General features: G+C 49.7%; 2 protein-coding genes across 4 annotated transcripts; one reads left to right on the top strand and one right to left on the bottom strand.

Moving 5' to 3' along the window:
- Positions 1-71,032: 71,032 nt before the first annotated feature.
- On the top strand, positions 71,033-78,589 carry Pcbd1 (pterin-4 alpha-carbinolamine dehydratase 1). Its single transcript, XM_045137643.1, has 4 exons — positions 71,033-71,171; positions 74,269-74,400; positions 76,314-76,394; positions 78,158-78,589. Exons 1-4 carry the CDS (start codon positions 71,169-71,171, stop codon positions 78,254-78,256), a joined length of 315 nt encoding a protein of 104 aa, XP_044993578.1. The 5' UTR covers positions 71,033-71,168; the 3' UTR covers positions 78,257-78,589.
- Positions 78,590-80,881: 2,292 nt separating this feature from the next.
- Positions 80,882-142,734, bottom strand: Sgpl1 (sphingosine-1-phosphate lyase 1). 3 transcript variants are annotated; one of them, XM_045137556.1, is made up of 15 exons: positions 142,557-142,734; positions 135,414-135,480; positions 117,627-117,792; positions 109,565-109,632; positions 106,953-107,100; positions 102,374-102,450; positions 99,811-99,939; positions 91,547-91,635; positions 90,248-90,353; positions 89,545-89,643; positions 87,660-87,809; positions 85,848-86,086; positions 85,288-85,434; positions 84,231-84,351; positions 80,882-83,196 (listed from the first exon to the last, which is right to left on the bottom strand). In XM_045137556.1, exons 2-15 carry the CDS (start codon positions 135,438-135,440, stop codon positions 83,056-83,058), a joined length of 1,707 nt encoding a protein of 568 aa, XP_044993491.1. In that variant the 5' UTR covers positions 135,441-135,480; positions 142,557-142,734; the 3' UTR covers positions 80,882-83,055. The 3 variants fall into 3 exon arrangements, with proteins under 3 accessions (XP_044993491.1, XP_044993489.1, XP_044993490.1); XM_045137554.1 differs by lacking the exon at positions 142,557-142,734 and adding an exon at positions 136,115-136,202; XM_045137555.1 differs by lacking the exon at positions 142,557-142,734 and adding an exon at positions 135,680-135,863.
- Between the last annotated feature and the right edge of the window lie 271 nt (positions 142,735-143,005).

Below are 143,005 nucleotides of genomic sequence, written 5' to 3'. Positions count from 1 at the left end.
AGGGAGCGTGGCCTGGCACTTCTCAGTTCACAGATGAGGAAGCCAGGCTCTGAGACAACGTGGCACCATGCGCCAGGACTTCTGCTGGCATTGTGTGTGTGGTGGGCGAGGGGGGTCCCTTGGTGGACACGCCCTCAGGTCCCTGTCAGAGGGGAGGACGAAAGAATTCTAACTGCATGACTGTTAGTCTGTCATTCTCTAGAGAAAGACTTTGGGACGCATGGGATCTGAAGGTGACAACAGCAATCTCATGACCTTACAGGTGGGATGGAGGGATGGCTTAGCAGTTAAGGCATTTGCCTGCAAAACCAAAGAACCCAGGTTCAATTCCCCAGGACCCACATTAGGCAGATGTACAAGGGGGTGCACATGTCTGGAGTTCGTTTTCAGTGACCGGAGGCCCTGATGCACCCATCCTCTCTCTGTGTGTCTCTCTCTGACTCTAATGAATAGATTTTAAAAAAATGAAAATTCACTGAGTGCTCTCTAGGCACCAGCCATCTCCATCTGCCATTCTACTTAGTCTTTGGCACTGTGACCATGTGCAGATGAGGAAACCGAGGCACAGAGAGGGCAGAGCACTGCTGAAGCCATGCATCCAGCTAGGCACAGGTCCTAGGTACAGGGGATACAAGGACCTGCAGGTCAGGTACGAGGAGGGACAGGGGAAGAGAGGACACTCAGCATGGTATCCCTGGCGACACCAATGACCCATGGTGATTTTCACCCATGAAAATGACTACCATCCACCACACCAGCACACGCTCACAGCAATTCCCCAGGCCCAGGCAGGCAGAGTCAAACAGGCTTTGGAGCTGGAAGAGTCATGCCCTGGTTCTGGCCCTACCCCAACCCCATGCCCGCATCAGTAAAAACAGTTCAGTGATGCCTACTTGGGGATACTGAGGATGAGGGTGTGGGTGAGCAGCCTGAAGCTAGCACCTGTTGCAGGAAGGATTCTTTTTTTAAAATATTTATTTATTTGACACAGAAAGAGGGAGAGAGAAAGAGAGAGAATGGGTGCACCAGGGCCTCCAACCACTGCAAACAAACTCCAGACACATGTGCCCCCTTGTGCATCTGTCTTACATGGGTCCTGGGGAACCAAACCTGGGTCCTTTAGCTTTGCAGGCAAACACCTTAACTTCTAAGCCATCCCTCCAGCCCCCAGCAAGAAGGATTCTTTAGTTCCTGTGATTATGGAGCACATCACCCATGGTAGAAACTAGGTCCCATGGTAGAAACTAGGTAGAAAGATGTGTGTGTGTGTGTGTGTGTGTGTGTGTGTGTGTGTGTGTGTGTATGTGTGATGAATAGGAAAGCATGATGAACTAGTTAAATTTTAAAAAAAAAAAGTAGGGCTGGAGATATGGCTTATCAGTTGTGGCATTTGCCTATGAAGCCTAAGGACCCATGTTTGACTCTCCAGATCCCACATAAGCCAGATACACAAGGTAACGCATGCATCTGGAGTTTGACTGCAGTGGTTGGAGGCCCTGGTGTGCCAAGTCTCTCTCTCTCTCTCTCTCTCTCTCTCTCTCATTTACCAAAAGTAAATAAATAAATAAATAGTAAAAGTCCTGAATTGCTGAAGGTTCCACATCCTTTGGCTGCAAGGTCCCTGGGAAATCAAGCTGCACTGAAAACCTCCTCCCTGTAGACCAGCTGAAAGAAAGCTGGAAAAAGCTAGGCTTCATGCAGCCCTATGGGACAGAGAAGCCATCAGCAGTGAAAACAGTGGACACTGCAAGCCTTAAGTTGGGCCAGCCAGGCCAAATGACCCAATGTGTCCAATAGGGGCATGTCTGTTATGGGGGAACCAACTACTTTCTAATTGGACTGGAGGCCCGTTCCATGGGAGGGAATACATGCCAGGTACTGAAAACCTAATCAAAAGCCTATGGCGGAGGAGGGCATGAACCCTAGCAATGTCCGTGTGACACCTGCTCTTGTCTGGCTAAATGCATATATTATGCGCACCAAACTGTCTGCTTAGCGTTTATACCCATATTAATGCTGCTGTTACTTTTGGTTAGAGAAGCTTCTCTTTTCGGATGGCATTGACCTCTGGGATGACTCAAAAGGCACAACAGTGCTGAGCTTAAGTGACAGAGGAGTGTTAAACACTAAGACATGTCTAGTACACCCTCCAAGGCTCAGGGTCCATTGTGGAAGAGGTGGCAGAAAGAATGTAAGATCCAAAGAAAGGGTAGGACTCCTTACAATGCAACTGTCCAGACACAAAATGGCCTGGATATCCATGACCTCGCAGTGCCTGGCACTACCTTCACAAGAGCTTCATAATAGGAGGAAAAGATGATAACATCAAAATGAAAGAGAGACTAATGGAAAGAGGGAGGGGATATGATGGAGAGTGGAATTATGAAGAGGAAGTGGGGGAGGGGAGGGGAATTATCATGGTTAATATTGTCTATAATTATGGAAATTGTTAGTAAATTTTTTAAAAAGAAAGTTCTGGAAGGCCCTATGACTTAGAGAACAGCCTCTTTTGTTGTTGTTATTTTTATGAGGTAGAGTCTCACGGTAGCCCAGGCTGACCTAGAATTCATTGTTAGTCCCTGGCTGGCCTCAAACTGACAGCAATCCTCCTACCTCTGCCTCCTGAGTGCTGGGACTACAGGCAATAACAGCCTCTTTTGAGAATGCTCTTGCCTTCTCATTTGTGCGCTGGAATAGCAAAGCAAGGCAGGCCAAGCCATGAAAAGGGAGGGGAGACCAACGTTCTGACCAGGTGGGCTGAGTGAGACGGGAGGAAGTCTGCTCGCCACCTTTCAGCCCAACCCGCCCCCCCCCCCCCCGCGCTAATGAGGCCTGTCTGTGAAGTAATTAGCCCCAAGCACTGTGCGGCACATTAGACAGGCAGGGCCTTCATAGCATCGAGGCAGGTGGAGGGACACAGAAGCCCAGGGCTTTGAACACTGCATTATGGCAGGGAATGTGTCCTAATGTCACTTAATTACTCCAGACAGCTTCAGATGTAATTGAGCCTGAATGGGCCGGTGGCAGAGGAGGCTGGTGCGTGGGTAATGATGCCACTTTGCAAGACAAAGCTGGCCTCGGTGAGCAGGGGTGGGGATGGCAGGCAGGAAGCTGCAGTGGCATGCTGACCAGAACCCTTTATTCTTTCCCCAGACTTAGGTCCTGACTGTAGGTTGACCAGATGTCTCTGCCTGTCTCTCTGTCTGTGTGTGTGTGTGTGTGTGTGTGTGTGTGTGTGTGTGTGTATATATATATATTGCATAAAAATGAAGGGTGGGTCTTTGCCTCAGTCCTCTCAGTCAGAAGGCTAGAGATTTTCTCTGGGGTTTCATTTTACACTCTGAGAATGGTGAGTCACAAGAACAGTGGACAGTGAGGAGAGAGCTGGGCAGGCTGGTACACACCTGTAATCCCAAGCCATTGGGAAGGTGTAGGAAGGAGGATCAAGAGTTCACGGCCACCAGGTATGGTGGCACATGCTTTTAATCCCAACATTTGGGCAGCAAAGGGAGGAGGATCACTGTGAGTTCAAAGCCCAGCCTGAGACTACATAATGAATGTCAGGTCAGCCTGGGCTAGAGTGAGACCCTACCTTGATTAAAGAAAGAAAGAAAGTTCAAGGCCATTGTTGACTTGCTTAGCAAGTACAAGGCCAGCCCAGGCCACAGTTTCCAATTAAAAGGGCAGCAGGGCTAGGGAGATGTCTCAATAGGTAAAGTGTCATGCAATCAGGGCTGGAGAGATGGCTTAGCAGTTAAGGTGCATGCCTGCAAAGCCTAAAGATCCAGGTTCGATTCTCCAGGTCCCATGTAAACCACATTCATATGGTGGCGCATGCATCTGAAGTTCATTTGCAGTGGCTAGAGGCCCTGGTGTGCCCATTCTCTCTCTCTCTCTCCCTTTCTGTCTCAAATAAATGAATTAATTAAATAAATCTTTTAAAAAGAGTATCATACAATAATAAGGACCAGAGTTCTAATCCCCAGCGCCCATATAAAATGCCTGTAACCCGGGAAGGCATAGAGAGGGATTTCCTGGGGCTTGCTGGCTAGCTAATCTAGCTGACTCAGTGAGCTCTAGGGTCAGAGAGACCCCGTCTCAAAGAATAAGGCAGAGAACAAATGAGAAAGACACCCCAAATTCACTTCAGGCCTTCACACACGCACACGCACGTCCACACACGCTGCTTTCACAGTAGGTGGGGGGACACTGCAGGCAGATGCTGAGGTGGCACTTTGAAGGGCCACTGGACACATCCCAGGCAGTGAGGGCGGAGGGCCCTGGGGAAAGCAGAGGAAGCACTAGGGTACCATTCTGGACCCTGGGTGTCAAGGACACGCTCTGAAAACACTGCTCCTTCCATGCACATCTCTCAGAAGGCCCAAGGCCCAGCAATGCAATGGCTGATGAGTAAGTCAACCTCGCTCACCTGAGTGCCCACAGTGCCTCGTGCCATGATCACATGACCAAATGCTACTCACCATTATCCCTCAGCTCATTTCTCTCCTGTCCTCACGGGCCCCCCCCATCCAAATCCCACCCCACAGGCTTACGTATCTCGAACTGTAGTTCTCCTGGTAATCTTAGGAAGGGCTACTATGGAAAGGCAAATTGTTGGGGGTAACCCTGAGTAATCACAGGGTGGGGACACTGACTATTTCGTGTGGTGACAAAATAGCCCTTGGTGGGGACCCTTGCCCAGAGAGAGGTCAGAAGGCCAAGTAGTGTGAACTACTGTGAAGGTCCTTTGGGCACTTGTCATCCCCACAGATTATAAGACAAATAAAGGGGAGCAGCTCAGAGGACTCACTGGCCTCAGTGCATTCATGCATGGGTTGAGAGGTAGGCAGAGGGCCCAGCCGGCCAGGCAATGGAGAGGAGAGGAATGGGCAGATAGAGGGGCATCTGTAGCACACCAGGTGCCACTTTACCCTCCCTTGTACCCCACGTGAGAAGAGCACAAGTGTTCTCTCCCCTCTTTTTTGTCTCCTACCTCTACGGACCATCTGGGATCCTTTTAGAAATCACTGGTTAAGGGCTGGAGAGATGGCTTACCAGCTAAGGTGCTTGCCTGCAAAGCCAAAGGATCCTGGTTCGACTCTCCAGGACTCACGTAAGCCAGATGCACAAGGGGGCGCATGCATCTGGGGTTCATTTGCAGTGGCTGGAAGCCCTGGTTCACCCATTCATTCCCTCTCTCCCTCTCTCTCTCTCTCTCTCTCTCTCTCTCAAATAAATAAATAAAAATGAATATTTTTAAATGATGACTCATTGGTTAATTCATTGCCCCCTCTGGGCCTGTTTATCTCCAACTGGACAATGCGCCAACTGAGCTTGGTGGATGTTGCAGCATGTTTTTGTCTTTTGGCATGTGTGTGTAAAGCATGTGTGGCATGGTGTGTGTGAATGGGTAGTGTATGCACACGTGTGCACAGATGTGCCCTCCCTGTACATCAGTGTGCTGAGGCCAGAGGAGGACATTCAGTGTCCCCTTTATGGTTCCTCTGATTGTTTCCTTCAAACAGAATCCCACTGGATCTGAAGCTGCCATTTTTGTTCAGACTGACCAGCAAGTCCCGGCAATTCTCCTGTCTCGGCACCCACCCAGGACTGGGCATACGAGCTCACATAGTCAGGCCCAGGTATTACGTGGGCCGTGGGGACCAACCTCGGGGCAGGTCAGGCCCTCTCTGATGGCGTGCTGGCGCAGCAAGCGCTGTCACCCTCCGAGCCATCCCTCCAGCCCCTTCGACACTCTTGTCCGCTCGTCACACAAACAGGGCTGAGAGAGACTCCGGCTTTCCCCAAGCTCCTTATCACTGTCTCCCAGAGCCCACCTGCTCTCTCCTTAAGGACTCAGCAGACACTGTGACCCACAGTGTCATTGAGGGAAGTACAGTTTCCTACCCTGCCCAATGGGCCATGTGCCAACACCTGTTTTCTTCCTAAGAGCCATCTGTCACTGTCGTGGTGTGTCGGTGGGAAGATGGCTTCATTAGCTCTTCCTGAGCCATCCATCCCCAGGTGCAGACGCAAATGAAGTCCTCCCGCCACGGGCCCTAAGAGCAGCTCTCTTCCCCCGGTGCAGTCCCTCCACCCAAGGTCACAAAGCAAGAGGTGCCAGTTTTCTCTAGAGCGAGCCTTCTACCGTCCGTCACCATGCCTGAAGCGCCCACCATTATAGGGCTCGCTGAGGCACTCCCGCCTCCACGTGTCTATTAAAATGCACACGGCTCTGACGGGAGGAAGAATTGGATAGCCCAGGGACGAGGAGAGATGGTCCCCCCATCTCTACTGTGTGAGCTTGAGTGGCTAGAGAGAGACTTGAATCTCTCATCTTTAAATAAAGGAGTTGAGCCGGGCGTGGTGGTGCACGCCTTTAATCCCAGCACTCCGGAGGCAGAGTAGGAGGATTGTCATGAGTTCAAGGCCACCCTGAGACTACATAGGGGACTCTAGGTCAGCCTGGGTTAGAGTGAGACTCTACCTCAAAAAAATCCAATTAGTTAATTGATTAATTGGTTCTAAAATCACAAAGCTTTGGTGAGGCATGGTTACACGTTGGACCACCAGCAAGTCCTGGCACGCATGAGAGCAACATGTTCTCCTGGGACACACTTCCAGGGGAGCAATGGAAGACATAGCCTGGTCTCAAGACTCTTGCATAAGAACGTAGAAACACACACTTGGGCTGAAGCCACTGTGGCTCCCTGAAGGGCTCAGACGGTCCATCAAAATGAGATTAGGTCTGAAGAGTCATAGCTGGAAGTAGAACAGCCATGATATAGGGCCCAGGGACAACAGAGGAGTGTGGCTGATGCCTAAGGAAGATGCATCTGACCGGAATGAGGGCAACATAAGGAGCCATGATTCGTCAGAGGGCAGTCAGGCCCTGGTTAAGGAATCCACGCCTTGGTCTGCTCAGCAGACAGGAACTGGTAAAGGCTTTGTGGGAAAGAGCAGTCTTGAGCTTGAGGACCCTGATAGTGTCCACTCCCTCCCTTCACATTGCAGGTGGAAATCCTGAGACCCAAGATGCTTCAGGTCATCCAGTCACTTCAGAACTATCACCAGCCATGGCGACCTTGAGCTGTAGTCTCCCCAATGACCGAAGTGATTATGTTCTATGGGGAAGAGATATGGCCGGCTGCTCCACTCTAGGAACAGCAGATACTTTTAACAGTACACTTGGAGCAACGGTGGGAAGGGGGGTGGGGAAAGACGTCTTTCAGCACCAAAGCCCAAGGACAATTCCCTGTCTTACAGGCTTCCGAAACGAGAGGGGTCGTCGATGATTTCAGCACCATGAGAGCTGTGGACAGATCCCAGTCTCCGGGCCACGGAGCCCTAGGAGGCTGTGAGGGAGCTGCCTGGAGAGGGGCTGATGGGTTGATGTCTATTATCAGCGGGCCCAGATGTAAAATGAATGCCGGTGATATTTATCCCTGTCATCACTAATAATAAGTGGCCTGATTTGTCAAGCTGGGACAAATTCAAAGATGTCAATTAAGAAGAGGAAAAAAGCCCAGCTGAACTTCATGTCTCTGCTGCGCAAATGCTGGGTAGAGAAAAGGGCTGCGGAGCTTGGCCCCTCTGTGCCCCCGCTCTCTCTCCCCACGCTCATTTCCTTTGCACCTCGCCTTTACTTCTTCCTTTAGGTCGGTTGCCCACATCCTTCTCTTCTCCTCTCCTCCTCCTCCTTCTTCTTTTCTCTCTCTCTCTGCCCTTCTTATCATTCTTTCATTCTCTTGTGCCTTTTCTCTTTCTCCTCTCATTTCTGTCCTCTCCCAACCCCCATCCTCACACACTGAATCATCTTTTAACCTCACATGGTTGGTTTGCCAGCACCCTCTTTTTTGCCTCCCCAGAAGCATTCCAGTCTCTTCCCAGCAGGCTCCCCTCAACTGCTGGCATCTACGATCTATAGCCCTTGTCTTTATGGAATACACTATGTAGTCTCAGGGTGGCCTCGAACTCACAGTGATCCTCCTACCCCTGCCTCCTGAGTGCTGGGATTAAAGACATGCACCACCACGCCCGGCTAGCCCTCATCTTTCGAAATGGGCCTCCTCTCATAATCCCAGCTCCCGAGACCATATTCAGAATTCAGAATGTCGAATGGAAGTGAACCACTGAAGGAAAAAGTGGGAAGCCACAAATCTGGAGGCTTTCATTTACATCACAACCAAAGCCCATCTTTAAGAAAACATTTACTAGCTGGAGAGATGGCTCAGTGGTTAAGCTGCTTACCTGCAGAGCCTGGTGACCCAAGTTCGATTTCCTAGTACCCACATAGGGCAGATGCACAAAGTGGAGCATGCATCTGGAGTCTATTTACAGTGGCTGGAGGTCCTGACATGCTCATTCTCTGTCTGTCTCTCTTCTATCTCTCTCTCTGCCTACAAATGAATAAATGTTTTTTTAAAAAAGAAGATTTTACTTTGAATCAAAGGAACCCTAAGAACCAAATCCCTGAATCTAGATCAAGATTTAAAATGAATAGCTGAATTTAAGCAAGAACTTCTCAACACTGCCTTTCCCGGCCCCATACTAATCCTGCCTGGGCCCTAGTGTCTCCATGGTAGGTCTCTCTCATAGCTAGAGTTCTAAACAGCACAAAGAATCCCCATCCTGCCTCTTGGGCCTCTCCAATCAAGGTCACAAGAGGAGGGGGGAAGGAGAAATGATTCAACACTTAAGGCACTTGCCCATAAAGCCTAACGATCCAAGTTGGATTCCCTAGTATCCACATCAAGCCAGATGCACAGTGGTGCATGTGTCTGGAGTTCTTGTGTAGTTGCTGGAGGCCTTATTATGCTTGCTCTCTCTCTCTCTCTCCTTCACTCTCTCTCTTCCTCCTTCCCTCTCCTCCACCACGGTGGCCCAGGCCTTTAATACCAGTAATTGGGAGGCTGAGGTATGAGGACAGCTGTGAGTTTGAGGCCAGCCTGAGACAAATTGCAGATCATCCTGGACTACAGCGAGACCCTACCTTAAAAAAAAAAAAAAAAAAGAATTAAAGATAGGGCTGAAGGGATGGCTTAGCCGTTAAGGCATTTGCCTGCAAAGCCAAAGGACCCAGATTCGATTCCCCAGGACTCACATTAGCCAGCTGCACAAGAGGGCACACGTGTCTGGAATTCGTTTGCAGTGGCTGGAGGCCCTGGCACACCCATTCATTTTCTCTCTCTCTCTCTCTCTCTCTCCCTCCCTCCCTCCCCCCCTCCCTCTTTCTCTGTAAAATAAATAAATAATATTTAAAACAACAAAAAATAAAAAGAAGGAGGAATAGGAAGAAAAGAAGTTGTCACAGAAAAGGCCCCCAGGATGGAAACTGACATTGGAGGGCTTGTGCGCTCTAAGGGAGGAGGTCGGGGCTGGGGAAACAGCTCAGCGGTTATGGCATTTGCCTACAAAGCCTAAGGAACCCTTTGGTCATTTTACAGCCCTAAAGAAGCTCTGTGTGGCGTGTCCCACCACTGACATTGTGGGAAATTGTCGGTGTGTTTTAGAGAACAACCATCCAGACACTCTAAGCTGCTGTGTGCCCTTGCTCTCATCTCAGTCCTCCACGGCCACAACTTATTCTCTCTAGGAAAGAGTAAAAATGGTTTGTGGAATATGGGATTCAAGGTCCACAGCTGCTTGTGTGAACAGAAACCCCTTGTGTGAGCGGACACAGCACCTCCCCAGCGTACCACGATTTCCTGTTGCAGAACACCATGCCTTTGGTGGCCACCTGCTGAAATAGCCCTGTGTTCATAAAGAAATGAAGAATCTTGCTGGGTGTGGTGGTATACACCTTTAACCCTAGCACTCAGGAAGCAGATGTAGGAAGAATGCTGTGAGTTCGAGGCCAGTATGGACCTACAGAGTGAGTTCCACATCAGCCTGGGCTATAGTGAGACCCTGCCTATAAAAAAAAAAATAAAATACAATAAATAAAAATAAACAAACCAAAAAATTTAATTAAAAAATTTATTAAATTTTTTAAAGATTTTATGTTTTCTCAAGATAATTCCTGGTGTTTTCTGCTGTTTGTCGGGTTTTTCTTTTTATAACTACCTAGGAAACTTAACAAATAGAGGATAAATTAAAGAACATGTTTATTTTCATCTAAGTTTTATCTAAATACTAAATAAAAAATGAAAACTGGCCTGGAGGGATGGTTTAGCAGTTAAGGCATTTGTCTGCAAAGCCAAAGGATCCAGGTTCAATTCCCCAGGACCACCTAAACCAGATGCACAAGGGGGCGCACGCATCTGGAGTTCATTTACAGTGGCTAGAGCCCTGGCGCGCCCTCTCTCTCTCTCTCTCTCTCTCTCTCTCTTTCTCTCAATCTCTCTTTCTCCCTCTTTCTCTCTGTCAAATAAATAAACAAAAATAAAATATTTTTAAAAAATAAATGAAGAAAATTGCCCAATCCCTGGTTTCCCAACTACCAACCCATCCCCTGTGGCTCCCTGCATCTCCTGGAACTCCTCTGTTTATCTACTTGAGCAAGATCTCTTGGCTTCTCCTCCAAGGTCCAGGTCTATATGGGCCCTTCCTTCTCTTGCTCAGCCTGAGTCATCCTTGGCAATGCACAGTGACACACATGAATTCTCCAAGGGAAGTGCAAGTCGGACTTCAAGAAAGAACCCTGGGGTCTCAGGGTGCAGGAATCTAGTCACCTGACCATAGTCACAAGACCATCACTTGTAAGGAACTTTGGATGGTGGCTTATAGTTTTGTTTTGTTTTGTTTTTTGAGGTAGGGTCTTACTCTAGCCCAGGCTGACCTGGAATTCACTATGGAGTCTCAGGGTGGCCTTGAACTCACAGTGATCCTCCTACCTCTGCCTCCTGAGTGCTGGGATTAAAGGCGTGCGCCACCACGCACAGCTTTATAGTTTTGAAGTTCTACATTTAAAATCTTATTTGACCCTCACAACAACACTAAGAAGAGAGGGAGACAGTGCAAAACGGAATGTGACATTAGCTGAATTAGATCCTGAATTAGAATCCAGACCCCTTGTCCATCAGTCCTTCCGCTCCTTGCCCTCAGGGAGTCCTTCAACTGGAGTCTCAAGTTCACCCAACAATGAACACACCATGTCTAAAGCTGACCTCTGAGGTCTTGGGGAATGCAGTGGTTTACATGTGTCCTCTAAAAGTTCAGGTACTGGAATTTTAATCCCCCAAATCATATGTTGATGGTTTGGAGGTGAGGCCTTTGGGAGGTAATTGGAATTACATGAGGTCATAGGGTGGGGCCTATGGTAGCATTAGGAAGAGCCCAGACCTAGCACGCTTGCTCTGCCTTGCCATGCAATACCCTCACCATGTTACCATGATGACACCCGCCCTCATTAGCTGCTGGTGCCATGCTTTCAGACTCCCTGGCCTCCAGGACCATTATCCAAACAAACCTCTATTCTTTATATGTTACCCACTCTGCGGTACTCTGTTATGACATTAGAAAACAGTCTAAGGTCTGGAGAGATGACTTAGCAATTAAGGCACTTTCCTGCAAAGCCAAAGTACCCAGGTTTGAGTCCCTAGAACCCACCTAATCAGATGCACACGTCTGGAGTTCATTTGTAGTGGCTGAATACCCTGGTGCACACATGCTCTCTCTCTCTCTCCCTCTTACTCTCTCTCTCTCTCCATCTCTCCCTCCCTCCCTCCCTGCCTCTTTCCCTCTCTAATAAAAAAAGGAAGCAGTCTAAGACCAAGAGACAGGAGGAATTGTAAACAAAGAAGTGATTGTCACAGCCAGTGTCTATCTATGAATGCAGGTCTAAAAAGGCACTCACTGATGGCTCCATTTGAGCTCACAAAGTCCAAAATACCACACAAGTGTGTTCTATAAGTCTTATAGACAACACAAAACACTGAAAATTACTCTGGGCTGCTAAACTAGTAGCATTTTCTATTAGTCTATACATATAGTTTCCTCCAAAGGTACAAATACTTTTGTTATCCCAATAACAAACCTTTCTTGTTGCTGGAGAACATCAAGTTTTCTAAGCACAAGCATGATCTTCCTTCATTAATGTGTCTCTAGAACAATGATAATAATGATGATAGCATTATGATGATTACAATAAACATTCACTGGCCAGTAACATATTCAAAGCAATAAACTAAATGCTTCATCTTATTTATTCATTGCAACAACCCCAGATATAATCTCCTCTTTCTCAGAGGAGTAGACTGAAGGTCAAGAAAACTAAGGGCTGCGGAGATGGCTTAGTGGTTAAGGCATTTGCCTGCAAAGCCTAAGGACCCCCATTCAATTCCCCAGGACCCATATAAGCCAGATGCACAAGAGAGCACATGCATCTGGAGTTTGTTTGCAGTCGTGTGCCCATTCTCTCTCTCCCTCTCCCTCTCCCTCTCCCTTTCTGTGGCTCTCACTCCCTCCCTTACTCCCTCCCTCTTTCTCTGTCAAATAAATAAATTAGTTTTAGAACAAGAAAGCTAAGGAACTTGCCCAAGGACACTGCTCCTCAGTGACAGTCAGCGCTTGAACACGGGTCTGAATGCTAAGCTCTTAGGATCTGTGTGAGTTACTTTTCTCATCGCTGTGAAAAAATAAAACAAAACACCTAAGAAAAGCCTCTTAAGGTTTCTATTGGCTCAAGGCTCAAGGGTGCAGTCCGTCATGGCAAGGGAGGCGTGGTGGTGAGGGGCTTCTCTAGTGGTCACAGGGCACCTGCAGTCAGGAATCAGAAAGGTGAATGTTGGCACACTGCTCCTTTCCCTGAAGTCATCAGGGACCCGAGCCCGTGGGACAGTGCCACCCACATTCAGGATGGCTCTTGCCTCTTCAGTTAAACCATTCTGAAAATATCCTCGCAAACAGGCCCAGAGGTGTGTTTCCATGGTGTATCTAAATCCAGGCAAGTTGTCAAGGAAGAGTAGCCAAACCAGACACAGTTACTTGTGCCCGCCTATCTTTTATTTTATTTTTTTAATTTTTATATTGGGAAGGGAGTTCCAAGGTAGGGTCTCACTCTAGCTCATGCTGGCCTGGAATTTACTATGTAGTCTTAGTCTCAGGGTGGCCTTGAACTCATGGTGATCCTCCTACCTCTGCCTCCCAAGTGCTGGATTAAAGGCGTGCACCACCATCCCTGATGTGCCCTCCTATCTTGAGGCTCAGGCTCCAGGCTAAGGCCCTCTTCCATCACTTGTACAGCCCTCTATCCAGGGTGCTGGAGACTGACATTTTGCAAAGCTAACCAAGGCTCCACCCTCCTTTCTCGGAAGAACTCCCCGTTGATTCACCGTGATAGTTTGAATGGACGTCTCCTGACACGTGCAGTAGTCTGTCAAAGCTTGCGCTCTAGATCTCCAGCGGCCTGGCTGGAGGAGGTGTCGCTGGGGCCGGATCTGAATTCCAGCCTCCGACGGGCAGTGCTGAGCTTTGCCCGCAGTTCCCAAGATGTCCTTGCTTGTGCTGCTGCTGGTAGCTTCTGACTTTTCTTTCTGCAGGGATTTGTGAAAGGGGGGAAGCTTCCTCCGCCATTATAGAACGACCCCTAGATCTGTGAGCGTCAATAAATCCCTTCCTCCATAACTTGTGACAGGTTTGGAAGTTCATCCCTGCAAAATGAGGCTGTCCACTGCAGTCACTATGAAAGGCCGCTGCTGCTCCTCCGCCCCTTAGCACCTTGGCCCAACTGACTGCTGACAGCATCTCCACTTCCTTGTCTGAAGACGACCTGTGGAGTCCCCTTTGCTGACTGTGTCGGAAAGGCCCGAGAAGCATTACATCCCTTGCCCATGTTTCCTGTGTTCAAACACACACCTCAAGGTGGGCTCCTGGAGGAATCCAAGCTGAGCCCATCTCTCTCAGCACTGGCCTCGGGACTCCAAGCAGGAGGGTATTAGGATGTTCTACTACGGCTTTGCTCAAGAGTGGCTAAAATGGGGCTGGAGAGATGGCTTAACGATTAAGGTGCTTGCCTGCAAAGCCAAAGGACCTCCGTTCGATTCCTTAGGAACCACATAAGGCTGATGCACAATGTGGCACATGTGTCTGGAGTTCATTTGAAGTAGCTGGAAACCCTGGCATGTCCATTCTCTCTCTCCCTCCCTCCCTCCCTCTTTCCCTCTCTCAAATAAATAATAATATTTTTTAAATATGGTGGTGGAAGATTGAGGCTAGTAAGAAAGATATCTAGTATCACCCTATGGCCATACATACACATACACATGCACATGTACCCCCCCCACACACATGCACCTACATGCAAGTGAACACATACACACATACCCCTCAAAAAAAAATCTCTTCTCACCATCTCCACTGAAGTCTTTGGATAAGGTTGCAATCCACCATCCCTGGCTCTCAACTTCCCCAGCCCTGAACACCTCAGTCTGCATGGCCCACCCTCACACACCCATCCCTGCATACCTCTAGCCTCACCAGTAAAGATCCTGGTACTTCCCTGAAGGGGGCATCAAATTCTGCAAGGCTGAAGGGCCAAGAGGGGCTGAAGGATGAAGACATCCTGAGCCCCGCCACCCTCTCCCTCCAGGTATGCCTCCCCCAGACCCCAAAACCTCTAGGTCCAAAGGTCAGATCTGGAGACAAGCTGAGAGACAAGTAAACCTTCATTCATTACAAACATTTGTTGGTCTCCACAAATCTGCAGCTCTGTGCTAGGCTGCAGAAGTCCATAGGTAATGCAGTCACTATCTGTATCCTGAAGGAGTTCATGGTTGAGAAATGGGGGGCCAAGCAAGCAAAGACTGGGCACCTGAGTGAGAACCATCACACTCGGGCAAGTGCAGGCACTGTGGGGACATGGCTGGGTGCCAGACAGGGATGGGCACTGATTTAACAAGACCTCCTCTAGGGCCCATAATCTGCTCACCATCTCCTGCTCCTCCCCCCAAAATCTTTGAGTAACACAGACCTGACAGTGGACCTCAGATCCTGTGGAAAATACCTACAGTTGGGTTCTGTACAGGGAGAGGAGGTCAGTTCCATCCTACCCTTTCCCCATGCCCCCAACCCCTCCTCCACCCCTCAGAATAGTTCTATTAATAACTTGTGATGCCATTAGCTTCTGCTGTCACCAGCACTGACAACTCTGAAGCCCCCAAGAGCTGTCTGCAAAGACACAATAAATGAGAACTCTTAATTAACACCTTCCGTAACTAGATTAATTTTATGCAGTCATGATGTGAGCAATGTGACTTGCAGGTGATTTGGGTGGCTTGGACCCACCTGGCAGGGATGCAAGGCAGGTCACTTAGCTCTGCAGGGGATCTATAGCCATTATGCCCTGGGTGTAAATGTCCAGGCCTGCATAGGGACCCAGCAAAGGCCAGGCAGAGACATTGACATACCATGGTGGAGGGCAAGTGGGAGGTTAAGCTTTGAAGGAGTTTTTCCAGCTTTCTCTCAAGCTTCTGAGCCATCTTACTAGGTAGACATCTTCTCTGGACCTCTGTTTTCCCTGTCTATAAAATGGGCATCATCTCTTATGCCTATTTCTCAAGGATAAACTATAGAGTTCTGTGCATATGTGAGATATGGTGACATATCCTGCTGCCAGAGTCACTGCTAGCTAGGCAGTCCTCCTATGCCTCCCCTTACCACACACTGATGAAATGAGATGGTCTCTGCTAGCCCTGAGTATATCTGAGAACAGCCAGGGAAAAGGAGGACCCATATATGACCCCCATCCTCATTAAGTCTTCAAGGTAGACCCATTCAGCCAATGGGTGTTTAGAACAAATGAAGACATCAGCAGTTGCTACCTTTAAGGGAAAAATCTGCCCTACCTTTCCCAAGTTCAGTGTCCAGTGTGATCCTACCATTGCCTGAGCCAGCCCTAGCCATGCCCAGCCCCTCAGTTCCAATGACAGATGTTGGCCCATGGACACAATTGGCCCTAGGAGAAGTAGAGACCCCACTTCCCCAGGGGTTCACGCTGCAGACACTCCCTACAAGTGTGAACCTTTCTGCCCAGTGTCCCCTCAACACTTAGCCATCATTAGATTTTCTTCCAATTAGCACCATTCCCAGGAATCTGTGCATAGAAACATCCAGCAACTCAACCAAGCGCCACACAACACAGACTAGGTCCAGCAAACACTGAGATGTCCCTCAGCTGCCCCAGCCTCCCTCTGGCCAGGGAGTCCTGCTGTCTTCGTTTCCCTGTCCTCACTTGCCTGGGTTTGGGGAACAGGAGTGACTAATCCAATCTCATCCACTCCATCACTGCACAAACATTTACTGAGTCCCCACCACCTGCTAGGCTCACGGGAGTCAGTGACTAGCCAGACATGGATCCTAGTTGCCTGCTTTCAGAGGCTGCACAAAGATTTTTTAAAACATGTTTCCTGGAAACTGCAAGAAAGGTTTTACAGTGGTGGCCTTGCTGACTTCCCAAAATATAAGCATGCGTACATGCAACAGGCTGGCAAAGCGAAGGAACACCCTGGGAAGAGCTGCAATGGGCCGGAGGAGGGGCAGGGACGAGAGGGACCATTGTTTCTCTATCCATCTGCAGTGCTCCTAGAAGAAAGGTATTCTTGGAGGGTGTAGGAACACCGAGTGCCACATTCATAATCCAGTCTATGTGGATAGGGAAAAGCACACGTGTCCCCAAGCACACAGCTGACCCACAGTGACCCAACTCAGACCACATCTCCACAGCTAAAGGTGGAATGACCAGGGGAGGAAGTCAGGCCAGGGCAGTAGCACACCAGTTTCTCCCACATGTGAGCCCAAGACTCAGTGTCCCTGGCTTGTGACATTAGTGAATCATAGAACCCTCTGTCATGGTTTCTTAAAACTCTGAACCACTTGACCTCAGGTCCCCTTTGCAGAGTGCCTCTTCCCATACAGCTCTTCTGACTTCCTGGAATCCTCCTGGGACCCTCAAACTGAAATCACCCCAAGAATCTCAGAGGCAGGAGGCAACGGACGCAGCTGCTCTCCATTGTGTATGAGCAGCTGTGTGAGCTTGGGTATGACCTGACCTCAGAGCTCTCAGCGTCTCTTCTAAGAAATGCAGCTGCCTGCGGTCCCTGTCTTACACTGTGTGGCACCCTTGCCATCCCTAGGTTGGCAACAGTAAGTATTCAGCCACCTTCCCTCCCTGCCACAGAACCACCCTTCATTACCAGAGGTCCAGGCACACAGCCCCTCAAAGTTCCTTTGCCAGGCTGGACAGATGGCTTTGTGGTTAAGACGCTTGCTCACAAAGCCAGAAGACCCATGTTTGATTCCCCAGGACCCATGTAAGCCAGATGCACAAGATGGCCCATGTCTGGGGTTCATTTGCAGAGGCTAAAAGCCCTGGAATGTTCAAATGCTCATTCTTTCTCTCTCCCTCCCTCCCTCTCTCTCTCTCTCTCTTTCTCTCATAAATGAATAAATATTTTTAATTCCTTTATCTAAAACCTTCCCACAATTCCTCACTGGCAGGCTTCTGGAAGACTGCCAGAGAGATGAACGTGCACAAGGTCCAGGGGAGAGGGCGTGTGTGAAGGATGGGATGCTTCTGTGGCGATTTGAATGTAAAATGTTCCCCTATTGCCTCATGTATTTGTAATGAAGCCTCCTATATGCGTCCCGGCTGGTGGAGCCTTTGGGAGGTGGAACCTTGCTGGAGGAGGTGTGTCATTGTGCCTTGGGGTGCTATAGCCTGGCCCCATTTGCTACATTTGTCTCCCTCTCTTTCCTCCCTGCTGCTGTACAGATGCGATGCTCTGCTATCTGCTCCTGCCATGCTTTTCAACAGGGATAAAACATTCCCTACAGGCTGGAAATAAACACTTTCCTCCCCTATGCTACTCCTGGTTGGGTGGTCTGTCCCAGCAACAAGAAGACAATGCCTACCCAAGGTCAAGGGTAAACAACCGAAAGCTCCTCTTCAAACACATATAGCCCTGCACCTCCCTGGACCAGCCACATACCTCAAGGAGCCTACACCCTGCTTGTCCCTGGTGACTTCCACAGCCATGGCCATCACCCAAGGTCTAGGCTGAGTCTAACATACTCTGGGCTTTTCACTAGGAAAAATGAACCGCAGGCCGATTTACCTTGGTGTTGCGCCCTTCCCCATATCTTGGCATCTGCTGCTCCTCCCCACCCCTCACACATGCCTCCCCTCATGCCCAAGGCCTCCTATGCTCCACTCATGAGGAATAGGAACAGGAACATTATATCCCTAAGAAGCAGTCTGTCTCTCTGTAGCTTGAAAGCTAGAACTATTGGCCTGAATTTGTCTCAAGGAATGACTTTCTAATGGTGGAATTATGGACATCAGGGTATCATGACTACAGAGGGGTCTTGAAGATGCCTTCTCATCCCTCCCCCTAGCTGCTCCACTTCCACTTGAGGTGAGATTTTGTTTTCCTGTCCAGATCTAGAGTGTGTGGCCCCTGACCTGACGCTGCTCTGGGCACACTTTACAGTATCAGCTTTCTCTCTTTTTAAAATTACTTATTTATTTGAGAAAGAGAGAGAGAGAATGGGCACTCCAGGGCCTCCAGCCACTGCAAACAAACTCCAGATGTATGTGCCCCTTGTGCATCTGGCTCCCGTGGGTCCTGGAGAATAGAACCAGGATCATTTGGCTTTGCAGTCAAGCACCTTAACCACTAAGCCATCTCTCCAGCCCTCAGCTTTCTCTTGAACAGAAGGGCTGAGCAAAGCAGCTAGGATGCAATGGCTTGAAGAAGAACCTTGAGCTGGACAGTGAGTGGAGGGCATGGATTTGGGGACCCTCCTGGAGATTGGGATCCAGAATCAATGTAGCAATTACCAAGGCAAGGTGGGAAGCAGCCTCTAGACTTCACACACCCCAGCACCCCGGGTTCCTCTGCTCCCCTGGAGGTGGGGGCTCTGCTGCCTTCATGGGCCACCTTCTACCACCAAAACTTGGGGCTCTGATGATAGTTCCTCAGGAGCGCATGGCCTTGTTATTGAAGCAAGGCCGCTGGATCAAGTAGGTCCAGTGGCAGGAGGCCCTATCCCCTGGTAGTTAGAGCTTCTGATGCCCAGTTGGGATTTTAAGAAGCCAGTTGAAGAGTCCCAAAGTTCTAGAGACTCTCAATGACCTGAGGGCCAACACAGTGATGATAGAGAGCTGTCCACCAACCTACCCCATGCCCCCTGCCTACCAAGCCTGGTGGACAGGCATCTAGAGCAACTAAGCTCAGAACCCCCTCGTGTAGACCCCACTTCACATTCACACACACACGCACACACACACACACACGCACACACACACACACACACGCACACATGCACGCACACACACGTGGGGAGGACAGTTGCTCTAGGGGATTACACGAGGAGAATGGGTTTTGCTCTTTTCTGTCCCTCTACTGCGCTGTGTGACACTGGCTGACTCCCCTCCCTCTCTGGGTCTTCAAGTCCTATCTATACTATGGAAGTGGGACTTGAGGCTCTTAGTGGTCAGGTAGGGTTCTCAGGGTCTGGACCGTCACAACCTTTGTGGCTTTCCATAGCGGGCAGTAGGCTTTTTTGTTTTGTTTTGTTTTTTGTTTTTTGGTGTCTTAGTTTCTTGGTCTTTTGAGGTAGGGTATCACTCTAGCCCAGGCTGACCTGGAATTCACTGAGAGTGGAGCTGCTGCTAGACACCTGACTGTGGCTTTGGCCTTTTGGAGCTGATTTTCAAGAGGGATGTGGAAGGATTTGAAACCTTGGCCTAAGAGATGCCTTGCAGTGCTGTAAGTACAGTTTGATGGACTATTCTGGTCAGAGTTGAAAGACCTGAATGCAGTAAGAACTATGGACTGTGAGGTTTGGCTTATGAGGGTGAAATGGAGCTTTGTCTGGACTAGACTAGAAGCAGCTTGTGTGAGAAGCTTGCTGTTATGCCCATGTCCTGGGAAGTTATACAGGGTTGCTTTGCATAGAAACGGACTGGTGTGGGCAGAGGGATATGGCACAGAAAGAAATCTTTGGGCTGAAACTTCTACCTGTACAGCTGCAATTGTATGAGAGATTACGACCACTGAGATTGGGCCAGCTGACCTGTGTTGTGACAACAGAAAGAATGTCGACTCTTTTGAAGGGGACTGAATGTTCAAGGAGTGTCCTGTTCTTCAAAATCTGCTTTATTCACCCCTAAGTTAACAAATTGGCACTCTACCTGGTATTGTGGACTATAAGAAATGTGGGAAAGAGAGGATCATTGAATTTGCAACACAGTCTTATGTTTTGGAAATGGCCATGGGCAGTGTGAAGCAGGTTTGCTGGATGCCTGCATGGAGACGCAATGGAGCCTTTAGGGTAAACCGTGGGTTGTAGTGGAAACCCAGTGGAGATGCCAGGACCACAAGATAGCTGCTAAAGAAAGCTGCCAGCCCCAGATGAAGTTTTCCAGGACCGTGAGTAGCCTAGCTGGAGGGGCGGAATTGGAGTTCCAGAGACTTATTGCTGGTTAGAATTACTGGGCTTGGAGACTTGTCACTGGCTAGAGTTGTTGGACTTGGAGCTACAGAGTTTGATGTTTTCCCTGTTTAAAACTTATATTGGCTGAATATTTCTTTGCTATGTCCAGTGCTATCTTTTGCAGTATGAGTGCTTATTCTGTGCCATTATGGGTTTTGGGGGGATTTTTTGGTATGATGGCTCAGTTAAAAGACCTTGTATTATGGGGATGTTTGAACATCATTAGATTTGACAAAAAACTATAGGGACTTTTAACGTTGGACTGAATTTATTGTATTTTCTATCATGGATGGTTATCAGTTTATGGGGGCCGGGGGTGGAATGTGGTGGTTTGATTCAGGTATCCCCCATAAACTTAGGTGTTCTGAATACTAGGTTCTCAGCTAATAGAGATTTGAGAATTAATGCTTGCTGGAGGTGGTGTACTGTTGGGGGCAGACTTATGGGTGTTATAGACAATGCCCCTTTGCCAGTGTTTGGCACACTCTCCTGTTACCATTGTCCACCTTTCTTGGCCAGGGGGTGATGTCCACCCTCTGCTCATGCCACTATTTTCCCTGCCATCATGGAGCTTCCCCTTGAGTCTATAAGACAAAATAAACCCCTTTTTCCCCAAAAGCTGCTCTTGGTCAGATGATTTCTGCCAGCAACGTGAACTTGACTGCAACACTACACAGCTTAAGTTGGCCCCAGTGAACCCGGTGGCCCCGCCCAGCCTACAGCCGCGCTCACTTAGGAAGGGACAGTGAGCACCTTCAGTGACCAGCAGCAAGACAGCGATGGATGCTTATGTGAGGCTTGTGCCTGGGGAACGCAAAGCTACGCACACATAAGGCTGTGATTGGTGGGATTTTGATCCATGTATAAACACCAAACATTCTCTTCCAGCTGCCCATGCAAGCTGCTCTCTATGCTCCAAGCTAACCGGGGAGGCTTCTGTCCTGTGTACCCCACAACCCTGCTGTTGTGACGTGAAACCCGACAGAGGCTTCTCCTTGGATTATTTTTCTTTCTCTCCTACTTACAGTCTTTTTTGGTGATCTTTTTTAAACATTTCACTTGTTTATTTGAGAGAGAGAGACAGATAGGGAGAGAGAATGGATGCACCAGGGACTCTAGCCGGTGTCAACAAACTCCAGACTCATGTGCCACCCTGTGCATCTGTATTACGTGGGTACTGGGGAATCAAACTTGTATCCTTAGGCTTCGCAGGCAAGTGCCTTAACTACTGAGCTATACCTCCAGCCTCTAGTTGTGGTCTTTTTAAAAAATACTTTCTTTTTTGGTTTTTCGACATAGGCTCTCACTCTAGCTCAGGCTGACCTGGAATTCACTATGTAGTCTCAGGCTGACTTTGTGCTCACAGTGATCCTCCTACCTCTGCCTCCCGAGTGTGGGGATTCAAGGCCTGCGCCACCACGCCCGGCTTTTAGAAAACTTTCAATCGACAACCTCCAATGTGTACAGCTGAAAAGCAGCTGAAGAGTTCCAAAGAGTGGCCAGGGACGTCAATGATGGGGAGCTGAGACTGCAAAGTGAGAAAGTATAAAGAAACGCTAAGAGTGAGAGCGCTCTCTCTCTCTCCTTCTCTCTGTCACTCTCAAATAAATAAAAATAAACAAAAAAATTAATGGGCTGGAGAGACAGCTTAGCAGTTAATCGCTTGCCTGTGAAGCCTAAGGACCCCGGTTCGAGGCTCGATTCCCCAGGACCCACGTTAGCCAGATGCACAAGGGGGCGCATGCATCTGGAGTTCATTTGCAGTGGCTGGAGGCCCTGGCATGCTGCTCATTCTCTCTCTCTCTCCCTCCCTCCTTCTCTCTGTCGCTGTCAAATAAATAAATAAAAATAAGCAAACAAAAAAAGAGTAAGAGAGCTGGCAAGGGTTAAGAGCTGAAAGAGCCAACACCCAACACTTGGGACAGTAACAAACACCAGCTGCTGCTAACAGCCCCAAGCTCAGGAGCCCCTGAGTGGAGGAGGGCCACTGGCATTCAAACCTCAGAGAACCACGCCCCCCCCAAAAAAAGCCTCTGACTTGAGTGCTGAGAGCTGTAAGTCTCTGGCTTCCCCAGCTGGAGCCCCAGCCTCCAGTTCTCTGGACCTAGAGCCATGAAACCATTGAAGGCTCAGAGAAACCTGAGCTGGAGCTATCAGTCTCTGGCCAAAAGCCAGAACCGTAAGCCCTCAATGCTTAGGGCTTAGTACCATAAGCTCTGGGAATTTGTAAACATGACCCATAACCCATTGGTAGGCAAGCGCTCGGGGCTGCGGACAGCAAGAGAGCCGGTCCTTGCCTAGTGACAGCCTCCTCGGAGACGGAGAGGAAGGCCCTCAGCCAGCTATCTGTCATGCTGTCCCTGGAGCACAAGGTGGTGGTGGCACTTCCCAGCCACACACAGCTGAACAGGAGTCTCTAGTTCAAACGTATGTCTCCTTCATCTCCTCTGGCCCAAGGCAGACTCTGAACGGCCCCCAGATACAAGCTCTGGGGACCAAACTCTGGCTGAGAGTCAAGGAACCTTGCCCTGGCCAGGAGGGAGAGCAGAGGATTGCTTCTTCATTGGTAACCAACTATAGAAATGGTCCCTGAAAGGACAGTCCCGCCCTTCTTCAGGGACCTGGTAGCTGTCATCTGAGCCAGGTATGCCTGACTCCTCCCTCTACCTCTCCTCCCGCTCAGTGAAGGATAGAGTCATCTCAACACGGCTGGCTGGGCCTTGTCAGATGGCATACGACTATACAAACAGAAGAGACCCATCTATCCCATCCATCCGTCCTTCCTGCATCCTTTCTACCCAGTGTCAGACAAGGACCTAAGGAAGACCAGAAAAGAATCTCACGGAAAGCTGGGCGCAGTGGCACACACTTTTAACCCCAGCACTCTGGAGGTTAAGGTAGGAGAATTGCTATGAGTTTAAGGCTGACCTGAGTGAATTCCAGACCAGCCTGGGCTAGAGTGAGGCCCTACCTGGAGAGAGAAAAGAAAAGAAGCTCATGAATTTTTCCATCTTCAGAGAGCCCAGGACAAATATCAACAACACAACACACAAGACCACCCTGGGACAAAGAAGCGTGGGCAGGCAGGGTGCCAAGGTATCCAGGCACCGGCCTCTACTATTCCCAAAGAGACTAGGGTGAAGGGTACCTGTCACCCAGGGAGCAACACCAACAGCTCTCCTCCTCACCGTTCCAGGGTCCACAGAGGGAGGACTTTTGGCGGTCATCTGGGGCGAGTTCCCTGGGCAAACAGCAGGGCTCCTTGCCCCCCCGCTATAAGTGCCCAGTGGGTGGCATGGCTGCTGAACAGAACAGGAGAAGCATGTAGGAACGCTGAGCCTATCAGAGGAGGCTTCCTAGAGAGGCGGGGACTAAGCTCAGTCTTTGGGGGTGAAACCAGGAAGGCACAAGGGGGAGCCAGGTGAAGAATGTGGCCAGCCGTGTCAGCACAGGGGTGAAGGAGACAGACCCCGAGCACACTCAGCACTTACCAAACCAGAGGCCCAGAGCCCGTCACCGAAGTAGACTTAAAATGCACACAATGCGGCTCAGGGAATTTTGTGGAAGAAGGGGCGGAAAGATTGCTAGAGCCACAAGTTGGGCCATCATGCCCGGGGGCACTGCCTCTTCCCAGTGACTGACTGCTGCTCCCACAATGCATAACCCATAACCCCACTGGGATGACCTGCATCCCCAACGAGGAGGGGCCCTTTGGAAAAGGGTCAGGGATGAGGGAAAGGAGGGTACCAACATCTTCTGTTTACATACTAAGTACATCCATAACTAATAAACAAAATAAAATAATCACAATATAAATACAAAAACAAAAGGTGAGGGAGATGGATATGCAGAGGCATGATGGCTCAGCCAAAGCCTGCAAGACGTGGGCAGCAGGTAGCCCCTTCAGTTGCCATCCCCAGCATTGCATCAGCCAATGCCTATCTGCCTTGCGTGGCAAACAGGAGTCACCCCAGACCCGCTGACCTGCCTCTCTCTCTTTCTTGTTCTCCAAGAGGCCAGCTGGACAGGAGTGGATAGCTTACTTTCTCAATCGCCATTATTTCCCCATTGTCCAAATTCCATTCCATCGTTTTTCTTGCTATGAGACACTTTAAAAAATAAATAAATAAAAGAGTCCCTGAGCTAAGCCAGTTTCCAGGCTCGTTAATTCCATGCCCCACGTCATTTGTTCCCAGGACCTACTTTCCCCTCTGCTGCCGCCTTCCTCCCGCCAGCTATATTCGGGTTTCTGCTCTGTCCTCAGTAACCTTGAATGGCTCTTAAGAGTTCTGCGGGTGTTTTTCTCTGCCAAGGAACTCTGGACGCTAAGGAACCACAGAAGTCGTCTGTTCACATGCCACCCCTCCTCATACCCCAAATTGGGATCCCTTCTCCAGCATCCCCTGCCCAAGGTGACCTGGTCAGAACTGCCTTCCTCCAAGGACGAGATGCCTGCGGGCCACACAGCCTGACTCACCGCGAAGCAGCTTTCACCAGCTTGTTCCAGAAAGGTGGAGGCGGCCCGGGCCTCGCCGGTTCTTTCTGAGCGTTCTGTCTGCACCAGCCTCGTAGATGTCTTGGGAGTCTTTTAGATCAAAGTGTTGTTTGTGTACTTTGGATGAACAGGGCATATGACGAAACATCCTCCTCCTCTGGTCGTATTACTGCAGCAGCTGAGGCACTCATTCCTGTCCCACAGCCACTGGGGGTCATCTAGAAACTTCTTCCCCATTTGAGTTGGAAATGGTGTCCGAGCCGGGCATGCGCCTTTAGTCCCAGCCCTTGGAAGGCAGAGGTAGGATTGTTGTGAGTTCAAGGCCACTCCAAATTCCCCATCAGCCTGGGCTAGAGTGAGACTCTACCTCACAAAACCAAAATAAAATAAAAGGCTAGAGAGATGGCGCATGGCTTAGCAGTTAAGGCATTTGCCTGAAAAGCCAAAGGACCCAGGTTCGATTCCCCAGGACCCACTTAAGCCAGATGCACAAGATGGCACTTGCGTCTGGGAGTTTGTTTGCAGCAGCTGAAAGACCTGGTGTGCTCATTCTCTCTCTCTCTCTCCCTCTCTCTCTCTCTCATAAATAAATTGGTTTTTTTTTAATTTTTAAAAAAAGGAAGGAAGGAAGAAAGAAAGGGAAAGGGAGGGAGGGAGGGAGGGAGGGAGGGAGGGAGGAAGGAAGGAAGGAAGGGAAGGAAATGGGCCCTGGAACAAGCGGCGCGCCTCCTCTCAGTCAGGGACAGATGTTTGGACCCTTGAGAATAACCAGCGTGTTCCCTGCAAGACTGACGTCCTTCGCCATCCTCTCATCCCCTGGCTGCACCCTGCGGCCTATCACCACCCATTCCTCCTCAGGAAGGAGACAGCTGGTCATTACTGCAAGGCCGAGGTCCTCAGACTGCGATGTGGGAAAAGCAGGACGGCAGCACCTGGGCGACGGTTGCCCTCCTGGCATGTGACATCAAGCTGCATGGATTTGGCATGCGCGCCCCTCGAGCTGGTGCTGGACGGGAAACGCGGCATTGTCCTCCGTTGAGTACCGTGTGTTTGTCTTACTCAGAAGTCACTGCCTGTGGACATGCTTTAGGAACTAACTGTGGCTTCTTTTTTGGGGGGGGGGGCTGTCCCTCACAGCCTAGAGACAGCCCCAGGCCTGCTCACCAGAAGCTGTCTCTAGAGATGCCCCCAGGAACCACTGCCACTACCCTGCAGCCAGGGAGGGAGCTGGGCATGGGGGCTGGAGGAGGCCCCTGCAGGGATCCGCAAGCCTCGGCACTGCAGGGAAGTGAGCCACAGTCTCCGGGTCTGACATCACCCACCCTTGCCCTCAGACCCAGAAAGTGGGTGCCGGGAGCCCCGAGAGCCAGGAGAGAAGAGCTGGGCCCACGGGCAACTGGAAGGGTGCAGGGACCAGGGCCTGGAGTGCCAACTGCTCTGGCCACCAAAGAGAAGCTTTTCTGTCTTTCTCCCAGATTTTGGGCCCAAGGTGAGTCACCCAAAGGCCATCTGGGGTAGCGCAGTGGGCAGTGCTAGATGCAAGGAGACCGCCCCCCAGGGAGCCGTGGCTGACCGCAAATCGAGGGCGCTCTCTAAAAGCTCACCAGCCCCGCCCCCGTACTGAAAGTCATGACCATCTTTCAGCTCCGTCAGTCCCTGACGTTTGGGTGGAATTCTGGGAACCAGCCCAGCTCCTGGCATCAACTGCCAGACCTTCCAAGTGGCGAGGTGTTGAGACCTCAACTCTAACAGCTCCTCCATCCTGTAGTGGGTGCCTGAGACGCTGTTAGCCATGGTGTGTCTCCCGACTAAGACCCGGTCATGACAGTGAGGTTCTGTTGTCAGCCTTATGAGATTAGGAATCGAATAAGAGACTAAGTAAGGGACACAGTGCTGAGATGGGTCAAATGACTCTTGCCCAATCACCACTGTGTCCCCATGTCACTCCTCAAAGGTGCTTCTCAGGCCTGAATGCTTAGCATAGCCCCCTTCTCTTTCTCTCTCTATCTCTCTACCTCTCTATTTCTCTCTCTATCTCATCTCTCTCTCTCTGCCCCCCCCCCCACAAGACCATGGCTTCAAACATTCCTTGACACAGACTGTTCCCCGGTCTATATCAGCATCTCTGGAGCTGTGAACAGAGCACTTGCCACGCTTTGAAACCGTGTTTCTCCTTCAAGAAGAGGCCCAGGGCTGGAGAGATGGCTCAGCAGTTAAGGCGCTTGCCTGCAAAGCCAAAGGACCCAGGTTCAATTTTTCAGTGCCCACATAAAGCCATATGCACAAGGTGGCACATGCATTGGAGTTCATGTGCAGTGGCTGGATGCTCTGGAATTCCCATTCTCTCTCTCTCTCTCTATCTATCTATCTATAGATATAGATAGATACAGATATACATTTAGATAGATATAGATATACATATACATATACATATATATAGATGTATGTATATATATAGATAGGTGTAGATATAGATATCTGCCTCTTTATATATCTCTCACAAATAAATGTAATATATTTTAAGTATTTTTTAGAAAGAACAAGCCCAGACTCAAAGCCCTGCATGATACCGCCTGAATCCTCAGGGTGCCTGCCATGCCCATGGCCGCCTCTCGCTGCGGTGGGGTCCTCCTCACGACACTCCAGCCAGATGCTGACTGGACAGGGATACATGGGACACACGGGCTCTGCACAGGCAGCCTGGGACCTGTCCTGTGGCTTGGCACCAAAGGTTCTGGCAAGCTTTTGAGGGCTTTCTTGAGGACGTGGAGAGGGGTAGAGAAGAAGCGTAGATCAGGGAGGATGGTGGGGTGGGAGAGCAAGAAGCAGAGACCTCAAGGAGGAGGAGGAAAGGAGTCTTGAGGCCACCAGAGAGGATCAGCCCGGTGCTGCCTGTCACTTCATCTGCCTTGCCGTCCCCTTTCTCTTCAGGCTACCTGGACGACCTCAGCCCCCGCCTCTAACACTCCTGGGACCTCGTTGCAGCTGAGGGTTCTCTGGTTCCACTGTGAGCCCCCCGCATGGATCCTTCTCTCCTGAGCTCTCAGGCCACCAAGTTCTCCTTCATGGGACAGAGCCAGTCTGACCCACCAAACAGGAGCACTTGGGAGTCAGACAGCCCTGGGACCCTCCCAGCTCACCCCTGGGCTTCCAGGCCTACGAGGCCCACCCGCTGCAACTCAGTGCTCAGCACCGCCCCTCCCTCCAGGGACACACAGGCAGGCATCCGAGCCAGGTGCACCCTGCTGGAGCCGGCGGTGAGCATGAAGCTTCCTCGGGGCCATTAAGGAAGGACAAGAGCTGAAACGTGCCATCTGTCCAGACTCCATGGTTGCCATTTGAGGATCCTGAGGCCCACAAAGGGTGGCCAGGGGTGCAGAGGGCCAGGCAGAGCCGGCACACCCCACTGCTCCTGACGGTGGCCTTGAGGCGTGAGTAGCTCCCAAGGGAGATCTGGGTTCCTTCCTGGTTCTTTCATGACCTTGACCGGTCACCTTCCTGCTTCCCACCTGGCTTCAGCCTGCATTTCAAAGAGGCAGCTGCGCCACATGCCGGTGTGGGAACTGGCGAGGCACTAGCCACTACCCCAAACCCAGCTATGGCAGAGGAGCAGCAGAGCCGGGCGACCTCGCAGGACAGAGGTCCCCTGGTATCCAGGGCCAGCAGCTCAATGCTCCTCACTTCCAGGAAGAGGGTCCCCCCATCCCCGCTGCTCCCCACAGTCTTCAAGTCTCTCCTCCTGTTCTGACCGTGCAGTTTTCCATGACGGCGCAGCACCTTAGCTTGTCATTTCAGAGTGGTTCTGGGGGAGGGCTTACGTGTGCCCAAAGGGGTGGATGTGTGTGGATGTGAGAGGAGAGGGGGGCGAAGGTGCTGGGGAGGTCTGAAGGTGTGGATGTGAGGGTGACGGTGAGGGTGGGGGTGAAGGGAGAGCCATGTCTGGAGGTGGGTGGAGGTGTTTGAAAGAGTGTGCGCGCTTGTATGGAGGTGTGTGTGCGCATGCATATATGCATATATGTGTACGCAGATCCATACACACACACATATTTTATATATATACATATATATATATATACATATATAGAGATGTATGTATGTATATATATTCTCCCACAAACACTCTAACATAAGGTGACTGACTCATCTTGGTTCACCTGAAATTTTCCATGACTATAGTCCCAGCATGCAGAGGTGGAGGAAGGAGGCTCACTGAGAGGTCCAGGCCAGCCTGGGTTACAGAGTGAGTTCCAGGTCAGCCCAAGCTAGAGTGAGACCCCTACCTCAAAGACAAACACACACACGTGATCTCATACTTTTGAAAAGTATGGCAAAAGCAGGACTGCTCGTTCGAACCTATCCTCCTGATGGACCTACCTCTCCCTCATTTCTTCCAAGCATGATAGGGTCAGAACAGAACCAAGAGGGTGGGAAAGGGGCTAGAGAGATGGCTTAGCGGTTAAGGCACACGCCAGTGAAGCCTAAGGACCCAGGTTCCACTCCCCAGGACCCATGTAAACCAGACAACACAATACGGTGCATGTATCTGGAGTTCACTGCAGTGGCTAGAGGCTCTGACATTCCTATTCTCTCTCTAATGAATAAAATAATATATTTTACAAAAGGGTAGGGGCTGGGGAGATGGCTTAGTGGTTAAGGCCCTTCCCCGAGAAGCCTAAGAACTTATATTCGCATCTCCAGGTGCCATGTTAGCCAGACGCACAGTGACACAAATGCCCAGTGTCGCACATGCACACAAGGGGGCGCAAGCGTCTGGAGTTCATCTGCAGTGGCTAGAGGCCCTGGCATGCCCATTCTCTCCCTCCCTGTCTGTCTGTCTCTCTCTTTCTCTACCTCTCTCCCTCCCTCCCTCCCTCCCGCTCCCTCTCCCTCTTCCTTTCCCTCTCTGTCTCAAATAAATAAACACATGTGTGACCTTGTGCACTTCATAAGTTCTTCCTAGCTAATGAAAAATGAATCTGAATTTTCAATTAAGAATGACAGATCCTGGGCTGAAGAGATGGCTTAGCGGTTGAGCACTTGCCTGTGAAGCCTAAGGACCCCGGTTCGAGGCTCAGTTCCCCAGCACCCACGTTAGCCAGATGCACAAGGGGGCCGCACGCATCTGGAGTTCGTCTGCAGTGGCTGGGGGCCCTGGCGAGCCCATTCTCTCTCCCTCTCTCTATGTGCTTCTTTCTCTCTGTGTCTGTTGCTCTCAAATAAATAAATAAATAAAAATTTTTTAAAAAATAAAAAATATATATATATACAAAAGGTGCAACACAGTGCCTGGCTGCCTGTGCTCCTTGCCAGTGAGCGCATCTACCCTGTTGTTGCTGCCCTTCTCCCACAGAGTCCGGCTTCCTCGGCGTCCCAGCGTGGCTCGCCACAAATCCCTCAGTGCCAGGTTAGGACTGCCGAGGCACCCGGCCCCACGGACTGAGCAGCTTTCCAAGTTCTTGGACCCTCTGACCTGCAGGCATCTATTATTGGACTATTCAGCCCACATCCTGTAGGCCGAGCAAATAAATCCCCTTTATAATACAAGTGCATGTTATTAGTTCCCCCCCCCACGAGGATCCTGACTAATATGACACACCACCTCGCCGCCCCCCCCACAATTGCTTCAGCCCTTAGAAGTCCAAGTTGGAGAGCTGGCTAAGTGGATAGTGATTGCCACACAAACATGAGGATCTGGGTTCAGGCCGCAGCACCCACGTCACAACCAGGTTGTGGTGGCATGCGTCCATAACCCCAGCAGTGCCAGGGCAGTAGAGACAGGCAAATCCGTGGGGCTTGCTGGACAGCCACTCTGGTCAAACTGGTGAGCTCTAAGTTCCGTGTGAGAGCCCGTCTCAAAAAGTTAAGGTGGGGCTGGAGAGATGGCTCAGTGGTTAAATGCTTGCCTGTGAAGCCTGAGGACCCCAGTTCGAGGCTCGATTCTCCAGGACCCACGCTAGCCAGATGCACAAAGGGGCGCACGCGTCTGGAGTTTGACTGAAATGGCTGGAGGCCTTTGCCCATCAATTATCTCTCACTCTATCACTGGGGTAGTTTGATTCAGGTGTCCCCCATAAACCTGGGAGTTATGGATGCTAGGTTCTCAGCTGATGGAGATTTGGGAATTAATGCCTGCTGGAAGCAGTGTATTGTTGGGGGCGGGCTTATAGGTGTTACAGCCAGTTTCCCCTTGCCGGTGTTTGGCACAGTCTCCTGTTGCTATTGTCCACCTGATACTGGTGAGGAGGTGATGTCCACCCTCTGCTCATGCCCTCGTTTTCCCCTGCCATCACCGAGCTTCCCCTTGAGTCTGTAAGCAAAAGCCTACAAGCTACTCTTGGTTAGGCAATTTCTGCCGGCAATCTGAACCTGACTTCAACACTCACACTAAGAAAGCAAGGCAGTCTGCTGGGCTTGCCTCAAAGAAAACAAAAGTAAGGAGGAGAGAGGCTGAGGAAAAGACTCCCTGTTGACCTCTGGCTTCCACATGCACCCATGTGCACACATGTGTGCATACACATACAAACACATACGCATGCAAATAAATAACAAAATAACATTTCAAGGGGGCTGGAGAGATGGCTTAGTGGTTAAGATGCTTGCCTGCAAAGTCTAAGGACCCAAGTTTGATTCCCCAGTACCCACATAAGCCAGATGCACAAGGTGGTGCATGCATCTGGAGTTCATTTGCAGTGGCTAGAGGCCCTGATGCACCCATTCTTTCTCTCTCTCTTTCTCTCTCTCCCCTTCTCTCATTCTCTTGTCTGTCAAATAAATAAATAAAATTTTACAAATAACAGACTACATTGCATGCAGCTACATGAGAGTGAATTCACCAGTGGAGATAAACTACAGTGGACACTGCAAGCCTTAAATTTGGCCATCCAAGCCAAATGAGCCAACGGTTGCAATAGAGGCATGTCTGTCATGATGAAAACCAACTGCTCTTTAATTGGACTGTAGGCCCACTCCATGAGAGGGAATACATTCCTGATACCAAAAACCTATAATGGGGGAAATCATGAGCCCTAGGGTGTCACATCTGCTGGTTAAATGTATATATTATGCTCACCAAACTGCCCAGTAAGCACTTCTTTTAATGTCCATACCCATATATTAATGCTACTCTCACTTTTGGTTAGAGAAGCTTCCCTTTTCAGATGGCAGGGACCTTGGGATGACCACCATAGTGCTGAGAAGAAGTGACAGAGGAGTGCTCAGCACTGAAGCATCTCTATCACACCCTCCAGGGCTCAGGGTTCATTGCGGAAGAGGTGGCGGAAAGAATGTAAAAGCTAAAGGAAGGGTAGGACTCCTTACAATGTGCTCCTCCAGACACAAAATGGCCTGGATATCCATGACCTCACAGTACCTGACACTACCTACACAAGACCATCATAATAGGAGGAAAAGATCATGATATCAAAATAAAGCAGAGTCTGATTGAGAGTATAATGGTTGATTCAGGTGTCCCCCATAAAATTAGTTGTTCTGAATGCTACATTCCCAGCTGATGGAGATTTGAGAATTAAATCCTCCTGGAGGGAGTGTGTTGTTGGTGGAGAGCTTATGGGTGTTATAGCCAGCTTCCCCTTGCCAGTGTGGGGCACACTCTCCTGTTGCTATTGTCCACCTTATGTTGGCCAGGGGGGTGATGTCCACCCTCTGCTCATGCCATCATTTTCCCTGCCATCGTGGAGCTTCCCCTCGAGTCTGCAAGCCAAAATAAGCCCTTTTATCCCAGAAGCTGCACTTGGTAGGATAATTTCTGCCAGCAATGCGAACCTGACTGCAACAAGCATCCTGTACCCCACCTATGAGGTGCTCACACTTGGCGAGGGGCAAGCTATCTGCCCATCATCTCACCACAGTCTCTTGAAGGGGCATCTCTGGGTAGCTCCCTTGTACAGATGAGGAAACTGAGGCCAGAGCATTTGTGGTTCAAAGCCAACACTGACTCCACAAAAAATAAAATAAAAAATTCTTCCAGCCTGCAGTTTCTGCCCTCCTGCATCCAGCCAAGGACACCCCTGCTGTGACCACTCAGAGACACCCAGGGAAGTGGGTGGTAATGCTGGAGTACCTCCCCCTGGAAGGCAGAGGAACACTGGGGTGGGGGACATGCACCAAGCCCACCACAAGCCTGGTGTGAGTGTGTCAGCCTGAGGGCCACCAGTAAAGCGCCTGCCTCACAAGCGGGAGGGTCTGAGTGTGACCCCCACAGCCTACAGTTTTTACAAAGGCCTTTTGCAGCGGTCCTTTGTGATGCCAGTGCCAAGGAGCCAGAGACACGCAGGTGGCTCCTCGGGCTTGCTGGCTAACCAGTCTAGACTCCTTAGTGAGTTACTGTCCAGAGAGAGATGCTGCTGGGAAAAAAAAAAAAAAAGATGCATGACACCTGAAGGGTGATGCTTATCATCATTGTTCTCCAACCTCCACAAGCACGTGCGGGCACACACGCGCACATGCACACACACACATGAACAGACACACAGAAATGTATATGTTTACTGTGTCTTAGGCCACAGCTCAGGTTGTATTAACAGTAAACAAGAAGCTGCACAGGGCTGGAGAGATGGCTTAGCAGTTAAGCACTTGCCTGCAAAGGTTCAATTCCCCAGAACCCATGTAAGCCAGAGGCACAAGGGGGCGTGTGCATCTGAAGTTTGTTTACAGTGGCTGGAGGCCCTGGCATGCCCATTCTCTCCCTCTCTCTCCCTTTCTCTGTCTCTCTCCAATAAATGAATAAATAAAATATTTCTTAAAAGAAGCTTCACAGAGTCTCAAGAGCTTCAATGTGCCTTATCCAAGGCCCAGATCCAGACAGTGGGCCGCCACTAGGAAGATTTAGGGACTGAGGGCCCAAGGAATGCAGAAAATGGAAAAATGGCTGAGGCTTTTCATTTTCAGGCAGGATTTTGTTTGGGTGGAGCCTGTGAGGTGGGTGGCTCAGGCCTGAAACCGGGTGCAGAGCGGGATCGACTGTGTGTACATGGAAAGGCAACATTGCATCACAAGGGCCAGACTCAAGTGGCTTTGCCTCTGGGCCCAGGTCCAGCCCACTCATCCAGGGACACATCTGTACTGTCATCCCCTTGGGGTGTTTGGATCTGTGATCTTTCTGCCTTAGCCTCCCTGGTGCTGTGATTATAGGTGTAGCCGTCATGTCCAGCTTTCTTGCCTCCTGTTTTTTAAAAGAAAAAATATTTTAGGGGCTGGAGAGATGGCTTAGCAGTTAAGGTGTTTGCCTGCAAAGCCAAAGGACCCAGGTTCAATTCTCCAGGACCCACGTAAGCCAGATGCACAATGGGGTACATGCATCTGGAGCCCCTGGTGTGCCCATTCTCTCTCTCTTTCTCTCTCTCTTTCCCTATCCCTCTTTCTCAAATAAATAAATGAAATTTTAAAATATACACATATATTATTTTTATTTATTTTTATTAAAGAGAGGGAGAGAATGGGAGTGCGAGAGCCTCTAGTCACTGCAAACAAGCTCCAGATGCATGCACCTCTATGGGCATCTATCTGGCTTATGTGGGTTCTGAGGAATCGAACCTGGGTCCTTAGGCTTCACAGGCAAGTGCCTTAACTGCTAAGCCCTTGTTGGGTTCTTAACTTGGTCAGTCTCTGGGCTTTTGTCAAGTAGGACAAGGTGGCCCCTCTGAGCAGCAGCCACACCAGCAGGAGCCTGGACCAGAGCAAAGGGTCAGCCTCGCTCCCAGGTTCCCCAGCATGCTCCCCCCCCACCCCAGAACACACACACACAAAGAGCAGGCTCTCAGCGAATGTGCCCTCCGTGAATGTGCCCAGGAAGGGCATGACTGAATAAGGGCGTTCAGAGTGCGTTGGCATCTCTGCTCCCTTGTCTGTAAAACAGGATGGGGGCAGCTGCGAGATAATTGTGCTTTGCCGTGAACATAGAGTGTGGCCCACTCCAAGCAGGCAAGGCACAGGGAGCACTCAGTAAGGCCGAGCCGCAGTTATAAGCAAAGGCCTTTGTCCTCAGAGGACCCTGAGCTAATTGCCCGAACATGGTCAGGGGAGAGACGCGATTAGAGACCCCCGAGGCCACTCCCTCCAGGGAGCCTTACTCCTCTGACTGCAGAGACAGAGACAGAGAAACAAAGGAAAAGGGCTACTGTCTGTACCCCCAAAAGACATCTCCCTTTGTCTTGCTCATCCCACCCCAGAAGAGGGTAACACCCCCAGAAAAGGATGGCACACGGACATACATTCAAAAAGAGACAATTCATAAAGTAGGGAGTTCCTTTCTCACCTACTTCCCATCTATGCCAGCCAACCCAGCCCACACCACCAGCTGAACCCCCAGCCAGCCAGGAGCCTGCCCCCCCTCAGTCAAGCAGAGGGGTCCCCAGGACAGCCTGGAGTCCGGTCCTTTAGGTACCTCCACACTGCCCATGTGCAGAGAAAACAAAAAACAGTCACATGGGTATGTATGACTTATGGCTTTAATCTCCCTGATAGAATGCCTTTAAAGATTATTTCAGGGATGAAAAAAAATAATCCTGGGTAATGAATCACGGCTTTAAGAAGGTGATAAGCAGCCGGGAACCTGGCGGGGCCCAAGTTCCTGATTTAATTAAAGTCTCAGAGATACTCCCTGAAACAAAATCCATTCTGGCCATCAAGGTGATAAAAAGACTGCAGGTCCCCTTAAACTAACTCGCTTGCCTGGTGGATCTGTGACTTCCCCTTGGTGGGGAGGGAAGGGTAGGCCAGGCCGTGTGTCTTGGGGGAGGGGAGGCCATAGATGGGTATCCATACACATGGACTGGTTTGGGGACTGCAGAGCCACTAGGGGACGTAGGTACCATGCAGAGCCCAAGTCCCATAGGTAAGTCAGAGTGTAGGAGATGCGAGGGATTGGGCGATGGAGAGCAGGAATGGGTGTGGTACACCCATGGGTGGCTAGCCCTTCCTCTCTAGGCCTCAGTTTCCACACTTGATATCCTGTAGTGGGGAAGGACAAAGGAGATACGCCAGAGTGAATCTCTGGGCTCTGAAGCCCCATGTTCCCAAGGGAAGAAAGAAAGAGGTGGGTGCCGACTCTGCATGGGTGCAATCCTCTCTTCCAGAGAAGGCGGGAACCGTGGGCTCAAGCCAGCTCTGCCACTAGGTCCTGCAGAGGCACTGGGGAGAGGCTGCCGGGACTGGGCACGGGAGGTCGGATTGTGAAAACAGCAGCCTGAAGGCTGTGTTCCCTCAGGACTATCCAGTCTAAAGACAGACACCAGAGGAGGTGGCCATGACCTGATGTTTACAGCACTCTGCCCTGACACCCTCAGTTGATGTTCAGGGCCTTGCACGGGTGTGTGAGCGACTGTGACACCTTGTGCTGGGTGCAGGTGTGTGAGCGACGTGACGTCCTGTGCCGGGTGCAGGTGTGTGAGTGATGGTGTCCCAGGTGCAAAGTGCCTAGATAAATTTGAATTTCAGATTCATTATGAGTTAATTCGTAGTGTAATGATGTCTCCATACTGCATACATGTCCCACACCTGCCCATCTTACTCCCGTGCCCCTTGCATTCCACACGAGGTTGCCCACAAGAAAGTCCCGTATAGCTGTATAAGTTTCTTACACATGCCCACCCCTCCGTTGCCCAAGGCCTGGAGCCTCTGGGGAGACTGGTAGAGGGTAAGCAGCAAAGATTCCAAGTCTGAACTGCAGTCTGGGGTGGGCCAGCCCTGTGGCCACCTCTGGGCAAGTCCAAGTCTAGGCTGTGTCCAGGGCTCTCAGGCACTGGCTGCCACCTAGCGGCCAGAGTCAGAATGGCATACTTTGGCTTGCAGGGTAGGGCCCCAACAAAAACATTCCTATTCCTATTTTCACCCATTTTACAGAAAAAGAGCCGAGCCTTAATTGCACATGCCTTTAATCCCAGCACTCAGGAGGCAGACGTAGGCGGATCGCCATGAGTTCGAGGCCATCCCGAGACTACATAGTGAATTCCAGGTCAGCCTGAGCTAGAGCGAGACCCTGCCTTGATAAACAACAACCAAAATTTTTTTTGTCAATAGTACACCCTAGAGCCCAGAATCCACCTTCAGTGTCCTCCTCATTAAGCCACTGTGTTGAACAGCTTATCGTCACCTCCGTCCTCACTCACCTACTCCCTCATGCCCACAGAATAAAAGTCGCCCTTCACTGTGTTGACGTGTAGAGCCTTCTAGAAGACGGCCCCAACTCCACTTCTTGGAATTTCTCTCTGTCTTTCTTTAAAGAAAAAATATTTATTTTATTTATCTATTTATTAGAGAGAGAGTGAGAATGGGTGTGCCTGGGCCTCTAGCCACTGCAAGCGAATTCCAGATGCATGCACCACCATGTGTATCTGGCTTATGTGGGACCTGGAGAATCAAACCTGGGTCCTGAGGCTGGGGCCAGTGGGGGTCAGTAGGGCCTCGCAGACCCTGGTTGCAGGGAGTGGGTTTGTCCTAAGAGCCACCCTGAGCAGGTGAAGGTGGCCATCCCTGCCCTGGAAGGGAGCAGGTGTGTGTAGGTGCTTCCTCAGGGAACCAGGCTTGCACATTCACACCTAGTTCTGGCCCAACAGGAGACAGCGAGGGACGAGGGAGCCCCACACTCACAGAGCATGCGCCTACTGGTCCCCCAAGCAGGCAGAGCACTGAGCCTCCAAGTGCCTTCATCCCGCTGTCCCCACAGTCCCCACGAGTACAGACCCCAGCCAGCCCAAATCCTGCAGAAGGCCATCATGGCAGAACTGGCCTGCCCAGAGGCAGGGGTGTCATGACAGGATGGGGCCACCTCTCACAGTGCCAATGTTCACACCCGGAGGTCCTCCACAGGAGGACCGGGCAGCAGCTTTTCAGAGGCACTTGGGCGCCCTGAGGAGACCCAGGACGAACTAGAGCTCCCTAGAGGGGGTCAGGGAAGGCTCCCTTGAGAAAAGGCAAGGAGAAAGTGTTGGGCGGGCTGTGTTGGAGGTCAGGGCTGTGCATGTGCAGCTCCCATAGTCAAGAGGGGCCCAGGAAGCAAGTGTTGAAAGACACTGAACAGATCAGATGCCACCGTGTGGGGTAGGAGAGTGTGGTGGTTTGGCTCAGGTGTCCCCCATAAACTCAGGTGTTCTGAATGCTAGGTTCCCAACTGATGGAGATTTGGGAATTAACACCTCCTAGAGGCAGTGTACTGTTGGGGGCGGGCTTATGGGTGTTGTAGGCAGTGTCCCCTTGCCAGTGTTTGGCACACTCTCCTGCTGCTATGGTCCACCTTACATTGGCCAGGGGGTGATGTCCACCTTCTGCTCATGCCATTGTTTTCCCTGCCACCATGAATCTTACCCTTGAGCCTATAAGCCAAAATAAACCTCTTTTTTTCCCACAAGCTGCTCTTGGTTGGGTGATTTCTACCAGCAATGCGAACCAGACTGCAACAGTAAAGTGGTACCGAGGAGTGGGATTGCTGCTAGACACCTAACTGTGTGGCTTTGGGGTTTTGGAGCTGATTTTCAAGAGGAATGTGGAAGTATTTGAAACCTTGGCCTAAGAGACGCCTTGCAGAGCTATAACTACAGCTTGATGGACTATTCTGGTCTGAGCTGCAAGACCTGAATGCATTAGGAACTATGGACTGTGAGGTTTGGCTTATGAGGGTGAGAAAGAACTTTGCTTGGACTGGGCTAGCAATTTGTGTGAGAAGCTTGCTCTTATGCCCACGTCCTGAGAAGTTGTGCAGGGTTGCTTTGCGTAGAAATGAACTGGAGTGAGCAGAGGGACATGGCACAGAAAGTAAAATCTTTGGGTGAACTGTTGCCCATTCAGCTGCAATTGAGAGATTACAACCTTTGAGATTGGACCAGCTGACCTGCGCTGGGGCAATAGGAAGAATGTAGACTCTTTTGGAGGGGCCTGAGTTAAAGGAGTATCCTGTTCTTCAAAGTCTGCTTTATTTCCCCCTTAGATTAACAAATTGGCACCCTACCTGGTATTGTGGAGTATAAGAAATGCAGGAAAGAGAGGGTCATTGAGTTCGCAACACAATCTTGTGTTTTGGAAATGGCCATGGGCAGTGTGAAGCAGGTTTGCTGGTTGCCTGCATGGAGACCCCATGGGGCCATGAGGATGAACCGTGGCTTGTCTTGGAGACCCAGTGGAGATGCTGGGACCATGAGATGGCTGCTGAGGAAAACTGCCAGCCCCTGATGAAGTTTTCCATGACTGTGAGTAGCCTAGCTGGAGGGGCAGAATTGGAACTCCAGAGACTTGTTGCTGGTTAAAATTAGAGACTTGTCACTGGCTAGAGTTGTTGGACTTGGAGCTACAGAATTTGGTGTTTGCCTTGTTTAAATCATGTATTGCTTGAGTATTTCTTTGCTATGCCCAATGCCATCTTTTGCAGTGTGAATGTTTATTCTGTGCCATTATGGGATTTTGATGTTAGTTTTTGGTATTATGGCTCAGTTAAAAGATCTTGGACTATGGGGATGTTTGAACATTATTGGAATTGATAAAAACTATGGGGACTTTTTAAATTGGATAAATGTATTGCATTTTACATCACGTATGGTTATCAGTTTATGGGGGTCAGGGACAAAATGTGGTGGTTTGATTCAGGTGTCCCCCATAAACTTAGGTGTTCTGAATACTAAGTTCCCAGCTGATAGAGATTAGAGAATTAACACCTTCTGAAGGCAGTGTATTGTTGGGGGCGGGCTTATGGGTATTATAGCCAGTTTCTCCATGTCAGTGTTTGGCACACCCTCCTGTAGAATTGCAGGTCTATCTTATGTTGGCCAGGGGGTGATGTCCACCTCTTCTCATGCCATCATTTCCCCTACCATCATGGGGCTTCCCCTTGAGCCCATAAGCCAAAATAAACCTCCCTTCCCCACAAGCTGCTCTTAGTTGGGTGATTTCTACCAGCAATGCGTACCTGACTGCATCAGAGAGGGACAGGCGGCTGGCCAGGAAGATGACTGAAGTGTAGCTCTGACTCAGGGCGTGGGCAGCAGCTCTGCGAGGTCAGTACTGGCCTTCTCTAAGAGGGCAGGGACCATGATGCCACTGTCACTACAGCCATGGGTTCCACGCAGTGCTTCCGTGGAATGCACGTCTGGGAGGATTCTTCCCAGCAGGTCCCACAAACCCCTGGAAAGCCAGGTCCTTGGCACCAGGCAGAGGACATCACCAGGGACCAGGAGGGAGAAGAACAGTAGCTCTTGTCCCTGTGCTCCTGGGAAGGTGGCAGAGGATGGAATGGGGAACACAGAGGTGGCATGTGAATGGGTGATTTGAGAGGTGGCAGAGCATAGAAAATTCTGGCATCAGACCTGGGGATGTCAGAGATTCTATCCTGCCCCTGAACCTCATGCTGGCTCATCTACTAATACAGAAGTGGGTCCTCTGTGTCTCCAGTGACAGGGGATGGGAAGGTCACCTAAGGGGTCTGGTGGGTCTAGGGGAGAGCCAGGCCTTCAGCAAGGGCCTCACAACCTTGGCCCTTCAACAGGAGGAGTCACCTTATAACACGCTCCGCCAGACACAAAATGGCCTGGATATCCATGACCTCACAGTGCCTGACACTATCTGCAAGACCATCATAATAGGGGGGAAAGATCATGACATCAAAATAAAAGAGACTGATTGAGAGGGGGAGGGGAGATGATGGAGAGTGGAGTTTCAAAGGGGAAAGTGAAGGGAGGGAGGGAATTACCATGGGATATTGTTTACAATTATGGAAGTTGTCAATAAAAAAAGAAAAAAGAATATATATATATTATATATATAGTATATATAGTATATATATTTATAATTTTAAAGAGGAGGAGTCAGAAGAGGTAGGAGCTCCATGGACGGGACTCCCCCCCAAAGCCACAATGGGCCCACCGTGTGACACCCACCACCGACCTTGCCAGCCTGGCAGGAGCAGCAGGTGTCCCCCTCCCCCACCAGCCAGCAAAAGCTGCGCCCAACCACCTGCACCCCAGAAACTCACTTCCAGAGGAGCTCATGGTTCTCTGGTTGCCTCTGCTTATTCTCATTTTTCAGAAGGAACATGGAGGCGTCTTTCCCACCACAAAAGAACCAGAGGGGGCCTGGAGAGATGGCTTAGCAGTTAAGCACTTGCCTGTAAAGCCTAAGGACCCCAGTTCAAGGCTCAATTCCCCAGGACCCACGTTAGCCAGATGCACAAGGGGGCGCACGCGTCTGGAGTTCGTTTGCAGTGGCTGGAGGCCCTGGTGCGCCCATTCTCTCTCTCTTTCTCTCCCTGTCATGCTCAACTAAATAAATAAAAATGAACAAAAATAAAAAGAACCAGAGGGTTCCAGGTATGGTGACAGGTGGATCAGGAGCTCAATGTCATCTTTAGATACATAGATCTTGGCCAGCCTGAGCTACATGAGACCCTACAAACAATGACAAAAGGGATTGGAGAGCCTTGTGGCCCAAGGTCCACTCCTGGTCTTCCTTCAGAACAATTGGGACTCCCTAGGCTCTGCCCATCAGCCCAAATGGCCCCTGGGGAACTCATAATCTATGTCACAAATAACCACAGCAGGTAAGTTTGCCCAGGCTGGCCTAGAACTCATATTGTCCCACAGCACACACAGATCAATCCAAGCTAGCCCAAAGACACAGGCATCCTGGAACACTTGGGCTAAACTTTGGGTGTTCACTAGCCCAGGATGACCTACAACACAGAGGACAGTTCAAGTTAAGGGCTGGAGAGATGGCTCAGTGGTTAAGACGCTTGCTTACAAAGCCTAATGACCCAGGTTCGATTCCCCAATACCCACATAAAGCCAGATGTTACACAAAGTGGTGATACATGAATCTGGAGTTCCTTTGCAGTGGCTAGAAGCCCTGATGCACCCATTCTCAAACACACATACACACACACTCTCTCTCTCTATCTCTCCCCACTCCTTGCAAATAAATAAAAAGTATTTTTAGGAAAAATAAATACACACGTTAATCCAGGCACAGTGGTGCATGCCTGTAATCCCAGCATTTGGGGGGAGGGGCTGAGGCAGGAGGAGCAGGAGTTCAAGGCCAGCCTGGGCTCCCTTAGTAACACCTTGTGTTGCAGTCAGATTCGCATTGCTGGTAGAAATCACCCAACCAAGACCAGCTTCTGGGGAAAAGAGGTTTATTTTGGCTTGCAGGCTCGAGGGGAAGCTCCACGATGTCAGGGGAAAACAATGGCATGAGCAGAGAGTGGACATCACCCCCTGACCAATATAAGATGGACAATAGCAACAGGAGAATGGGGCAAACACTGGCATGGGGAAACATGCTATAACGCCCATAAGCCCACCCCAACAACACACTCTCTCCAGGAGGCGTTAATTCCCAAATCTCCATCAGCTGGGGATCTAGCATTCAGAATACCTGAGTTTATGGGAGACACCTGAATCAAACCACCACACCTTGTGTCAAAAGCAAACAAACAAAATACACAGGTTAGTCCAGATTAGCCCACTGTCTATAGACTTAACCTGATACACCTGGGGTGAAGGGCAACAAGGAAAGACTGACACACAGTGACTTTCCAGATGTGCTTAAAGCCCACAGCCCACCTTCAGATGGCATCACAGTCAGAGCCCAGGGCATAGAACAAAGTGGTACTGACCCCACAGTGAATACCACTAACCCCACTGAGGAGGGCACTCGGTGGAATGGGGAGGGGAAGAGGGGATATAAGAGTATGGCCCTTTCTAAAAATGAAATTAAAGAAAAGAAAAGAGACTGAGTGGCTGGAGAGATGCCTGCAAAACCTAAACGACCTGAGTTCAATTCCCCGGGACCCATACAAAGCCAGATACACAAAGTGGCGCATGCACCTGGAGTTTATTTGCAGCAGCTGGAGGCCCTGGTGCGCCCATTCTCTCTCTGCCCGGCATGTTGACACATACCTTTAATCTCAGCACTCAGGAGACTGAGGCAGGAGGATTGCTGGAAGTTCAAAGCCAGTCTGAGACTACATAGTGGATTCTAGGTCATCCTAAGCTAAAGCAAGACCCTACGTCCAAAAAAAATAATAATAATAATTTGATTGTTTATTTACACATAGTAATTTCCATTCACAGTAAGGATTATTACAAATTATATGTTGATTTCATAGCCAATTGCACATATATCATAGAAAACTACAATTTCTTACTACAGGGGTATTCTAAGCCCATGGTTTTTTCTGAGTAATAGCTAGCCCTGTGTATTATTTTCTTACTAAATGGGCTAAATCATCTCCTTTGCTTACATTTAAATATATTGAGTTTAATATTTTATTGCAGTAGCTTGTTTCCTACCTAAACATAACCAATTGTTATGTCTATTTAATAGCAAATATCAAAGTAAAACAATGTTGAAACACTTTTTTAAATGATCAGGGCTGGAGAGATGGCTTAGTGGTTAAGGTGATTGCCTGTGAAGCCTAAGGACTCATGTTCAACTCTCCAGGTCCCACATAAACCAGACGCACAAGGCGGTGCAAGCATTGCAAGTTCACACCTGCACACAAGGCCGCACACGCATCTGGAGTTTGATTGCAGTGGCTGGAGGCCATGACACATCAATTCTCTCTCCCCCTCTCCCCTTCCATCACTCACACATAAAATAAAATAAAGGCCAGTCTGTTGGGATCGTCTCAAAAATAAAGTAGAACTGCCTGAGTTGAAGGGCCCCAGCTGTGATATTGTGACGACCGTCCATAGCCAGCCCCAGCTACCCACGAGAGCCTCCAAACGATGACTTCCAAGGTGTCAATGTGCGACACAGCCCGTCATGATCTGCCTGCCTAGTCACTGAACTCAGAGCGACGGGGGAGACATGTGGGATGGTGTCCCCCAGTCAGGTTAAGCTCCTCCTCCGGGGTCTGGACTTTCTGGCTTCTGTGGGGGTTGGAATGTGAAGTGTCCACCCACAGTCTCATGTCATTGTGATTAAGCCTCATCCTCAACCCCCAGCTGGTGGCGATTTGGGAAGGAGAGGCTTGCTGGAGGAGGCGTGTCCCATGGGGGGGGTGATAACCCAAGCCTCCCTTGACAGAGCTAGCCCACTCTCACTGCTATCTGCCAACTGCTGTGGCAAGATGTGATGCCCAGCCTCCGCTCTGCCAGGCCACGATGAAACTTCCCCTCAACACTGTCAGCCTGAAGTAACCCCTTTCCCTCTCATAAGCTGCCTCTGGCCAGGGGTTTTGTCCCAGAAATGAGGTCACTGCTATAAGCTCCAAGCTTGGGAGCCCAAATCTAAGACTCAGAGGTCAGTCAGAACCCCAAGTTTTCAAAACTTTTTTTTTTTTTTTTTTTTTTTTTTTTTTTTGGTTTTTCAAGGTAGGGTCTCGCTCTAGCTCAGGCTGACCTGGAATTCACTATGTAGTCTCAGGGTGGCCTCCAACTCACTGCAATCCTCCTACCTTTTCCTCCCTAGTGCTGGAATGAAAGGTGTGGCCACCACGCCCAGCTCTAACCCTAGACTTTTGAAACCCAAGAGGGAAACCAAAAAACTGCTTCCCTGCCCTCACCTGGCAAGGACAAGGACAAAGACAGGACAAGTGGGGAATGTCTCCAGCAGGAAATCCAGCCCCAGGAATTCTCCACATGATTCTGGTCAAGTCTCAGGTACTCTCGAGACCTCTATCACCCTATCCTCCCAGTGACATGCCAAGGACAGTGACCTCTGGAGACCCCCTCCCTGACCCTGAGAGGTCTGCCAAGCTTACCTGGATCACTTCCTTCTCAGCTACCATCCCAAACCTGGCCTAACCCAGGGGCAGAGCCCCAGATGCTGAGTCCCTGTCCCTCAGTCCCGACACACCTGTCCCCAACCAGCCGTCATCCAAGGGCAGTAAGTGCATTCCCACGGGCTGTGTCCTCTGGCCACTGGCACGTCCTCAGGTTGGCAACTGAGCATCCTGAGCTGGTCACGGCCCTCCTGGGGCAGCCTCAGGAGTCACAGGAGGGGTGCCTCGCCAGCTCCCGGAGTACAAGAGCCACACTGAGCCTTGTCTAAACAAAGCTGAGGTGCAACTCAAGGGGTAGTGCATGTCACTTAGACAGTGGAGGTGCACGGGACAGCTGCCCTTCAGCGTGGCACTTGGGCCGCAGGCTGTACTTGGAATCTGCTAAGTGTGGGCTTGACGTGGTCCCGTGGCACCACGTGGCAGCCACGAGCCAGGCGCGGTGGCGCACGCGCGCGTCGCCCGGGCACTGGGGACGCTGAAGGAGGAGGATCATGAATTTGAAGACACATCGGGCTACCCAGCAAAAACCTGTCTTGGAAAGGTAGAAAAGAAGGAAGGAGGGAAGGAAAAGAGATAGGGAGGGAGAGGTATGTTAACTAGTTTGACTGTGACACGCTTTTCACAATGCGCACACACACACACACACACACACACACACACGCGCGCGCGCGCGCGCGCGCACACACAAGAAAACGTCCCACTGAACATTGTAGTTGTGTTCAGATTCTGCTCGTCAAGTGCACTGGAAGGAGACATGTTGAGCATTCAGAAAAGGCCAGCACCGGGCAGGTGGATCCCGCCACTCAGGTTTGGCCAGGTTTCCCTCAGAATGTGGCTCTGCTCCTACTGAGCATGCTCCCCGCCCACTTCCCCACCCAGAAACCAAGTTCTGCTGGGCATGGTGGCATACGCCTTTTATCGCAGCACTCAGGAGGCAGAGGTAGGAGGATCGTCATGAGTTCAATGCCAGCCTAGAACTCCATAGTGAATTCCAGGTCAGCCTGAGCCAGAGTGAGACCCTGCCTCGAAAAACCAAAAGAAAAAGGAAAAAAAAAAAGAAAAAGAAACGTAACAAGTTCTTTACTCAGTCTATCCCTTGGTTCAAGGGTCACCCCCAACTTCACCAGGACCTCTATGAGTGGCTGGTGAGGACCATAATGCGTCAGCAGACCCAAGGGGGTGCTGTGTCTGCAAAGTGGGCCTCAGTGGACCCCATCTTTGAAATCTACCTCAGGTGTCATCTGAGGCTCAGCACCTCGTGGGACACGGGACAGGCAACCAAAAGAAAAGCAACCCTGCCCCAAGGGGTGCGCAGGCATGGTGGCACCTCTCAGCACACTTGATGCCTATGCCACCCAACGGGCCCCAGGCATGGATGCCTATGCAGAGTCCTCAGGGCGGTGGGGGCCGCTGATGTCTTCCTGAACGTGGGGTCTGGTTTAAGTCCTTCAAGCGCTGCTCAATAACAGAGGGGGAGGTCCATGTGGCAGGGGGCACCCCACATTCAGAAGCCCCGGGGAGCCTTCGGGAAGGGAGAGGAGTCTGAAGGGTGGGAGAATGGAGGCTGGAGGCCGAACAGCTCATTCCCAATGCCAGAGCTAATGAGGAGCTCAGATCTGGAGCGTGTTCAAGGGGAAGGAGAACCAGCAAGGGCAGACTGAGCGCGTGGCTGAGTCGGTGGAGGGCTTGCCTGGCACGCACGGTGCCCAGCATTGGGTCCCGAGCACTGCATGCCCTGGGGACGCTGGTGCACACCTGTACACCCATGCTGTAGTCGCCTTCTCACGGCTGGGACAAAGCACCAACCAAAGGCAGGTGGTGGGAGGAAAGTGTTTATTGTAGCTTGCAGTCTCTAGGGGACGCTCCATGATGGCAGGGGGCAGCATGGCACGAGCAGAGGCTGGGCGTCACCTCTGCCACAGCAGGTGGACAACAGCAGTAAGAGAGTGATCCCGTTAACACGGACTAGCTAGGGCCTAACGACACACCTCCTCCAGCAAGGCCCCACCCCCCATGTTGCGCAGGCTGCAAACCAAGCATTCAGAGCACATGAGTTTATGGGGACATCGGATTCCAACCAGCACAATCCAGCACTCACAAGGATCAGGAATTCACGGTCATTTCCCCCCCAAGACTACACACTGAGTTGGAGGCCAGTCTCAGATACAAGAAACCCTATCAGAGAGAATGAGATAGAAAGAGAGAAATCAGCCAGGCCAGGCGTGGTGGCGCACGCCTTTAATCCCAGCTCTCAGGAGGCTGATGTTGGAGGATTGCTGTTGAGTTCAAGGCCACCCTGAGAATACAGAGTGAATTCCAGATCAGTCTTGGCTAGAGTGAGACCCTACCTCGAAAAAAGAGAGAAAGGGAGAGAACTCTAGAAGGAAAAAAGATGGTGGAAAGGGTGGCTCAGCAAGTAAAGGTGCTTGCTTGCAAAGCCTACCAACCTGGATTCAATTCCCCAACCACCCACATAAGCTGAATGCAAAATGTAGTACAAGTTATCTTGGCGTGATGGTGTACACCCGGCACCCAGGAGGCAGAGGGAGGAGGATTGCTGTGAGTCCAAGGCCAACCTGGGACTACAGAGTGAGCCCCGGGTCAATCTGGGCTAGAGTGGACCCTGCCTTGAAACAAACAAATAACAAATACTGGAAGTGCCTGGAATGCTTTTGCAATGGCAAGAGGCAGGTCCTGGTGCATCAATACACACGCACGCATGCGCACACACATGCACGTGCAATTAAATTTGAAAGAAAACTGGACTGGCAAGACTTGAACAGGCGCTCTACAATCTACACTCAACTGTAGGTGAAACCTCAACAACACCCTCAAATGAACATTGAGGGCTGGAGAGATTGCTTAGTGGTTAAGCACTTGCCTGTGAAGCCTACGGACCCTGGTTCGAGGCTCGATTCCCCAGGACCCACATGAGCCAGATACACAAGGGGGCGCACGTGTCTGGAGTTCTTTTGCAGTGGCTGGAAACCCTGGCATGCCCATTCTCTCTCTCTGTCTCCCCCTCTTTCTCTCTCTGTCGCTCTCAAATAAATAAATAAAAATAAACAGAAAATGCACATTGAAACCCCCGTGGGACCCCATTACACTATCACCCAAGATGCCCAAGTCCAAGGGAATGGTAACCCCAAGCACTGGACAATGTGGGCTCACCGAGCACCCCTTCATGGCTGGTGAGGTTTGTTACGGCAGCACGTGATACTGCCATTGTTCTCATAGGTGTTCACCCAGGGGAGCAAGTGACTCCCAAAGAACTTGCCCGAAAATGGTCAGCAAAGCTCTTTTTGTGGGAGCCGGCAAATCAAAGCCACCCCAGTGCTCACCTCCTCGAGAACGGGTGTCTGGGTCAGGGCACAGTCTTCCAGTGAACTACCACACAGCAAGGATAAATAACGCAAACCTGTGGGACCTAGAGAGGCGGCTCAGTCCCTAAGTAAGACACTTGCCCACAAACCCTAATGGCGTGGGCTCGGTTCCCCAGTACCTACATAAAGCCAGTTGTACAAAGTGGCGCATGCGTCTGGAGTTCGTTTGCGGTGGCCAAAGGCCCTGGTGCACCCATTCTCTCCCTCCTTCCCCACCCTTGCAAAATAAAGAAAAGAGAGCTAGAGAGATGGCTCAGCAGTTAAGGCACTTGCCTGCAAAGCCTAAGGACCGGGGTTCAGTTTCCCAGTACCCATGTAAAGCCAGATGCAGAAAGTGGCGCATGCATCAGAAGTTCATTTGCAGCGGCTGGAGGCCCTGGTGTGCCCACTCTCTATCTGCCTCTTCCCCTCGTCCTCAAATAATTTTTGAAAAAGGAAAGGGAAAAGAAGAAATTGGCTAGGCAGCTGAGTATAACAGGGCCTCCAAAGCAAACAGGATTTCTTTCTTTTTTTTAATTTATTTAATTTGTATTAACATTTTCCATGGTTATAAAAAATATCCCATGGTAATACCCTCCCTCCCCCCCCCACTTTCCCCTTTGAAATTCCATTCTCCATCATATTGCCACAAACAGGATTTTTAAAAAGAACCATGGATAGAACTCAATACAATGCTGAAGGAACAAAGGCTCCTAGAAATGAATATGTGCTGGGTAGTGCTATGTGAATGAAGTTTGTGGGTAGATGTAATTAACTCTGGGGTTCAAATCTTAATAGTGCTTATTTGAGGGGGTGGTTATTGACTGGAAATTGTACACAGAAGTTCTCTAGGCTAACACAGTTGAACCCTATCCTGATCCAGCCAACATTCCCATAGGTTCTGCAGCATGTGAAAATCTACTGAGACTCTGAGCTACCATGACAGGTCTGTGATGACTCCCCCACTTGTACAAAGAGGCACCCCATCCTCTGCTTGGCCCCCTGACTCCCTGCAGAAGTGCGGCCAATTCCAGGGGCGTCTGTGTTCCTCCCCAAGGATGTGGCCAAGTACCACCCCAGCACCTTCATCCCCAGGGTCCTCCTGCCCCCTAGGCAGCCTTTCCTTTAAGGACACCAGAGGAGACCCTTCCTGGGATGGGCCGGGTTCAAACCAAGCTCTACCCATCACTGTGACCTGAGTGTCGAATGGAAAGCCCAGGACAGATGGCAGTGGCTCACTGAGTCTCAGTGGCTCTCCCTGGCCACCTAGCTGACTCTGCCCTGCCCTCCCTGGCTTGGAGATGACTGATACCTAGGAGAGGGTTAAAACGCAGACCTGGGTGTGGTGGTTCACAATTACAATCCATGCACCCTGGAGACTGATACAGAAAGGTCCCTGTGAGGTTGAGGCCAGCCCAGGCTACATAGTTAGTTTCAGGCTAGCCCAGGCTACATAGTGAGGGAGACTCTGCCTCAAAGAAAAACCAACCAACAATCAAGCTGGAGAGATTTCTTAGTGGTGAAGGGCTTGTCTGCAAAGCCAAAGGGACCCAGGTTCAATATCCCAGGACAAACATAAGTCATATGCACAAGGGGGTGCATGCATCTGGAGTTCGTTTGCAGTGGCTGGAGGCCCTGGTATGTCCATTCTCTCTCTCTCTCTTTCATAAATAAATAAATATATATATAAATAAATAATAAAATATTTTAAAACCAACCCACAACCAATCAAACAAAAGCCAAGCTATGGAGAGACGGACATGCGGAAAAGAGCTAGAGGAGGGAGGAAGGGGCAGAAGCCTTGGTGAGATAGTGGGAGACCGGTCAGCTCACAGCGGTGCTCAGAAACGTTCCATTCAGCGCTCACTGCCTGGCCTGGGGTACCCAGGGAGAAGAGAGAGGTGGTGGGGCGGGAAGGCAGAAACCTAGGACAGAGGGTGGAGCTTGGAAGAGAGAAGACTGAAGATCTAAAAGGACCTCAGTGAGGCTGGCAAGCACAAAACAAAGGAAGGTAAAATATGGAGAGAAACTCAGACTGAAGAGAAGAAAGGAGAGAGAGAGAGGAACACCTCTTTCCAGGACTGTCATTTTCCTGGTCAAAGGCCCTGTCCCTTGAGCCCCATGAGTGTCCTACAGCCTGGAGTCCTACAGCCAAAGAAGCTGGCTGTGGCCAGAGGGCTGGGGGCTCTGGGAACCTGGCCCTTGGTCACTCAGAGACTTACCAATGCCAGCACTGGGAGGAAGGTGGCTGGGGAAGGGGACACAGAGGACCTGTGACTCAGGTGTGGGGCGTGCTGGAAGAAGAGACGGGCAAGGGATGAATGTTTAGGTCCCTCTGGGGTGGACACACTCCCTCGGGGCCTTGGCTCGAAGGTCTCAGGGTCAGGGGCCCCTCAAAGCTCACTTTAGTAGCGACAATTATTAGACTGGGGAGGGGTGCGTGTGTGTGCGTGTGCATGTGTGTGTGTGTGTGTGTGTGTGCGTGTGTGTGTGTGTGCGTGTGTGTGTGTGCGTGTGTGTGTGTGTGTGCGTGTGTGTGTGTGTGTGTGCGTGTGTGTGTGTGCGTGTGTGTGTGTGTGCGTGTGTGTGCGTGTGTGTGCGTTTGCCTGTCTGAGGCTTTTGGGTTATTGGGGCAGAGAATTCCAGAAACATTTTATGTACCCTACAAGGAAACAGGGTGCTTTTCTCTGAGTCTCTCCAACAGATCAGAAAACTGCTCTAACTGCCCCTGAGGGGACAGTTGACCCTCACTCATGGTGGGGTGGCAAATGGAGGTGGGGGTGACTTAGAGTGACAGGCTGCCTACCCCGCATACCATTTCCCCCAAGAATTCACTAGTCTCCCTCTTTCCCTGGGGCGGGAGGGCTTTTGGTTGGTGACAGCCATTTCCTCTCTGTCCCCTTGATCAGGGTCCCTCCAGAGGAGCTCGCTGTGAAGAGTAAGGAGACACCGGCACACAAAAGCTCCACATGCATGAACCACAGCGCCAAGCAAGAACCCGTCAGTGGGCTGCAGAGATGGCTTAGCGGTTAAGGCACTAGCCTGCAAAGCCAAAGGATCCCGGTTCAATTCCCCAGCACCCACGTAAGCCAGATGCACAAGATGGCGCATGCATCTGGAGTTTGTTTGCAAGACTAGAGGCCCTGGCATGCCCATTCTCTCTCTCTCTCTCCCTCTCTCTCTCTCTCTCTCTCTCTCTCTCTCTCTCTCTCTTGCTCACTCTAGCTGCTTTTCTCGCTCTCTTTCATAAATAAATAAAATATTTTTAAAATTAAAAAAAAAAAAACTAATAGAGTCATTCTTACAGCCACATTGTGTACGGGGGAGACCTGAAAGAGGGAACAAGAAAGATGGAGGCTGTGATGGTATTCAGAGAGGAGCCGAGGGCTTCGACACTCAGCCTGCTTCAGCACTCCCTTCAGGCTGGCCTCCTCCTCCTCCTCCTCCTCCTCCTCCTCCAGTGTTTCCTCTCTCCTCCTGCCTCCATGCAGCAGCTCTTAGTCTGGTGGTTGCCTTCGTGTGACGTACTGTAGAGCTCCCACTCCTCGGCCAGCTTTATGCTGGTGTTCTGTTGATGTCATAAAGCCAGGCTGTGAACAGCACCCCTCCCCCTGCGGGAGGGAATGGGCTGGGCTGAGCAATCACAGGGGAGCTGGCTGGTGTTAAAGGCCCAGGGAGACCACTGACTTTGGGGCAGCCTGTTCAGAGACCCGTGGCTTGCGTGACTCGCATGCCTCCACCCCTCATGGATGTCAAGAGGGCCCTTACCAGTGGCAGTGACAGCTCAGCTCCTCTGCCAGGAAGAGCGGAACTTGGGGGTATGGACTGAGGGTCCCCACTCAGCTGCTTCCTCCTGCAAGTGCTCCTTCCCAAGGCGATCCTCCCTCCTCTGCAATGGAGCCTGGTTTGGAGGTTTGCAGCATCTGTGCCCACGCCTTCCCATGCTTTTTAAAAATATTTATTTATTTAAGAGAGAGAGGAAGAGACACAAAGAGAGAAAATGGGCACGCCAGGGCCTCCAGCCACTGCAAACAAACTCCAGATGCATGCATCAACTTGTGCATCTGGCTTACATGGGTATTAGGGAATCAAACCTGGGTCCTTAGCTCAGAGGTCCTGGTGGAGACAGAAGTGATCTCTGAAGTCTGGCCCAGTTCTGAACCTGGGAGCTGTTCCTGGCCTGTGAGGCAGTCAGCTTCTCCTTGCTGGGACAGATCACCCAACCAGAAGCAACTTATGGGAGGAAAAGGTTTATGTCAAGCTCACAGTTTTGAGTGGAAGACCCACCGTGGCGGAACAGGCAGCTGAGGCACACTTGAGGAAACTGAGGCCCAGAGACATGCATCAGCCACTCTGGTGAGGCTGTAGCTCAAACTCAGGTCTGGGGCTGGAGAGATGGCTTTGCGATTAAAGCACTTGCCTGAGAATCCTAAGGACCCATGTTCCACTCTCCAGATCCCACATAAGCCAGACACACAAAGGTGAGGCATGCACAAGGTTGAATATGCCCACTAGATGGCACAAGTATCTGATATGCTAAGTTCAAACAAGAAGCCACAGTCCTGGGCAGCTTTTCTAGCAAAGAGGCCTATGGGATGCCCCTCAGGGCTGCCATAGGCCTGGCTATCGGCAGCTCCACCCTACACAGTGCACATGATCAGAAAGAGGTGTCCAGGGCTGGAGAGATGGCTTCATGGTTAAGGCACTTGCCTGTGAAGCCTAAGGACCCATGTTCGACTCTCCAGATCCCACATAAGCCAGACACACAAAGGTGAGACAAGCAGAAGGTTGCACATGCCCACTAGGTGGCGTAAGTGTCTGGAGTTTGATTGCAGTGGCTGAGCCTCTGGAGCACCAATTCTCTCTCTCTCTCTCTTGTGCTCTGTAAAAAAAAAAATCAATAAAGACGAAGGGGTATCCATCCCTACTCCCTCATCCCAGCCTCCCATCCAACACAGCCCCAGCACTGTGCGCATCCTCAGCTTCCCCCTAGGCCCAAAGCAGTATAGTCGGTGGGCAGAGTGGCACCAAGCCTTTGGAGCCTGCCCAGTGCCTCAGCCACCAGAGGAGCCCCCAGCCCTGCCAGACACCATCACATCACTGAGCAGTGGGCCCCGTGCCTGGCTGCCCTACCCCATCTTACCATCCTCAGCTTTCTATCATGTCTCTGCAATGGCCCTCTACTGGGGTGGGCAACTACTTGGCAGGGGGCAGCAGAGTCCCACCCTCTCCAGCTTTGGGCACTCCCCATCACAGGGGAGCTCTCTGTGGGAGTGTCAGAGGTGTTTGGCTAAGCAAAGGTCCTGGGGCTTTTTAAAAATATTTATTTATTTAAGAGAGAGAGGAAGAGGCACAAAGAGAGAAAATGGGCGTGCCAGGGCCTCCAGCCACTGCAAACAAACTCCAGATGCATGCATCAACTTGTGCATCTGGCTTACATGGGTACTAGGGACTCGAACCTGGGTCCTTAGGCTTTGCAGGCAAGCACATTAGCTGCTAAGCCATCTCGCCAGCCCTCCTGGGGCTTTTGACTGTGTCCAACTTGCCCCTCACCCACCTGCAGAAAGACCAACTTCAGGCATGTCTGTTCCCACAGGCTGGTGCCAACTGAGAGCACGAGCGCTTGTGAAGTGGAGGCCCTGGGCGTACCTACGGGCACGCCCGAAGCCACAAGTCTGCTCCAAGCGTGCCGGGCCCTGCAGGCTGTCTCTAGAGCCTCTTCCCTCCACGGTTAGTAAGTGCCTGGTCTGGGCCTGGTGTGGGGCTGTGCCCCAGCATCGTGCCTCTGCCCCACAATGTAGACAAGCAGTTCTCGGCCTGGGACACGTGCCCAGAGAAGGCCAGCCGTCAGGCAGCACCGGGAAGTACAGAAATAGAGGCACGGACACTAGACACCACTGCAGTTCACTCAGAAAGGCAACCGGTGCCCCGAGTTAAGTCAGGCGAGAAAAATGGACGCCGCTGGAGGCCAAGTCAGCTGGTTTGGATCCGGGAGAGTAGACCAGGAGGGTGGCTCCGGGGTCTCTGGATGCAGCAGCAGAGATCTGGACCCCCACGCATGAACTATGAGCTACTTCAGCCTGGGCCCGTCTCCCCCCAGTTGGTGATAATAGTGTTTAACCTGCGTGCTTGGGTTTCTTCGAGTCGATGAGTAGGTGTAAATAAATTAGCAGCACCAAAGAGGCCCCTCCAGCACAGACTGTTTTTAGCATCGTTGTTATGAACAGGGGGTGGATGGACAATAGGATGGATGGATGGATGGATGGATGGATGGATGGATAAGTGAGTAGACAGGTGCTTGGGTAGATGGATGGATGGACAGATGTCTGAGTGAGTGGATGGATGGACAAGTGGGTAGATGGGTGAATAGATGAGAGGGTAGGTGGGTGGGTAGCTGGGCCGATGGAAAAACACGTAGGGAGCTAGACAGACGGAGGGATGCATAAATGGGCAGATGGAAGGCTGATAGATAAGTAAGTCGGTAGATGGATGGGCACCCAGGTGGGTGGATGGAAGGATAGGTGGAGTGCATGCGTGTGTATGTCGATGAAAAGACAGAGGGATGGGTAGGTAAATGATGAGATGAGGTGGCCGGATAGATGCGATGAAGTCGGAGGGTCCAGACGTGTCGTCCAGTGTCCGGGGCAGTGATAACACCAGGCTGAAGGCCCGCACAGGCTCCGCTTGAGATGTCAGCTTCTTTGCCACAGGAATGGGAAGAGTGGGGCGGGATCTGGGGTGGGCTAGGAAGAGAAAGGAGGCGGAGCCCTCATAAGCACGTCCATCCTCAGGCAGTTAAAATGGACAAGTGAAAAACTCCGGGGCGGGGGGGGGGGCTGGAGAGATGGCTTTGCGGTTAAACGCTTGCCTGTGAAGCCTAAGGACCCCGGTTCGAGGCTCGGTTCCCCAGGTCCCACGTTAGCCAGATGCACAAGGGGGCGCACGCGTCTGGAGTTCATTTGCAGAGGCTGGAAGCCCTGGCGCGCCCATTCTCTCTCTCTCCCTCTATCTGTCTTTCTCTCTGTGTCTGTCGCTCTCAAATAAATAAATAAATAATAAAAAAAAAACTCCGGGGGGGCTTCAGAGAAAATTGTCAGTCCCCCGCCACCGTGTCTGAAACACCCAGGTTGGGGACAGTTGAAGCCAGGGGCTCAGAGAGATCTTGGAACACTCCTCCATCTTTTCCTTCCTTCTGGTCTTGTCCTCCGCCAGGCCTTCTGTGCAGGGCCCGAGATGCCAGGATAAGGGGCGCTCACTCATTGCCCAGCAGGATCCAGGCTCGTGCCCATCTCTAGCGCAGGCCAGACCCTCGCAAACAAGGACAGGGACTGGGCGAGGCTCTGCAGACACCATGCCGCCTCCAAGACCCCAGGCCAACCCTGGCAGTTCATAGAAGGGACAGGGAGAGACTTGAAGACCTCAAGGTCACAGACACCATGACAAGGACAGATTCCAGAAGAAGAGAGTGGCCACCGGGATCTGTTACTGCCAGGAGGTACCTACTGAATGAGCCGTTGTTGGTAGGGCGGGAAGCGTTGGGGGCAAGGGTTGTGGCAGGAATGGTACCACTGACTAACTGCTGCCACTGGGGGGTGCCACTGCAAGGGATGGGCAGAGAGAGGTTGGATGACAGGGACCAGAGGCAGAGATGGGGAGAGGGGGCAAGTCAGGAGAGCTGAAGGAGTGTGGGAAGGATGGGACATTGGAGGAGGGGGAGGCCCAGAGCACACTAGAAAGGGGAAGGCGACAAAACGGAGATCTAAGTGGCGGGGGGGATTCACAGCCCTCGCCCTTCCTCCCCTCCCCCAAGGCTCTAAGTTAAAAATAGGTCGTGTGCTGAGAAGACAGAATGAGAGCAGTGGCTTGAAGAGAAGAGCCAGGAGTAGAGGGTCCCCACGGGCCTTGCGAGCAGAGGCCACTGCTGTGCCCATCCACCAGCCATGTGCCTGGGGGGCTGGGGACTGTCCTGTCAGCAAGCAGGTGGACAGAGGGGCAGCATGGTGACCCTCACCCAGCGCCAACGTGGTTTCCTGAAGCTGGGATCACCTGCAACACCATGGCACAGGTGAAGCGACAGATTCCACGTCACGTATGTGCCCGTGGGCCTCTGGAATGGCTAGAGGACCTGGCCATACACATGGTGCCCAGTGGGGTCCCCAGGGCACATTAAAGAGCAAGCAAGGGGCGCGTTGTTGTCCTCCTATACCAAGACCACATAATCTCTAGAGGACAGCGTGTTTATCCAGGGGACCTGGTGCTGCCCCACTTCCTCCAGGGGAAACTGAGGCCCAGGGAGGTTGCCTGGGTGAGGACAGCAGTAGACAGGGACGCTGAGAAACAGGGGAGCACCGTGTTCCCAGCCCCGCCCACCCCTTCCCAGGGCAGAGCTCTTGCCCTCCCGTGCCCGCCTGCCCACATCCTGGGCGAGCCCTGAAGGGGTTAATTAAAGGCTGGTCTGCATTGGCAAAGCCAGGAACAGGAGCCGACAGCAAGCACTGTTAGCATGGAGCCCTGGAAGAAAGGGAGGAAAGCCGGCTGGGAGCCGCCTGCTGACTCTCCACCCCAGCTTCAAGGCCAGCATTACTTTTGTCAGCAGACATGATTAGTGGACGCTGTTAACCACCTCTTAACGTTTATGGGTCGTCTTTCTTCTGAGGGTCTTAAAATGCTTCTGCACTTAGCTTCCTTCCCCTTGCCAGAAGGTCGATACCACAGCATAGGGGAGCGCTTAGCCCCATGGTCTTATGAGACCCAGAGATGTCAGCCCACCTCCCCGGGGCCACACAGCGTTCAGGAGCAGAACTGGAACTCATAACTGCAGGCTTCCCGAGCCCAGCCCACCTTCGACATACTTGGTAAGCCCATCAATCTCTGTCATCTCAGCAAAGGCCAGTCTCTTCTCACACCCGTCCAGGGATTTCGCTCCAAATATGTCCTAATTTGATGGAGACGGGGTCCAGAGAGGGGTTACAGAAGTTCACCACCGCTTCCGGCTCTCATGTGCAGTCTGGGGATGGGACCTCAGATCTTCGGCTGCTCACACAGCCCTGAGCCACAGGATGCTAATGTCCTATGCTGCACAGAGACCCCCGCCTGGGGCTGGGGAGGGAACTCAGCTGGTAAAATTCTTGTCTCTCAACCATGAAGCACTGGAGCTCCAAAACCCAAGTTAAACAAACATTAAAAAAAAAAAACTGGCTGGAGAGATGGTTTAGTGGTTAGGGTGCTTGCCTGCAAAGCCAAAGGACCCAGGTTCAGTTCCCCAGGATCCACATAAGCCAGATGCACAAGGTGGTGCATGCATCTGGAGTTCATTTGCAGTGGCTGGAGGCCCTGATATGCCAATTCTTGATCTCTCTCTCTCTCTCTCTCTCTCTTCCTCTTTCCTCTTTCTCTCAAATAGATAAATAAATAATTTTTTCACCAGGCATGGTGGCGCACGCCTTTAATCCCAGCACTCGGGAGGCAGAGGTAGAAGGATTGTCGTGAGTTCAAGGCCACCCTGAGACTCCATAGTGAATTTCAGATTAGCCTGGGCTAGAGTGAGACCCTACATTGAAAAACAAAAAAAAATAATAGTAATAATAATAATAAATAATTTTTAAGACCACAACAACTGGACATGATGGTATACACATTTAATCCCAGCACTCTGGAGGCAGAGGTAGAAGGATTGTCCTGAGTTCAAGGCCACCCTGAGACTCCCTAGTAAATTTCAGGTCAGCCCGGGCTAGAGTGAGACCCTACCTTGAAAAACCAAATAATAATAATAATAATAATAATAATTAATAAATAATTTTTTTAAAGACCACAACAGCTGGGCATGGTGGTGTACACATTTAATCCCAGCACTCAGGAGGCAGAGGTAGGAGGATCGCTGTGAGTTCGAGGCCACCCTGAGACTCCATAGGCTGTGCCCCTGAACCTGTTGCCCCACAAGCTGTGTTTCCCGAGCCATGCAGTCCACGCTTTGCCCGTCACCCGTGCTCCCGGGGCTGGGCTCCCGTGGGTAAGGAGCCGGGACTTCGGGCACGGCAGGCCTGAGTTTGAATCCCGGCTCTGAAGCTGCTCGGGGATTTCTGCTGCGTCACTCTGGGCAGCCCAATAGGAGCCATTGTCTGCTGCTCTGTAACCAGGGAGACCGAGGAAGCCTCCGTGCTGGGAGGTTGTGAGGATGAAAGAAGACAGGTGTGCTGCCCACAGCCCCTCCCTCTCTGCCAAGTTCCAGTCCTCACAGCGGGTGGGTGGCATCTCTTCCTTCCGAACCCTCCTAAAATTCTCTTGGTTGGGCATTCTACTCCCAGCACCTTCTCCCTCTCCTTCCCTCCAAGTGCCCTGCGATGTTAACGTCCTAGGCCTCACCTGCCAACCCTGGAGGTGGGAGACATGACAGATAGGTTGCCCCTTTGTTCAGCTGTGAACATGGTGGGGCTGGAGAGGTGGCTTAGTGGTTAAAGCACTTGCCTGAAAAGCTTAAGGACCGGGGTTCAATTCCCCAGTACCCACATAAAGCCAACTGTACAGAATGGCGCCTGTGTCTGGAGTTTGTTTGCAGTGGCTGGAGGCCCTGGTGCACCCATTCTGTCTGTCTGTCTCTCTCATGTCAGATTATATGTATATATTTATTATTGTTGTTGTCTGAGACAAGGTATTGCTCTATAACCAACACTGGCCTCAAACTCCATTCCCATGCTCAGCTCTCCCATGCTGGGTTTATAGGCCTGGGCCACCACATCAGGCTTAGAGTCCCTAACTCTTAGAGCATATGATTTGCATCAGAGTTACCAGGGGGTGAGGGGATGGCTTGGGAGAGAGCTGAGCCAGGCTGGCTGGCTACTCCCTTCTGAACCGGGGGGTCAGTGTGTGGGTATCAGGATGCCCACTCCTGGTATGTGTGAGTTTGGGTGTTTTATAATAGTGGTCTAACTGTAGAGGGAGAACGGAAGTCAAGGTGACAGACAGAATGTGATCTCTGGAAGTGCCAGGTGACACACACAAGGAGATTTTTGACAGCGTGTGTGAGAGACCGAGAGAGACTTTAATCCCAGCACTCTGGAGGCTGAAGTAGGAGGATCGCTGTGAGTTTGAGGCCAACCTGAGACCACAGAGTGAACTCCAGGTCAGCCTGGGCTAGAGTGAGACCCTACCTCAGGAAAATAAATAAATAACTAAAATGGAAATTCTGTCTGATCGTCCCTGCTGTGCCAAAGGGGTCTTCTCAGGTGGCTCTGGGCCCATCAGCCCCGTCCCTGGTTCCCTGCGCTCCAGGATGAAGGACCACCTCGCTGCAACCTGCCACTCAAGCGGGGCCCCGCCCTTCCCCCTTGCTCCGCCCCTCCCCTGTGAGGAGCACTCTGGTAAGCCTATTAAGGGACAGCTCGAGAATCACCTCACCTCGTATGGCAAAATGCCCCCGCGTTGAAAGCAGTGGGCAACTATTGCCAGCTTTTGTCAAAAGGAGCTGGGGGAGGGCTGGACAGATGGCTTAGCGGTTAAGGCACTTGCCTGAGAAGCCAAAGGACCCAAGTTCGATTCCCCAGGACCCACGTGAGCCAGATGCACAAGGGGGCGCATGATCTGGAGTTTGTTTGCAGTGGCTGGAGTCCCTGGCACACCCATTCTCTCTCTGTCTCCCCCCCCCCCGCCCCACCAACACACACACACTCTCTCTCTCTGCTTGCAAATAAATAAAGTATATTTAAAAAAAAAAAAACAACCTCATTGATTTACCAAGCTGGTGCACTTGCACTTTGGTCTGAGATCTGAGCCCTACCTGGGGTGAAAAGTTTCCCATGACACAGCTCCTCTAGGAAGGAGTCCAACTTCTCCTCTGCCTGCCGTCACACATAACTGCCTGCTGTCTCTACTGAGCCCCCACATGTGCGGGACTCCGTCTGCAAAGGCCGGGACTTGTCCCAGTGCCGGTCCCAGCACAGAGCCTGAAGCTCAAGAAAATGGCCACTGAAGGCTGGAGGTGTGCCTCAGTGAAGCCCTAGGTTCAAATCCCAGCACCCTATAAACTGAGCATGGTAGTACATGCCTATAATGCCACCATTCAAGAGGTAAAGGCTGGAGGAACAGACATTCAAGGTCATTTGCAGTTACATAAGGAATTCCAGGCTAACCTGGGCTACATGTAACAGTGTCCCACAAAATAAAAAAGGAACGGGGGGGGGGCTTCCCTGTGAAGCCTAAGGACCCATGTTCAACTCTGCAGATCCCACATAAACCAGATGTACAAAGGTGGCACAAGTGTCTGGAGTTCAATTGCAGTGGCTGAGGCCCTGGTACACCAATGTGTGCTCTCTCTCTCCCTCTCTCTCTAAAAAATAAAGATAAATAAAAAATATTTTTAAAAAACAAAAAGAAGCTGAGCATGGTGGCTCACGCCTTTAATCCCACAGCATTTGAGAGGCAGAAGTAGGAGGATCACCACAAGTTCGAGGCCACCCTGAGACTACATAGTGAATTACAGGTCAGCCTGAGCTAGAGTGAAACCCTACCTCAAAAAAACAAAAAAGAAAGAGAGAGACAGGAAGGAAGGAAGGAAGGAAGGAAGGAAGGGAGGGAGGGAGGGAGGGAGGGAGGGAGGGAGGGAGGGAGGGAGGGAGGGAGGAAGGAAGGAAGGAAGGAAGGAAGGAAGGAAGGAAGGAAGGAAGGAAGGAAGGAAGGAAGGAAGGGAGGGAGGAAGGAAGGGAGGAAGGAAGGAGCAAGGAAAGAAAGAAAGAGGCTGGAGAGATTGCTTAGAGGTTAAGGCACTTGCCTGAGAAGCCAGGTTTGATTCCCCATTAACCAGATACTCAGGGTGATGCACGCATCTAGAGTTTATTTGTACTCGTTCTCTCTATCTGCCTCTCTCTATCTCTCTCTTCGAATAGATAAATAAAAATATAATATTAAAAGGAAAAGAAAAGTGTCTACTGAGCGAGCGTGCAAAGGTCTAGCGCAGGGTGTCACCTTGGTCCGGGCAGGTGCAAAGAACCCACTTCGTTTCCTGAGGGCGCCCTGCCCCCTGCTGGTGGGAAGCAGCGGTGCAGGGTTGGCTGGGTCCCAGGGAAGACCCCCAGCCCGCTCCTGCTTTGAGCAGAGCTGGGAACCAGCTCCCGGGGGAGAGCACATGGCAGAAACATGCAGAGCCTGTCACCACCCACTCCGTCAAGCCCTCCGAGTCCCGGATGGACTCCCCTTGGCAGTGAAGTGTCGCCCACTGACCTGGTGGGCTGTCTTTTCTCCTGGGGCGCCAGCGTGCCCCTCCCCATCTCTGCCTGGCCGACTCCTAGGGAACCTTCAAGCACCTCCCAACGCCCTTCACTGTCACCAGTGGACAGCGACTGTGTGCCCCTGGCCACATGCCCTCCGCCAGGGCACCTGTCACCCGCAGTGCTGGGTGGCCATCTCCTTCCCTGGATCCAGGCTCTCTCTGGACAGAGCTGGCAGACACATGAAGAACCGAACGTGTGGGTCTAGTTTTTCACGACTGCCAAAATCCTTGAGATTCCTTGGAAAACAGGACACCACGGTTTTTGCTTCTCCCCTAAGGAAGAATTTGCGACCTTCTAGGGTTTTTTTCCCCCCCTTTCCTTTTATGTTTGTTTTTGAGACAAGATGTTTTATTTAATTTTGATTAATTTCCATTAACATCTAAATGCTGATACTCAACTTGAATGTCAGCCATTAACTTTATGAAATCTAAATATAGGTCAAATATTTCTGGTGGGAATTGAGTGTTCAAACTGAAATATGCCACATATTTCACATAGTGGATTTCAAAAACCTAGTATCAAAAAACCTGAATCTCATGGTGGCACACGCCTTTAATACCAGCACTCGGGAGGCAGAGGTAGGAGGACCACAGTGAGTTCGAGGCCACCCTGAGACTACATCTGGACCAGAGTGAGACCCTAGCTCAAAAAAAAAAAAACCTGAATGTAATATACTTTGATTTTATATTGATTATACGTTAAAATGATAATATTTGGGATCTGTTGGGTTAAAGACATTAACTTAACAGCAATTTCAGGTGCCCTTTGCTTTTTTTAAATTATATATAGTGTGTGTGTGCATGTATGTGTGCATGCATGTTTGTATATATGTGGACATGTGTGGGTGCATGTGTGTGGATGTCAGGTGTCTTTCACTATTGTTTCTCTGCCTTAGAGTCTCTCACTGAACCCGGAACTCACTGATTCAGCTGGACTATCTGGACAGCGTGCCTCAAGGATCCTCCGACTACATGGGTGCTGGTGATTAAAACCCAGCTCCTCGTGTTTGCTTAACAATCACTTTACCCACTGAGCCATCTCCCCAAACGACTCACTCCTTTGCTTTTGTTAAATGCAGCTGCTGGAAAAGCTCAAATCCCACAGAATCACACCGTGGCTCCCCTCGTATTTCTACTGGGTGGCGCCACAGTACACAGGGGTTCCAGGGCTCAGTATCGCTGGTGCCGGGGCTGCTACAGACATTGGAATGGGCTTGGTGGCATCCTTGGTTGGTGCCCATTGGCCAGTGTTCCCACTCCCATCCCCAGTTGTGACAACTGAAAATGACTCTAAGACAGTGCCAACTGTCCCCTATGGGAAGCAAAAGTTGCTGTCACCTCAACTGAGAACCATTTCCTCAGACCCTCCGCTTGGTAATCACCGTCACCCTCCCGCTGAGAAGAAAGCCAGCCTGACGTGGCCCCCTGGCCAAGGGCAGGGAACACAGGTGACGACTCCAGCACCCTCCGGCCTGGGCTACCTGCGCAAGGCACCGTCCCTGCTTACCGGCTCCCATGCCACTTGTCCCTGGAGAGGTGCAGATAGGGTCCCCCGGAAGCAGGCTCCGTGTCTGGGGTGAGGGGCTTCCCTTGGGACCCTTCAGGCAAGGCAGGCTGTTCACACAGAGCTGCCACTTCTGTGTGGGAGCCTGGGGAGACTTCAGAGGGGTCAACAGAGGGAGACCTGAGACAGGACAGTAATGCTCATTGTACTGCGTAAGCACTGCAGCCAGGCTCCTTGAGATTCACAACCCTCCTTGGGGACTGTGAAAAGCCCCCGGGTTCATGAGCCATCTTGGGAGGGGAGAGCAGCCCTCGGACATCCGGTGCTGTTTCCAGAGGACTTGGGGACGGGGCCTCCACCAAGCTCTCGTTTGAGATCATTACAAGTGACCTTCCAGCATCGTGAAGGTTCGAAGCGTTTATATGTGGCAGAAGCTCACGGGCTCTCCTTCCCAGTGCTTCAGCATGGGGAAATCCAAGCGCACCTTGGGGAGGGCAAGGACGAGGGGAGGGAAGTGGACTTGCCCTTGACTGTCGTGCAGCTGGGGAGGCAGCTCACGCAAGTTCAGAAGCTCTGTCCCACGCTGCGGTCCCTGCCGCAGTCCTGACAGGTCCCTTCCCCGGGTGACAGTGCCCTTGTGAGACAGGGCAGACCTTCCTCGTGTTTCTCGTATGCCACTTGCAAACAATGGAATGAAGGAAAGGTTTGCCAGTAGGGCCGGAGGCAAGATAATAGCAAAATCCACACGCCTCTCAGGCACCCAGCAAAGGCCAATTAGAAATGTAATGGGAAAAACATCCCCGCGCAAAAAAAATAAAAGGAGCCCACGAATAAACTTAATGAGAAATGTCCACGTCTTACATGGGAACACGATAAAACTTTACTGAAGGGTATAAAGAAAGCCTGAGCAAATAGAGCAATACATCACGCTTGAGAATGGGGAGACGTCACAATACAAAGATGTCAATTCTTTCCAAATTAAATCTATAAATTCAATGCATAGCCAATCAGATTCCTAAAGGAATTTTTATAGAAGTTGACAGGCTGATTTTAAAGCTCATCTGAAAGGGTAAACAAACAAGATAAGACAAGAACATTTTGAAGAAGAAAAATAGGATTGGAGCTGACCTACCAGACAGCAAAACAAACTATAAAGTCAGAGAAATTAAAACAAGATGGAATTGATGAATCAAAAGAACAGAACAGGGCTGGAGAGATGGCTTAGCGATTAAGATACTTGCCTGTGAAGCCTAAGGACCCAGGTTCAATTCCTCAGTACCCACGTAAGCCAGACCCACAAGGGATGCAAGCACGCAAGGTTGCACATGTACACAAGGTGGTACATGTGTCTGGAGAGCCTTTAGAGAGGCTGGAGGCTCTGCACACCAATTCTCTCTCTCTCTCATCAAAAAAAAAAAAGAAAAGAAAAGAAAAGAAAAGAAAGAGAAAAGAAAAGAAAAAAAGAAAGGTCACAGGGGCTGGAGAGATGGCTTAGCAGTTAAGGGGCTTGCCTGCAAAGCCTAAGGACTCATGTTCTACTCTCCAGGTCCCACCTAAGCCAGACACACAAGGTCACACATATGCACAAGGGGGCGCACACATCTAGAGTTCTACTGCACTGGCTGGAGGCCTAGGTGCATCAATTCTCTCTCTCTCTCTCTCTCCCTCTGTCTCTTTCTTTCTCTCTCTCACACACACACACACATTTTTTTAAAGCCAGTCTGTTGGACTTGCCTCAAAAAAAAAATAAATAAATGGAACAGAACAGGGAATGCAGATGCCAAGCTGTGGGGACAAAGGTGAGGTTGCAGGTTACAAAAGTAGCTGGGCTACTTGGTTTCCCACCAGGAACAGATGGTAAGACCCTATTGCTGAAGACTCCACAAACCTGGCCTGCAAGGCCACTGAGAAATCCTGCTGGAACTGAGCTGATAACCTCCTCCATGTAGACCAGCTGACAGAAAAGCTGGAAGAAGCCATTCTACATGTAGTTCAATGGGAGAAAGAGACATCACCAGTGAAGATACTCAACAGTGGACACTGCAAGCCTAAAATTTGGCCAGCCAGGCCAAATGAGCCAATGGATGCAAAAGTGGCACGTCTGTCATGGTGGAAACCAACTGCCCTCTAATTGGACTGGAGGCCTGCTCCATGGGAGGGAACACATCCCTGATACTGAAAACCTACAACAGGGGTAGTCATGAGCCCTAGGGGTGTAATGTCTGCTGCTGTCTGCCTAAATGTATATACTACCCTCATCAAACTGCCCAGTAAGCACTTCTCTTAATGTTCATACCCTTATATTAATGCTACTCTCACTTTTGGTAGAGAATCTTCTCTTTTCAGATGGCAGTGACCTTGGGATGACTCAGAAGGCACCATGGTGCTGGAAAGAAGTGACTGGAGGGGCTGGAGAGATGGCTTAGCGGTTAAGCGCTTGCCTGTGAAGCCTAAGGACCCCGGTTCGAGGCTTGGTTCCCCAGGTCCCACGTTAGCCAGATGCACAAGGGGGCGCACGCATCTGGAGTTCGTTTGCAGAGGCTGGAAGCCCTAGCGCACCCATTCTCTCTCTCTCCCTCTATCTGTCTTTCTCTCTGTGTCTGTCGCTCTAAATAAATAAATAAAATAAATAAATAAATAAATAAATTAAAAAAAAATAAAAAGAAGTGACTGGAGTGCTCAGAACTGCAATATCTCTATCACATCTTCCAAGGCTCAGGGTCTATTGCAGAAGAGGTGGCAGAAAGAATGTAAGAACCCAAGGAAGGGTAGGACTCCTTACAACGTGCTCCTCCAGACACAAATTTGCCTGGATATCCATGACCTCACAGTGACTAACACTACCTACACTAGACCATCATAATAGGAGGAAAAGATCATGACATCAAAATAAAAGAGAGACTGATTAAGAGGGGAAGGGGATATGATGGAGAACGAAGTTTCAAAGGGGAAAGTGGGGGAAAGGAGGGCATTACCATGGGATATTTTTTATAATCATTGAAGTTGTTAATAAAATTTTTTGAAAAAAAAAAGCAGCTGGGATAGTTCCTTTTCTCCTTTCTGAGACAAAATACCTGACAAAGTCAACTTAAGGAAGGGTTTACTTAGGCTCACACTTGGAAGGTGCAGTCCATCAAGGGGGAAAAGCCATGGTGGCTGGTCACATTCCATCCACAGTCAGGAAGCAGAGAGTGGCGGGTGCTAATGCTCAGCTCAATTTCTCCTTTTTATTCAGTTCCTGACCCCGGCCTGTGGGCGGGTGCCACCCACATTTCGTTTAAGTCTTTACCCTTTAGTTAAACCTCTCTGGGAACACCTTCACAGACGTATCAGAGGTGTGTCTCCTAGGAGATTTCAAATCTAGTCAAGGGTTAAAGAGACGACTTGGCAGTTAAAGGTTCTCAGCTATAAAGCCTGCCAGCCTGGCTTCGATTCCCTAGTATCCATGTAAGGCCCAATGCACAAAGTGGTGTATGCATCTGGAGGTAATTTAGACACTAATGCATGCTTGCTCTCTCTCTCTGGTTCTCTCTCCCTCTCTTTCTTTCTTACTCCTTCTTTCTAAGCTCTTCTTAATATTTATTTTTATTTATCTATTAGAAAGAGGGGGGGTCGTTAGCTACTGTAAATGAACTCCAAACACAGGTGTCACCATGTGCATCTTGCTTACATGGGTCCTGGGGAACTAAACCTGGATACTTAGCCTTCGCAGACAAGTGCCTTAACCACTAAGCCATCTTTCCAGCCCTCTTCCTCTCTCTTTCTTTCTCTCTGTACTCACTTGCAAATAAATAAATAAAAATGAAGAAGGCCTGGTGATTAAAGACACTTGGTTCCAAAGCCAGTCAAGCTGGCATGACAGGTCCCTGCTCCTAGGGACCCTATCTGTGCTTGTCTGTGAACCTCGACAGCACTTCAGGTCCATGGGGGAAGACTGGGTATTTAATGTGTGAACCAAAACAGCAGGAAATCATAATGGATAAGTCTGGGGTTCGGAGGTGCTTCCTGGAGCCCCAAGCCCTGAGTTCATATCTGTAAATTAACCAAAGAATTGGCAATCCAGACTAAAGAAAATGATTTTTTTTTTTTTTTTGCATTTTCAAGGTAGGGTCTCTCTGTAGCCCAGGCTGGCCTGGAATTCACTCTGTAGTCTCAGGGTGGCCTTGACCTCATGGCTATCCTCCTACCTCTGTCTCCCAAGTGCTGGGATCAAAGTCTGCACCACCACGCCCGGCTAAGAAAATGATTTTTAAAGCTCCACATTTTATTCAGAGATCACAGGGATGTGGGGAAGGGAAAGGGCTAAAGAAGGGAAGGGAAAGTGGGGAGAGGGGAGAGGGGAAATACACCACGTGGTCTAGAACCCATGTAAATGAACCTGGATCTTAGATTTAAAAAATTATGAGAAGGGACTTAAAAAAAAAAAAAGGTGTGCTTCCAAAGAGATTAAAGGTAACTATAGTATTAAAAAGTGTTGGGCTGGAGAGATAGCTTAGTGGTTAAGCACTTGCCTGTGAAGATTAAGGACCCTGGTTAAAGGCTTGATTCCCCAGAAACCATGTAAACCAGATGCACAAGGGGGCACATGCAAATGGAGTTCATTTTCAGTGGCTGGAGGCCAATGACATGCCCATTCTCTCTCTCTACCCCTTTCTCTCTCTGTCTGTTGCTCTCAAATAAATAAATAAAAATAAACCAAACAAAAAATGTTGTCGCCTTAATGGTGTATATCATTATCCCCCAAATGGAGGAGGAATCCACTCACACCAGGGCAGAGTATATGCTCAAGAGAGATCTAGTCGAGTGAAGACAGCCAAAGTTGAATCCCCCGCAATGAAGCAGGCGTTGCGAGCTGATAGGGGGGGCATGGACATGATAAAGTGCGCCATAAGACCACCAAGAGAGCCTTCCCTTGCTGCCTAGTCCAAAAACTATTTGCCTGATCGGATCCTGCTTATCTACTCAGAAAAGAAGGTAGAGGGCTGGAGTGATGGCTTAGCTGTTAAGGCGCATGCCTGTGAAGCCTAAGGACCCAGGTTTGATTCTCCAGGTCCCACATAAGCTAGATGCACAAGGTGGCGCATGCATCTGGGGTTTGATTGCAGTGGCTGGAGGCTCTGGTGTGCCCCTTCTCTCTCTCTCTCTCTCATAAATAAATATATAATAAAATATTTTCTTAAAAAAGAAAAGAAGGTAGAAAGTGTTACGCTTGTGGTTATTACTGTATCTCACAGGATACCCCAAAAGTGAATTACAGAGAGAGACAGGAATGTAGCTTTCACCACTGGTCACGTGTTTGGAGGCCTCAGAGCCAAATCCCCATTCATCGTGGGCTGAGAAAGTCTTCCTGAGCAAGGTGCACATCCAGAAAGGTAAAGAAAGAGCCAGACAGATTAGGCTAGCAAAGACTTCAATTCATCGTTATTGTCATTTTATGATGTCTTTGTGTGTGTTCTTACGTGCAGTAAGCACATGTGTACCATCGTGCATGGGTGTTGGTCGAGGGACAACTTCCGCCGGCCCTCACCTGTCCATCTCATTGGAGGCAGGGTTTCTCGTTCTGGAGTCTTCCCTCCCCCAACTCCCCGCAGTTCTTTGCTGTGCTGGCCGTGAGCTGATGAGAAATTCTCCTGTCTCCGCCTCCCATCTAGCTTTCTGAGCTTACAGAAGCCCACCAAGGCTTTTTACGTGGGGGCTGGGGATCGCGCTCTTAGGGTGCTCCAGCTTAGGCAACTAAGGCTTTATCCACTGAGCCAGACCCTCACCCTTCAAAGAAATAAATAATTTTTTTAAAGAGTGTGTGTTTATGAGCATCCCAGGGTCTCTTGCTGCTGCAAAGGAATATCAAACCTGGGTCAGTAGGCTTTGCAAACCAAGTGCCTTCCCCTGAGCCATCTCCCCAGCCCCAGAACTTAATGTTACATGGGTCCTGGGGAATCGAAACTCGGTCCTTTGGCTTCACAGGCAAACACCTTAACTGCTAAGCCATCTCTCCCGCCCTTACTTATTATTTTTTGGGGGGAGTTGATTTTTGGAGGTAGGGTCTCACTCTGGCTCAGGCTGACCTGGAATTCACTATGTAGTCTCAGGGTGGCTTCAAATTCATGGCGATCCTCCTACCTCTGCCCCCCCCCCATGTGCTGGAATTAATGGCTTGTGCCACCACACCAAGCTACCTTTTTTTAAAAAAAGATTTATTTATTTATTAGAGATAGAAAGGGAGAGAATGGGCGTGCCAGGGCCTCCAGCCACTGCAAACAAACTCCAGACGCGTGCGCCCCCTTGTGCACCCTCCTACCTCTGCTTCCCAAGTGCTGGGATTAAAGGCGTGCGCCACCACAGCTGGCATGCTGATGGTTTTGTTGGTGGTGAGAAGACAGAGACACTGCTCCACCCTGTCCTGCACCGCAGTCCACGCAGGTCCCCTAGACTTTTAAAGCTATGACTAATTAACTACTTGGCAAGCAGAGAGAGAGAGAGAGAGAGAGAGACAGAGAGAGAGAGAGAGAGAGAGAGAGAGAGAGAGAGAGAGGAGACAGAATACGTATGCCCGTGCCTCTAGCCTCTGCAAATGAACTCCACGTGCAAGCACCACTTCGTGCATCTGGCTTTATGTGGGTACTGGGGAATTGAACCCCGGGTCATCAAGCTTTGCAGACAAGTACCTTAATTGCTGAGCCATCTCTCTAGCCTCTCCCTTAAACTTTTAGGGACCTCAACTCAGGCTAACTCTAGGATTCTTCTTCTTTATTTTTTTTTTTTTTTTTGGTTTTTTTCAAGGTAGGGTTTCACTTTGGTTCAGGCTGACCTGGAATTAACTATGTAGTCTCAGGGTGGCCTCGAACTCATGGTGATCCTCCTACCTCCACCCGGCTCTAACTCTAGGATTCTTGACTTCAAGCCAGGAAAGAATTCCAGGAAGCACCCATGTGGAGACTTACCGTTAAGCACAAGGGAGAAAAGAAAGCGCTGGAAAAGAGACTGAGAGCACGCAGAAAGCCTGGCTGTGGGCTTCTCTGACAGTGTGGAGTCAGGCGCCCTGGGCTGCTACCTACAAGATTTGAGGGTCCTTCTGGACTCCATTGCTCAGTGGGTTCCTAGGGGCCCTGCCCTCCTCCATCCCTCTTCTTGTCTTTGGTAATTGAGATGATAGGGTGGTCCTGGGGCACTGCAATCAGATGAGATAAAAACCGGAGCCACCAGGCTTGCACAGGGACGCAGAGGAATGGTTTTTATAGTAAATGAGGTTTCAGGTAAAATTCCTGGAAAATTGTTGGTCTGCAGCCAGAAAGGCAAGAAAGACCTTCTTCAGAAGTTTAAACTGCTTCCCTGCTGCCAGTGAGAGGTTTCAACCAGATTCCCGGATGGGATGGGCTCCTTTTCCTTCCCACATGCCCATAATTTCCCTATCATTCTATCATGCCTGTTTTCCTGGGAGAAACCGATGTCTCCTTGAACACATTACATCTATGCAACCCATTGTGTGTCAATTATATTGGGGCTTTTTAAAAGGCTTTTTAAAAATTTTGTTTATTTTTACTTATTTGAGAGCGACAGACAGAGAGAAAGAGGCAGATACAGAGAGAGAATGGGCGCTCCAGGGCCTCCAGCCACTGCAAACGAACTCCAGAAGCCTGTGCCCCCTTGTGCATCTGGCTAACATAGGTCCTGGGGAATCGAACCTCCAACCGGCATCCTTAGGTTCTCACAGGCAAGTGCTGAACTGCTAAACCATCTCTCCAACCCGCTTTTTTTTTTTTTTAAGGTGGGCTGGAGAGATGACCCAGGTTCAATTCCCCAGTATCCACGTAGGCAAGATGCACAAGGTGGCCCATGTGTCTGGAGTTTGTTTGCAGTGGCTGGAGACCCTGGCGTGCCCATGAGCATTCTCTCTCTCAAATAAATAAACGAAAACAAAACATTCTTTTTTTAAAGGCAGGTAGGGTTGCAGGGATGGCTTAGCAGTTAAGGCATATGCCTGCAAAGCCAAAGGACCCAAGTTCGATTCCCCAGGACCCACGTTAGCCAGATGCACAAGGGGGCACACGAGTCTGGAGTTCGTTTGCAGTGGCTGGAGGCCCTGGGGTGCCCATTCTCATTCTCTCTCTCCCTCCCTCTTTCTCTGTCAAATAAGTAAATATAAAAATAAAATGTTTTTTAAAGAGTCAGGCAGTCTTGGGCCCAGAGGCCCCCAGCTGGTAGGCGCGGGGCACTGGAGCCATGCTTGCATGGAGGAGTGCTCGGAAAGCTCTGGAAGGGCTCAGAGCGAGGTCCACACGTTAATCATTACCTGGAGGCGGCCCGATCGCGGCCCCGCCCCGGGGTGGTCACCCGCGCGCCAGGCAGCGTTCGCCCTCTGCGCCGCCACCTGCTGCCCGCGCCCGGACATGGTGAGCCCAGGGGTCCCGGCGCCAGCGTGGGCGGGAAGAGGGGCGCGGGGCAGTGGCAGGGGAGAGCTGGGCCAGGGTCTCTGAGCTCCCTGCCCGAAGGAGGGGCCCCCCTTGACGCCTGCGGAGCCGCTGGGGCTCGGAGAGGGGCGGTGGCCGACAGGCCTGGCCACACTGGAGCCCCCGCCTGTCCCCAGACGCCGGGCCCTGGCTCGCTCGCGCGCTGGGGCGGGGCTGGCGTTCGTCTTCCTGGTCCCGGCTTCTCCCAGCGTCTTTGGGGTGCGGGATGTGGCGGGGCTCCGTCCTTTCTGCACCCTCCTTGCTGTCCCTACCCCCCCCCCGCCCGCACCCCCCGTCCCCCGCGCCCAGACGGGAGTTCTGTGCCCGGCCATGGATGGGGTTGTGGTGTTTCTATAGCATCCCTCTGCCAGGTTGAGTTGACCTGGGCTCTGAGGTGCCACAGGGCCTTAGCAAAACCTGTGCACCCTGGAGCCGCTAGACCTGGCGTTTTGGCAGCTGTGGCCTGGGCAGAAGCCCCAGAAAAGACTGGGTAGGTCTGGGTAATCAGTAATCCCTCCGAGCGCACTGCCAGAGATTGGCAAGCACTTCCCTTCCGGGGCACTAGAAAATTCAAAGAAAAAGAGGAGCCACTCCTGCCATGAGCTCACCTGTGCCCACCACCCCTTTCTGGACCAAGAAAATAAGCAGTGGGTTTGGTGCCTTGGCTGACAAAACGTCTGGTTGCCTGGATACATGGTCAGAGCTTATCAGCCACCGGAATGGGCCAGCTCCGGAGGAAAGAGCTCGCTGATTGCCTTCTGAGCGGCCGCCCACCGAGGCGGAGGAAGCACGAGATCTTTCTAACCCCCCACCCCCACCCCGCGTGCTGGTCCTGTGCCCATCACGGCCCCCTGGCCTGGCCCCAGGAAGTGGTTTTAAGATGCAGGTGACATTTGCTTTACAACCACAGCGTCAAGTATTCAGCTGGTACCTCACGATCTCAGTAGAGAACTCTCCACCCTTTACCCACGAAGCCATGAGAGGCCAAGCCAGGATTTGAACCAGTCTTGCCAACTGAACCCAGGACAGACGGTCTGTTGGCTGCTTACAACACTCCTCCCACGGCCTCCATTCATTTTCCGTTTGCAACTCTGTCCCCGAGTGGCTGTTTTATAACAGTTCCTGGGGGTCCTTAAAGTCCTAACCCAGAACTCCCTTGGATTAGAGCTGAACCCTTTCTCCTGCATCTTTTCTGAGAGTCCATTCCTCACCTGATAGCCTGGTGTGTGTGTGTGTGTGTGTGTGTGTGTGTGTGTGTGTGTGACTCAGGGCTGCCCTGTGGGACCCTTTGCACAACGGGCCAATGGGATGGGGCCCTGGGCATGCCAGGTGCTCATAAACAGGTGTCTTCTGCTTAAGGGTGGCATCTTTAGCCCAGGTTTCCTGAGCTTCCAGAAGACAGCACACTGAAGCAGGCCTGGCAGCTAGGCGCTGAGTGGGGCACGATGGAGGGCACAGACAGCAGTGCGCGAGGCTGTCAACTGCAAGGTGACCTGGAATGTGTTTGATGCGCTGGTTTCTCCAGAGCCCCGGGGCTGCGAAGACCACGCAGCAAACCTGCCTGGGGGGGCGCGTGTGAGGGAGCGGGGAACCTCGCAGCCCCTCTGCCTAGGCTCCGGGCTCCTCTTGAGTGCACTTGAAAGTTCCAATAGGCGCACTGGGGAAGGGGAGGGGCATGCAAAGAAGGGAAGCTGCCAGCTGGGATGCCCTTCCTGCAAGGGGCTGGGTTCTGACCTTGCCCCTCATTAAAACGGTGGGCCTTTGACAACTTCTACCGTGTATAATGTATTTGGATCACGTTCACGTACCAGCCTGTCTTATCTCCTTCCTACTCTCCTGTTTGTGGCCCAAGGTTGCATGGGCCAAAGCTCTTCTGGAAGGAGCAGGGTCTCATGAGCCCCCAGGGTGGATTGTGTGCGTGTGTGTGTGCATGTGTGTGTGTGTATGCGCGCATGCACGTGCACACATGTGGTGGGGGGGCACATGCGTGTGTGTGGAGGCCAGAATGTCTTCTTAAGTTGTGCTCCACCTTATTTTATTTTTTTTTTCGAGGTAAGATCTCACTCTAGCTCAGGCTGACCTGGAATTCACTCTGTATTCTCAGGGTGGCCTCGAACTCATGGTGACCCTCCTACCTCTGCCTCCAAGGGCTGGGATTAAAGGCGTGCGCCACCACTCCCAGCCCCACTTTGTTTTTGTGAGATGTCATCTCTCATCCAACCCAGAGCTTTATTAGCTGGCCAACAAGTTCCAAGGACCTCCTGTCTCTGCTTCCTCGTGCTGGGATTACAGGCACATGCCACCATGCCTTTTTGTTTTGTTTTTTCTTTTCTTTTTCTTACACACATGCATGTGTGTGGGCATATCCAGAGGCCGGACAATGGTGGCTGGCCCCTCTGTCACTCATCTATGTCTTCCCATGAGATGGAGTGTATCACTGGTTCTAGAGCTTGCAGTTTTTCATGAGCCCCTGTGATTCTCTTGCGTCCGCTCTCACCAGACTGAAGTTACAGATGCGCATGGCCATGTAGGAGGGAGGGAGGGAGGGAATCGGGCCCCTGCAGACCCTGGTGTTTACAGGGGAAGCACTCTAGCTGGCCGAGCTCTCTCTCTGCCCGTTCCGGCTTTAGTGAGTGCTGGGGATTGAACTCAGGCCCTCATGCTTGCTCAGCGAACACTCTACCGACTGAGCCATCTTCCCAGCCCCCAGTGGGGTGGATCACGTGAGGCTTTGGAGGCCAGGGTCGGGAGAAGTGTGCTTGTCCGGATGGTACTTCCTTTGGTAATGTTTGTCTCTGAGGTTGGTAGCAAATCCGGGACTCAAGAGCCTCAGTGGGCCAGCCTAGGCCCCACCGCCTGCAGGACACTTCGCTGAAGGCCTTGCTGTCTGTCCTCAGCAGGTCACTTCTGTCCACAGCACACTGCAGAAGCCCCCCCCCCCCGGTCCCCCCTCACACACACCATCCACCACCTACCGAGGTCTGGAGTGTGTGCTTGATATCAAGAGATGCCCTCAGGCCTCGGTTTTCCCCTCTCCTAGGCTGGCAAAGCACACAGGCTGAGTGCCGAGGAGCGGGACCAGCTGCTGCCCAACCTGAGGGCCGTGGGGTGGAATGAGCTGGAAGGCCGAGATGCCATCTTCAAGCAGTTCCATTTCAAAGACTTCAACAGGGTACGTCAAGGGGACTAACGGGGCAGTGCTCCAGGCGTGTCCTTTTAGCTATGACTGGAGGCCGCTCTGATTCAATCTATGTGGCACGGTGCCCACGGGGAAATCCATGTTCCAAAATGCCGTGCAAAGAAACTCTCAAAGAGCGCAGAGGAGGAAGACAGGCCTCGGCCTCTGCCACCCGGGGCCCTTCTGTCAGCAGAGGGCTCTGATAGCAAACACTTGCTCATGGAAGACTTTCAAGTAGACAGCAAGGCCGGCCGATACTCTGAGCTCCGGTGGTCTCTGCACCATGTTAGTGACGCGACTGTCCCACACTAGGGAGGCTGAGGCGGGAGGACGGAGAGCTGGAGGCCATGGTTGGGGAGACGGCTCAGTGAAGAAAGTGGTTTCTGTGCAAGCGTGGAGCCTGAGAACTCACACAAGCATGCTGGCTGTGGTGGTGCACGTGGGATTCCTGCACTGGGGAGGCAGAGACCGGGATCCCTGCATGTCACTGGCCAGCCAGTCTAGCTGAATTGGTGAGCGCCCGGCTCAACCAGAGACCTTGTCTCAAACAGTAAGGTGGACAGTGATTGAGACCCCCAGCGGTAAGCAAGCACACATGTACACATACCAGCACACTTGTGTGCCCATGTGCATGTGAACACACATGTGCATATGCATGTACTGTATAACACACACACACACCAAAAACGAGAGGCAGGCCGGCCTGAGCTACACAGACAATCTCACCTCAAAAATTAAGTCAGGGGCTGGAGAGATGGCTTAGCGGTTAAGTGCTTGCCTGTGAAGCCTAAGGACCCCGGTTCGAGGCTCGACTCCCCAGGACCCACATTAGCCAGATGCACAAGGGGGTGCAAGCGTCTGGAGTCCGTTTGCACTGGCTGGAGGCCCTGGCGTGCCCATTCTCTCTCTATCTACCTCTTTCTCGCTCTGTCTGTCACTCTCAAATAAATAAATAAAAATAACAACAACAAAAAAAAAATAAGACAGGCTAGGCGTGATGACGCATGCCTTTAATCCAAGCATTTGGGAGGCAGAGGTAAGAGGATCCCTGTGAGTTCAAGGCCACCCTGAGACTACATAGTGAATTCCAGGTCAGCCTGGGCTATAGTGAGACCCTACCTCAAAAATAAAATAATAAAATAAAATATAAAATAAGGGCTGGAGAGATGATGGCTTAGTGGTTAAGGAGATTGCCTGCAAAGCCAAAGGACCTAGGTTCAACTCCCCAGGACCCACGTAAGCCAGATGCACAAGGGGGCGCATGGATCTGGAGCTATGTTTGCAATGGCTAGAGGCCCTGGTGCGCCCATTCTCTGTGTCTCTGTCTCTTTCCCTCTCTCAAATACAAAAATATAAAAATATAAAATAAAATGGACATGGATGCATATGCCTTTAATCTTGGCACTTGGGGAGGCTGAGGTAGGAGGATTGCTGTGAGTTCAAGGCTAGCCTGAAACTACATAATGAATTCCAGGTCAGCCTGGGCTAGAGGCCCTGGAGCACCTATTTTTTCACTCTCATAAATAAATGTTTTTCAAAAATTCTAAATGCTGGCACTGTCCAGAAAAACCTTTTTAAAAAAATTCTTCCTAAACTGGTCATGGTAGTGCATCCCTTTAATCCCAGCACTCAGGAGGCAGAGATAGGAGGATCACTGAGTTCAGGACCAGGCTGGGACTAGAGTGAGACCCCACCTTGAAAAAAAAATAAAACATTCTTCCTGCTGTGGCGACAACCTCCAGACCCAAGCCTCAGAACCAGGGGCAAGATATTCCATGGAGATTGACTACTTCCAGATGTCCCTGGAGGAGGCTAGGCGACCCTCCTGCACGTAAGCCATACGTGGAGTGACAAGGTGCCCGACGTCCCTCTCTGAGCCTAACCTTCATCTTCCTTGACTCACCCAGGCTTTTGGCTTCATGACGAGAGTGGCGCTGCAGGCTGAGAAGTTGGACCACCACCCTGAGTGGTTCAACGTGTACAACAAGGTGAGCAAGGCCGTCCCTCTGCTGTGCGCTGCCCCCATCCACCCCTTGTCCACTGCTGAGAGGCCCAGTTCTTGCCCCAAGGCTCTCCCTTGGACCCGACTGTGGGCCCGTCTCAACCCACAAGCTGATGCCCACGCCTTCCTAGGGCCCCACACAACGGCCATCTCACGACAAACGCAGCGCCAATCGAGGCGTTTTGAGGTACTTGTGGTTACAGTAGATATTGCAAGGGCGAAACAAGGAGTGAAGCAGTGGGAATGGAGGCGCTCTTAGTGCTAGCGGCTCTCGTGGCCTGGGTCTCTGGAGGGACAGAGAACGGGACAGTGACCAAGCTAAGCTCAGAACACTGGCACACGGCAAACAGACCCAACGGGCTCCCTAAGGAGTTCAGTCACTGCCTGAGAGCCCCGTGTCCAGAGAGTGCTCTGCTGGACCAGGCTGTGAGGAAATGGGTGTGCTTAGGAATGTCCCTTTTGCTTACTCTGACATCTAGCTGGTAACTTTTTTTTTTTTTTTTGGTTTTTCGAAGTAGGGTCTCACTCTGGCTCAGGCTGACCTGGAAATCACTATGTAGTCTCAGGGTGGCCTCGAACTCATGGTGATCCTCCTACCTCTGCCTCCCGAGTGCTGGGATTAAAGGCGTGCACCACCACACTCGGCTATAGCTGGTAACTTTTTATCCTGCAAGTGTATTCATCATCATTTCTGGGGGAAAAGAATGATGTAAAAACTAGCTTTGCACAGTTGTATCAAGAAAGTGGTATCCCAGTGTGGTGGTGCACACCTTTAATCCCAGCACTGGCAGAGGTAGGAGGATCACCATGAGTTCGAGGCCACCCTGAGACTACACAGTAAATTCTAGGTCAGCCTGGGCTAGAGCGAGACCCTAGCTCAAAAAAAAAAAAAAAAAAAATTAAAAAAAAATTTTTTTAAATAAGTAGTTCCAGGGCTGGAGATCTGGCTTAGCAGTTAAGGTGCTTGCCTGCAAAGCCAAAGGACCCAGGTTCGATTTCCCCAGTACCCACGTAAAGTCTGATGCACAAAGTGCATGTATCCGGAGTTTATTTGCAGTGGCTAGAGGCTCTGGTGTGCCCATTCTCTGTAATAAATATATAAAATATTTTCTAAAAAAAAGAAAATGGTTTCGGGGTTGGGGAGATGGTTCAGTGTTTAAAGACACTTGTGAGCTGAGAGTCAGAGTTCAAGTCCCCACACCCACACAGAGCCAGACGCAAGGTGGGGCACGTGCTTGTGATCCCAGCGTGCTTACGACAATGGAAGGCAGAACAAATTCTCTAGCTCGCAGGCCAGTTAGATTGGTTAGTTCCTGTACACACACACACACACACACACACACACACACACGCACGCACGCACGCATGCACACAGGCACATGCAGTTCCCAGGGTGGATGGCAATGACAAGCTACTATCACCAATATAAGTAGCAGTGACCAACTACTGTCCCCAGGAATGACAAGTGACCGGCTGCTATCCCCAGGAGAGATGGCAGTGACCAGCTACCATCCCTAGAATACATGCTCGTGACTATTCTGGCTACTGGCCACTATCCCCAGGACACATGATATTGATCGGCTATCACCCCCACGCCTAGATACCTGTCAGTGCCCGGCTGCTGCTCCCAGGATACATGCCAGTGCCCGGCTGAAGGATGGGTGACGGCTGCTCCCCCCTCCATCAGTCTGTGACTCCTGATCTTGAGTGGAGTGGGCTTGGCCACTGATGCTGGTTTCATGTCTGCAGGTCCAGATCACCCTGAGCACCCATGAGTGCGCAGGCCTCTCAGAACGGGACATAAACCTGGCCAGCTTCATCGAGCAAGTAGCCGTGTCCATGACATAGACCCTGCTCGGCTCTGCATGCCCAGGAAGGTGGTGTGTGGGGGGGGGATTGAATGGGAACCTTGGGAGGGAAGAGGGAGCCCCTGGACCTACACTCTTATAGCAAGCAGCTGCCACAGTGGTGGATTCACATCGCTGTGCAGGAAGATGCCAGCTTCCCTGCCAACACCAACAGTGACCTTGACCGGCAAGCACCCTACTCCTTGAGGCTGTTGTCACTGATTTGAATAAGCTCTCCCTGTCTGTGCAACCCCCCAGCAACAGTAATGCCCCTCCTAAGCTTTCTCCATTTTCCAAAAAGCTGATAGTGGGAAATAAAAGTCCTCAGACCCTCTCTCTCTTTCTCTGTCTAATAAATAAATAAAAATCAAATATTTTTTAAAATTAAAAAAAAAGATGGGCTGGAGGGACTGCTTATTAGTTAAGGCATTTGCCTGCAAAGCCAAAGGACCCAGGTTCGAGTCCCCAGAACCCACATCAGCCAGATGCACAAGGAGGCACACGTCTGGAGCTCGTTTGCAGTGGCTGGAGGCCCTGGTGCACCCATTTTCTCCCCTTCTCTAATAAATAAACAAATAAAAATATTTTAAAATTTTTCAAAAAAAAAAGTCCTCAGACCTCAGGACCTAAGGCAAACCCTACCGTTACAGAAACGTGCACACTTTTATGCCTCCAAACACACGCTTGTATCATTTGACCTGTAGAACATTCTTTACAAGTCAAGCCAAACTAGGCCATTTACTTATTTATTTGTAAATAGGTTCTGGGAAGGCACGCAGGGCTTCACACATGGTAGGAAACCAAGTGCTCTAAGTGAGCCCCACCTCCAGCTACAGTGCATTTAAGAACTCGCGCCTGTAATCCCAGCACTCAGGAGGCTAAGACAGGAGGATCACCAGGAGTCAGGACAAACTGGGATACGGAGTGAGCTCTGGATCATACTGGGATAGTAGGAGCCCTTGACTCAAAAGCATTTAAATAGAAGCATTTACTTTGTGCAACCGGAAAATTTCAAGGTACTGGGGTAGGATGGAGGGAGCCCTCGGGTTCCTCACCATAGGGAATCAGCTGTTGTAGTCCCCTCTCACTGCCCAGACAGAAGCCCTGACCAAAAGCAGCCTACAGGAGGAAAGAGTCCATCTCAGCTCAGTCTTACCGGAAGCTTCGTCAGGGCAGAGAAAGCGCGACAAGCCTGCGCAGCAAGCCTGGGCCTCGTCTTCACATTAATGGGAAGGCATCTGAATGAGCTTAGCTAGCAAGCTGGATTAATAACCTTCAAGATTCACCCCCCTCCCCCCAGTGACACTCTTGCAAAGGCTCTACCTTCTAAAGGCTCCAGCTCAAGACCAAGAATGCAATATAATCACAGTCCCTGAGGCTACCATGGGGGACATTTTATGTTCAAACCAACACAAAAAACATTAGCACTAGACAGGATGAAGTCAACTGAGGTTTACGGCAGGGTAAGAAATTGGTTCAGGGAAACAGGTGATTAATGGTGACAAGGGGAGATGTGTGTAAGGGACAGGCGGGTGGCTGAGGGGCAGCGTGACACCAGGGACATGGGAACCTCCACCTGGAAAGGTCCGAGACGACGTTTTCCCCTTCCTGTGTCCCAGCTACTTTTCCATCAGCTTGGCTGACATCTGGTCACACATTATTGTAGGTGCATCAGGGAGGGGGTTTCTGGAGGAGATTGGCACCTGCCTTGGTGTCTGGTAAAGCGGACTCTCTTCCTGGGTGGGGGCCTCGGTCAGTGAGTGGAAGGGCTGCGCCCCCACCGCGTGGAGAATGTGTGTCTTGGCTCTCCTAAGGCTCCAGCTGGCCCGCTCGCGCCTCCCGTATCCCAAGCAGCCACCTTCTCACCCGAAGCGTGTGCATGTTGGTTCTCTCCCCAGAACGGTCTGACACACAGAACAGCAGAGGGGAAGTTCCAGGTTGGTGGCTTTTACCACTGGAGCAGTTAAGACCAATCTGCGTGGCTTAGGCCCCTGTCCTGAAACTCTCCTGGACAGGGTGTGCCAGGATAGAAGACAGAGGGCCAGGGTCACGCTCACCTTCACCCCAGCGTGTATGCCACATAACCCCTAACTCACAGCACTACCCAGTGAGCCTGGGTCAGTCAATCTTCCCGGGGCTGAAGAGGCCAAGGCTGAGAGATAAGCACACTGTCATCAGAGCCGGTGGTTTCTACCCAGCCTACACTGTCACGAGGACACCGTCACAGAGGGCAGCGTCTCCACAGAGCCTCGTGTCCAGACCAGCCAGGCTCAGACAGTGAGCTCCCCGCCCCACTTCTGACTTAATGCTTCTGAGGGTAGCAGGACCTGATGACCAAGGCCTGGGAGACACCGTCCATGCTGCCCCTCACTTCCTGTTCTTCCATCAGTGTGGATCAAGGCTTGAAAATGCCAACCTAGGCGACACCCCACAAAACAAAAGATACAGGCAACACCTTTCCTGAGCTGCCCAAGAAGCGCAGGCAAACGAGCGGGACTGCTCGGGCCTGTTGTCACTAAGGTCAGGGCCGCGCGCATATCCACCTCCAGGGGGCAACCTCTCACCAGTAGCCCATTCAGGATCCAAGTGTGATCCCTGCACAAATGAATGCAGCCATCCACAGCAATTAGGATTTGGAATATTTTAATTGATTTTTACGAGTTACTGCTGCAGTTAGAAAGAGGGTCCGGAGACAGGGGTGGGTTTGAGAAGACAAGGTTTAAAAGAAGCAAGTACCATTTTCCAAATATAAAGCAGGAAGTATTAAGGTGACATGGCAGTGGATTCACAGGACTACTCGCTTCTAACGCAGGAAGAGACAGTGTGGTGTGCGCAGAAGCCAACGTGGCATCTGCCAGTCACATGATACCATGAAGTCACTCTACCCACCTGCCGCAGACAAGGGATTGCATGCGCACACACAAATACACACAAAATGACTACAAAAAACGTTAAGTCACAGCAGGGTTCTTGATCATACACTGAAGAGGTTACAGTAAGTAGGTCCCTTTGGAAAACACCATCACCCAGCACCAACGCTGTCACAGCACAGGGCAGCAGTGGCTCAGGGTCTGGTCCTAGATGTGCTTCTTCGTTTTAGCAGCTGGCAAGCCAGTAGTGTCCACTGGATGACTCCAGGTCCTCCACAGTGGCACACTGGACCTGCAGACACAGGCTCACGGCAGCTACTCTCCTGAGCCTGCTGGCTCAACACCTGGGAGCAGTGTGTGAGTTCCAGAACTCACCCCCAAACAACAAGCACTTCTGAACCCCACAAGGACTACAGAGCAAGCAGGAAGGAAGAGTGGACGCCCACACGTGTAGTCCCCAAACCACCCTGCAGTGACATGGCCAGCTAGTCACAGTAAAGGGGTGAGAAGGGTGGTGCTGAACAACACTTCCCAGGAGTTGGAGGAAAACCCTGGTGTTTGGGCTCTGGCAGCCATGGCTGGAAGGCAGCAGTCTAAGAGGTGGAACATTCAGGAGTCCCTGAGAATGGGAGGGCAAAGCTCCTCCTGATTTATCCAAAGTTTTCTCCTACCCAGACAGACTGGTCTGCTGCCCCGGGGAACTGGGCTGGGAATGAGCTCAGTGCTCACTGCGGGGAAGAAAGGCACAGGGCGTGACATCCCAAGAGCAGGACAATGTCATCCTAGGTCTGGGTCCCCAAAGGGAGAAGGGAGGAAGTGGGCACAGGATTGGCACTGCCTGTGTCACCCCCAAGCCCTGATCACTGCTGCCACCACGCTTCCCCAGGCCGAGGTGCCCCTTGACCCTCGCTGCTCCCTCTTGGCAAAGGCTGAGGCATGCTTGGTACCTGAGGCTGACTGCCATCGTACCTTTGAAGCTGAAGGCAGGAAGAGCACACCAAGACAGAGAAGGTCACTGACCCTCTTCACAACCACTAAGGGAAGTCAAGGCCACATGCTGGCTTAAGGCATTGGGGAGGAAAGGACCACCACCCACATCTGTACCTCTGCTGACATTCAAGAAAGCACAAGGAAAAGTCTGGGTTCTGCTCACCTCCCTAGACAGGGCGCAACTGTGCTCTGGCCATGGCCACTTAGGAGAGGTAGCATCACGCCATAAAGCTGCAGATTCTCTGGAGAGCAGGTTCTCTCCCTGCTCCACGGAAGCAGGACAATCCAGTGGGAGGACCGCCAACAAGCGCGTCCAGTGACGCGGCCACCTCGGGCAAGCAGGGCAGAGGACGAGAGCACCGGAGCCCTGCCGGGGGAGACGCTCCAGGCCTGCACGACAGGGGCCAAGGGCCTGGCCAACCTGCGTCCCAGAAGTAAGACAAGCTGCCGGGACCATGCTGAGAGAGAGCAGCAGCTTACTCTAACGCAGGGGCTGAGACAGCCTCCCCCTTAGGATGCTTTTAACACCCACCCGGGACACATGTCACATCACTGCCTCCCACCAGGCAGCCCCATCACCTGCCTGCAGTGGCAAAGATGCCCTCTTGCTATCTCATCCTTTCGGGACAGGTCAGAACTGCCACACATTGATAAGTGAAGATGAAGGCTAAAGCAGTTAAGAGGGGGAAATGGTTCAAACAGTTCCTAGGGGAACATTCACAATGGGGAAAGCTTCATTATTCAATGGACTCCTCCAGGGTGTCAAATTAAAAGCCCCAAAGGTGCCAACGGAGGAGCAGGAGCCGAGGCTGAGGCTGCTGCACGGTCTCTGACTGTGCTCTAAGGAGCAGGGCCAGGTGTCAAGGTGTGTGCGGCCTGTTCTTAAGTCCCAGACTCTTCTGCAGGCCACAGGTCCAGTGGAAGTAGCGAGAGCCCCAGCTCAGCGGGGTCTAGGCGACCCGTTCATCTGGCCTCCGGGGCTCACGGGGTCGGTGCTGTACAGGTTCTCCAGGAAGACCGAGGATATTTCTGCAACCAGGTTCCTGTCCACGGACGCCTGGGCCATGCCGTAGATGGCACCCTGCAATCCCACCAAGGACACACTGTTAGTGCTCAGGGTGCAGGAGCTCTCCATGAGCACCCACCTGGCCCTGCCAGCCCCAGGCACCCTTCCCTCGCAACAGCAGTGGGCACTGTACACTGCTCACGGGCCCTTCCTGGCCTCTAGGTAAAAGAGCTATTCTACAGGATTTTCTGCTTGAAAAAAAAAATTCCGGAGAAAACATCTTTCCCTTTCCTGTGTTAACATTTTCTTTCCTTTCTTTCTTCATTTATTCTGAGGCAAGCCCAAAAGACTGCCTCCCCCTTTTTTAATGAGGGAGAGAATGGCGGGGGGGGGGATAACTGGCACACCAGGGCCGCTAGCCACTGCAATCACGCTCCAGACACGTGTGTCACTTCATGCACTTGTGTCACCTTGTGCGTCTGGCTTATGTGGGACCTAGTAAGTCACTTTAATCCCAGCACTCAGGATGCAAAGGTAGGATGATTGCAGTGAGTTCGAGGCCACCCTGCGACTCCAGGTCAGCCTGGACTAGAGTGAGACCCTAACTTGAAAAACCAAAAAAAAAAAAAAAGAAAGAAAGAAAGAAAAGCTAAACAGGGTTCCTCAGGCTTCACTGGCAAGCACCTTAACCACTAAGCCATTTCTCCAGCCCTCTTTCTTTTTTATTTATTTGCAAGTAGAGAGAGGAGAGAGTCAGAGCACACCAGGGCCTCTAGCCACTACAAACTCCAGATGCATGTGCCACTACATCTGGCTTTACATGGGTACTGGGGAATCGAACCTGGGTTATTGGGCTTTGCAGGCAAGTGCCCTAACTGCTAAGCCATCTCTCCAGCCCCAAAATGTTCTTCTCCAACAGAAATGAGCAAGAATGCTTTGGCGCGTGTCCTGGGAGGCTCCTGATGCGCGTGAGGGCTGGAGAGCAGCGGCAACAGAAGTGACGAGGAGAGAAACTGTGCAGAGCCGGAGCAGCCGACCCCCAGCTCCAGACACTTTCAAAGACTGTTCATGCCCCTAGGTTCCCCGGGGGAGAGTCCCCGTGTCCTTACCATGCCCGTGGTCTTTGCTTTAGGATTCTTCATGATCTGGGTGACAGATTCCCGGATGTCCTTTAGGAAGTGAATCGCCACTCGCTTCCGGGTGTGTACTAGCGTGATGCAGAAATGAATACTGTGGGAGAAAAGTGTGTGTGAGAGAGATGGGCCTGACCCAAGAAGACACCCCTCAACAGGGGCCTGTACTGCCTCCACACACTGCTGTGTGGTCCTCAGTCCTGGCACTGTGCCGACAGGCATGGCTGGTGCCTGGGCTTCTCAACCATGTGAAGAGAAAGATCAGAGCACGCTGTTCCATCCACGCAGCCATCAAAAACTGTCGCTAGTGAGTCCTTCAACCACATGGCCTACGGGGGAATGCTGTCATCTTCCTGGATAAGCTCACCTACCTACTAAGGGCTGGGGTCTTGAGGGACTTCCAGACCCAGAAGAAGCCCTGCCTCTCCCTGGGGGAGGAGGGCAGATGGCGCTGTGAGGAGGGCAGAGGAGAGCCTGGCAGGGTGAGCAATGACAGCGCCCTGTGGCGGCGTGAGTGCGCAGGGACAGGGAGCACTCTGAAGTGCAGGACTTGACAGGACAAGGGCACTCAAGAGCGGGGGTGCTCAGCGGTCAGCGCCCCGAGAGGATCTCGAGCCGCACGTTACGCAGGGGGGTGCTCAGCGGTCAGCGCCCCGAGAGGGTCCCGAGCCGCACGTTACGCAGGGGGGTGCTCAGCGGTCAGCGCCCCGAGAGGGTCCCGAGCCGCACGTTACGCAGGCGACAAGCGTCTTCTAGCAACAATCTGACGGCTGCGGCACAGATCAGAGTACAGAGGTTGGAGAGAGGGAAGGGCAACCTTGCAAGTGACAGAAGGTCACCACCAGGCTCCAGTGCACCCTAAAGCTAGCAGCCAGCTCTGCTTGTCCTCGTGTCAAGGTGCACGGGAAGGCAAAGCCCGAAGAGGCAGCTGTGCAGCAGCGCTGGGCCCAAGCTCGACCTGGCGCCGCGGTCACCTTGCTACTCAGCCCCTCAGGCGGAGCAGAGGGAGGGACGGAGGCTTCTTCACACATACCTGCGCGGGAACTGCAAGAGGTTAAAATTCCACCCCTTAGCAGACATCATGTTAGAGAGTCGGTAGATGTCAAAATCATGCGAGCCCAGAGCAATAACTGACAACTGGGGATCCCCAAAAATGAAGATGCCTTTGATGTTTTCCAGCCTGGAATGAAACCAACAAAAGGACATTCGGTCACATGCCATCATCTCCTTGTCTGCAGTTTTCCTTGGAACAATCTGCTCTCCCGGGGCTTTTAGAATCTTGCCTTCAACATTACGGAGGCGAGGTTGGGATCTGCGTCTCTTATGGAGCTCAGGAGTCCCAGCCAGGACATTAGAAATGTTCCAGACCCCCTCCAAAGCCACCAGCCTCTGCTGCTCTACCCACCCCAAGTCGCAGCACAGAAGGGAGGTGCCCCTCCCAGCAGCACTATCTCACGAGGTGCTGGTCCCCCCAGTCTCAGAGGAAGGACAAACGGGCTAGGACGAGAGGTGAGCCACAGGCAGCTGAAACCTCACACCGGCGAAGAGCGAGGGCAAGACGAGGGACGAGGCGCAAGGGCTCCGCACACATACTCGGACTTGAGGAAGCGAGCAGTTTTGATGATCTGTTTGGTAGCTTCAACATAGCCGTTCTCACCGAAGTACATCAGAGTGGCCCAACAGGCCGCAATGATGCCACCAGGCCGCGAGCCCGCCATGGTTGGGGACGCATAGATGCCACCCTGCCAATCCGCGCCAATGAAGAACTGGTAGTTCCTGTACTTCTTGTCGCAGTATAGCAGCACGGACGAGCCTTTGGGGGCGTAGCCGTACTGGGGAAGAAGCAGAGGGTGAGGGCGCGGCCTGCCTGCGGGAACGCCTGCTCGCTCACGTGTCTCCGCCCACCTGCCAGTGCCGAAAGGGCTGAGGGGTGGAGCTCAGGCTCTGTCAGGGGTAAGGAATTTGAGACACGGTTTACTCCTTCTCATGCTTAGTCTATGGTTTTCCCTACTCAAAAATGTTTTTGTTTGTTTGTTTAAGCCCAGCATTAGTGAGGCTGAGGCAGGAGGATCAGTGTGAATTTGAGGCCAGCCTGAAACTACATAGTAAATTCCAAGTCAGCCTGGGCTACAGCAATGCCTTACCTCAAAAAAAAAAGTTTTGTTTTCCCCTGGGAAAGTCAGGAGTAGGTATACACCTGTAATTCCAGTATTCAGAAGGATTAGGAATTCAATGCTATCCTGGGCTACATAGCAAGTTCAAGGCCAGCCTAGGCTACATGAGAGCTGTCTTACAGAGAAGAATACTTGGGGACAGCATGCCAGAATGAGAGCAACTTCGGGTGAAGACCAGGGACGAATGAAACCCCCGTTACTTGGGAAGCTGAAGCTCCCCCCTCTCGGCTCGCCCCGCACTGCAGCACGCGCCGGTGCTCCACAAGCAGAGACCGCTCTCCAGCTTGAGGACGAGCTGTGCGCCTGTCTCCCCGAGAACTGCGGCCCCCAGCTAACGCTTCCCGAAGCTACCCCAAAAAGAACTTCAGCCCAAGACCCACATCTGGGTGGTAGGGCAAAACAGATTCCGACTGAAAACTGATTGCACTGTTTAGTCTGAGAAACAGGTTTTCACTCTGCTCCAGATCTGGGGTGTAACATTCTGGCTTCTGTGGGCCACACTGAAGGCAGTCGTCTACAACAAGCTCTGAAAACAAGGTACACATTCCTGGGGCTGTCAAGACTCCCATCCATACCTGGATATATTTTCAAAGAGTTGCCAAATGGGGCTGGAGAGATGGCTTAGCAGTTAAGGCATTTGCCTGCAAAGCCAAAGGACCCAGGACCCACAAGGTGGCGCATGTGTCTGGAGTTCATTTGCGATGGCTAGGGGCCCTGGTGCACCCAATCTCTCCCTCCCTCTCTCTCTCTCTCTCTCTCTCTCTGCCTCTCTCAAAAAAAAAAAAAAAGTTGCCAAATGATTTCATATGAGCCTCCCAAGGGCAGCAGGTACAGACTGCTCTGAAAAACACATGAGTGTCCATTTCCCAAAGGAGTTGGTCCTCGGCACTGGCACTCGGGCAAGTAGCCCGGCTACACAGGAGCTGCGGCACCAATAGCCAAGCACCGACCCTCACCCCTGCTTCCTCCCTCTCCAGTAACCTCAAGGCTCCTGGGACCTTTGGCACAGGGGCCCAGATTACACACCACCAGGTTGACAGGAAAATTTTCTTAGCCAGTACAAGGCAAAGCTGAAAGATTTAATTTCATAGTTGTTTATCCCTCCCACCACCATTACCCACCTGAAGGCTGAGAACAATGAGCCAGAATTACGTGGATACTCAGGGGAGAGAGGCACCAGCCCTGCAGCCAGTCAAACACACTGTCAGCTGGCGCTGCCTTCTTTGCTCACCTTATGAGTATCGGCTGAAATGCTGGTCACGCCTTTCACCCGGAAGTCAAACAGCTTCTCCAGTGGGTAGCCTGCTTTCTCCATGAAGACGATAAGGAAGCCCCCCAGACATGCATCCACATGAAGAGGTATTTTGTATTTGACAGCCAGCTAGTTTCAAAAAAGAAGAGAAGAAGAAGGCAAAATAATAATGAAAACCTTGCTGGGCATGAGTGGGAAGGTGGGCTACAAACACAAGGCTGTTCTGTTCTACATCTCTCATGTGTTAAAAAACTGCCTAATAGGGCTGGTGAGATGTTTAGTGGTTAAGGCACTTGCCTGCTACGCCTAAGGACCCATGTTCAATCCCACATAAGCCAGATATACAAAGGTGAGGCAAGCGGAAGGTTGCACATGCCCACTAGGTGGCACAAGTGTATGGAGTTCGATTGCAGGGGCTAAGGCCCTGGTGTGCCAATGCTCCCTTGCTCTCTCTTAAAGAAAAGAAAAACAGTGCCACATATTATTACTGTTTTTAGAGACAGTCTCAGGCATCCCAGGATGGTCTGGAATTCACTACATAGTCAAGGATGACCTTGTTACGTTGATGTTGTTGTTGTTGTCGTCATTAATTGTTTTTGATTTTTAGAGGCAGGGTCTCACTCTAGTCCAGGCTGACCTGGAACTATGTAGTCTCAAGCTGGCCTTGAATTCATGGCACTCCTACCTCTGCCTCCCAAGTGCTGGAAAGGGGTTTTTTTGTTTGTTTATATTTGTTTGCTTTTTGAGGTAGGGTCTCATTTTAGCCCAGGCTGGCCTGGAATTCACTATGTAGTCTCAGGGTGGCCTTGAACTCAGAGCAGACCCTCCTACTTCTGTCTTCCAAAGTGCTAGGATAAAGGTGTGCACCACCACACCCGGCCTTTTTTGTTTTTGTTTTATTTCATTTATTTGCAAGCACAGACAGATAGACAATGTGTGCACCAGGGCTTCTAACCACTGCAAACAAACTCCAGATGCGTGCGCCACTTTGTGTGTCTGGCTTCACATGGACACAGGGCAATCAAGCCTAGGTTGTACTGGGGAACTGAACCAAGGTCATTAGGCTTTGTAGGCAAGTGCCTTAACAGCTAAGCCATCTCTCCAGCCCCAGACCTTCAATTTTGGTCCTCTCCTTGATCTCCTGAGTACTAGGACTGCAGTAGTGCATTACCACACATAACCTATCGGTGCTGGGGTCAAAATCTGGGCTGCATGCATGTGGGCACTCTAACCAACTAAGCTACATTCCCAGCCCCAAGCCTGGCTCTTTTTCACATTCCCAATACTTAGTATTTCAGGTATACTTAGCCTTCAAAAGAATCACTGGAGATGTGACGCCCACTTTTATTTGCAAATGACCTCGAGCTCCCACCACCATGCTACCTTGGGAAAGTCCTGCCTCAGTCACTATACCATGGTGTTCTGAATGCAGATGCTTCCAATGGGAAGCAAAAGGTCAGCACAGTTTCAGAATGCCTGGTTTAAAGGCAGGCCTGGTCATGTACTCCCCTCCGCTGAAGGAGGTGCCAGTGACCTTCAGAGGCTCCAGAGCTGCAGGCTTTGCTGTGGGCGAACCTAAAATTAAAGTCACATCCACTTGCCAAGCACCTCACTGTCACACTTCATTAAATCCTTCACCTGAGCCGGGCGTGGTGGCACACGCCTTTAATCCCAGCACTTGGGAGGCAGAGGTAGGAGGATCGCTGTGAGTTCAAGGCCACCCTGAGACTCCATAGTGAATTCCAGGTCAGCCTAAGCTAGAGCAAGACCCTACCTCGAAAAACCAAAAACAACAACAACAAAAAAAAAAACAAAACAACAAAACCTTCACCTGTCTGCCACAGTCGCCCATATCTCTCATTACCTTGGCCACTTCAGGGATAGGATCTATCACGCCATGAGGAAACTGGGGGGCAGAACAGACCAGCATCGCCGTGTTCCTGGAGATGGCTCTTCTCATTGCCTAGGGATTTCCATTGAAAAGAAAATGAGAATCGACATCACAATACTCACCCCTTCTGCTGTAAGACGGCGTGAGCTCGGGCCTCAAGTCCAGGCCCATCACTGCACCCTGGGAGGAGATTGCCTCCTGCCATGACAGAGCCTAAAAGCAACGCACTACTGTGGGGACAAAGATAGCACTGGGCCAGGAAGCAGAAGGAAAGTGAGTCCCATTCCACAACCTACTAGCGACAAGACCCTGGCTCTGCAGGCCTTAACCTCACAGTCCACCAACTGCAATAATGTAATCGCTTCAACGAATGAGCAAGTTAAGTTCCTCAACACAGACGTGAGGCACAAAAAACAATCACTATTCTGACGTGGGGTATTAGCTCAGGCCACAGAAAGCCAAAGAGCGTCCTGGGGCCAAGTTCATCCACTCACTGCACAAGTGAAGAAAAGAAAGTGACACCAGGTTTGTGCCAGGTCACCCAGCTGGCAGCAGTCATGACCTGTGAAGGCCCCACCACCACCAGGGAGGCTCTGCACCAGCCACTCCAGGTTAAGCAGGGAAGCCTGACCGGGTGAGGCGGGAGGCGGGCTTCCTGCACCTCTGGAGGACTCACCCTCACATCCACCTCCATGTTCTTCTTCTGTGAGACCCGCACAATCTTCATTCCAAAGTAGTGGGCTGCCTTGTCAAATGCAGCATGCGCACTTTCAGGAGCCACACTAGGTGAGAGAGGAAGAGAATAATAAAAACCCAGACCAAAGCAGGGCCCAAGAGAGAACACAGAGCACCTTCAATCACCAGGAGTGAGTGGGATTATCATCCTCAGATTTCATATCGCTCACACGGCTTTCTAGTGCGAACTAAATGAAGCAACGGTGGGAGGAAACTGTCGCGGCAGGAAGGAAACTGAGAAGGACCTGCACAGGAGGGATGCAAAGCTATTAGGCCTGACAGGAAAACGTCGGCAGACAGAGAGCTCAGATCAGTATGCAAGGCAGAGCTTTCCAGGGTTGACCACCCAAAGGTACCTCAGCGAGAAGCAAGAGGTTGGTAAAACATAAGGCTGAAATTAAAACCTCTGTTCCTATCACCTGTTTTTTGGTCAGTGGTTCTGTCGCAGCAAAGTGATGGTAACTGCAACATGGCCCTGCGAAATGTCTGTGCTTTGTATCCTATGTTTATGTGACGTGCTATGTCCTCAGAACTGACAATTATAAAATCAAATCATTAGCCAAGTTTCAAAAGTACTGAAGATATTCTATGTCCTGTGGAATCTAAGATTTAGTCAAGATTTAATTCATCATAAATAAATAATCAAGGGCATCCAAAAAAAAAACAACAACAACATAAGGCTGCCTGGCAGGGACTAGAAGACAGCACCAGGCAGCAGGTGGGAAGGACCTGCCACCTCTCCAAGGTCACCAGCCTATGATAAACTGACAGCCCCGTTTCTCCTGCACAGTTGAAGTAGGATTTCAAAGTGTTGACAGAGGAAAGCGAGTCATGGGTACAAATTTGCCTTCAGATTTCTCTCACTTAACTCGTGCCTGTCATTACTGTTTCCTTTGAGGGAGAACCATCTCTATGGTGAGTACAACACTGACATTTACACAGGAAGAAAATGGCAGCTTGCTCTCCCTGGCCAGTCACCGTCACAGACTGAGGACAAACTCCTCAGGCACTGACCCTTGCAGAGAACAGCATTAATCCAAGTTAGCACAGTGCCCAGGAGACAGTGTAGGGGAAAAGTTTAGCCCAATACCAAAAGTCTGTCCCTAACAAGAACCAGCTGATCCACTCGGCTTCTCCCAGCTGTGGAAGGACCGGGGTGGAGGGACAGGACTGGCCAGAGGACGGCCGGGAGCAGAGCCCCAGGCGTCACACAGCACGCCGTCTTATCACACGGACGTACATTTCTGGAGTTCGGATCCCCTTCTCGAAGGCAATGTCCCGGTAGGCTTTGCAGGCCATCAGAATGCTTTCTGTTCCTCCAGAGGTCACCTGTAACACGAGAGAGGCAGTGTAGTGGGTTCAGGTAGGTAGTGCGGCCATACTGACCTTGACGCCGTCTGCTGCAGGAAACACTGGGGTTGGACACCTGCCGCAAAGCAAGCACACCTGCCGTGCCTTCTGGAAAGAATGAAACCTCACGAGAAGAAATGAGCAGGTGCTTGGCACGGCTGGAGTGCACATTTCCCTGATCCAGCATGCACAACCATGTCCACTTCTGCGCTGACTCACCAGTTGACATAGGAAAGACCATTTAGTACAGAATGACTGGCTTTTCCCCTCCAGCACTGGGGCTCAAATGCAGAGCCGTGGACATGCCAACTCTGCACCTGATCCACAGTCATACCCTGGTCCGGGATTATTGATTCTTTATTGTTTAATACAGGTTCTCACGTAATCTTGTGCCCAGGCAGAGACTGCAGGCAAATGCCACTACATACAGCCAAGATTACTGATTCACCTCAAAAATTCAATGCCTAGGGGCTGTGGATATGGCTCAGCAGTTAAGGCCCTTGCCTGTGAAGCCTAAGAACCTAGATTCAATTCTGGAGTTCATCTGCATTGGCAGGAGGCTCTGGCATGCCCCTTCTCTATCTACCCCTCTCCCTCTCTCTCTCTCTCTCTCTCTCTCTCTCTCTCTCTCTCAAATAAATAAAGTATTTTTTAAACTTTCAATGCCTGCACCAGGCATGCTGGTACATGTCTATAGTTCCAGAAGTTTAGGAGGCTGAGGCAGGAGGATCACCTAAGTCTATGAGAGTCCAGCATAAACAACAGAGTAGAGATCCTATCACAAAGTTAAAAAAAAATCAATAATAGGAATAATAGAAACTGTGATGTTATAAATTGCATAAACTATGCAATACATTAGAAGATCAGAAAGAGTCACTTAAGGGCTGGAGGAATGGCTCAGTGGTTAGGGCATTTGCCTGCAAAGCCAAAGGACCCAGGTTCGATTCCCCAGGACCCATGTTAGCCAGATGCACAAGGGGGCGCAAGCATCTCGAGTTCATTTGCAGTGGCTGGAAGCAGCCATTGTTTGTATTGATGATTGTGTTGCTTTATTTATCTGAAAGCCTTAAAAAAGGCTCTGAAGGGAAGAAGATTCCTTATGGTCAGGCTGGCTTCCTCTGAGACAAGCTTCTTTACCAGTGATCAGAGACATACAGATCTTTTCTTTTTTAATTTTAATTATAATTTTTGGTTTTTTGAGGTAGGGTTTCACTCTAGCCCAGGCTGACTATGTAGTCTCTAAGGGTGGCCTCGAACTCTCAGCAATCCTCCTACCTCTGCCTCCCAAGTGCTGGTATTAAAAAGGTATATGCCGCCACAACCTTTTCTTTTGAGAGAGGAAGAGATGTGGGGGGGGGGGGGAGAGAAAGAGAGGGAGAGAGAGAGGGAGAGAGGGAAAGAGGGAGAGAGAGAGGAGAAAAAAGGACATGCCTGGGCTTCCTGCTTCCACAGACTCCAGATGCATGCGCCACCTTGTACATCTGGCCTTACATGGGTCCTGGGGAATTAAACCTAGGCCATCAGGCATTACAAGCAAGCACCTTTAATTGCTGAGCCACCACTCCAGCCCCAAAGAGGTCTTTTCATTGATCCTGGTTTCCACTACACGCTCAGGTAGGAAAGTCTAGTCTGTTGGCTACAACGTTCCTAGTACTTAGTTTAGTAGGCAACAAACATCTGATAGACCTTCAACATTTTCCCCCCTTTGGTGGTACTGGGGATTGAACCCAGGACTTCACAAATACTAGGCAAGCGCTAGAGCCCGAGTCCTCTAGCAGACAGACAGAAAATGGGTATATCGGGGCCTCCCACCACTGCAAAAGAATTCCAGATGCATGCACCACCTGGCTTTATGTGGGTACCGAGGAATCAAACCTGGGTGCTTTTGTTTTGCAGGCAAGTGCCTTAACAGCTAAGACATCTCTCCACAGCCCCCTGTTTAATTTTTATTCTGAGACATGATCTTGCTAAATTGCCCAGGCTGGTCTGGAACTCACTTTGTATCTCAGGCAGGCCTGACCCACCAGACCCACTTGCTTTTTATTTTTTGTTGTTTTTGTGATTATTGTTCTTTGCAACAGTGTCTGACTCGGAAGCCCAGCAGGCATTGGCCTCACAATCCTGCCTGTCTCAGGAGTGCTAGGAGTACAGGCAGGTGCGCTGTTGTTGCCCAGCAATCAACCCTTCCTGAAATGTGCCTTGCTGCCCAGTAAGCACAGGCACACCACAGCACGTGGCTCTCCTGAGTTGTCTGAGAACAAGTGATTTCAAAATAGACGATAGGCTGGAGCACTGGGCTAGCAGGGCGTCACCTTAAGACTGAGCATCTCTGAAGATTCATGAAGTCTTAGGTGTTTGTTTTCAAGAAGAAACCGTATTTGAAGCAGATCGGGTAGGTCTCGCTCTAGCCCAGGCTGACTTGGAATTTACTATGTAGTCTCAGGCTGGCCTCAAACTTAGAGCAATTCTCCTGCCTGTGCCTCCCAAGTGCTGAGATTAAAGGCGTGTACCACCATGCCCAGAGACTCTGTACATTTTGGTAGACTATAGCTTGATGTGAGATGGAGCGAGCAAGATTGAGTTCTACCACAACATCTGTATCTAGGACAAAAATACCACAGCAACAGAATCTCTGGTCAGGAGTTGTGAAGACTCACTCAGAAAAGTTACACCCCTGTTTGACTCAGGAAGCCTTCATGAGCCAGGCGATGACCATGTGGAAAATAACCCGTGGAACATGGGCCCAGGTCCCGTATTTGTGGGTTTCTGCATTTCACTGCTGGAGAAGAGTGTGCGTACAGCTGACAACTGCTTTATAAACCAGCAGTGTCCTGTGGTCTGGCCTGAAACCTCAGAGGGTCACATGAGGCACCAAACCAGCTGTGAAGAAAATTGGGGAAGGGCTGGGCATCACAAGCTTACTAAGGCTGGTAATGACCTAAGCAAAATACTTCCAAATACCCAGTCACCCACATCATGTGGCCTATCTTGAAGACAGAAATTGAATTCTGAGGAGAGAGCCATGCCACAGTTCACTGCCTGCTGTGCTATCCAGCTTCTTTCAGCATGTATGAAAACTCATTCTGACTTACATATCTCAGAAAACCTTCTTCAAGGTATTGTTGAACCTGGTGGCACTTATGCAAGCCAGTGATGTTCCACCTGATAGTTCAGTTTCTCTCAGTGTAAATGTGCCTCTCACCACCGTGAATGAGACAAGTGAAGTCAGCAACAGAACCTTTTAAGCAGCATAGAGACTGGTGACTTAGTCTGAAGAAACCATGCTACTCAGCCCCACCTTCCCACTTCCCACAGTGAACTCTGGGCATCACCCAAGCAGCCCATCAGGAGACACAGACACAACGCGGGCAGGGAGTGGAGTACGTTCCTGGGAGAGGAGGCCGGGAGGCAGTCCTTCTAAAGCGGATCTGAGCAGGAGAGACGGGATCCAGTGCAGCAATACAGAAAGCCCCTAGGCTTGGATCTCTGTGGAAGACAGACGGCTGAAACTAGTCAGTATTTGAAAGAATGCGGGACATAAAACCCTGCAGTAACCACCACCAAATAAGGAAAAAGATCATCTAACAGCATGAAAGTTCAAATAGTGGCGATAACAGAAAGCCGAGAGGAAGCCAGAAGAAAGGAGAAAGAAGGGCGATGCGCAGCAGCGGCCATGGGCAGGGCGCAGCGCAGACCGCACGCTGCAGTGGGGAAGGGGCGGCTCTCGCCAGCCCCCACCCTCCGCAGGGGATGTGGCTGCGAGGGAGAAAGGGCCAGCACAGGGGCCGGCACCAAGTCTGACCACCTTAGCAGTGCAGACTTGAAGGGGACAAGGTGGGTTACAGCAACAACCAGATATTAATCCAACTGGACAGGGAACTTGGCGTAGACTCTCAGCATTAACACGGACAGAACAAAGCTTTAGCCAGGTGCGCGCAGAGTGGAGATGCAGCAAGAAGCAACTATGCACACACATCCAGGGAGGGGAGACATGAATACAAACAAAGCCAGACAGGGGAGGGAGCAGCAGAAGGCATTTCCTCCTAACTGTTTCAGTCTACCTCAGCACCCCAAGATCATAAGTCAGGACCGCCTGAGTTCAAAGAGCAGAAAAGACACACCAAAGGAGGGCAGAGCCCTGCCCAACACAGCAGCACGGGGCACTGATACAGGGTAGACTGATGTACAGAGCAGACTGATTGATATATAGGGTGGAGATTTACAGAGCAGACGGCACATGTCAAGAGCAGAAGGAAACAGCCCAAGCACCAATGAGGAAAAATGATCCTTAGCAGGCATGGTGGCGCATGTCTTTAACCCCAGCACTCGGGAGGCAGAGGTAGGAGGATCGCTGTGGGTTTGAGGCCACCCTGAGACTACATAGTGAATTCCAGGTCGGCCTGGGCTAGAGCGAGACCCTACCTCGAAAAACAAAAACAAAAACCTGCAAAGACAGAAAGGTCGTTGCCACTCCCTACTGAAAAGGTGCGCTCACATAACAGGCATTCAGAGAAACGACAGGGACAGCTGTAAACCCATGAAACCACACCCACACCCAAGGAACCTAGACAGGATGTGGGTAAGATCAGGGAAGAGGGGCTTCTGCTGTCTGCCGTCTGCGGGAGTGGCATTCCTACTGACTTTTGGTCACACTGGTTAACAAGAGAGCCCAGCGAGTCTCCTGCCTCAGTCCCTGTCAGCAGGTGTGCATGGCCATGCCTGGCTTTTTACATGGGTGCTGGGGCTCGAACGCTGCTCCTCATGATCTTGTAGCAAACACTCTTGCCCTCTAAGCTACCTCCTCGGCCCTAACCCGCGGCCTCCTGAGGAGTCAGAGTCCAAGGGTAGCAGCTTCAATCTCCTGAAACCTGTACCGGTCACTCTTCTTTCAAATGAAAACTTCTGCCAGAGTTGGTTCTGTCCTGGATTTTATCTCTGTCATTACTGGGGCACATTCCCCCACGTCCCGTATCACCTGGAAATGCTGCGGGACGTGGGAGACAAGGGCAGGGAGGGCGAGACCCACAGGCCCCAGAACGTCTGCACGGCCTCAGCAGCCCTCTGCAGCGCAGAGCAGCAGCTGGCTGCTCCCCACTCCAGTTGGGGGTGCTGAAGGGAAGCCGAGCTGGATGCTCAACAGTAAAGGCAGCAGCCGGCACACCAGCTCTTGGCCTCCTAGGTCAGCCACGGCCCTTCAACTCCAGGAGGTCATCCTCCTCTTGATCAAAAAGAAATTGAGCAGTGTACATTCTGCAAAGAGGCGGGTGACTGAAGGGGGAAATGTCCCCAGTGCTTCCAAGAGGAGCCAAATGGTCAGCCGGATATCCTGACCCCTCCCAGCACAATGCTACTGTGAAGGAGCCCACCAAGGGAGCCTTGACTGGCCTTCAAAGGAAAAGAGAAGGCCAGCTGTTGGTCCCTGCGTGGTCACAGATGCCCAACAGGAAAACCAAGGGCTGGAGTAGCTGGCGGTGAGACAAAGCAGAGAAAAGACTGGCACTGAGATGCCGCTGGCTACGGGGGTCTACTTCAGAGAGTTAAGACCAGTGCAGCACTGGGGAGGAGTCTCTAGCCACACCTGAAAGTCTACGTGCCCAGTCTGCTAGCTCTTATTAATAGCATAATGTCATTTTTAAATTTTAATATAAGTTCAAATTTTGCTGACACAACAGGGAAGAGTCTTAAATTGTACTCAGGTAAACGCCTCAGGACAAGCAGAAGTTAACATTAAAGAGACTTAAACAACTAACTGCTCCCATCAAAAAGAGAGAGAGAGCCGGGCGTGGTGGCTCACGGCTTTAATCCCAGCACTCGAGAGGCAGAGGTAGGAGGATCGCCGTGAGTTCAAGGTCACCCTGAGACTACAGAGTTAATTCCAGGTCAGCCTGGACCAGAGTGAGACCCTACCTCAAAAAACCAAGAACAAAAAAAAAAAAAAAAAAAAAAGAGAGAAGGAGACATACAAAGAACGGTGGGGTCAGGAAGATGGCTCAGTGGAACAAGTGCCTGCCACACTAGCACAAGGTCCAGAGTTCGTATCCCCAGAACCCATAAAAATATCAAGTGAATGCAGCAGCTCCCTGTAATTGCAGCGTGACTCAGGTGCAGACAGGGAACCCTCAGGGCAGCGGGGAGCAGGGCAAACTGGCCAGCTAGACTAGCTGAATCAGTACGCTCTGGGCTCAAGTGAGACCAACAGGAATAATCAAGTAAGGTACCAACACTAACGCTGGCCTCCAACACAAGTACGTGTACCCATACACATGCACTCATACCCCCAAATGGCTACCCAATAGAACCAAAAGGAACTATGGAAGACTTATACCAATGCTGCCCAATTTTGCTGGACTTCTGCCACTTTTGGAGCCACTAGTCACCATGACTCTTGATTTTAGACCTGTGGTTCATGTTAACAAAGTTTATATCTTCCGGATTCTCAAGTTCTCAGTCAAGCTAATGTTCACCCCTAATTTTCTTTTTAAGAATATTTTATTTTTCTTTATTTGAGAGAGAAAGAAATAGGCAGGGAGAGAGACAGACAGAATGGGCACACCAGGGCCTCCAACCGCTGCAAACAAAATTCATTAGGCTTCGCAGGCAAGTTCTTAACCACTAAGCCATCACTCCATCCCCCTTAAATTGCCTTTTCTGTCAGGAATCTGAGCCCAGCAATGAAAAAGTAATACTGCCGGCTACTCAAAACTGGCTGGAGACAACAAAAAAAGCAGCCAACTGAAGAATGGTTTTATCTTCCAAAAGGTCCTTTCATTACGTGCAGACTTTGTAAATGAACATTAAGCTGTATGAGAGGGTCAGCACTGCTGGGTTACCAGAACAGTAAGGACACTGATTTAAATCTATTTTACAAAAGCTGAAACTTGGGTTTCTTCGGGGTATGACGGTTAATACAGATTTGTCAACTTGATGGGAGTTAGAATCCCCATACCTCTGGTTATTCCTATGTAGGTGTTACCAGAAATGTTTAATCAAGACCCTGGATATGGGCAGCTCCTTCCTTAAGTAGCTGTGGTCAGGCATCTAGTCACAACAATGGACAACTGCTACGGAAGGAACTCTCAGAAGTGGGCACAAGCCTAAACACACCAGTTTAGGAAAACTAACAATCATCTACTGAAAAAGAACAAGGAATCTGTGTGCTTTTGAACACACAGATAACCCTTCTCTTCATTCCTACTGCTATTAACTACATGATAGTATGCTTATATCACACTAAAGAAACACCTCTGACCGGCTCAGGTAAAATGAGAGGTTTCTCAATAAGACTTCTGTGTGTAGTGGCTCATGCCTATAGTCCCAGCACTTAAGAGGCTTAGGCAAGAGAACTATCACAAGCTTAAGGGCAGCCTGGACTATCTAGTGAGTTCCAGGCAAATCAGGGCTATAGAGCAAGATCTTATCTCAAACCCCCTCACCCTCCAAAAAAACAAACAAACCTAAAATACTAAGTGGACTTAACAGAAAAAAGTAGATAAATGGAAGCTGTAGGTGACACATGCTATGATCCCAGCACTTGTCAAGGCCACCCTAGGCTAGATGAGACCCTGTCTCAAAACAAAAAAAAAAAAAAAAGATAAGTCCCTGGTAGGTATGTGTATGGATGTTTAGGTGAAGAAAGGAGGGAACAAACCAACTGATAGATGTGACAAAATATTTGGTAAATCTAAGCTGCTCTTTAAACTATTCTAGCAACTTCATATAGGTTTAAAGTTTTTTTTTCTTTTTAATTTTTATTATTTATCGGGGGGGGGGGCAGATAGAATGGATGCGTCAGGGCTTCTAGCCACTGCAAGTGAACTCCAGATGCATGTGCCACCTTATGCATCCACCTTTATGTAGGTACTGGGACATCAAACACATGTCTTTAGGCTTGGCAGGCAAGTGCCTTAACCACTGAGCCATTTCTCCAGCCCTGAATTTTCTTCTAAATATACAAGTGAAAAGAATAAATACCTAGGAGTACACAACAAAATGTTGATATTTTAGGCTGCAAATGTGCAATTAACTTTTTTAAATTGTTCTTAATCTAGACCTTTCTACAATAACCCCGGCCTAATTGTGTATACACTACTTTGAATAAGCTTTTATGACAAGCTCATAGAGTAATACTATTTGACGCCCCTTACAAATACTTACACATCCACAGGAATCGGGTCCCCCATTGAACAGGGAACATGCAATCCTTACAATTTCCGCCTCTAACTTGCGTAGTCCAGGGAAGATGTCTGGATGCAGCGGGTTGCTCCAGGCAAAGTCTCCATAAGCCTGCGAAGAAACGCGGGGGTCAAACGTGCTGCTGTGCCGGCCCAACGATCACGGCTGCGGGAAATGGGAAGAAGGTGGGATGTTCCCCAATTTCAAGATTAAAACAGAAGAAACAGAGGCGAGATCAAGTGTACAGTGTGGTCAGGGAGAAAGTATGCATGCCGTTAGAAGCACAGAGTGTACGACCACAGCCACCCACAACTTTGCCTGTCGCTTCTATCCAGGGAGGTCAGTTTCCTCAGAGCACAGGAAGCTAAGGACGGCGACAACCTCCCAGGGTCTTAGCACAATTAAATGGCACACGGCACATAAACAGTGAGTAGAGGGCCCAACAGAGCAGCCATTGTTGCTGAGCACCCCACTTGACTTATGTGCTGGGGGCCTGAGGGGGGGACTAACACCCCAAGTGCCCGGGCAGAGTCTGATGAGAGAAACTTGAGAGATAAACAGGATTCCTCATATGGAGCAGGAGGAAAGAAGTGGGAAGGGAAACAAAACAGAGTATGTGTACTTAGTGAGTAGCGACGGCAGGAGAGCGTCTGCATGGAGAAGGGATGGTTAGACCACAGGCGGGTGGGAGGGGCTCAGCTGCCTGCCCCATGAGGACTTGGGCTTCATCTAGGGTAACAGGGACAAACTCGTGACCACAGCATCATGCCAAAATATGGCCAAGCTGAATACAGCGAGTGCTCTATCAATGTGACACTCAGGAGACACACTCCGGGCATGCCTGTGGGAAGTTCACAGAAGCCACGGTGCGGGTGGCACCGCCCACGGGCTGGGGTCCTGAACTAGAGGAGAGAGAAAGGGAGCTGAGCCTCCCTGCCTCCTGACTGACTGCAGGTCCGTGACCAGCGGCCTTAGGCTCCTGCCAACCATGGCCTCCCTGTCAAGATAAACTCTACCGTCGAAGAGTGAGCCAAAATAAGCCCTGCCTTCCCTCCTTCGGCTGCCTTGTGCCTGGCACCGTGCTGCAGCAAACAACAAAACTGAAACCTACCCCACTAAGGTGTGCTCAAGTTTTCTAATCACGAATGCAGAGGCCTCGGGTACTACCAGTCCAACCCCAATTACATGGGATGAAGAAGCAACTTTAAAAAATAAATTTGGGGGCTGGAGAGATGGCTTAATAATTAAAGCACTTGCCTGCAAAGCCAAATTATCCAGGTTTGACTCTCCAGATGCACAAGGGGGCACACGCATCTGGAGCTTGTCTGCAGTGGCTAGAGGGCCTGGTGTACCCATTCTCTCGCTCCCCCTCTTTCTCCTCTCAAATAAATAAAAAATAAATAAATTTGGGGGCTGGAGAGATGGCTTAGTGGTTAAGATATTTGCCTGCAAAGCCAAAGGGCCCAGTTTCAATTCCCCAGTGCCTACATAAGCCCAGATGCACAAGGTGGCACATGCGTCTAGAGTTTGTTTGCAGTGGCTAGATACCCTGGCATGTCCATTTTCTTTCTCTCTCTATCTGCCTCTTTCTTTCTATCAAATTAATTAATTAATTAAAAATTAATAAAAGTTTGGGCTGGAGAGATGACTTAGTGGTTAAGGCTCTAGCTTCTGAAGCCTAAGGGCCCAGCTTTGATTCTCCAGATCCAATGTAAGCCAGGTGCACCTGGTGGCACATGCATCTAGAGTTTGTTTGTAGTGCCTAGAGGCCCTATTGTGCCTTCTCTCTCTCTCTCTCTCTTTAATACATAAGTAAAAATAAAATGTTTTGAAAATAAGTTTGATGAAAAATGGAAAAAGCTAAAGAACATCACAAAGTCAGCACACGGCGAGCCCACAGCCCAGCCTGGGTTGTGCACACAGAGGATTTCACGACCCAGGGGCCCTCACCGTCTTTATCAACGAAGCCTGTCCTATCACTAACAACCCAAAGTAGAGGACTCCTCTAGCAGTCCGCCTTCTTCTTCGCAGAGCTTTGTAAAGTTAAGAGACACAAGGAACATTTCACTTTCTCACAGACGATGTCTGATACTCACTTGTCTGGTGAAGAGAAACTTTATAACTATGGTATTATTTCAGTAACAGCTTTCTTTAAGCAATTTTTTTAAAAAAAATTTCACTTATTTGTGTGTGAAGGGGGTGAACATGCTCTGGCACATGTGTGGAGGACCGAGGACAACCTTGAGGTGTCTATGATCCACCTTCTTTGAGACAGGGTCTCTTAACAGCCAGACTGCAAACTGCATGTCAAACCAGCTGGCCTATGAGCTTGGCACATGTAGGGAGCACAGATGTAGATGGCACTTTATATCCAACTCATGTGGGTGCTGGGGAATTGAACCTGTGCCAGCAGGTTTTATATCTCCACAAAGCCATCTCCCTGGCCCGTGATGATCACTACTACAAGAACAACGGAAAGAAAGAAGAGTGAGGTCACAGGAACTGGCACAGCATCTGTGGGCTCCCCCGCCCCCCCCCCATTCACCTGAACCAGCAGCTCCGTGAGCTTCTGCTCCCCATTGTACACGGCTCCCGAGGCCTTCCCTTCTTGCCAGAAGACATCTGCAGAGAAAGGTAACATCACTTAAGTCAGCAAGCAGGCACCTCTGGAAGACAGGTTTTTAAAAAGACAAAACTGGGGCTGGAAAGATGGCTTAACAGTTAAGGTATTTGCCTGTGAAGACAAAGGACCCAGGTTCAATTCCCTAGAACCCACTTAAGCCAGATGCACATGGTGGCACATGCATCTGGAGTTCATCTGCAGTGGCTAGAGGCCCTAGTGTGCCTATTCTCTCCCTCTCACTGATAAATAAAAATTTTTAAAAAAATTTTTGGGCTGGAGAGATAGCTTAGCAGTTAAGCGCTTGCCTGTGAAGCCTGAGGACCCCAGTTCAAGGCTCAATTCCCCAGGACCCACATTAGCCAGAGGCACAAGGGGGCGCATGCGTCTGGAGTTCGTTTGCAGTGGCTGGAGGCCCTGGCACACCCATTCTCTCTCTCTCTTTCTCTATCTCAAATAAATAAACAAAAAAAAATTAAAAAAAAATTTTTTTTGCCATCCATCTCTTTTTTAAATTTTATTTTTTATTTATAATTTCCATAATTATAGATAATAAAGTGTATGGTAATTCCCTCCCTTCCCCCACATTCCCCTTCACAACTCCACTCTCCATCATATACCCTCGCCCTCTCAATCAGTCTCTCTTTTATTTTTGTTGTCACCATACCCTTTTATTATGATGGTCTTGTGTAGATAGTATAGGTGCTGTGAGGTCATGGATATTCAGGCCATTTTGTGTCTGGAAGAGTGCATTGTAAGCAGTCCAACCCTTCTTTTGGCTCTTATATTCTTTCTGCCACCTCTTCCACAAAGGACCCTAAGCCTTGGAAGGTGTGATAGAGATGTTTCAGTGTCGAGCACTCCTCTATCACTTTTTCCTCAGAATCTTTAAAAAAAAATATGTAAGACAAAACTACAGCCAGGTGTGGTGGCGCAAGCCTTGAATCCCAGCATTCTGGAGGAGAAGTAGGAGGACTGCTGAAAGTTCGAGGCCACCCTGAGGCTACATAGTGAATTCCAGGTCAGCCTGAGCTAGAGTGAGTGAAACCGTACCTCAGAAAACCCCAAAAAAATAAGTGAGAGGGGGAGAGAGAGAGAGAGAGAGAGAGAGAGAGAGAGAGACTTGAAAGAATCCCCCCCTCCTCAGGGAACAAGAGAAAAAAAATCAGTTGAGTGGAATCCTGATGTGTTTATATGGAGAAAGAAAGAGTTTCAATAAAGACCTACCACAGCACAATAAAGGTAACAGACCGTCATTATGGTCAACAGAGGCATGAAAGATAAGGACACATAGGACACTCCCTCAGCCTGGACTGCCTCTCTGGGCAGAAGAGCTGCCCTTTGCCTTCTCATATTCCCTCTTCTCTACAGGACTGAGTGACCCTCCTGCACTGGCTCCCTCCTTTTCCTCCCCCATCTGTGCTGGTTTGATTCAGGTGTCCCCCATAAACTTAGGTGTTCTGAATGCTAGGTACCAGTTGATGGAGATTTGGGAACTAAGGCCTCCTGGAGTGAGTGTATTGTTAGGGGTGGGCTTATGGGTATTATAGCCAGTGTCCCCTTGCCAATGTTTGGCACACTCTCCTGTTGCTATTGTCCACCTTATGTGGGCCAGGGGGTGATGTCCACCCTCTGCTCATGCCATCATTTTCCCTACCATCACGAAGCTTCCCCTCGAGCCAGTAAACTAAAATCCTCCTCCTTTTCCCACAAGCTGCTCTGGGTAAGGTGATTTCGACCAGCAATGGGAACCATCCAATCTAGAAATGCAGGAACTGCTGTAAGCAGAGCTTCACAGAAGAACCAAAGTGTGCGATCTTAGTACATAAGCCCAGAGCTGGAGCCCAGGCCAAGTGTGCTAGTGTGCTGGGGAGGAGCTCCAAGACCCAGCACCACACCCTTCAGCCAAGCCTCGAAACCCGCAGAGAAACAGCGTGCCTCCTGGGCCAAAAGCAGGCACAGTCAACCCTGGGACAAGGCTAAGGCCAGGCTCCCCACCAGAAGTATTCCTGCTTCCCAGACTCATCTGTACCAACAAGCCAGCTGGGGTGGTGTCTCAAGTCCTTTTCTATAAAAGACTGCCCCCTTTCAAAGTGGTCTGTGGGGAAACTGCCACAGAACCACACTGACTGAGAAGTGCACCGGTTCTCTGGTTCTCTGGCCCTTCACAGCAGACCTCCGACTCTACCAGCAAAGCAGAGGCTAAGCAGCAAAGGCACAGGCGAGCCCCTCCCTCTCGGCCGTGGTTCACTCCTTAAAGGGCACTGCTCTGCCCTGTACTGTGGTCAGCAGGCTCAAGGACAGGTGCTTCCGCCTCTTGGTCTTTGACTGTGCTGGAGAGCAAAGCGGACCATGGTTTAAAAATCTATGCACTTGAAAATACAGACTGCAACACAAGAGGAATGCGAGGACAGGAAAGCCTCCTACTCACGGGAACCTTGACGACACCGGTCTCAGGATGCTAGCCTCGGCCGGCCGCAGCCTCACATCCTAGACTGTATCTAATTCTCTTCTATCCAATATCAAGGATTCCACAGCGCTCAAGAAAAAACTTTAAAAACTGTCACAATGTAGTGTGGTATGCTGAACTGGACCCTAGGGAGGTCCATGAGTAGAACAGATTAGAAAGCAGCAGCTCCTTTGTTCTCGGTGCCGTAGCAATGTCACCCTGGGAGCGCTGACAAATGAGCAGAGGCCACAGACGGTGTGAGCAACAGATGGAGGACGCAAGAAATCAGAGTCTCAGTTGACGTCAAGCTATTAAGTCTGTTCACAATCTTTGTGGGACATTAGCCAGCATGAAACGTGCATGTTTACAGTAGTAAGAGCAGGAACAGCCAACAGTTACTGACCACCTACTGTATTGCCATATGCCAGGTACAACACGCACGCCTTTCTGTGTATGATCCCAAGCAACCCCATTACCACCCTTTCAGGGAAGCAGAGGTTATAGGGATAAACTGGGCCATTGGAAGGTCAAGACTCCCATAGTCACAATTCAAGTGCAAACTCAGATGTGAATGCAGACCAATTCTAGGGGTACACCCTTGAACGTTAAGCTAATGGTGCGTTCATCCTTCCCGCAGTGGCCGTGCACATGCGGAGTGACACTGACGTCATGAGCTATGCAGCAAAGGCACGTCATCTCTACAGGTACAGACAGGACACAGGTCACCTAGCTCTACACATATTCTGTGTTCAAGTTTTAAAATCTGTTCTGTGTGTGTGTGTGTGTTGTGTGTATGCATGGTGTGGAGGCCAGAGCACAATCTCAGGTCTCATCCTCAGCAACACTTGACTACTTTTTTGGAGGCAGGGTCACTCAATGGTCTGGAACTTGCCTAATCAGGCTGGACTGGCTGGCTGGCCCTAGAGGCCCTCCTGTCTCTTACCTCCCCAGCACTGGGACTATAAATGCATGTCACCAGGCCCAGCATTTTCACACAGGTTCTTGGGGTCTAACTAAAACTTACACCCTCACACTTGCAAAGCAATAACTTTATCAGCTGAGCTCCCTAACCCACCCTCACTAACTCTGCAATAAGGGGGGAGGGAGAGAATGGACACTCCAGGGCCTCCAGCCACTTACACGAACTCCAGACGCATGTACTACTTTGCACCAGGCTTTATGTGGGGACTAGGGAATTGAACCTCGACTGGAAGGCTTTGCAAGCAAGCACTTAAACCACTAAGCCATCTCCCCAGACCCCCATTTATTTATTTATTTATTTTGGTTTTTCCAGGTAGGGTCTCACTCTAGCACAGGCTGACCTGTAATTCACTACGGAGTCTCAGGGTGGCCTCGAACTCACAGTGATTCTCCTACCTCTGCCTCCCGAGTGCTGGGATTAAAGGTGTGTGCCACCACGCCCGGCCCTCTTTCATTTTTTGAAACAGGGTCTCACTCTATGTCAAGCTGACTTAGAACTCACTCTGTATCCCAGACTGTCCTCAAACTCAACAGTTATCCTCCCAGCTCAGCCGCCCAAGTCCTGAGATTAAAGGCATGACCCAACACACAGTCTGTTTTTTAATTTTTTGGTTTATTGAGGTAGGGTCTCACTCTAGCCCAGGCTGACCTGATATTCACTATGTAGTCTCAGGGTAGTCTTGAACTCATGGTGATCCTCCTACCTCTGCCACTGCCTCCTGGGATTAAAGGTGTCAGCCACCATGCCCAGCTTGGTTATTTATTTATTTTGAGGTAACATTTCACTATGCAGTCCAGGCTGGCTTGGTACTCACTATGTGGTCCACACAGGCCTGAAACTCACAGTAATCCTCCTGCCTAAGTCCTTCAAGTACTTGTGGTCATTTTTGATGGTGGAATTATGGCGATTTTTTTAAACTTTCTTTTGTGCCTAAACAGAGATATCATAATTTTGCCATGACTCTGTATTTCATGTTTTATTATACATCCTCTTTGAAATATGGAACGACCTGTGACCTTGGCTGCCACTAACCGGGGGCACGGGAGAGACGGCGCCCCGCAGGAGTGGCTTACCCATGGAGCTGTACTCCTTAAGCTTCTCCAGAACGGCGGCCGGGCTCAGCCCCTGCGCAGGCAGCGTCTTCACATACTCTCTGTCCACCTTCAGGAACGCCATGTACTTGCTGACATTCTCCTTGGTCTTCTCCAATTCTCTTTGAATCTCCAGAGGTAAAAAAGAGACAAAGTTACCAAGAAGCCTAGAGTGGAGAAGCCAGTTACACCATCTCGCTAGCTGCTTCACAGGAGGAAGAAGAAGGGTCACTCCTTCTGAAGGAGATGCGACATTGTGCCTGTTTTCAGAAAGGACTGTCCTGTGGCCCTCAGGAAAGCCACTCCTCTAAAGCACATCAGCACTGGCAGGCACAAGAGCCCACACTACTAGACAGCACTGAGGCATGCTGTGGGCACAGAGATATTTTCTAAGTTGCTGCCCATACAGCAACCACACCACAGAAGATACGACGAAAGCTGGGCACTTGTGCACAGATTACTCAGCTTCGAGAAAGAAAATGGGCCACAATACCACTGAGAGGAGTATTAAAAAGTACAGGGACGGAAAGCTGGGCGTGGTGGTGCACGCCTTTAATCTCAGCACTCGGAAGGCAGAGGTAGGAGAATCACCATGAGTTCAAGACCACCCTAAGACTACATAGTTAGTCCCATGTCAGCCTGGGCCAGAGCAAGACCCCACTTCAAAAACACAAAAAATAAATTAAAATTATAAAGTACAGGGCTGGAGAGATGGTTTAGCAGTTAAGGCACTTGCCTACAAAGGACCCAGGTTCAATTCCCCAGGAACCTCATAAGCCAGGTGCACAAGGGGCACATGCATCTGGAGTTCGTCTGCAGTGGCTAGAGGCCCTGCCGTGCCCATTCTCTCTCTCTCAAATAAATAGTTTTAAAAAGCACATCCACTACTTTCTCACTTCAAATGCCTATCTCCATCTCATCCCTAAATTTATTGCTAATGAAGTTTTTATGGGTTCACTTGTTTCTTTTCTATAAAAGGCAAGTTCCATAAGAGGAAGGACTTGGTTTTGCTTACTATGGTATTCCCAGCAAAGCAGCAGAATACCGAGGGCTGAGGAAGTGCTCCAAAGTGAGGAAGCGACATGCACACAAGTGCGTACACGCAAGCACACACACAGTCACACGAAGCCTCCGGTCTGCTCCTGACCAACGCAGGCAGCTAGACGATCTCCACAGACATGCCAATCTGTAAGCTCATAAGTTTAAGAGTGGGTCCGGGACCCCTAGCACTTTTCTGCCTCAAGTATTTTGAGGTGCTTGGAAGTGGCTCAGTGGTAGGGCTCCTACTCAGAATGTGTAGGTTCTGTGTTCAATGACCACCACCACCACCACCACCACCAACACCATCAACACACCACCACCGATAAACCTCAACAAGTGGAACATTCCACGTGAAAGAGCACCTGCCTAGAATGTGTAAGATCCCAGGTTCAAGCCCTAGTACCACCACTACCACCACCAACAACAAAAATATTTCTCTGGGAATGCAGTTCAGTGGTAGAGTGCTTGCCTCGCATGCAGGAGACACTGGATTTGATCCCCAGCACTGTAAAAACAAACAAACAAACAAACAAACACGTAACAAAATATTGACAGTGAAGGAGAAAAGTAAAAAGGGTGAGGACAGGAAGAAGGGGAAAGTCCTTCTATCGTTGTGGGACGGCCTACCCCCAGAAGCACCCTTCCCCCCCCACCCCACCCCCGGGAACCAAAAGCCACAAGGGAAGGAAAACTGGAAAGCAAGTCACGTTGGGAAAGACCAAAGGGAAGGTAAGGGACAGGGCAGGTGCTGGGGACAAGAGGACACCAAGGACTCAGCTGCCTTCTCCCGGGCTTGCAAGGAGCAGGCCCTGCTTATCATCCCCAGATAAAGAACCCTCAGGACACTCGGTGAGGGATTATCTGATCCCAGCCCAGCAAGTGACAGCAGAGAGGGCACCCGGGAGACAGCGACTCCACGGTAAACAGTGCAAAGGGCAGACCCGAGCTGTGTTCTCTCTTTACAAGCCTAAGCCTGGATTAGCAAACTAGCTGGCCTACCTGTTTTCCTGTTTTTGTGACATAGCCAGATTCATTCTTTAACCTGGCCTCCTCTTACTGTGACAGCAAAAATACGGCCCAGAGTCTGAAAGTGTTCCATATCTAGCCCTTTACAGAAAGGTGGTTAGCCCGACTTAATTCCTAGATAAATACAAATATCTAAATTCAGGCCAGCCGAATACTGCTGTACAGCACGTAACACTTCACAGCAGGTTTTCTAACTACAGGTCCTTCCAGCCCAGAGCTCCTCTCTCCTTCGGCCAACTATGTGGAAAAAGGGTTATTAAATCAAGGTTTTTCAAACTTGGTCCTTTGGCATCTTGAGCCCAGGTAAGTCTTTGGCTATGGTGCCATCCTATGCACTGTAGGATGTGTCCCAGCATCCCTGACATCTACCCACAAGATGCCAGGAGTCTGCCATCAGAGCTGGGACAACCCAAACTGTCTCTAAACATTGCCCAGTGCCCCACAAAGGTGAGGAACAAAACTGCTCCTCCTCTGGGAACGGCCAGGCCGGGCACGTTGAACAGGAGAGCAGCACAGGCCGCACCTACCATGCGGCCAATGAAGGGCGTCTTCCTGATGAGCTTGAAGCATTTCTTTTTCAACCTTGACCACAAACCTACAAGAAATAGACAGTTCTGTCATGCACATAAATGTCCATGGCTACAACCTACTAGTCAATAGATGCAGTCATTAGTGTCTTACATCTTTACTTCCCCATCACAGGAAGAGTTTCATTTATTCATTTTTTTGAATACACAATATACTTATGTGACTGACCCAAACTTTTAATTTTTGTTCATAAGAAAAGAAGAAAAGGGCAGATTCGAGAAAGAATAGGCATGACAGGGCCTCTAGCCACTGGAACAAACTTCAGATGCACGCACCACACTGTGCATCTAGCTGTACGTGGGTCCTGGTGAGCCAAACTGAAGGAGAGTCTTACCCGATAAGCCCTCTCTCCAGCCCCCGAAACGTTTAGGAAATAAACACAGCAGGGTGTTTTCTTGCTGCCATTTACCTCATAGGTAGGTGTCATCTGGCCCTCAGATAAACGCTGTAGTTTCTCACACACTCTTGACATACATAAGAATAACAGTAAGTTCTTTTTCTCAGTGTCCCACACAAAGCAGCCTGCTGGCACCGCCACGGGCCTGTCCGCGCAGCAGGAAGAGGCCCGGGCTTCTCTCCCGTGGCTGCCGCCGTCCCACCGAGGGGTGTGCTCTAGTCTGTTCCGCAGCCCCTCTCAAAGGGACTTGGGTTGTCGCAGGCACTTGCTATTACAAACCACTGAGGTCAATGACCTTGCCACACACACCACTGCATTCATCCATGCACCATGCTCACAGCTAATTCCCAAAAGCAGAGTGGCTGGGTTAAATGACAGGTGTTCCAGGCGATCTCAAGTGTTCCAGATCTCTCTGCCCTTACCCCAATGACTCGCTCATGTTTTTTTCCAGGAACTACGCTGCTGTCTCTCATTCAACAAAGACCCTGACAATATTTTCTGGACCTCAAAAGAACCTGAAAATCATGTCCACTCTGTCAGGCAGCACAAAGGACAGAAAATTATGAGCCTATAATTATAGTAATTATGAATACATGTGTCTCCGCAAGCTGATAGGCCTCTTAATTCTTCACAATGAGTACATCTAAACCAACTCTGCAAGAAGGTCTAGATGGCTTTCCAGGCATCCATCCAAGAGTGACATGAAAGCAACTGAGAATCAGAACTTGCTCAAGCACAGGAAAGACCAGGGAGAGAGCAGAACAAGATTGTTTGTTCATTTTTGTTTTCAAGGTGGGGTCTCACTCTAGCCAGGCTGACCTGGAATTCACTATGGAGTCTCATGGTGGCCTCAAACTCACAGTGACCCACCTACCTCTGCCTCCCCAGTGCTGGAATTAAAGGCGTGCGCCACCACACCCGAGATAGCAAAAGTAACGGATTTTATGTTATCCACATGCTCCTCAGAGGCCCTAGACCACCTTGGGTCCATAGCATGAGTTTAATACGAACCTCGTTGCATACCTAGGACGCCTGGGCACTGCAATCTCAGGTCTGCTCCCCACAGACTTGTCTAAACTCACATTCGTACTGAGACACCTATATCCTTGCTGCCTTGTTTGCTTAGGTGACACTGTCCTTCCTCACCCAATCAACACTCTGCAAGCTGCGACAGAGCCAACCCAGGAACACACAGACCAGGAAGAAAAATTGTTTGTGGGTACATTTCATTTCCAAGTATGTCCTTCTAGTCCTATTCTACACACTGTAATACAAAGCTAGAATTTTGTTTTGCAGGGCTGGAGAGATGGCTTGGCAGTTAAAGGCGCTTGCCTGTGAAGCCTAAGGATGCACAAGGGGGTGCAAGCATCTGGAGTTCATTTGCAGTAGCTGGAGGCCCTGGCTCACCCATTCTCTATCTGACTCTTTCTCTCTCTTTCAAATAAATAAGATACATTAAATTTTTTTAAATTTAATTTTAAGATCTTATTTTACATAAATTAACTACATCCTCTTCTCATTTATAGCATCTTATACAATAAAAATTCTTCCTGCTACAGAGATGGCTTAGCAGTTAAGACACTTGCCTGCAAAGCCAAAGGACCAATGTTCATTTCCCCAGGACCCACATAAGCCAGATGCATAAGGTGGTGCATGCGTCTGGAGTTTGTAGTGGCTGAAGGCCCTGGTGTGCCCATTCTGTGTGTGTGTGTGTGTGTGTGTGTGTGTGTGTGTGTGTGCGCACGCACGCTTCTTTCTCTCTCTCAAATAAAATAATTTTTAAAAAAGGGGGGGATTAACTTAAAAAAAAATCAGGCGTGGTGGCACAGGCCTTTAATCCCAGCACTCGGGAAATAGAGATAGGAGGATCACTGTGAGTTCAAGGCCACCCTAAGACTACATAGTAAATTCCAGGTCAGGCTGAGCTACAGTGAGACCCTACCTCAAAACAAAAAAAAGCCTCCTAAATTTTTTTGTTTGTTTCTCAAGGTAGGGTCTCACTCTAGTAAAGGCTGACCTGGAATTCACTATGTAGTCTCAAGCTGGCCTCAAACTCATAGCAATCCTCTTACCTTGACCTTATTAGTACTAGGATTAAAGGTACGACCCACCTAGCTAGACGTGTTGACACACGCTTTAATCCCAGCACTCAGGAGGCAGAGGTAGGAGGATCACCAGGAGTTCCAGGCCAGCCTGAGACTACATGGTGAATTCCATCCAGGTCAGCCTGGACTAGAGTGAAACCCTACCTCGAAAAACCAAAAAAAACCCACAAAGGTGTGGCCTACTATACCCATTCTTCCTAACATTTTTAGATGTTACAATGCTGAATATTGTAAGTCAATTATCTCTAACATCACAGGAATAAAGATTCAAAATCCCTTCCTCCTCTAATAGATGATGTAATTAATAAGCAAGAAAGCTAACAACCAACCAACTAGGCTAATCGCCTAAAATATATCAACAGGCTCACTAAGGTTATAAGAATAAAATAGGATGGTCAAAAATGACAAAATGCAGGGTCAGCCAGTGATGGAGGAATTAAAGGTGAAAAGACCATGTGACCTAAAGCGATCATTCTAGAAGCAAAAGCCTCAAGGGTGTGGGGCATTTGCTTGTAATCCCAGCACATGGGAAGTAAACAGGGAGGTTGGGAGGTTCCGGGGTTCGAAATCATTCTTGGCTACAAAGTGAGTTCAAGGCTAGCCTGAACACATAGCAACACCTAGTCTCAAACAAAACAAACTATATGTATTTTTAATTTCAAATTTATTTTTTATGAGAGTGTGAGAAAGGAAATTGGCATGCCAGGGCCTCCAACCACTGCAATAGCACTCCAGACCTTATGCACATGCATGACCTTGTGCAACCGGCTTACGTGGGTTCTGGGGAGTCAAACCTGGGTCTTTAAGCTTTGCAGGCAAGCACCTTAACTGTGGAATCATCTCTCTAGCCCTCAAATTTATTTATTATTTTTTATATTTTTTTTTTATTTATTTACTTGAGAGAGACAGAATAGGCTCACTAGGGCCTCCAGCTATTGCAAGTAAACTCCAGGCACATGCACCACCTTGTGCATCTGGTTTATGTGGGTCCTAGGGATTGATCCAGCGTACTTTGGCTTTGGAGACAAGCACCTTAACTGCTAAGCCATCTCTCCAGCCCCTCAAATTTATTTAAAAACATTTAAAGCTAAAATAGGAAGCACCAATGCAAAAGCAAATCATGCGACTTCACTACAAATGCTTTCACAGAAAGGACACCTACCTGCCTCAGTGTCTCATTAAGACAAGCACCATTATGCCTGCTTGACCGTGAGGACACAGGCCAAGAGAGCTGCTGCCCAAAGCGCAGCACAAGACACTGACTGCTCACTCCTCCTCCAGCACGAAGTTACTTCCGTGAAGAACTACGCAGACAGCCTGGCAGTTAAAGCCAACGCTGAGACGGGCGAGGCCCCTGAGACTACAGAGTGGATTCCAGGTCATCCTGGGCTACAGTGAGACCCTAGCTCGAAAACACAACAAAAGCAACAACAAAAACACTGGCATACGAAGAAGGAAGCTATGAGCTGATAATCAGAGAATTAGGGAAGACAGAGCACCTCCGAGCTGATAACCCTGGCCTACATTCTTGCTGCTGCCAGTCTTACTTCCTCCGATCTCTACCCTTTGTCCCAAAATTATCCTCTAACCTCAGGAGGAGAGTCAAAGCCCAAAGATCGGCCAGATTTAACACCAGAGACTCCTCTTGTGCAATATGCTAAGATTGTTCACATATACACAGCACACTTCTCTCAGAGCAATTTCATCAAAGTAGCCCCCAATTTTAAATTTTCCTTTATGTATTTACTTTGAGACAGGATCTCACACTGTGGCCCAGGCTTGCCTAGAATCTCATTATGTAGCCCAAGGATGGCATCCACTTCCGCCTCCTGAGTGTGGGAATTACAGGCCTGATCTATCATGCCTAGATTATGGAGGAATGACATTCTAATCTGTGTCCGAAATTTCATTTGTCAGTTACAAAATAAAAATTGAGTTGCGGGGCTCCTTCCCGCTCAGGTAGTGCCAAGGGAAGGACCAGGCCTGCTGGTTCCTCCCCAGGGGTTGAGAAGGATGATGAGCGTCGGACGACTCAGAAACCTCTCCTGGCCACCGGAGAAAAACCACACTGAGTCGGGAGTCTTTTCGATGCAGGAACTCACAGAAACAACTCGCTTTATTACTCTGAGCGGTTGCCTATATCATGTTGGGGACGAAGGCGGGAATTTTTGGATGGGGGCAGAGATAAGGGCCAATAATGAACTCTAACTATTGAAATGGTAATTACAATTACCACACAGAAGTGGCAGGCCAGAAGCCATTAGGCGTCTTGTTGAGTCCTAGCTGGCCAGAGACAGGTCGCCAAACTTTATTTAGCTAGGCTCAGGAAGTTCCATTAGGCCTCACGCCTGGGCCTTTCAGAGCCCAACATCAAGTGTATGTGTTTAGTTAAATGAACTGTCAATATTCACCTATTTTAAAAAATATTTTTATTTATTTAGTTGCAAGCAGAGAGAGAGAGAAGAGAGATAGAGAGAATGGGTGTGCCAGGGCCTCCAGCCACTGCAAACAAACTCCAAATGCATGCACCATTGTACATGTGGCTTTACATGTATACTGGGGAATTAAACCTGGGTTGTTAGGCTTTATAGACAGGCACATTAACCATTAAGCCATCTCTCCAGCAATCTGCAGCCAGGTATGATGGCACACACCTTTAATCCCAGCAGTGGTAGGAGGATCACCATGAGTCTGAGGACACCCTGAGACTACATAGTGAATTCCAGGTCAGCCTGGGCTACAGTGAAACCCTACCTCAAAAACCAAAAGAAACAAAAAATATAAGTACAAAAGAACAAACAAACAAACAAAAAAACTCTATTTTGCATGAGTCAACCTAACTAAGTTTACACACAGACACCACAATTAGTGGTATCCTTTGGTAGTAAGTTGAATTGTTCTCTATGGCTTATCCATATTGTCTAAGTTTTCTACAGTGAGCATGAACTGCTTTTGAAGAGGAAAAAAATATATATGGCTTAGTATCCTACCCAGAGATGTAGATGGCCTATCTTAATAATACACATCTCATGAGAAATTAATACTTGGAGCAGCAAGTAAGCAAAGTACTTGGACCTACGATGGCCACGCTCCTTCTACCAGTTACGCCAAATGCATGGCCGAGCAAGCTGATACCGGAAAGCAAAGCGCCAAGAGTCTGGGGCAGTGGATGTGACTAGATCCACTTAGCCTTCCACAATGCACAGACTTCAAAATAGCAGGCTGTACACAATATTTAAAATGACTAAGTTATTGTTGATTAATTTTTAAATACCTGAGTTATTACTACCATAACAAATAAATGCAAAACTTCCACAGTGCTAACATCAGTCTGGCTTCCTAACAGAACCACCTTGACAAGGAAAGTGCCCCGAATGGTGGTTTCCAAAGGCTAAGGGAATGGAGAGTTTGGGGGATTTTTCTCAATCTTGAGACAGGTTTATGTAATAGCCAGACTGCTTTCAGACTCACAACCCTTTTGCCTCAGCCTCCTAAGAGCTGGGATTGCAGATGTGCGCCACCAAACATGGAAAAGACAGCTTCAGAAGGGCCAGTGGCACCAACTGTTAGCACGTGGTATTCTATGAAAGACAGCTGCAGCTTAGGGTGGTAATGAAGTTCAGGGGGTGGATGGATGTGGAGTTGTACAGCAAAGTGAACGCCACTGAACTGAACACTTAAAAAAAGTGGTTTAACTTGCCGGGCATGGTGGCACACACCTTTTTTTAAAAAAATATTTTTTTGTTCATTTTTTATTTATTTATTTGAGAGCGACAGACACAGAGAGAAAGACAGATAGAGGGAGAGGGAGAGAATGGGCGCGCCAGGGCTTCCAGCCACTGCAAACGAACTCCAGACACGTGCGCCCCCTTGTGCATCTGGCTAACGTGGGACCTGGGGAACCGAGCCTCCAACCAGAGTCCTTAGGCTTCACAGGCAAGCGCTTAACCGCTAAGCCATCTCTCCAGCCCCTACACACCTTTAATCCTAGCACTCGGGAGGCAGAGGTAGGAGGATTGCTGTGAGTTCGAGGCCACCCTGAGACTCCATAGCGAATTCCAGGTCAGCCTGGGCTAGAGTGAGACCTTACCTCAAAAAAACAAAAAAAAATAAAAAAATAAAAAATAGTGGTTTAACTAACAGGCTGGAGTGTAGCTCAAAGGTAGAGTATTCATCTAGTACCAATCTCCAGCACCACAAAATAAATAATAGTGTCATTCACCACACACACAGCCCTCTACATTGATATATCACCTCACAATACAAAGAAAAAAAGCCGGCTAAGGTGGCCTGACTTGTAATGGCAGTCTGGCGCACAGAGGGAGGGAGGGAGGAAGATAGGAAAATAGGAATGAAAGAAAAACCTCCAAACCATGCATACCGCAGAAAGGCTACTGATGAGAGAACCTTGCAAGACTACGAGCTAAGGACAGGCTCTTGAAGCGCAGGGCTCTATGCTGTGCAGCAGGAGAGTCACTCTCGTGTCCACTCTAAAACAGCGGTGTGGCTCTCTGCTATCATGCTTTATGACACTTACTCTGCTGTAACTGCAGTGTTTCTAAAACAGCTCAATGGCTGTATGGTAGAAGGATGATAAACAATGTGGCTTCTAAACTGACTTTTAAACTGACTTTCCCCCCCTGGGGAAAGAAAAGAAAAGCAGAAAGGTATAGTTAAAGAGCCCCTAACAGACGCTTAGGGAAGCAAAGCAATGCAGGATTTCAAGGAAGTGAGAAATGACTTGATTCTCTTCAAAGTGACTTGTTTCTTCTAACAAGGAAGTTACTCAAGACACCCTGTAAGTGTGGAGAAAGAGCGTAGGAGTCACAGTACCCACCACACCCACTGTTTGGACTGTAATCAACCAAACTTACCAGACACAGTCTGAGGGGAGACAATTATAGTCCCATGTAAGCACCTAGGGTTCCAGGTGGGGAAGAAACAGTGGGCCAGCAAGGGGCTTATACCTTAGGAAGGGGCAGGGGCATTTACAAGCAGATCATTGACAGAGTTCTCATCTTCTGAGGCACCTGATAATGGCCTCCTTTCTCTCATGTTTATCTGGTGCTGTGAGTCACTAGATTTGTCCAAAGGCATCAGAAGTTCAACTTCTAGGGGACAGAGACCCTACATGAATTATGCGGGTATGCCCAGAGCTCAATGCAGTGGCAGCCACATGAGTGTCTTCCCACATTTCACCTCACCTTTAGGGAAAAGGAAGCCCCAAGGGGGAAAAAAAAGGGGCTTACGTTCTTCTACACCTGTAATCCCCACTCTTTACAATGACTAATTCCTGAGGAGTGCTGTGTAAGCTACAGATGCAAGAGTAAAATAAAATAGACAAGAACAGTTACCCAATCAGAATACAAAGTGCCATTTTCCACTTAAAGGGATTTTTTAAAGCAGAACTAAACCACAGAAATTAGTCCGACCCATGAGCCATGAATGCCAGGGCCAGTGACCCTCCACTTTTCCTTTACAGAAGGGCGGCATACTTACTCTCTGGCTGGAAGATAAACTCATACACCCAGACTACCAGCAGGGTACACAGGACACTCCACGCAATTAGCTGCCATGGCTCATATTTGGTGCAACACCCATTCACATAATTCTTGGCTTTTGTAGAGTAAGCTTCCAAAATCTCCAAGTAAGGCTCAAAGGCCTTCTAGAAATAGAAGAGAAAAACAGAAATATTACATTCAGAAAAAGAAACATCTATGCTTAGTCTGTTCTTCAATTCTCATTTTTCAAGGGCAGAGCCATTCACAACACAGCCACACCTCAGCAATAATCTTATCACCCCCCACAGCTCCCCGCGCTTCTGCATCCACAGCTGCCCTGGAGCACTGCCACTCACAAGCCACGTGGATTTTGACATGGATTTTGATCTGCTTCTTTTGTAAAAGAGGGCTGAGCTTGAGCATCGTGTCAGTGCTGACGCCTTGATATGATGCCAGCAGGCTCAGCCAGGCCCTCCACTCAAGCAACCTCTCCTGGGTGTGGCTTCTCGTCCTCTCTATCTGACTTTCTCCTTGTGTAAAACGATCTGTTGACATCCACTAAACTTTAAATGTATATTCATCTTGTCCCAGAAATGCTAACTTTTGGCTTACATATACTTGCACATGTTAAGAAAGAAATATCCAAGGATGTTCATTTCAGTATTTTTTCTAAAAGCAAAAGAAACTAAGTTAGGCAGACGGCTTGGTGGTTAAAACTACTTGCTTGCAAAGCCTGCCAGTCTGGGTTCGACTCCCCAGCACCCATGTAAAACTAAATGCAAAAAATGGTACAGCACCTGGTACTCATTTGCAGCAGCAAGAGAACTTGGCAAGCACATGCAAGTAAATACATTTTAAAACATTTTTAAGTTGGGCGTGGTGGCGCACGCCTTTAATATCAGCACTCAGGAGGCAGAGGTAGGAGGATCTCTGTGAATTCAAGGCCACCCTGAGACTCCATAGTGAATTCCAGGTGAGCCTGGACCAGAGACCTTACCTTAAAAAAATAAACCAAAAAAATAATTTTTTAAAAAATATAAGAAATGTAAATGTCCATTCATAGAGAAAAGGCTAAACTAACACATAATTTATGTGCACACTGAAGCACTGGAAAGAATGTGGATCTTTTACACAGACAAGCTTCCAAAACATGACTAAAGAAAAGAAGCAAACTACAGAACAATTCCACCAGACACAGACTAATGGGCACACCCAAGTCTTTTGCTTAGACAGAATTTGGTGGAGATCAGTAACGGGAAGACAGAAATTAGAGCAAAAATTTTAAATCAAGAGCTGGCATGGTGGCATGCTCCTTTGATCCCAGCACTTGGGAGGCAGAGGTAGGAGTGAGTTAAAGGACAACCTGAGACTACATAGTAAGTTCCAGGTCAGCCTGGGCTAGAGTGAGACCCTACCTTGAAAAACCAAAAAATTTTAAATCAACAACTGATGGAAAGATAAACTGGACTTGCCCGTAAGTATTACAATATTGGTGATGAACAAATAAGGAATATATTTTTTGGGGGGTCTTGTGTGTTTGAGTGTTTGAGAGAGTGAATGAGAGAGAAAGAGACATGAACATGGTAGCCCAGGCGGACCTGCAACTCACTACGTAGTCCGAGGTAGCTTTGAACCCACTTACCAGCCTGCCTCAGCCTCCCAGTGCTGAGATTATAAGCATAAGCTACCACATCAAACTAGTAATGCTGAGTCTATAGATATTTCTAGGGGTAGGGCAAACTTGAATTTAATAATTTCCTCAAGTATGGGATCGTGGAGTTGGGATAATACAGATGGTGCCAAATGTCAAGTTCAAGTCTGAGCAGTTAGTTAAGCAGTGTTACTGGAAGAGGAAAAGCTTAAGAGGTGCATGCCTGAGTTATGTCCTAACTGAAAACGTGCTGTCTGGAAAGGCACCAAAGTGCCTAAGAAGGAGGGGTACTTAATTGCTTCTTGAACCCATCATGGACTGAAGGCTTATGTTGCCCCCAAACTCTTAATGTTGAAACTTACCTTCCTACCAGCTAGTGTGAGAGCCTTTGGGAGGTTATCAGATCATAAAGGAACCCCTATGAAAACGCCTCGTGCCGTTACAAAAGAGGCTGACCCCAGAGAGCCAATATGTCCCTTCCCCCACGTGACCCCACAGCCAAGAAGGTGTCTCTGTGAACCTTCTGAACTCAGCTCTATGAGGGCCGCCTTCTAGGAAGTGGGCCTCAATCTGCTGCTGCCTTGATCTTAGACTTCCCAGCCTCCAGGACTGTAAACAATACACTTTTGTTGTTTATAAGCCACTGGTATAAGGCATTATGTTATAGCAGGCCAAATAGACTAAACAACACCCTTAGTGATTACACTGTTTGTAAAAGGCAATTACCATTAGGCAAGTATTAGTTTCCCTGAGGACTATCCATGGAAACTGCTGATCTCTGACCGGGTAGCCATTTCCCAGAGCCCACTGTTGCTACCAACAACTTCGACCTTGCAAAGCAAGGGGAAAGGCTGGAGGGAGAAGGTATGTCACCATTTTCAGCAGATAAAACTGAGCAAACTGTATGTATGGCCAAGAAGTGTGTTATGAGTGGGACGATGAATGCTCACTCAGGTGAGGGCTAGTCACACTCAGTCCTAATTCACAGTAAAACTAGAGGTCAGCAGTGTCAGAGGATGACCACAAATCCTAGCTCTTCCCAGCAGAGTGAAAACGTGACAGAACTAGCGTTGGAAACAACAAAGGACCAATAAAAGCAAAAAGCCTTAAAGCGGCAATAGAAGAGATTCTTAATTAGTTACAAAATTAAATTCAGCTGAAATGAAATGTATTTTCTTGGTAGTTGTATTGATTCTTAAGAAAATATTTTTAAAATATTTTTTAATTTATATGTGTGAAAGAGTGAGAGAGAATCTGAGAATGAGTGTGTGTGTGTGTGTGTGTGTGTGTGTGTGTGTGCGCGCGCGCGCACGCACAGGACCTCTTGCTACTACAGATGAACTACAGACACATGCAGCACTTTGTGCATCTGGCTTTCCACAGGCACTGGCAATCAAACCTTGGCCAGCAGGCTTCACAAGCAAGCGCCTTTACCCGCTGAGCCATCTCTCCAACCCTCGAAGATAGATCCAAGTTCTCTGACTCTAAAGACAGAACGGTACTGAAGGTGGACGGCTGCTGGCAAGCTTCCTGAGTAGGCAACTACTAGGTGGCAGGACTTCTACCTCTGGTGAGAGCGGTTAGGAGCAAGAGCAAGGTGCTTTCTTTAGCAGGTAGTCAGTGTAGGGACACAGGCCCAAGAACACAGATGTGGCCCTGCCCTGGAGAGCCTGGCAGAGAACTTCAGTCCAGACACATAAGGAGCAGCTTCCTGGCTCTTCCTCCTTGCCCAGGCTTGTCCCCATGGGCTGGCTCTTTCGAATCTGCACTCTCGCTGCCCCCACCCCCACCAGTCAACCAGGGTTCTTCATATAAATGTGAACTTGGTGGGCTGGAGAGATGGCTTAGTGGTCAAGCACTTGCCAATGAAGCCTAAGGACCCCGGTTCGAGGCTCGATTCCCCAGGATCCACGTAAGCCAGATGCACAAGCGGGCACATGTGTCAGGAATTCATTTACAGTGGCTGGAGGCCATGGCGCGCCCATTCTCTCTCTCTCTCTCTCTTTCTCTCTCTCTCTCCCCCTCCCTCTTTCTCTTTCCGCCTGTCGCTCTTAAAGAAAAATATAAATAAATAAAGGTGTGTGCCACCATGCCCGTTTAAAAAAAAAAGTGAACTTGGCAATGAGGATCATTCCCCCATGGGATTCCAAACTGATTAAAAAGACATGGTTTCAAGTTGCCATGTGGATTTTCCCTTGGTTCTCTTCTCAGCTTGGTAGCTTTTCTGCTTTTCTTCACTAATCTCAACTCTCAAAACCTTTCATAACTTAACCTTTTTCATGTTTATGTTTTTCAACTACTAACTGTAGACAAGAACTTGAGACTTAAGAGCCACAAGCCTGAGGAGTCCTAAGCCCACCCAGAACCAGAGCCCCAAGCCCACAGTGACGGCATCATCCACAGGTCCTTCAAGCACCACAAACAGCCTGGGCTCAGTCCCCAGTGAGGACACCTCGCCACCCAGGACGGCTCACTGCGCTACTGGGCTCTGTGCGGTAAGGTAGCCTATCTCCTTGGAAAAAAGGATGTGGCAGTTCCTTTGGGCCCTGAAAACAGTACAAGCCCCAGGAGGGTCCTGATGCAATATTCTAGCCCCTAAGAAGCATACCTGAAGGAAGCCTTAGAGATCAAATGCAACCTTCTCACTTTATAAGTAAACAGGGTCCACAGGGAAATGGTATACTCCTACAAAAACCCAAGCCTCCTGACTCAATGCCCAGTACTCTCTGCTTGAGTCTCAGTATTCCTGAGCAAAGGATCACCCAACATATTACCATCTGTGGTGGTTTGAATAGATGGCCCCCAATATATTCAGTATTACTTTGTAGTTTGCATCTGCAGCCACCTGGCTGGAGGCAGTGTCACTGGGCATCTTAAGGTGTTGTGGTGGGATTCAGATTTCAATCTACAGACATGCGAAGTGAGCCTAGTGTGCTATGTGGCTTTTGGCTTTCTGGCTTCTGCTTCTCTCTCTCTGCTTGGTCCTGTGAAAGCAGGCCAGCTTCTTCTGCCATTGTGGAATTTCCCCTGGATCTGTAAGCTTCAATAAATCCCTTCCTCCATTAAGTGTGCCAGGTCTAGAAGTTCATCTCAGCAAACCTGAAGCTGTCTGCTACACCATCTAATGGCACCCCAAGAGTTTTCTTTTACCACTCATGTTCTGAGTAGACTCTACCTTGGACATATGATACCAATCACAACAAATTAAACTTGTATAACTGGGTCATGACTGCAGAGTAACATCTCAAATATAGTACAAGAAATTAATAGTATCTCCCACAACAGTAATTCTACTATTGATCTTTAACCCCGTGGAAAGTAAGGGGAGACAGTATGATCAAATGAAAAGTACACACAGGTCCTACAGCTTGTACCCCTCAAACGGCCTGCTTGTTGCACATGTGACCACAAGAGGCCTCGGTGGAGCAATGGCTTGTCACCCAAGAAGCCACTCAAAACAGCAATGTCTTAATGATTTCACTGATCTCTGCAGATCATTTTAAGATAATGCTGATGCTGCATAGACTCCTGAGGGCTTTGTTTTAATAAGATCCTGGGAGGTTCTGCCTCCCTTGGTTACATTTCTCCCACTTAAACTGTTCGAGGTGCAGAGGCAGGAGACAGGTCTACAGAGCAGAAAGGCCGATCATTTGTAACTGAACGCGGCGCACGTCCAACTGGAAAAATGGCAGATCATCACAGACACAGCACAGGCCACCAGAGCCCTCACGTAAAAGTTGGAAGCTATGGAGGAGGACTTCTGTAAATCCAGCACACCTATGAGAGGAAGAGAAGTGAAACTTGAGAGTTTCAGAGAAAACTGCCTCAAAATGAGGTAGAGGGACCAACCATAAAGTTCTCCTATGCACACACACAAAAATAAAGTAAAAAAAAAAAATTACCTTCAGATAAATAAATATCGAAAAGAGTAACAAACCTGACTTTTTAATGGACAAAAAAAAATTGTGCTTTAAAGCAAGGATGAGTGGATGAAAAAAGAAAACCCTGCTGTGAAAACAGACGAGTTATTGCATGGACCCTTAGTTGGCCTAGAACTAAAAGCCAAAGCTACCCAAGTCTGATCTTCTTTCATATTACGTTCTGCAAATTTTCCAAGTGCAGAGCAAGTAGGTAAGAAAACACCGTTGTCTCTAAAGGCATCAGAGTTCAACAGCAAAAACAGAACCTAAGCCCAAAGGGGAAAAGCTCCTGGGGTCACTAAAGAAGAAGTGAGACCGGAGCGATGCCCAGCGCGGCATGGGCACGTTTGCAGGGCCAGCCTCAGTCCTGAGGAGAGCAACACGCGCAAGCCGCACACTTCCCTAAAGCCCTCGGCGCGGGTCACCGCACCCAGCATCTGAGAAGCCCATCTCAGCGCTCAGCAGTGCCCACACTCCCTTCCCCGCCAGATGCCGCTGTCAACGCCAGGCGTGTGTCGTCAGCACTACTCCACAGCACTTCCAAGGGTCCCTGCTCTACACGTAGCAGGGGCGTATTCGGCAAAGCACCATTCCACCACTGGTCATGGGGGGGGGGGTGCGATGTTCCAAGTCGGCAGGCGGGCACACGGGGAAAGCGAAAGCCTGAGCTCAGGGAAGTCGGTGGGCCAAGGAGTGCTGCCAGGTGGTTCAGTTACCCGCTTGTCTGGCTGTAGCCAGGACAAGGTGTCAAGGGAAGACAGATGCTGACGCCCTTAAGAGAATCCTGCGTGCCTCTCTCCTGAAAGCAGCAGCAGGGTGCCGCAGGCGCTTCAACGAGAAGTATAAAGTCCAGCAGCCTGAGAGACGCAGAAAGAAGAGCGATTACGGAGCCCCGCGCCATGCTGCGCTCCAGAGGCTGCGGCAGTACCTGGAGTTCTAGGCCATCCTGGGCTACACAGCAAGATTTGGTCTCAAAAAAGCCCAAATAGGATTTTTCAGATGAACACACTCTCAGTTCTGAGTTCCACCAGTGCCTATTAACGTACTGCAAATGCCGACTTTCTCACAATAGTCAAGCAGCTGGCGGCACATGCAGTGAAGTTGTCTTACTTTCTTTTCCTTATTTTATTGTATTTAGTTGAGAGAGAGAGAGAGAGAGAGAGAGGCAGATAGAGAGAGAGAACCTCTAACCCCTGCAAATGAACTCCACATGCATGTGCCACCTTGTGCATCTGGCTTACGTGGGTACTGGGTATCCAAACCTGGGTTCTTAGGCTTGGCACTAACTGCTAAACCATCTCTCCAGCGCCCCTTCCCCTTTTGGGGTGTGTGTGTGTGTGTGTGTGTGTGTGTGTGTGTGTCTCCATAGCACGCACGTGGAGGTCAAAGGACAACCTCTGGCCAGGCTTTGCCTTCCACCTTGCTTGAGGCAGGGTCTCTCATTAATTATGCTGCTCTCACTAGGCAAACTGGTCCATGAGCTTGTAGGGGAATTCTCCTATCTCCATCTTCCACATATCATAGAAGCACTGAGATTACAGAAGCCCATTACAGCTTCTGGGCTTTATATGGGCTCTTCCATGATATCCATGACCTCACAGTGCCTGACACTACCTACACAAGACCATCATGATAGGAGGAAAAGATCATGACATCAAAATAAAAGAGAATGATTGAAAGGGGGAGGGGATATGATGGAGAGTGGAGTTTCAAAGGGGAAAGGGAGGGGAGGGAGGGAATTACCATGGGATATTGTTGACAATCATGGAACTCAGGTCCTCACACTTATAAAGCAAGTGCTTTATTCACTGAGTCATCTCCTTGTCCCATAAAGTTGTCTCTTAAAGGACAAAAGAGGACTGGAGTAATGGCTTAGCAGTTAAGGCCCTTGCCTACAAAACCAAAGGACCCAGGTTCTATTCCCCAGGACCCACATAAGCCACATGCACAAGGTGGCGCATGCATCTGGAATTCACTTGCATGAGCTAAAGGGCCTAGTATGCTGTCTCTCTCTCTCTCAAATGAATAAAATAAATTTCAAAAAAATAAAAGATCCAAAGTGAGCTATCCTTCAAAGACTAGAAATGAGTTTTTTTAATTAAAAAAACCAACTGAAAGAACCCACTATTATTCACAGAGAAGTTTCAATTTCCCTAAGCACATCACAACTGAAGCAGAGGTTGGCTAAGAGTTAGCTAAGTACACTTACCTTAGGTTATCTACACCTGTCAGAGCTCATAAACCCAGACTGAAGATTTTAACTGTTTATAGCCCTCACTCCCTAGGGTTGGAGAGCTGGCTCAGCGCACTTTCTGCACAAGTGTGAGGGCCCAAGGGGGACTAAGACCACCAGAGGCGGGATCTCCAGATCCCACATAAACAGCTGAGCATGGCCACGTGTGCCGGCAGGGGAGCAGAGATCTGAGAACTGTTGGAGCCCCACAAGCTCCAGAATCGGTAGACTCTAACTCAAAACAAGACCAGGCAGAAGAGCAGTGGAGCAGGACAGCCCAAGGGCTACCTTAGGCAAGCACCCCCAACCACCACCACCACAAGAGAGCATGTGGGGCACCACACACCACACCCACACAAACAAAAACAAAAAGAAGAAAGAAATCATTCCCTACAAGAGCCGAAGGAAGGGTAGGACTCCTTACAATGTGCTCCCCCAAGACACAAAATGGCCTGGATATCCATGACCTCACAGCGCCTGACACTACCTACACAAGACCATCATGATAGGAGGAAAAGATCATGATATCAAAATAAAAGAGAGATTGATTGAGAGGGGGAGGGGATATGATGGAGAATGGAGTTTCAAAGGGGAAAGTGGGGGGAGGGAGGGAATTACCATGGGATATTGTTTACAATCATGGAAGTTGTTAATTATAAAAAATAATAAAAAAATTTTAAGTCATGCTATTATTATTTCTGCATAAACTTTGAATTTATGTACAACCTAAGTTATGAGCTCCTTGTCTGGAGATTCTTGACATGCAATCTTGTTTAAAAGGATAAAACAGACCTAATCCTTGGTCTGACAGACCTTAAACATACACACACATACACCCTTGGGAAATCTGCCATCTAAATCTAGTCACCAAGAAGCTACTTTTGAAAACAAAAATAGGGCTGAAGAGATGGCTTAGTGGTTAAGCGCTTGCCTGTGAAGCCTAAGGAAACCAGTTCGAGGTTCGATTCCCTAGGACCCATGCTAGCCAGATACACAAGGAGGCACACACGTCTGGAGTTCGTTTGCAGTGGCTGGAAGCCCTGGCGCGCCCATTCTCCCTCTCTCTATCTGCCTCTTTCTCTCTGTCACTCTCAAATAAATAAATAAAAATGAGCAAAAGAAAAATTTAAAAACTAAAATAACCAGGCATGGTGGCGCACGCCTTTAATCCCAGCACTCAGGAGGCAGAGGTAGGAGGATTGCCATGAGTTCAAGGCCACCCTGAGACTCCATAGTGACATAATGAATTCTAGGTCAGCCTGGGCTAGAGTGAGACCCTACCGGGGAGGGGGGGAAGCTGGGCGTGGTGGTTCACACCTTTGATCCCAGCACTGGGGAGGCAGAGGTAGGAAGACTGCCTTAAGTTCAAGGTCACCCTGAGACTACATAGTGAATTCCAGAGCGAGACCCTACCTTGAAAAAAAAAAAAAGGCCCCATGACATAAAAGGTAAGCTCAAGACCTGCTGTCCTTACCTTCATGTTGCTGACACAAAGCACCCAACCAAAAGCAGCAGCTCATGGGAGGCAAGTTGTTTACTCTGCCTCAGTCCTGAGGGGAAGCTCCATGGTGGTAGGGAAAGGTGGCAGAGCAGAGGCTGGACATACCTCCTTGCCACAGCAAGTGGCAAACAGCGACAGGAGAGCAAGTTAAACTCTAGCAAGGGGGAGCCGGCCCTGAACCTGCACTGAACAACACACCTCCTCCAGCAACACTCCACCTCCCAAACTGACACCCTAACCCCCCAAAACTTATATATAAATAAATAAAACACACACACACACGCATGACTTTGCAAATGTGAACATGGGATACATGCTCAAAAACAAAAAGCCGGCATGCATGTAATGCCAGAATTCAGGAGGTGGAGCAGGAAGATTGCCACGAGGTCAGTGCTAGCCCAGGCTACATAACCAGCAGCAGGCCGGCCAGGGCTACGATGTGAGACTGTCTCAAAACAACAAAAACTCCAGGCTTGGTGCACAGGACACGGAAACAGGAGGATCAGGAATTCAAAGCCAGCTATGGTTACACACCAAGTTCGAGGCAGGCCTTGAGTACAGGAGACCCTGCCAAGAACAAGAGCAGGCAGTGTGGTAGTGCCACTCACATTAGCCCACAAGCGGGCTTCAACTGAGTGGAGAATGAGGAAGCGCCTAGAGGGCTGGAAGTTTTTTATATGGTGATCTAGCACGGTGACTCCAATTTCTTCACATACAAATATTTATTGACAAGTACAGATTCCTGCCCATTATCTTTTTTAAAAAAAGCCAGGCATGGTCACACACGCCTTTACTCCCAGCACTTGCAGAAGTAGGAGGAACACTGTGAATCTGGGGGCAGCCTGGGAATGCAGAGTGAGTTCTAGGTCAGCCTGGGTTAGAGTGAGACCCTACCTCAAAAAAAGAAGAAGAAAAGAAAAGAAAAATTTAAAAAGCCCTACAAGTTTTTTTATGCCTAAGTGCTCTGATTCACTACAGGGGTGACAGGACACAAAACAGCATGAGAAGACGGGTGAGGAGCGCTGTTCAGCTTATACAATAGGCAGTCCATTCACCAAGCACTTACTAAAAGAAAGCTTATTTTGCCTACTGCAAGAAGCTTATGGAGCAATCATATATTAAGCAAAAAGCATTATTACGTAAAAAGCCAACTTACTAGGTAAGATGTAACTATTTTAATCTGTGTACGCCCATGATCAAACTCCCAGCATATACACCACAGAACCCAATTGAACGAGGAGAAATAATCACCTAAGTGTGAAGGTATGTGGCTGACAGAGGCACCCACAAAAGAGGGAACCAAATGATTAGCAGTCAAGGGCAAAACTCTATTTCCTGAACTTGAGTCGTAGGTATATATGGTTGATTGATATTGTCTTAGGAGAGGGGAGGGGAGGGGAGGAGAGGTCAGAGGAAAGGAGGAGTTGGAAGCGAGGCTTCTTAAAGGCCCTTCATACAGCAATTAAGATCCCACGGGCTCTACCACGACAGCAGCTCTGGGCTTGCCGGCGCCAAGGCGACACTGCCTGTGAAGCCCTCCTGCTGCCAGGCACATGGCAGCTTTCCTTTCCTAACAATCCCGCCCTGCGCCTTTCCAAGATTCTGCTCAAGCACTAACGTCCGTCCGCCTGTTAAAACTAACTTGCCTAGCTTCAACGTAGTGGGCATTCTCGCTTTCTCCCCCAGTTCCTCCACTTGACCTCCTCCGGTTCCATGTGTGCCTCACAACAAGGCAGCCCATTCCCATGGGGCGGACCACCAGAAGCACCAGTGGGAGGTCAGGGCAGGAAAGCAGCCAGGCTTCTTCCGGCAGCCCAAGCTCCCGAATGCTACAGGTTACCCTTGCCCTCTTCACTTAAACTCTCAAGGTGCAGAAATCATACTTGCTTCATCAGCCTAAGAGAGACAAAGGCACTCTCTCTGTAGCTCTGGATGTCCACCGTTCCCATGCCGGCCTGGAGCTCACCAGGTGGCCCAAGCCAGCCTTGAACTTGGGATCCTCCTAACTCCTGAGTTACAGGATTACAGGCATGTACCACCACACGTGACTCCACTGTTTTCTTTAACTTGCCCCATCTTGCCCTGTCCCAGAACCTCTCGGTTACACAGCTGGAGTGTGTCAGGTGACTGACAGAGGCACACCACCGCGGCTCTCACTACTCCACGTCCCAGGGGGTTCTCATTTCCCCGCACCCCACAGCTGGGGCTTTTCTCTCAGTAACTGAGCTCTGTGTGTTTACACATGAAGACTGAATCAGTACAGAGCAGTTCCCTAGGGAAAATCCTTAACCCCAGACCAATTCTCAATTCTGCCACCTATGTGCATAAATGTGAGTGTAATATTAGATTTGGAAAACTAATTTGGAAGGCAAATGTTACTAAAAATTCCTGGCATGCAGACTGCAAAGCTAGCCAGATCCTGGGATTTGGAGCGTGTCAACGTATAACACCTCTTTCCTTTAGACTAAAGGCTGTTCATGAGACAGGAACAATACCAAATACAGAGCTCACCCTACAATGACCAACAGAATGCCAAAAAAAAATTTTAAATGCCCTATTAACTTTTCCTGTCTTCTAGTTAATTCTATAATCAAGAAACCAAGCCGGGCGTGGTGGCGCACGCCTTTAATTCCAGCAGTCGGGAGGCAGAGGTAGGAGGACTGCCGTGAGTTCGAGGCCGCCCTGAGACTCCATAGTGAATTCCAGGTCAGCCTGGGCCAGAGTGAGAACCCATCTCAGAAAAAAAAAAATAAAAAGGGTTCAACTACTAGAAAAGAACTTGTATGTGTCTGTGCGTTACGTGATTACGTGTGTGTAGTGTAAGCATGTGTGCAGATACATACACCCCTGCACACATATCTGGAAGCCAGATGTGGCTGCTATCACTCATCTGCATGAACCTGGAGCTGGCGTTTCTGGCCAGACCTGCAAATCCCATTCACTCTCCAGTCTCTGCTCCCCATAGGATGGGGGTTACAGGGTTGCATATGGATACACCAGCTGTCAAATAACTTTTAATGTCAGTCTTTCAGTTTACTAATTAAGTCCCATTGAGACTCATAAAGAAAGCATGTGTTGGAGCCAAGGGTCAGGGAGGAAGTTCAGAGACCTGGAGAAATACGAGTTCTGAACCAAAACCCAAAATGAATGAGGCCTGTTGCTTTCCCGGGAGCTGCAGGAACCCGTGAGGGGGAGCGCCTGTTTGGCGGCCCAGGCCATGCTGCACAGGTCCAAGGTAGCAGGGCTTGATCCCCACTAAGGCTGGCTGCAGAGGCCATTAGACGCCAGGCCTCCTTCCACACAGGATGCAGGGGGCAGACACCCAGTTATCTCTCTTACAGAACCACAGACCCAGGGTCCTATGTACACTGTAGCGTGTCCAGTTGTGGCCCTGGCCTGTACCTAGTGGATGTGGGTAGGCAACCAAAATGTCCCCAGGGATTGCCAAAGTCACTGAGGAGTAAAACTGCCATAGGCTGAAAACTGCCCTAGATAAACAATTACCATTCAAGCCCCACCAAGCTCCCCAAGGTAAGACTAAGTTTCCAATAAGCATCAGCAAACTTATTCATCACTGGATAGTTAGTAAAAGAGAAATGATGGGTTGTAGATAGCTATATGAGAAATCTTTTCCTTTCTAAAATACAGACAGTCCCAGTTAGGGAAAAGTGAATTTGAATTATTGATAAAATGTTGTGTCTGATTTTACATAACAAGTTTATTAAATATATTTTTGTGGAAAAAAATTGCAGGAGCTCAGCATGGTGGTGCACGCCTTTAGTCACAGCATTTGGGAGGCAGAGGTAGGAGGATCTATGAGTTCAAGGTCATTCTGAGACTATGTACTGAATTCTAGGTCAGCCTGAGCTAGAGTGAAACCCTACCTCAAAATATATATATATAATTGCAGAAATTTTGGGCTGGGGAGATGGCTCAGCTGTTAAAGACACTTGTTCTGCAAGCCTGACACCCAAGTTTGATCCCCAGCACCCACAGAAAGCTGGACTCAAAGTGGCACATGGGTCTGTAATCCCAATGTGCCTACAGCAGTCAGAGTCCCAAAGCTCACAGGCCAGTTAGGCTGGTCTTTCCAGAAGCAAAATGACAATAACATGAGAGGTGAAGTGGAAAGAAAGGACCAATACCCTGAGGTTGTCCCCTGACCTGCGTGCGCGCGCACACACACACACATACACACACGCACGCATGCACACTTTTTTTTTTCAACTACGAGAACTTACAACTTGCAGAGTATTAACACTCCATGGGATGGAGAAGAATAAGGATAAAAAGACTGGTTGCTGTAGTAGTTTGAAAGAAAAGGGTCCCGAGCCTCCTGGGTTAGTGATAAATCCTCGTACTTGATCAGCTGGCTCACTCACACTACTTCCGTCCTCTGCCACTGTGACAAGACGCAATGCTCAGCTGTCTGCTCTGCCACGCTTTCCCCACCATGGTGACATGTCCCCTGAAGAATGTCAGCTGAAATAAGCCTTTTCCTCCCAGAAGCTGCTTCTGGTCAAGGGTTCTGTCCCAGTAAGGAGAAGGTAACTGCCATAGTTGCCCAAGTAGAGAAAGGCTACTCCAAAACTGCCACACTTGTGCGTCCCCGGAAGCATCACAACCCTGTAGAGGAGTACACTCACTACACTCACCTGATATGCCAATAACAGCAGATGGAACAAGGCAGGTAAGTCGCCCGAGTCAAGAGCAGAGACACGCAGAGAGCAGGACCACAGTGAGGGATGCCCGCTCAATCAGGACCACAGTGAGGGATGCCCGCTCAGGCAGGACCACAGTGAGGGATGCCCACTCAGGCAGGACCACAGTGAGGGATGCCCGCTCAATCAGGACCACAGTTAGGGAGGCCCGCTCAAGCTCCCTGGTCTGGATTCAAACTTTGCTTATAACAAATAACTTTATGATGCCCTTCAAAGGTCATATTATCCCCTAAAGACAGATTTTTAAATCTCAATACCCTAGCTACAATATAAAGGAAAATTTTTTCTTTTTTCTTCTTTTTTTGGTTTTTCAAGGTAGGGTCTCGCTCTAGCCCAGGCAGACCTGGAATTAACTACGTACTCTCAGGGTGGCCTTGAACTCACGGCTATATAGCTTCCTCCAGAGTGCTGGATTTAAAGGCATGCACTACCACACCCGGCTAAAAAGAAAGATTTTCTAATAAGACACATATCATTCTAGAAGACATGAATCCTGTTGTCCCTGTTTCCGTATTTCCAAGTTGCCATAATTCCATGTCTTAGAGGGCAGAACAATGCTACCCTTCCTGCTCCTCTCTATCAGTCATGACAGTTAACAACCTCTGTACCCAGCCAGGGCCCACAGGCCCCAAGGCAGTGCCACAAAGGTAAGAGGAAAGGATCAGGAGAGGCCACACCACATAAAGCACACCAGGTTAAAACAGGGCTACACAACTTCACTTTGTGCTACTCACTGGAAATCTAGTTCTTCATCTATTAAAGGAAGGTGCGGGCTTATTTTCCAAAGGGAGTTTCATAAAATTTAATCAACACAAGGAACACCTTTTTCTGCACCTAACATTAATACACTTGATTTTAGCTGTAAGAGCTATGAGTCCAGAATCCACCTTACATTATTTCCTATTTCCTAGCTTTTACCTATCTTATTCTGCTAAAAGGAAGAAGGACCACACATGCATTTATCACACACTCCAAAGATCCACATGCACTGTAAGAAACTGTACCATATTTATTATTATTATCTTTATTTTGATTTTTCATGGTTGGTTCTCGCTGTAGCCCAGGCTGACCTTGAATTCACTATGTAGTCCCAGGATGCCTTCAAACTCAAGAGATCCTCTTACCTCTGCCTCCCAAGTGCTGGGATTAAAGGCATTAAAGGGTCCAGGCCTGCCTCTACCATACAACTATTAAGATTGGTTTTAAACTGAGCCCATTGGGCTAGGTAACTACAAGCTCAAGGGTAGCCTGGACAACTTAGTCAGACCTTGTCTCAAATCAAAAAGTAAAAACATAGCTACAGATGATTGGGCTTCTGCGTGAGAATGAAAATACTTAGTAGCAGAGGCCAGGAAGTTAAATAGGAGACATAAAGGGAAGAGAAAAGGAGGGAGGAGGGTACTTAATAGGTTGATATTGTATATATGTAAGTACAATGATTGTGATGGGGAGGTAATATGATGGAGAATGGAATTTCAAAGGGGGAAGTGGGGGGGAGGGAGGGAATTACCATGGGATTTTTTTAATAATCATGGAAAATGCTAACAAAAATTTAAAAGAAATAAAAAAAATTTTAAAAAGTAAAAACAGTCCAGGTGGGGTGGCATACCACATTTGTTTAGTTTCCAGTATTTCTAACATAATACTGTTGTCATAAAAATTCAAATTAATAAGGCTATTTAGTACCTACTGAAAAATCCATGAAATTTGGGGCAAGAATCTGTTTTAGGTGAATTTTTCATTAGGCTTTGAGGCTAAACCAAGGATGATTGCTCTGCCTCTTACACAGAACCTAAAATCTTCCTGTCCTCCACCTCAAATTTGAGGGGATCAAAAGGCAGTGCACTCCTCCTTCCTTACCCTCCTGCCGGGCCTGGCCACCACAGGAAGTCAGCAGGGGTTGTAAGAAAAACCTCACTCCTAGGTTTTACCAATTTCTGAGTGAAAAAACAACCCTCACAGATAGAGGGATAAAAATGACAGATAGGGCACAAGGAGGTTATCAGACTCAAGAGAAGTGACTTATTGAACTAAAACTAAACCCACATAGTTTTCTTGTTTTTGTTTTCTGCAGCAGGGTCTCACTCTAGCTCAGGCTGACCTGGAATTCACAATGTAGTCTCAGAGTGGCCTTGAACTCATGGTGATCTTCCTACCTCTGCCTCCCATGAGCTGGGATTAAAGGCATGTGCCACCATACCCGGCTCCCACATAGTTTTTCTGTATTGCTATTTGAAAGCTACAGGTTCAGGACTCACAAATGTTCCCAGAATAAAACGACATATTGGTAAATGTGCACTGGGCAATGCTATGACCCCTGCTCCATTTGAAGGAAAGGAAAGGAAAAAGGAAAAAACAAGACTGGGGAGATGGCTTAGTGTAATGGTGCTTTCTTGCAAAGCCTGTTGGCCCAGGTTCAGTTCCCCAGCCACCCACATGATGCTTGATGGGCATGCAAATACACATACATATACACATGCAAACACACACACACACACACACACGCATGCAAATAAGTTAATAATTGTGTAAAGCACATTAAGATGTCAGCAGAAAACCAAGTATGAGGGACTAGAGATAGATGGCTCAGCGGCCAAGGCACTTGCCTGCAAAGTCTAATGACCCAGATTCAATTTCCCAGGACCCACGTAAAGCCAGATGCTCCAAGTGGCACATGCATCTGGAGTTAATTTGTAGCAGCTGAAGTCCCTGGTGCGCCCATTCTCTGTCTGTCTCCTCTCTAACACTCTCTGCTTGCAAATAAATTTAAGAGAAAAAAGAAAAATGAAAGCCCAGTATGGAATAAACAGCACTCAGGAGGCCGAGGCAGGACTGCCCTGAGTTCAATGCCAGCCGGGGGTAGAGAGCTCAAAATACAGCAGACCTTGATCAACTGTAATAGGTTTCAAAAGCGCTTGTCTAGCTCTTGGGAGCCTGAGGCAAGAGAATGGCACGTTTAAGGCCATAAGGGGCTCATGGTGGCCAGCCTAGGCTACTTAGGGAGACTTATCAAAAAGAAAGTGGGTGTGGTGGTCATGTCTACAATCTCAGCACTCAGGCGCCTAAGGCAGGAGGATTTTTGAGAATTTGAGCACAATCTGGGCTGCAGAGCAAAAGCCTGTCTCAAAAAAAAAAATTGTTTTTAATGTTAAAAGGCCAAACAAAACAACAACAATAACAAAAGGGCACACACCAGTGCCCAGGCAGGAAGACTGCCAGCTGACCAGCTGGTTTGCCTTAGCAGCTCATGGCCAGCTAGAACCAGACAGCGGGACCCTGTTTCAAAAGCGAGAGGGCTAAGAAGACCAGCCTGAGGTTCAATTCCCCAGTACCCACAAGACCCAAACTTGGTGACACAAAATGTCTAGCATTCTTTTGTAGAGATTAGAGACAGAGAGACAGAGAGAGAGAGAGAGACACCCTGGCACGACCATACACATACATATATATGTACACACAATTTTAAAAGAGCAAACAAAAAAAAATTCCTTTAGTAATATGCAAAGAGATTAAAACTCCCAGCAATAATTCTGGTAGCTAGATTTTTCTGAAGTTAAGATTTTCCCAGAATTTCTAACATCTTCTTATACCGTATTCATGTGTTTATCTTTTTTTTTTTTTTTTAAGCGATGGAAATGTTCAGCTACTAAAACCAAACATCAGATTTGAAATCGCCATTGGATCGGATCCTTTGGACGAAAAGTAAAAGTTAGGAGACAAGAGTCCTCTGAGGAGGTGGATGATGGGGGAAGGACTCACCAGCATCACAAGGTCGGTACTGGGCATCTTCCTCTTCCGATGGCCCCTCGGTGCCCCTTGGCAAAATCTGGAAAGGGGAAACAGGTCTGATTACTTCTAAATCCTTTAAATAGTTTGTTTATTTATTTATTTATTTAAGAGAGAAAGAGATGGGGCAGATAAGACAGAATGGGCGCGCCAGGGCCTCCAAGCCACTGCAAAGGAACTCCCGATGCCTGCACCGCCCTTTGTGCATCGGGTGTTCGGTGGGTCCTGAGGAATCGAACCTGGCTCCTTTGCTTCTAAACCTCTGCAAGTGTGTCTGGACGCTCCTCCTCGCTTCTCCAGAGCAGCCCAAGACCGCACGTCGGGGAAAGGTCCTTGGGAAGCCCCAGATTTCTCTCCACCGTCCACCGCAGTCCCAGACATCGATCCACCCATCCCCTCGAAGGGCTTCTCCCCGGCAGAGCCAGGAGGGAACACGCGCCCGCCGCCCTGGCCCGGCTGGTACCCAGCATCCCACCACCTCCCTCCCCGCCCTCGGGTAGGACCATCCCTTTAACAGACCCCGCGCTCGCGTCGGAGGACCAGGAAGCCCGGCGGCCCAGAGCCGCCCCAGCGCGAGTCCGCCGGGCCCCGGCCGCCCGCCCGCCCGCCCGCCTCACGCTCACCCGGGCCCGCCGGCCTGCCCGCCCGCCCGCCCGCCGGCGCTCTCCCCTCACCCGCCGCCGCCGCAGCAGCTCCTCCCGCCTCTCTCCCCAGCGCGCGACTCTCCGGCCACCGCCGAGATTGGAGTTCGGCCCCCGCCGGCCCGCCCCTCCCGGAAATGGCCTCCGAGAGAAGGCCCGCCTCCTCCTCCTGGAGCCGCCCCCCCCGGCGTGCGCGGCCCCGCAGCCACCGGCCGCGCGCACGTCTCGACGCCAGGCCCAACCCTCTTCGGTACGCTCACCCCACGACGCGTGCGCGCCGCCTGCTGGCAGGGCAGGGATGATTCTCTGCCCACGCGGGAGAGGTTTTCAAGAAGTCTGGCCGGAGCCACTGTCTGCCCCTGCTCGTTCTTTTCTTCTCTTTCAGGCTACCTTTTTCTTTTTAATTCATTTTTATTGTTTATTTAATTTTTTTGAGGTAGGGCCTTGAACTCACAGCCATCCTCCTACCTCTGCCTCTGGAGTACTGGGATCAAAGGTGTGTGCCACCACACCCCGTCAGGCTAACTTTTATTTATGTATTTTTTCTTAAGTTTTTTTTTTTTTACATTTCTTATTTTTATTTATTGATTTATTTGAGAGAGTGAAAGAGATAAGTGTGCCGGGGCCTCCAGCCACTGCAAACAAACTCCAGATGCATGTGCCACCTTGTGCGTCTGCCTCACATGGGTCTTGGGGAATGGAACCAAGGTCCTTTGGCTTTGCAAGCAAGTCCCTTAACCACTAAGCCATCTCTCCAGCCCTCTTTTCTAAATTTTTTAATTTATTTATTTATTTTTGGTTTTTCGAGGTAGGGCCTCACTCTACTTCAGGCTGACCTGGAATTAACTGTGTAGTCTCAGGGTGGCCTCAAACTCACAGCAATCCTCCTACCTCTGCCTCCAGAGTTCTGGGACTAAAGGCTTGTGCCATCATGCCCGGTTCTAATTTTTTTAATTTTTTTAAACATCAGGGCCTCCAGCCACTGCAAACAAACTCCAGATGGATGTGCCACCTTGTGCATCTGGCTTTACATGGGTCCTGGTGAATTGAACACCAGTCCTTGGGTTTTGAAGGCAAGCCCCTTAACTGCTGAGCCATCTCTCTGGCCCCTTATATATTTATCTTTATTGTGAGACAGGAGCTTACTAAATTATCCAGGCTGGCCTTGAACTCACTTTGCAAGCCAAGCAAGCCTTGAACTAGCAATCCTCAGTCTCCCAAGTAGCTAGGATCACATCCTTGCACCAACAGGTTTAAATATTTTATAAATCAATAATAATATTTGTAAGCAGAGAATGGGGGAGCAGGAAGAGAGAGAGGGAGGGAATGGGTACACCAGGGCCTTTTGCCACTGCAAAGGAACTCCAGATGCATGTGCCATTTTGTGCATCTGGCTTACATGGGTACTGGGGAATCAAACCCCGGACCATCAGGCTTTGCAATCAAGCACCTCAAACCACTGAACCATCTCTCCAGACCCTTGTTTTGTTTATAAGACTGTGTCTCTCATGTTGTCCAAGCTCAGCTCAACTGTGTAGCTGAGGATGACTTTGAACACGCTACCCTCCTGCCCCTCCTAAGTGCTGAAATTACAGGTGGGGACCACCACTTCCTGCATTTGTGGGGTTTTTTTGGTTTTTTTTGTTTTTTGGGTTTTTTTTGTTTTGAGACAGGCTCTCACTGTATAGCCCTAGCTGGCCTCATCAAACTTGCAGCAATCCACCTCCCTCAGTCTCCAGAGCACTGAGTTATAGGTGTAAAGCTTTTTTTTTTTTTTTTTAAATAAGATAGCTTGAGCTGGGGGTGTGGATGCTCGTACCTGTGATCCCAGCACTTGAGAGAGGCTGAGCAAAACTACTGCTGCAAGTTTGAGGCCAGCCTATAACATATGTGAGTTCCAGAATGAACATCACATATATATATTTCAAGACAATTTTCAGGACACAGTTGGTCACTTTGAGCCTCAGAATGACCCTGTAGACACACTGAACTAAATCACCTAACCTGAGTCTCTAAAGGAAGGCTTTGTGGTTATAATGGGGGACTATTGCAGCCAATGTCTCATTGCTGGCAGAAAGTATCTGACCAAGAGCAGCTGGGGAGGAAGGGTTTATTTTGGCTTACAGACTTGAGGGGAAGCTTCAGGATAGCAGGGGAAATGTGGCATGAGCAGAGGGTGGACATCACCTCCTGGGCAACATCAGGTGGACAACAGCAGCAGTATGCCAAACACTGGCAGAAGAAAGCTGGTTTTAACACCCATAAGCCTGCCCCAACAATAAATTACCTCCTGGACACTCCAGTTCCCATTAACCAAGAATTCAGAATGCATTAAGTTTGTGGGGGATACCTGAATTAAACCACCACAGGGACTAAGTCCCTTGTCTCTCTCCTAACTTTATAGATACTTGATTTTGCCATCAAGGGAAATGGTGCCTGAAGAAAACAACATGGAAACTCGGTTAATGGAAACACCACTCCCTTCCTTCACTCCCACAAGAAAATATCAAATAGGAAGCTGGACAGATGGCTTAGCAGCTAAGGAGTTTGCTTGAAAAGCCAAAGGACCTCTGTTCTATTCCCCAGGACCCACATAAGCCAGATGCATAAGGTGGCGCATGCGTCCGGAGTTCGTTTGCAGTGGCTGGAGTTCCCCGCATGTGACCATTTTCTCTCTCCCTCTCTCTCTCTCTCTCTCTTTTTCTCTCTGCTTCTTTCTCTCACACTCCCTCAAATAAATAAATTTTAAAAAAGGAAATAGCAAATAAAGGACAGATATAAGGTGCTAAGAAAAAAACGTTATTTTCAGGAACATTGTTGGGAATTGTCTAAAATTTAGATGAAAGGCCCTTCAGGGTCACAAAGTCTCCTAAATTGCTAGGTGAAAAAGCTAACTTTTGTTTTGTTTTGTTTTTCAAGGTAGGGTCTCACTCTAGACCAGGCTGATCTGGAACTCACTATGTAGTCTCAGGGTAGCCTCGAAATCATGGTGATCCTCCTACCTCTGCCTCCCAAGTGCTGGGATTAAAGGCGTGCACCACCATGCCTGGCTTTTCATGACTTATTCTTTTGTTTGTTTGTTGTGTGGGGGGGGTTGGTTTTTTTTTTTTTTTTGAGGTAGAGTCTCCCTTTAGCCCAGGCTGACCTGGAATTTACTATGTAGTCTCAGAGTGGCCTCAAACTCATAGAACGCCTTCTATCTCTGCCTCCAGAGAGCTGGGATTAAAGGTGTGAGCCACCACACCTGGCATGACTTATTCTTAATTATGTGGAAACAGAAAGCAGCATCGTTATATGATTTTTTCAGTAGGGTTTTAAATTTTAATTTAATTTTATTTATTTGCCTCAGAGAGAGAAGAACAGGTGTGCCAGGACCTCTTGCTGCTTCAAATGTACTCCAGATGCATGTGTCACTTTGTGCATTTGGCTTTACTTGGGTAATGGGGTATCAAACCTGGCCCTTCAGACTTTGCAAGCAAACACCTCAGTAGGTTATTTTATTTTTTTAATGTTTTATTTGTTCATTTATTAGACAGAGAGAATGAGACAGGTAGAGAGAATCAGTGCACCAGGGCCTCTAAGCACTGCGAATAAAATCCAGATGTATGCGCCACCTTGTGCATCTGGCTTAGTAGGGTACTGGGGAATTGAACCTGCCTCCTTAGGCTTTCCGGGCAAGCACGTCAACTGCGAAGCCATCACTCCAGCCCCATCAGTAGGGTTTTTTAAAATTATTATTATTAACAACACTTAGATAGAATCTTGAGATCTTCCAACAGAAGTGGCACTAATAAAGATACCCAATTCCATTCCTTTACAAAATGATAATATGCAAATTAGAGTGTCATGGTGATTACGCTCCTTATTGTCACCTGGTATAGTTAGAATAAAGTCCTGCATTATCGCAGCCACCCTCCTCTTTTTCCTTCTATCAGTGCTTCTCAGTTTCCTGGCCAGAGGACGTCAGCCAGGTTCTCTAGAGCCTTCCTCACTGCTCATCCCATCAGAAATCCCAGGCATCTGCCGCCACCTACCACCCAGACCCCCCGAGCCGGACACTGACACCCTCATATCTCGCGCCTCTTTGCTGCTGCTCCTCAGCGGGCATTCTCAGTGTTGCGTGGTCAGAAAATGTTCAGGGAGGGGTTCTGCCAGCGCCCACTCATCAGGAGTTGCATCTGGTATGCCCTCCCCACTCCTCGCCCCCTGCCCCTGTTTTATTTCTTCTTTACATCATAAGAACGGCCCCTCTAATCCCAGCACTTGGGAGGCCAAGGTAGGAGGACAGCCATGAGTTTGAGGCCACCCTGAGACTACAGAATAGATTCCAGGATAGCCCGGGCTAGAGCGAGACCCCTCAAAAAGAGCAAAAGAAGGGCTAGAGAGATGGCTTAGTGGTTAAGGCGCTTGCCTGTGAAGCCTAAGGACCCATGTTTGACTCTCCAGATTCCACATAAGCCAGTACACAAAGGTGAGGCAAATGCAAGGTCACATGTGCCCACTAAGTGGTGCACGCATCTGGAGTTCTATTGCAGTGGCCGAGGCCCTGGCATGCCAATTCTCTCTCTCTCTAAAAAATAAAATAAGGGGCTGGAGAGATGGCTTAGCAGTTAAGGCATTTGCCTGCAAAGTCAAAGGACCTCAGTTCAATTCTCCGGGACCCACCTAAGCCAGATGCAGAAGGTGGCACATGCTTCTGGAGTTCATTTGCAGTGGCTGGAGGCCCTGGTGTGCCTATTCTCTCTCTGCCTCTCTCTCTCTCTCTCTCTCTCAAATAAATAAAGAAAAATAAATTAAATAAAGCAAAAGAAAAAAGCTGGAAAGGCACAGCCCCCATCTCCTCAGATGCCACCTCCGATCCTTTAAACTAGAATCCATGTATCCCGATGATTGGAGCACAGTGTCTGATTTCCCTGCATCTTGATTTAAGAATCTGATTCTTCCCAGAAACAGGGCCCAAGCCAGCCCTACTGACTGATCCCTCCTTTGCCAAGAACTGGACATCTGTACGTACAGACTTTATGGACGCCCTAGCTTGCTGAGTGGCTTGTCCCTACTCCCCTGCCCGCAACTGACAAACAAGGTAACGATCTCCCAAAGTCACACAGCAAGGTGGGGTGACACAGGGGTGGGAGGCAGAGTCTTCAGACTTCAGGGGAGTCTGCGGGGACAGCAGTGTTAGAAGTTGGAGGGGCCTTCGGCTGTTTGATTAATCCCAGAGAATACATATGGAGAAACTCGGGCCTAGAGTGGAATACAGCTGCTGGCGGGTCCCAGCAGAGCCCAGACTATGTAACACGGGTATGGATTTGTACCCTCGCAGTTCCCGAGGCTGAGAGAGAGAGAAACTGGGCTTTCGCTTCTCTAGACCACAGTCCTTTAGTCTGTCTGCAGAATAACATGAGAACTTCGCCTAGTGGGAGGCAGAGGGAAGGCTGCCTAGAGCTCCCATAACCAAATTATAGTTTCTTCATGACATCAAAATAAAAGAGAGACTGATTGAGATGGAGAGGGGATATGATGGAGGATGAAATTTCAAAAGGGAAAGTAGGGGGGGTGAGGGAGGGTATTACCATGGGATACTTTTTATAATCATGGAAAATGTTAATAAAAATTGAGACAAAAAAAAAACAAATTATAGTTTCCAAAAGCATTTTGGGCACCACCTAGGAGCTTGATAAAAATGCAAGTTTTAAGACAGGCGTGGTGGCACACACCTTTAATCCCAGCATTCGGGAGGCAGAGGGAGGAGGACCGCAGTGAGTTCGAGGCCACCTTGAGAATACACAGTGAATTCCAGGTCAGCCTGGACCAGAGTGAGACCCTACTTCTAAAAGCAAAAAAAAAAAAAAAAAAAAAAAAAAAAGCAGGGTTTTGGACACCCCCCTCCCCCACTGCTGGCAAATCCAGACCTCTTGAATCAGAACCTACATTTTAACAAGGTCCCCAAGTGACATGTGTGTATAATGACAAATCCCTGGACACTGTGCTTGCAGAGAAAGCATAATGTTCTTATTTTAACATGTGTTTGTTTGCAGTAGTTTCAGAAGGTCACTGAGGAAACTGTGGTGTGTGAGGGGGAATCTGGGGCCCCTTTGGTGTTTTCTAAGGTGAACAGAAAGCGAGGAGCTGAAATTCCTGCCGAAGCAAAGGGGGGGGTGGGGGATGGGAGAAGACGCTCTGGGCATAGTCCCCTTCAGGCCGATTCTTCAATGTAGGCTGGGAGGCTCTCACTGCAGCGTCGGCCTCTACCCATTGTGGAAAAACACAGTAGCAAATCTGGTTCTTACAATGGCAGCCACCCGTGGCCAAGTTTGTGACACTCCCTTCATACATTGGCACACACGCGCGCGCGCACACACACACACACACACATGCACATGCACACCCTAAAGTGCAGGCCTTCCCTGCCCGTGCCTCCACTCCTACTGCGGACACTCCTTGCTCAGCTAGGGACCATCTTTGGGTAGCTTACCTCAGGACAGGGAAGGGAGAAGATCTGAGGAGAGCTGTGGCCTCTGAATCCCCGTCGGAAAGGAACGGCCCAGGCGAGAGTCACCTACAGGAAACCAACAAAGAGCATACAAAGCCCAGAATGTCCAGGCAGGGGCAGGAGGCCAGCAGACAGCTCCAGCAGCAGGCTGAGTGGGTCACAACAGGACTGAAGGCCAGCTGGACAGACTTGGGAGCACCCACAACAGGGAAGCAAAACACCCGGGCATTACGGGCATTGCCACATTGTGGCACGTTGCCAGCAAGTGGGAGTGAGTCAGTGCTCGGCCATGACTTGAGTGGCCCCCAGCTTCCTCAGCACAGGTACCAGGTACCAATTCCCAAAGCCGCTGTGGCCAAACCCTTAGAGACCCGAGACTTACTTCCCAAGGAAGCCCCACCCTTCCCAAAGATGCCCACTCTAGACAAAAC

Source organism: Jaculus jaculus, chromosome 18, assembly GCF_020740685.1.
Source record: "Jaculus jaculus isolate mJacJac1 chromosome 18, mJacJac1.mat.Y.cur, whole genome shotgun sequence".
Classification (NCBI taxonomy): Eukaryota; Metazoa; Chordata; class Mammalia; order Rodentia; family Dipodidae; genus Jaculus; species Jaculus jaculus.
The sequence above is the reverse complement of the archived record's forward strand: the minus strand, read 5'-3'. Positions and strand labels throughout refer to the sequence as shown.

Bases quoted from the DNA above. Each gene is read 5' to 3' on its own strand.
- Pcbd1 (XM_045137643.1), top strand. The intron at 74,401-76,313 runs GTACGTCAAGGG...TGACTCACCCAG, and splicing joins ATTTCAAAGACTTCAACAGG to GCTTTTGGCTTCATGACGAG. The intron at 76,395-78,157 runs GTGAGCAAGGCC...TCATGTCTGCAG, and splicing joins GGTTCAACGTGTACAACAAG to GTCCAGATCACCCTGAGCAC.
- Sgpl1 (XM_045137556.1), bottom strand. From the start codon at position 135,440: ATGCCCAGTACCGACCTTGTGATGCTG. The intron at 91,636-99,810 runs GTAAGTATTTGT...CTCGTGTTACAG, and splicing joins GACCCGATTCCTGTGGATGT to GTGACCTCTGGAGGAACAGA. The intron at 86,087-87,659 runs GTGAGCAAAGAA...CTTCTTCCCCAG, and splicing joins TTTCAGCCGATACTCATAAG to TACGGCTACGCCCCCAAAGG.